The sequence below is a fragment of the Pyxicephalus adspersus genome, chromosome 11, assembly GCF_032062135.1.
Source record: "Pyxicephalus adspersus chromosome 11, UCB_Pads_2.0, whole genome shotgun sequence".
Taxonomy (NCBI): Eukaryota; Metazoa; Chordata; class Amphibia; order Anura; family Pyxicephalidae; genus Pyxicephalus; species Pyxicephalus adspersus.
Window position 1 is genome coordinate 26,671,887 of NC_092868.1, and position 144,179 is coordinate 26,816,065.

Below are 144,179 nucleotides of genomic sequence, written 5' to 3' on the forward strand. Positions count from 1 at the left end.
ATATCATTAGAAAATGAACAATTAACGACCGATCAACGATTAATCACGATTATTTTGAACGATCGTATAGTGCACGATTCTGTACACGCTGTAACGATCCTTCAAAAGTTATCCACCAATAATGTACACACACTAGATACAATCATTTGAACGATGCAGGAAGTGATGTGTGCCGGAGAACGTGTACCACAGAACCACGATCACTAAATGACTGTGCACACAATAGATAGCGAACGATCATTGACCAATCAAAACCGCCGGGACAGTCATTTGTTTTTAGCAACATTCTTCGTTTAATGTCGTCCCTGGGCAGTTGTTGTTCACTTTTTTTGTTAATGAATATCAGACGATCGGTTGTTAATTGTTTGTTTCCAATGATAATTTTTGCACGTGTGTACATAGTCTTAGTGATAGTTTATGTTGTTAGTCATAGAGAACCATTAGATGTAAACAGTAGGGCTCCAATGTCACATTTTAATAGCAGGTTAAAGGCAACTACAGCTCCTATTGAAAAATCTTTAATTGTCCTAAAACGGGATGAGGGGGGAGACAGTGTAAGCAGACCTTTCTCTTTTTCATGGTGGGTCCTTTTTAATGTAGTGGTTTCCAATTAAACATGTCTACCAAATTTCCTAATCAAGATTTTCCAGTTCTATTCATCTTGAAGGAGGTTTTAAAGTAGTGTTTCTCAATCTTTTTAACATAGGGGAACCCCTTAAAAAAAATTTCAGGTCTTCAGTGAACCCGTGCCATAATTACTATATCTACAGCTCACAGCACATTGGTGTGGCAATCAGTAGAAAGAATGTTTCCTACATTAATGGCCAGTGGGAAGAATGTTACCCATACAAATCGCCAAAAAGATCATTGGTATCAGTTAAGCTGACCTGAATGTCAGAAACCGCTTATTGCTCATGGAACTCTTACTAACTTCTGGAGGAACCCTGGTTGAGAAACACTACTCTAAAGAATATGCAGAACACATTAGTAAAAACTTTCTAAACCAGAGTTTTGTTAAACCATAGGGTTCCTCTGGAAGAAGTTACTAGGGGTTTCTGAAAAATATCAGGCTTTCACATATGCAAACCCTGCCACGAATGATCTTTTTAGCTATATCCAGTGGTGGGGCCTTGTTTTCACCAATATATTATTATTATTATAAAACAGGATTTATATAGCGCCAACATATTACGCAGCGCTGTACATTAAATATAGGGAACTTTTTTTTCCCCAATGACCAATAGTGCAACAGAGCCTTTCTCCCACTCACCACCAAAGTAAGGAGGCATTTCTATCAATGACCACTGATTCTCTCACTGATCACCGATTTTAGGGAGCTTGTCTCTACTAACTATCAACATCGGCAGTTCTTTTACACTGATAACAGATGTGAATAGAGACTATAGCTTTCACTGTCTTTTTTTCACAATTATTATTCATTTTATTTCATTTTCAAGTATGGCACATTCCAGATTGTTATATTTGTTTTAATTACCCCCTTTTTATTTGCGATAATGTGCCATCAACCGGTGACACAATAATAAGTAAGCTGTGTACACACATCAGATGATTCCCACCTGGCACAAATGTAAAATCTGACATAGTTCCCCATTCGCCGTGGAATGACTGTCGTCCTCCTCCCTTCCTTAAAGATCAGAATGACGCTATGTGCACAGCACACTTTATTTATCTGTTGCTAACGATTATGATCCTTTCCAGCGACAACCATATAATGTCCATTGGACGTCTGTTTAAAGCTTTAGAAGATGTTACCTGAGACCAAGGCTTGACTGGGGATCCCAGGTGTCCCTTTCTCCCACACACCGCCACAGCCACTAGATCACCTCCTTACCCCTCCCCCACCTTTTCCCTTTTTCCCCCTTTAAAAAACACTCAACAACAATTACCAGTTTAATGGCCGTAGTGGCCGTTTAATAATTACCAATAAAATTAATAACTGTTAACACCATAAATAACACTTTAATCAACAACATTAACATCAACATATCCATATCAACTCCCCCTCCCCTCAGTTGCAGGTCCTCGATGGTATCACGCCTCCCCTAATTCCAATTTTTGGGTCTGCTCCCATGAACTCTCCTTGTTCCCAGCCGCACTTCACCATCTTGGCAACGATACCAATAATCACTGCAGCCCACTTTAGACCCAATCACCACTCGTATCTCTCCAAGTGTTATACTGCCACACAGGGAAATCCGCACCTAAGGCGGTTCCCCGCAACACCAAGAATCAAACCCTTCAGCCCCTAGGACACCTCAAATGCCATCACCAACATGGAAACAAACCCCACATCACAAAAAAAAACATACATCCATCTCCCGCCTTACTAACGATTCTCTCCACAGCCTGCCCCCCATTTTAAACTTCCAACACCCCACCCATCCTTCAGACTGATCAATCACCTACACTTTGACCCCTGACCCCATGTCATGTCAGCCTTACTCTACCTCTTCATTCCCGACTGCAGGCTTTTCTTTCCCTTATTACAAAGGTTGAGAAAGGCTGCATTAGAGGAACTAAGGGTCCCAATTTAACTTCTAAACGACCAGGAGAAGAGGAGTTTAGGCCTGTCTGCTCAAGCTGCTGACCCTGGTTACATAGAAGACAACTGATGAGTGAGATGTTTTGGGGAGTTTAACCTTATTGAACTTGTTTTATAACTGCCTGCTTCTAGCTCCTCTCGCAGCACATAGGTAAGCGATCATAGATTAGAAAGATGTTTTTCCATTGTCTTCTCACCTCCTACCCTCAGGGACTGAAAAACGAAGCATGTATGTTCATGTATGTTTACAGACAATAAACAGATTGTTTCGTTTTCCGTTCTGATAACAGAAGGTGTTGATGTATCAGCTGCCTTTATCTTGTCTATGCCTGCAGGGGTTTGGTCACGAAAACTGTGCCGGGTTCATTTTTGAGAAGACTCTGAATAAAGTATTATACATGTATTTCTTAATCATTCCTGCATTGCATGTTGATGATGTGGTGGCATGAAGTCCCTGTGTTCTCAGAACTGACCTAGTTCTTAGCAGTTGATATGGAACATTTACTTTCTAAAAATTCCAGAGAAGCTATGTCTACTGAACACTGACTCACTGGACTTTATGTTTTTACTGTTCTCATTTGTCAGTTTGTCTAAAATAACTTTCTGTGTTAAACACACAACCAGACACTTCAGCAACAAAGATAGCAGCAGTCCCCTAGGAGGAACTAGCTTTTTTTTTACACAAATGGAAGTACTCTACTTGTCAGTAAGGCAGGTCACAACCAGGCAATTGTCTTCTTAAGAATTCTCACCTTTCTTTATAGAAACCCTGTCACCAAAAGCACAGACACAATTAAATATGTCAAATGTCAATAACTGTTGTAGCACCCTCTTAGTATAAATAGGTCTATTAAGCTGTAAGAAACTAATTTTAGTGTATATCTTAGAAAGTCATGGTTGGCTACTTTGTGTCCCAGGGGAGGAATTCAGCCTTACTAAGGTAGAAATCAACTGCTACTGGTGCATTTACCTCCTGGACCTTTGGTGACAATGGATCACTAGGAGAGCTAGCCTGGTTTTTAGTAAGACTGAGCGGCATTGGGGGAAGACAAAGTAGAAGAGACCCAAAAGAGAGGTACCTTGGTGCTAAATTTGTAACTGGCGCTTCAATAGAGACACTTATTCCTGAGGAAGGCTTGATTGTCTCAGTACCTGGTATGGATGAAGAGTTCAACAATGGATGATTAATGTTGGCTGTCAGTGCTGACTGTGATCGATTGCTCCTAGATTTGAACTGCCACTGTATGACACTCTGCTACCCTAACCCTATTCACTATGTGTTAAATCACAATATATAAGATGAATGAGATTTTTTTATGTCACATTACAACGAAGAAGGTGAGGAAACCAAGCCACTCATGTGGGGGGTGCTAGATGATGTTTATCCTTTTAAGTAAAATTAGTTTATTTACTTACATTTTTTTTGAATTTGCTAGGGAATTTAGTCACTCCAAAAGCAAATGATTCACTACGGCAGTCACAGTTCACTTTTTCCCCTGCCATATGACAGCTCTTTTTCTTTTGGGACTGTCATTACTGTTTGTGCTGCTTCAGATACTCTATCCTACTGCTCACCTCTGTTCACTTTTTATACAGCTCTGGGGGAAAAAGTAATACTTTAGAGTGTCACTATAGGAAGTCTGCTAGAGTTGGTGAAGTTCTGTAGCAAGAAAAAAAATTGGAGGGTATTAACCCCCCTGGCAGTCTAACTATGTCTGTATTTTTATGTCAAAAGCGGTATGTTGTTTTGCGTTGAAATTTGTTGTTTATATTTCAGGCCTGTAATTCTTAGGAATAACTGCCAGGTATCATACATTTTGAAACACAAATATTAAATTATAATATAATAAATTATTATAAATAAAATAAACAATATTTGTGTCCAAACAAGGGTACAATAACTGAATAAACTTTTGTATTTATTATTTGGATTTATTTTTTATAACTTTTTTATTGTGATCAATGCTTTAAAAGTAGATTACAATGAAATCTGCTTTTAAACTTCCTGCCATGCCTCCCCAGCATACCGACGCTTCACACATCACATCGAGGATGCGATGCAGAAGCCAGCAGGGGATTCGTTGGGGATGCTGCTGAAACGAGGGGCGCAGGTAGGATTGTTTTTTTCCTACCTCAAGTGTGGCTCGAGGTTACCGCTGGTATGTAAAATTCACCCCAAACCACACTCGGGAACACCGCCAAGGCGGTTAACATGCATAGAACACAATAAACACACATACACTCTTATAGGGTCTTTTGAAAGAAATAAGATCAGCAAACGTTGAGCCTCTACAAGAGTGTTTCAAGTTAAAAAGCACCCATTTAAATCCCTAAAAGTAGCTCACTTCAGCAAGTGTCATACAGGGCAGAGGTTGCATACTTCACGGACCACTAAGTTCATAATTTTAAATCCTGCGCATGCGCAGGGAGCCGTGTGTCACTCGAAGGGGAAGAAACTTCCTCCAGAGTGACGTAATGATGCCAGAACCTGCTCACTCCCTCATCGCAGGCTCAGACCTGCATGCTAAACATCCTGGGGGGACAGTAGTGCAGGGCTTTGGACACAACAAAAGTTGTCCATACGGGGGACATTATCAGTGGGGTCAGAAGGAAACGATAATGGTAAGGGTATTTTTTCTGTGGACCACGAAAATTCTCTCGTTGGCGGCCACTGATATAGAATATAGGAACTGTGGTGAGGTTATTTTTGGCCTTCTTAACAAAATGCAAGGAAGAAGGGGATTGCATATGGTTTTATTTCATAATATTATCATTGTCAAGATCAATGGGGGGGGGGGGTCAATTACAGTACTCTGCTGAATGTGAGGGCTTCCACCTGTACAACTGTTACCAGATAGCACAAGGTATACTAAAAACCTTTATGTACCTCCAATGCCCAGGTTATCTTTTACCAGCCACTCTGCCATTATACTTGTCAAGAATCAGTAAACTGCAGCTGGGATTCCTAACTACACTGGATAAATAAAAGGCACAATCCCACTGGTGGTAGCTATAGTAAATTGGGTGAAATATTTTAATATTTCATACATAAAGGCTGACCTGACATCAGATCATATATATGAAAGCACACATAGATCAGGGTGAATGCCATATATATGAAGTGAGTCCGTGTTAACTTTAAAGACACATCAACAATCTAAAAAAAATTGGAAAAACAGAATTCATTTTTTGATTAATAAAAAAAGAGGTTAGTTTTATCATTTACAATGTGCCTTTGAATTCTACCGGGGGCCGCTAACATCACATCCCAGTTGGCAGTGGTTAGCAGCAGTCCTGGGACTTTTGAATGTCTACATTAAACAAGTTTGTTGAAATGAAAAATCTGGTGATGTGTATCTATAAAATAATGTTCTGAAGCGCAGCTAGGTATGTATGGCAAATAACAAAATGGTCCAGACCCCTCCTGGCCAAATCACTTCACCACAGCACAATTGGTTTAGATTGGGCTTAGGGTGGAGAAGCTGGTTAAAGCATGTGTGCATTAGCAAGCAATCAGGTGTATCTAATAAAGTGGCCAATGATATATATATATACTAAATAAATGTGTATATATATATATATATATATAATTCTTTTGTAAAGCAATAGGGCTTTACTGTTCATGCTGTCTTCATCCATTGTAATAGCTACTGCTACCCGACTGTATTCTTTTTGAACCCTTCATTGCTTTTACTGGTAAGGGCCCAAAAAGTCAATGACAGCAAGTGAAAGTAGCTAACAGATGAATATGTGTACAAGTGTACAAGTGTACAAGTATGAATAAAAGAATGGCTTGCATGGTTCTGTCCCCTAAAAATGAATTCTTTCTTATTTTAATTAGGACATATAAGTAGTTCTACTTCAGGAAGTGTACCTGTTAATGTTTAGCAATGTCTTTTCAATTCTTTCAGACCAGCCTCACCACGATCCATCTAGTTATATTCACAAGCCTCAATCACCACCTAGAGGTAATATATAATTACTGCACTTTTCTAAAGAAGCTTGCAAAAATATCTGCATCATACTGATCAAATGTGTACAAGAGGGCTTTATATTTTGTAAACCAAATCACAGAAAAATATTATGAAGAAAATAGGTGCATTGCTTTCATGGAGTTTGCTTCCTCATATACTTAGGCTGTGTGAAGGAACAGTCAAGTCATTGTGTAACATTGCAAAAAATAAAGCAGTCTGCAAGTGGAATGGGCAAACACAAAGACAAACTTATAACTAATTAATTTCAGAAACAAAGATTTTAAAAACAAAGCCTCTTTATGCTTCAGATCCAACGAAATTATCTACATGAAGAGAATCTGTTACCAAAACTGTGTGGTCTCATAGAGTAGTTATCCGTTATGCAAAAGTAATAAAAAGTAATTAAAAGAATGCAAATTATCAAAACTAGGTTTTTTTATTTAAAAAACCCTAACACACACATATATATATATATATATATATATATATATATATATATATACGAATATAAATTCCAAAATGAATATAATATAATACCTGAAAGGTATTTACACATACCTAGAGTAAATGTTGATAAAACAACACTCATTATAATTCCAAGTTTTTTTATGGTTAACTCAAACAGATGAACTGTAAAGGTTTGTGGTGCCATTTCACTGTGACACACAATTTGAAATCTTCCTCAGCTTTTACAGAACATTTTGGAATTGAATTATGTTTGTATGCAAAGGAATTTATTTTAGTATGTTTTTCTGCAAATACGCACGTATGCTAATATTATGGAACATAAAAAAGGCAACCAGCACGTTTTTACTCTGTAGGTCCTCTGCTTTCAAAAAAGAAAATAATATGTTTCCAGAGTATTACCAGAAAAAAATCTTTTAGTATCAAAAGGCTGACGTGATTGTGGTACCCAGGTTGCTACAGCTGCTCTATTGCTTTCTCCAATAATTTGGAATTTTTTGCAGCTACAAAAACATTTCAACAAATTTGCACACCTATCCATTTTTTTTTTTAAATCTAAAGTCTTTATTAGGAGAGGGCCGGACTCTTATCATTGTTTAGTGTGCACACATGACAGGTCTTAATCTGCTTTATGGAGGTCTGGATTTTTTCAATTGAAAATGCAGAAGTACCCTTACCACTTCCATAGGAATGTCCAAGTTTTGTCAGTTTGCTGGTCATGATTATTTAGGTGTTTTACCACAATGCCAAGGAGGAAAGATATCAACAATGATCTCACGGAAGCAATTGTTGCTGCCTGTCAATCTGGGAAAGGTTATAAGGCCATTTTCAAACATTTTGAAGTATATCATTCTACAGTGAGAAAGATTATTCACAAATGAAAAACATAGGCAGTTCCTCATTGCTTTTCAAAAGTGGATGTTCCAGCAATGTCAGATCAGGAATTGCTCAGGGACATAGCAAAAAAAAAAAAAAGAGCTACATCTCAGATTGTTAATGGTAAAGTTAATACAAATACAATTAGAAAAAGACTGAACATGGCTTGTTTTGAAGGAATCCTAGAAGAAAGTTTCCTCTTTCCAAAAACATAACATGACATCACAACTTAGGTGTGCAATGTTGCATCCGAACAAACCACAAGATTCCTGAAACAATGTCTTGTGGAGGGATAAGACTAAAGTGAAGATGTTAGGTCATAATGCACAATGCCATGTTCGTCAAAAAAACAAAACACAGAATATCAGCACAAACACTTTATCAAGGGGTGATGATTTAGGTTTGTTTTGCAGCCACATGACTTGAGAACCTTGCAGTTGCTGAGTGGGCCATGAGTTTTTCTGTGTATTAATCTCCCTAGAGGTAACCCCGAGTGTGACTCAGGGTAGAAAAAGTAGCTAAAAGAGGTAACCCCGATTTACACTCGAGGTAGATAATCCTTTGGGAGGTAAAAGTAAATAGAGCCTTACCTGATCCGCCCGCGTCGTCCATCGCTGCAATCTTTGTCTTCTGCTCTCTTCTTCCGGCCCGCTTCTGCATCCGATGAGTCACCGGGGAGTTCCTGGTGACATCGGTGCGTCTACATTGCCAGCGGGGCGGGGTGGGAAATTCAAAATCCATTTGTATTGCATTCAATACAAAATACCTGTATTGAATGCAATACATTGGATTTATATGTGTAAAAGCAGTACATTGTTTTCAAGAACATTTATTTTACAGTATATATATATTAGTATATTATATTTATTTTAATATATAATATATTACAGTATAATATATTTTAAATATATAGATTTTTTAATATATTCAATTTACTATTTTTACATGATTTTGTGTTTCAAACTTTATTATACTCATACTATTATATTATACTGTAAAAAATATTTTCATGAAAAACAATGTACCACTTTTAGACATATAAAACCGGAAAGAAATGAACCGCTAGGGAGGTTAAAGCAGTGGTGGCCAATCAGTGGTCCATAGTCTGGTGGTCCACAGAAAAATTTGGACATTTGCAATTTTTATGTTTTATTAGTAATAAAACAAAAATAATATTTTAAAACATTCTTATATTCTGAATGACAATTAACAATTTTCTGTGAACTTTGAACTGTGAACTTTTCTGTGTATTAAAGCAGTGGTCGCCAATCAGTGGTCCATGGTCTGGTGGTCCACAGAAAAATTTGGGCAGTTTTTATGTTTTATTAATAATAAAACAAAAATAATATTCTAATAAATTCTTATATTATGAATGACAATTAACAATTTTCGCCTTTATATTGCACTAAATTCACGAACTGTACTCGAGACAGAAAAACAAGGGAGGCGCAGCGTGATGTCAGTGTAGTCTTAAGTTGTATGAGGCAACCATTGCCGAGCCGTACACTTCAGTATTGTTTCCACTATTACAACAGTGACCCCGCTCCGCGAATACTGATTTTTATACTAATGTTTTATTTTTGTTTATTTCTCAGAAGATCTTTTAGGTAAGTATGACCTTAACTGGGTATTTTCTTTAACTGGTATATTTATTGGCAACAAATAGTTTGACTTTGATAACTATCATTTCTTGTTTGGTCTTAGAGTCGAATGAAATAAACCCATAATGAGTGAAAAAAATGAAAACAAATATTTTGCATTACTTTAGTAATACCAAAGATAATGAAACTAATGATAAAGGTAACAAGTAGTAGCAGTAGTAATACTTCACCTAACCCTGAGCTGATCAATGAATCAGAGCCTCCACAGGTTTTGTCAGACACCATTAGGAAGATCATTTTCCAAATGTATTTATCTTTTTTTTTTAAAAATCATATTAATGGTCTGCAGGGATTAAAATGATGAATTTTAGTTGTCTGTGAGGTCTGTTGGAAGGTTGGCGACCGCTGTACTAAAGGATTCTAGCCTCACATTTGACTCAAATCTATAACAGAATGACTGAAAAAGAAAAGATTCAAGGTGGTGCAATACCCCAATCAAAGCTGAGACTGCAACTTAAATGAAATCCTGTGGTGGGAACCGTGCATAAACAAATGTCCACACATTTCAATGAACAAAAGCTTTTTATGAGGAGGTAAGTAAACAGGTAGACAGTGGAGTAGCAGTTGATATAGTGTACTTGGACTTTGCTAAAGCATTTGACACTGTACCCCACAGACAGTTCATACTCTGAATGGGCTAAGGTTATTAGTGGTGTACCCCAGGGTTCAGTGTTGGGACCTTTACTGTTTAACATCCTTATAAATGATATAGAGTTTGGGATTAAAAGTACCATTTCTGTGTTTGCAGATGACACCAAACTATGTAATAGAATTAGGTCCATACAGGATGTCTATAATCTACAAGCAGACCTGGATGTACTGTTTGATTGGGCAGCCAAGTGGAAAATGACATTTAATATAGATAAATGTAAAGTTATGCAATTGGGGGCCAACAACATGCATGCTTCATACTGTCTAGGGGTAATACATTTGGGGGAGTTAGAAATGGAAAAGAATCTGGGGGTTCTGGTGGATCATAGACTTAATAACAGCATGCAATGCCAGGCTGCAATATCTGAAGCTAGTAAAGTACTTTCTTGTATTAAAAGAGGAATAGACTGCAGAGATGGAGATGGAGCATTGGTCAGACCACATCTGGAATATGCAGTCCAGTTTTGGGCACCAGTTCACAAAAAGGACATTGATGAATGGGAGAGAGTGCAGAAAGGGGCAACTAAATAATAAAAGGAATGGAGGAGCTCAGCTATGAGGAGAGATTAGCTGAACTGAACCTATTCTCCCTTGAGAAGAGACATTTAAAGGGGGGATATGATCACCCTATATAAATATATAAACAGTCCATATAGAGAACTCTCTTCCCCCTTATTCACTTTGAGATCATTACAAAGAACAAGAGGGCACTCTTTGCGTCTGGAGGAAAGAAGTTTAAGCTCCCGATAAGGAAGGGATTTTTCACTGTAAGGTCTGTGAAAATGTGGAATCGGCTCCCTCAGGAAGTAGTTTCAGCAACTACTATAGATTGCTTTAGGGAAAAGCTGGATGTTTTTAAGTAAAAATAACAAAGACTGTTGATCCCGGGAACATCTGATTGTCTCATGGTATCAGGAAGGATTTTTTTTTCCCCTGTTGAAGCAAGTTGTACCAGGGTTATTTTTGCCTTCCTCTGGACCAACTATGACTTATAGGGATCTACATCTGAGATATGTTTATTTCCCTAGTGGTTGAACCTGATGGACTTATGTCTTTTCAATCTAACCCACTATGTAACTACAAAGCAATGTTGTAATTCCTCCACAATAATGTGAAAGACTGATAAAGTCATACAGATAAGTGCCCAAAGTGGTTCTACAAGACACTGTTAGCTCTTTACACAAGACTTCTACATTTTGGCTTCATTTTTGTTAATTAAATAATGACACCCCAATTTACTCCCCAGGTCAGAATTAAAATGTTAGAACCTGTTAATGATTTTTTTAATATGTACTAATATATTAAACCATAGAACTAAGTAAGGGGGGTAGTTTCCTTTTTCCCCCATAAATTTAGGTTTACATTATCTTACACAGTATTGACTTACGTAGGTAAACAGTCACATGCTTCCCCATAAGCTCAAGTACTGGATACTGTGGAGTCAATATTAGGAAAGGAAAGGGAAACTAGTCAAGTAAATCTGCTCTTTTTTCTGTAGGTTTTCTATAAAATGAAAAAGGAACATTTAAGAGGGTGGTTGCTACATGTGGCTCCACCAATAATATTTCCCTTCACTCTATGTCCTGGTGACACTAGAAGAAGAAATGTGTTAAGGGGTTGTCACTGACTAAGGAACACACAGGCAACAGTAAAATAAAAACTTGAAAGTTCTTACAGCAGAGATTTCAACCCAAACCTCTAACACTATACAAGAAGCTTATTTCATACAAATGTCAAAATTTGATTCCAACAGCACCCACACCCCCTCCCAAAATCATTGGGTGGGATGACTGTACTGATCCCAACAACCTAGAAAGAACTTTTGAGCATTGTTATCATCTATTCTGAGCAATGAGTCAAGGTTTGAAAAATACACCTGGGGGGTAAAAGAGTAAAAGCTCTATTTTTGTGGTCTAGATACACATTGGCAAAGGTGACTATTACATCAAAATAAATAATCTATTGCTAATGTAATCAACATCCAGTAATAGTCTATTCTCTCATTACTCTCATATCATTTCACATGACACACTTTTCTGTGATGCATACTATATTAGTTACTGTAATTATGAATATCAGTCACAATGTTACTATAATTTCCTTTAATTCATGTTAATTTATATACAATCAGGCAATATTGTGCCAAGATAGTGGGTCACTGGACAATAAAATCTTCAGGAGGCAGAATGAAGCAGACAGGCTTCCAACCCTCCAAACCCTAAACAGGTAATGATTGCAGGATTTTGAGAATGCCTGTACTTTTAATGTTGAGAGGTTTATGGGTTAACAATGTCAGCATGAATGTTTTATCTGGGTACATCACCTTTTTACTCTTGCTTTGCTGCAATTTGATAACATCCTGCAGTGTACATATTAGAAGTTTCAGAAAGCCTGATAAAGCCCAACTCATTTCCTAGCTGGACAACATCCAGCATCATTCATTCCTCTTCTTCCCAGACTTTTAATTCTTCACCAGTTTTTCTAATCTTTCCATATCGATTATTGTATTGGATGTATCATGAAATCTCAGCACCATATATGGGCATTTTTTTGGAAATCAACTTTTTTCTACAATGTTTATATTGCAATTCTTAGCAACAAATGTTACAAAGAAAAATGTGCACATTATTTATTCTAACTTTTGCACAACAAAAGAAACATGGATAATGAATGTACAAAGGTTGTGAAATCATTTTTTTCATCAAACATCAAGTTTTTTTTATCACTTTTACCCTTCAAAGGCAAGTCTAAATTGGAAATCTTACCTTTTTCCTTTTTGTTTTACATTGCATTCAATACAGATCAGTTTTATATATATATATATATATATATATATATATATATATATATATATATATATTTATAAAAGAATGTACTCCAGAGAGGTAAATATGACTGATTTTGACCCATACAAGTTCTAGCACAAAGGTTGTATACCAAGCAACGGTTGTATACCAAGCATAATTTTTGTGTCCAAACAGGACTTATACCAAGTTGGACTTATTCCAAAGCAGACTTATACCGAGGTATCACTTTGCAAACCCATTGGAGCTGCCCACACTATCTACCAACCAGATGATGCAGTACACAATGGGCTGCACCTGACAACCAGCCAATGGGAAATGCTGCCCCCACTGACCAGTAGGATTCACAAGGGTAGAAGAAATGACAAAATCCTTACTTCCAAAATGAGCACTTACAAAGTATACCAGTTTACACAGACATATAGGACTTTTCTTGAGTCAAAGTGGGGCTCACTTCATATGAAATAGGTGTTCAACAAGATGTCTGTCAAGCTGCCAACACCAAACATGGTTTTTACAATCCCCTGCTCCATTCCTGGTCACCCCACTAGGGCATTATTTGGGAACCCCCATGGAAATCTGATTTCTCATTTATTTACCAGTAAAAATAAATAAAATCACACGGGTACAATTAATATATATTTTTCTTCCTTCTGATGGGTAAAGTTTTTTGTACTTTTGGGATGGTTGTGATGGGTGACTTGCTCTCAAATGATCCTTTGTGCATTATTGTTGGCCACCAGTAGATGGCTCTGTGACCTCATGTAAAGTGTTACAAACTCTGCCTCATGCATCTGATAATAAAGCATAACTTTATTATTATTATTATTATTATTATTATTAATAAACAGAATTTATAGAGCGCCAACGCAGTGCTGTACAATAAATAGGGGTTGCAAATGACAGACAAATACAGACAGTGACATAGGAGGAGAGGACCCTGCCCCGAATGGCTTGCAATCTTGCTTGACACTTACCTTTACTTATGCTGAGTTGTCAATCCTTCCATACCAGACTTTCATCTAGAAGGAAGAAGTCAGAAGAAGATGGCAGCCTGCTGCTTCCTCAATGCCGAAACCGAGGAAGGGACAAGGGATCCAGGACAGCGAACAGGTGCTGCCATCTTCTTCCTTTTTCTGCCTAAGTCATCTGATCTCGCACTGCACAGGTGTTTGATCAGGTGATGTATCCACCTGTAAATGAAAAAAAAATAGTGCCGCTCTCACTACACATGTTTGAGGTAAGCACTTTTTTTCAATGAGGTGAAAACCCCTACTGCACATGCCGGATATTGGACACGTACAGAAGGAGCAGCCCAATGCCTTCTGAGATACTTGACGTATGTATCACAGGTAGCTTTGCACTCCCACTGTGGTACAGACAGAAGTAAAGGGGGCTCCCCTTTTTTTTTTAACATATTATGAGAAAAAAACAAAGACATTTTTGGTTTACATAGTAGGGTCATCTACTCTTTTATATAAAATAAAAATTGTGGTGATAGGTCTATTCTTTACATGAAGACACAGTACCATTGACTGCTGAGTCCTGAGTATAAACTGAGATATTTTTGCTAATGGCATTTTAAAGGGAAAACACAAACTTTCAAAAGAAAGAAAAATTAATGTCCACAAAACATTTAGTGTGTTGCATATCTGTGCTTCCTATTGCTTAGTATCAGTTGATATTGCCACAGGGATCCTTCATATTTCCTTCCTACGTCAGTAAAAGAATGACAAACCAATGCTTATATGGCATTTTTAGGGTGCCTCCATTGACATGGATTATGCTAGCACCGATTTATATTGTAAAAGAAAATGCATGGCCATTCACATACAAATGTTTACCTGAACTTCTCCATTTGCTGCATGTGGATGCTGGTGGCTACTCAGTTTCCTTTGGACTTTATGAACAATAGGTGGTCAACCTCCAGAGGTGTCACCCTACCTGCATACCTGAGTACGGAGTAGAACTCACAGGTATATATGAGTTCGATATGTGCACTAGTGTTTCTAGGTTCTACCTGCCATGGCTACTTAGAGGGGTCTTCCTTTCTCCCTACTTTTAATTAAATCATCTTTGTGAGTGAAACGTTCGATTAAATAGCTTTTTGTTTTACAAGTATCACTTTTTGTTTATCACATTAGATGAGAAAGAAGGAATTGAAAAAAGCAAATATGCAATGAATAATAAATAACAAAAATGGAAGAAGTTCATTGCAGGTTAAAAGATAATTTCTTCATTATCGAATCATCTTTTTATTTGTGTGTTAGGGTTTGAGTATAGAAAAAGTTTTAAAAAGTGCTAAATATTTAATCCATGTAAGAGCAAACCTAATGGAGTATGTAATGAAATTACGCTGCATTATATTATATTATTTATATAAAGAGGTAAATGAATAAATTATTTGTTGAGATATGTTTTATTCCCTCTGAATACATTTTCTGTTAGCCAAAGCTTTCTCAAAAACATAAAAACGAGTTAATGATTGGAACACGGGTTTCAGAAAAAAAGTGCTGCTATTTGATACCTGGGTGATTGCAAATTTATTCATCCAGAGATTTGTTTAACTGAATAAACCCCAGATTCAATCAAAATGTATTAATAGGGTACACAATAGGCAGGGTTCAAATTGGCTGATGTCTTAGATTGCCCATGACAATCATACCAGCACTGTACTGTAACAACAGGTTAGAGGTTGATATTGCCAGTTGTTAAAGAACACAGCAGTCAGCCAGTTGTTAAAGAACCACCAGACATTGGAAACATTTCTCTGACAACTCTGGTACCCTTTGCCAGGTTATGGCAAAGACCACTCGCTAAGATTAGAACTTTAGATACAATTGAAGTTAAACATAAAAAGGTGTTGTACCTGGCTGCCTTTGTAAAATGTATTTTGGAGACCAGTGGAGACACAAGCTGAGAATGGCCAGAACAAAGATGGCAGCAAGATTATATATACCTAGAATATTCATACTCCTGTGTATAACCAGTAGCTCACATTTCTGGCTTTCATACAATTAGAGTAGCTGTAAAAGTCCAACACAGAATCTAAATATACATTAGATTGTTTGAAAAGTGTGACACAGTGGGAGTGTGTACACAGAAGGGACTAAGTATTTCACTGGGGTATGTCAGTATGCTAGTACAAATGAATGGGGCCTGCAGGATAAACATCAGAAATGCCAAGGAGCAAATGAACAGCCTAGTAAACCTATTAAAATACTCCATCTGAAAACATTAACCATATTATATACAAAGTATATTAAAAAGTACACATAAAAGGACAAAAATCAAGCTGTGAATAAATCTCAGATAACTGTATTCATGCTTGTCCCATTCCATTCCCCCTGAAGATATAGGGCAGGTATTTGGGTTCCTGGTGCACTCTAGAAATGAGTGAGACTTTCTTTTGGGCAGCTGGAGGTATGTATGTGCTTATAGTCCAGGGTGAAGGTTTGCTACCTAAAGGATTAAAAGATTTTGGAACTTCTGGGATTGTAAATAAAAGCTAAAATATCATTGACTAGTATGATATAAGCACCAGTTGCTCCTATAATACTGCATAATTTTATTACTAAACCTTTTCATGTGTAGATAAAATGTTATGATATTTTAGATAGAAATGTAAAAGAAATCACCCTAATAATGTACACAGTTTTATGAGCATGTGTTAATATTAAAAAAAAAGTTTTTTGTTTTTAAATTTTGAAAATCTATATCATAATATTTATAAACAATAATATAAATATAATAAACAATGTACAATTGTTGATTACATATTCAAGATCTGATTCCTCTTATGATGTGTTCTCTGATATACCATATCAGAGAGCACATTATAAGTATATATCATACAATTCTTTTAAATATGAATAAGAATAGTCAAGCTGATGCAGATGACATAACATTTGTACTTTATAGACAATTTTGTAGTGAACCTGAAATCAAAGACTCAAAATTGTTCTAACATCTATAAATATTTGGTATGCAAAAGGCAGTGCCCTAAAATACCCTTTGTCTTTAATTTCCTAATAAAAAGCAGTGCATGTTATGTTCTTCAGCTATATAGCTGTAGATTTGAAGTGTCAGATCATGCAAGGCACTTGAGATTTGGCACAATGAGATTTGAGGCTGTCACTGTTCTCCTTGCTGGAGGGGAAGCTTTACCTAAGATTGCAGTTGAAGGATCTTTGTGAGGTTCTTCATCAATGGCCAATGCTTTGCTCAAACTTCATCTATAGACAAGCCACCACTGAGGAAGCTAGTTGCACCTTTCCAGCACTCGGTTCATCAAGATTTAGGTACAGTAAGAGATGACAGATGGCTGCAGAACCTCATAGGTGGATATGAGCAGGGTAAAGGACAAGAACCTGAGAACATATCAGGGTTGGAAGTTAAGTCCTAGTACAGGAAAGCTGTTATACATGGAAGGCAATGATTAACGTGGATGATTCAAGGGTGTAAGGGATTTTGTAGCTCGAGAGAAAAAGCCAGAAGTAGACACAGGAGATCAGTCTGATAATCCAAAGGGACCATAGGGTTTGTGGTCAGAGGGGAACAAACCATTAGGTCAGTCAGTGGATAATCCAAGGAAATCAGAAGGTTTGTGGTTGGTAGGGACCCAGCCAGTAAGCAATTCAGACAGAAATTGTTCCTTTGATATTAGGTGATATCAGTGGAGGATAGAGATCATCATAGCAGTTAGAAAATACTATCACAGTTAAGGTGACCCTGGAGTGATCAGGGGTCAAACTGCAGGATCAAACTGGGTCAAACAGCAGAGATGCAATTTCCATGCAGTACTCGCCTCTGCCAACAGTGGGCAGCCAAGCATTTGTATAGTGATTTCAATTGCTGAAAGTGATGCAGATGTATGAGCATGCATCCTTCCAGTGAGCAGGTGGATGTAGAAATCATTGCATTGTGCAGGGAGGTAACCATTGCTTCCTCATCTGCTTACTTTATTTTGTGGATATTTCTCTACTTGCTGCTTCTTGATCATAACCCCACAGATTACCAGATCGTTGGTTAGAAAAAGAACAGCTTTAACATGAGAAGGTAAACCCCTGTCTTTATTAAGATAGTTGCCCTGGACATAGAGACAAGCTCTCCTAGACTGGAGAAGGTACACTTTCTGCAGTGTAGCTGGGTGATCCAGCAAACCTGGAATGGATTTCTTCAAAGTCATTTTCTATTTGCTAGCAAATGCTTTAAATCTTCCAGATCCATTCCAGGTTTGCTGGATCACCCAGCTTCACTGCAGAAAGTGTATCTTCTCCGGTCTAGGGGAGCTTCAATAAATCAGGCCCAAAGTGTGAAACGAGACATGGAAAGTCATAAATATGGAAAGATCAACATCAGGGAGAATACAATCAATGCGGATGACTATTCATTTGGCCTCTGCTCTACTTATTAGGACAAAACTTCTAGGGTTGTGTCATGTATAGGTGTTCGTCCACTAAACCTGAGAGTTCATAACTTGTATACTATTTTTACCACCCTCTGTTAAACAGTAATGAATGTCTTACAAACCATATAAAAATCATCTCTATGTCTAATCTATTCTGTCTGTTACTAATGACAGTGTTGTACTATATAAGTAGGATTTGTTTCAGATGACCTTTTCTTCTGTGAAATTCTGTCTTGTGAAATATTTACTTTAGGATTCCATTGGCTTTTAGGTTTCGTATTTACAAGTTTGTAGTCAGAAAGTTCCCAGAAACTTCTACATTAAAGGCAATATGTCACTAAGATAGGAGCATGCAGCAGCACAAAAATATTTGCTATATTAGAGAACCAGCATGCAAAATGTGAACTTTTTTTTTGTTATTGTAGTGTGCTAAGTGACTTCCTGTCTTTTTATATTTCCTAACGTAACCCTGCCATTATGGTGTCCAAATTAAAGGGCATATGAAAGGTCCCTTTTCTGCTGGCTCCCTGCTTTCCCAGAAGAGTTTTTTTGAGAAACAAGGAAGTAAAGAAATTCACCCTTCCTCCCAAAAATCCACATTGGTCTCTGTCCAGATAGCATAGGTGAAATCAATTTCCGCCTTAGCTGGGAGTTCTAAATTCCACAAGATTGCACCTTTACATTGGGCTGCAGTGCATTCTTGTGGAATTTAGAGCTCCCAGTTATTTACTGAAGGCTGGGTGACATCACCCGTCCCACCCAGAAGCATTGGAGTGCCATTGGGGCAAAGATTTTTTTTATTTTTATGGTAAAATCTTATTTTACAAATATTATTATTGTAATTATTACACAGTATTTATATAGCGCCATCATATTACACAGCACTGTACAAAGTCCATAGTCACGTCACTAGCTGTCCCTCAAAGCGGCTCACAACCTAATGTCCCTACCATAGTCACATGTTTTCATTACAGTTCAAGGTCAATTTTTTGGGGGAAGCCAAGTAACCTAACTGCATGTTTTTGGAATGTAGAAGGAAACCGGAGTACCCAGGGAAAACCCACGCAGACATGGGGAGAACCTGCAAACTCCATGCAGATAGTGTCCTGGCTGAGATTAAACATGGGACCTAGCGCTGCAAAGACCAGAGTGCTAACCTCTGAGCCACCATGCTGCCCCCCAAAAAAAGAGACTTTTAGATATTCCTGTTGGAAATACAGAATGCAGCAGTAAAGTGGACCTTCCTTTTTCCTTTGAAGGTCCACTATAAATTAAAGCTACTCCACTGTCATACAGATCTCCTTCTCTTGGAACATACATTAACACAATGCTTTATCTATGTATGTTTCTACATTTTCCAGACTTATGGCTATAGTTATAAAACAGGGAATCTGACATTTCCTTAAACATTCCCTGGTGGGAATCTTTTAGGTAAAAGGAACTGAGGAACTCAGCTATGAGGAGAGATTAGCTGAACTGAATCTATTTTCCCTTGAGAAGAGACGTATAAGGGGGGATATGATCACCCTGTATAAATATATAAATGGTCCATATAGAGAACTCTCTTCCCCATTATTCACTTTGAGATCATTACAAAGAACAAGAGCGCACTCTTTGCGTCTGGAGGAAAATAAGTTTAAGCTGCGGATAAGGAAGGAATTCTTCACTGTAAGGTCTGTGAAAATGTGGAATCGGCTCCCTCAGGAAGTAGTTTCAGCAACTACTATAGATTGCTTTAGGAAAAGGCTGGATGTTTCTCAAGAAGCACAGAATATAACTGGGTGATAAAGATTTAAAATAAATATAACCAACTTTGATCCAGGGAACATTCGATTGCCTTAAGGAATCAGGAAAGAATATTTTTTCCCTGTTGAAGAAAATAAACCAGGGTTTTTTTTGCCTTCCTCTGGACCATAGGGTTTTATACCTGGGATATGTTTTTTTCCCTTGTGGTTGAACTTGATGGACTTTTTTTCAGCCTGACCTACTATGTAACTATGTGTTCCAATGCCAGTAATTGATTTCCACCAGGGAATGTTTGAGGGAATGTCAGATCCCCTGTTTTATAAAGAGTACTTAGTGTATGTATAACCATTGTTATTTTGCCTTTTTTTCTAATTGTTTTTTTAAGCAATTTTCTTTTTGTAAATTAGTTTTTTATTTATGGAGTTTCAGTATATAATGCTTCTGGAGCCTATGGCCCAAATTATTAGCAGAAGTATTGACCAGATTCCATATTCAGATGATGCATTTTGTAAAGCATAAGAGTGATTTTCATGGTTGTAAACTGGGGCTTTGAAGGGGTTCACCTTTCCTTCCCTATTAGGGTTTTCTATCCATCATATGTCATGAGGTCATGTTTTCTGCATTGCAGGCTGGAATAAAACAAACAGGCACTTGCACACCTAAATATTGGTGGTAGATACCGGGAAAGAGTCATTACTTCTCACTACCTTTTCTCTTACGCTTAGGGGTCTTTGCTAAATTGTTACCATGTCTTGAACATTGTTTTGCTCCTTTAACATTTGTTATGGGGAGGACTATGTTGAACTGCGGCCATTTGGTGGTCTTAGGAGGCCTGTATTCTGATTTTGGACTTCCTCCTAGCATCACATTTGGGTTTCATAAAGCAGAATTATATCCTCTCATTTTAATTTCCCCAAACAGTTACATTCAATTCATTCCTATAGGGAAAATGTCACAGTGACCAATGTGCGTTTGTCAGTCCTTAACCAAACTTTAAAACCCTTAAATGTCTGGTGTCATAGGTAATCTTATACAACTTCAGATCTATACATAAGCTAAGATGGCCCCATTATCAGATGGTTGGTTTAATTCACTTTCACATCGTTCCTCCTCATTTGTGTGAGCAGGCTCTGATAGGTATAAAATAAAGATCCCTTTCATTTTTTCATTAGCAACGTCAGGGCCACAAAAAAAACTAGGAGATTGTCATCCACTAACTCACCCCATTTTTAATACCTTTATTCTTTATTATCTTACAGTATGAAGACTGCCTGGAGTTGCTGGAGAGAATATTATGGGTGAAGCTGATGTGTTGAACAGAATGAGGCGCACCTGATCATCAAATCTCTGATATTCGGGCAGTCAACAACCAGTCATGAAATCTTCTTACCTTTACAGAGTAGTAGTAGTTTTATCTTGAACAGCAAATTGGAACCCTATCTCTTGTTGTGGTTTATCTGTATTAGGGGTATCTTAACCTACTTTGTGGATGGACAGTGTTTTATGAATAATTTAGGAAGATCTGTTCTGTTTAGTTGGCAGGATTTTTAAAAGCCTGGCTGTTGGGTAAAATCGCCCACTTTCTGGGTGCACAATGATTCTCAAGATTTGAGTGGGTCTATTGTATTTGATTAATGGTGCTTGAGTCCTATTGTTGTAAATACAGAGCATAAGGGTATGGTTTAAAGCTAATAAATGTATACCCCAATAAAGGACCAAGTCTAAAAAGTGCCACATTTTTTATTCATATGTCTAATGTTTAATTGTTGTTTACTTTGAGCATTTTAGGGTGAGATGATAAGTATGTATGTATAGTCCCATGACATATTACACCTCGGGGAAAATATCTAAGACGTATGAGGCTGCTTTGAAGGGAACTTAAAATGTGTTTTACATATATTATGACATCATATTTATCTCATTAGATTACTATCCACTCTTCTTATGATTATCCTCTGATGAAGTGGGCTTTGTTCCAAGAAATGTGTCAGGAAATGTATTCACTCATTTGATATGATTGCTTTCGAAACATCAATGTTTTATAAAACAAAATGTATTGATTTCTATTAAAAATGCAACTATGATTTTTATGTAGAAAATGTTTCTTCTATACACTTACAATAAAAGCATAGATAACATGTTTTACTCATATTAAATATATGTTTTTTGGCTTGTAGTGAAAGGTATCTCCAGATACCATTAAAGTATTTAAAATTGTTATAAAACTAGAAAATTAAGTAGAAATCAAGTAGAAATGTGTGATACCCTCATGGCTGCAGCAGATGTGCTGGTCTGGGAACTTAAAGAGGAACTAAAGCTAAAAGTGCCTAAAACAAAAAAAATACACTTACCTTCAATCCCGCAAAGCAGTCCAATCCATCCGGAAGTCTCTTACATCGGGTACCACGTTGCCCCAGCATCCGTCTGTGAACCGGCCGGCATTTTCTTCTCTTTTTCCTGTTCTTCTTCCTATATCACCCGACCCAGGCACGAGATCGGGTGGCGTAGGTTGGAAAAAAAAACTTTATTTTATTTATTTTTCCACGAAAAGGCTCCTTCTGCATATGCCCGAGATGCTCGAGCATGCGCAAAAGGAGCACCCAGGTGGCTTCCGAGATGCCTGACGTAGGTATCCCAGGAGGATTTGCGCTCCCATTCATTCTCGATTGCCTAGGCCAGAGGTCCGCATTCTTTTTCGGCCACTAGGCCATCTATGGGATAGGCAGGAGCACATTAGGCCGGACTCTCAGCCCTAATGGCTCTGCCTCCCTCTAGGAACACCCCTGAAGGGGTGCATGCATACGGAGGAGATGGAATGTTCCCTATTTACCTCTGCCAGCGTTAACACTTCCGCCGCCGCGGGAAGTAGGGAATATAGGGAAGCCATAGCAAGAGGAGGCTCAAGGGACGCATGTGGCTCCAGAGCTCCGACGGCCCTGGTAGTTTGTTCAGGCCTAATCCCAGCCGGTAACCCGCAGCTCTGGAGCAGTGCGTTGCCGGCTGGAATTAGGACGGATCAGTCAGGGGGCGTTAGGCCGGATCAAACTACCGGCTAGGCCATATCTGGCCTAAAGGCCGGAGTTTGCTGACCTCTGGCCTAGGCGATCGAGAATTAGGGGGCGGTGCTTCACTCTTTAAAAAACATACAGGCTGTTAGGTGGTTTAACTCTCCAGCATGGAACATATGTTTTACGTGGCCTTATTCCTTAAATTTCAGATAAATTAAACAATGAACTACAAAGTACACACAAAAAAGTGTTACAAAGTACAAAGTAACACAGCTGCATTGAATATTTATTTGCACTCTCTAAGCACAAGTACATAGAACTTTCCTTGTAGACTCATATAGCAGTAAAACAAACACTTACCTGCAAAATAATCAATCAGAAATCACCATTCAAAGGTCATGCAACCTGCTGGACACCAAACAACTTCTTCTCAAAAAGTTGCCTGTTGTTGCTTTTTATACCAGAAGTGGGCAGTCTTTGTATTGGAGTGAATAGTGATTCTTCTTCGCAGGTTGGCAGACTTAAGCTACATACACACTTCCAATTATTATCGTTGGAAAACGAACGACGAACGTTCATGCACGATATATATGAACGATCGTATAGCACCGATCCTGCACATAGAGTTAACGACACGATCGTTCGTAGATATTGTACACACAATAGATACGATCGTTTGAACGATAGAGGAACTATGTGCACGACAGGAAAGTGAACGGACGTTCGTTCATCACGCATGCTCTGAACATGGACGATCAACGAACGACCGTACACACGAACGATGTTCAACGATCGTCGTCCAATCCGATCCGTCGGTCCGGTCGTTCGTTTCCAGCGACTTTCCTCGTTCGTCGGCGTCGTTGGTTACTTTTTTACGAACGATTTTTTGCCCAATCGATCGTTCGTCGTCCGATTGGAACGATAAAAATTGGAAGTGTGTACGCACCTTTACAATCAATAGGCTTTGAGTAGATCGCATGGACATATTTTAAAAATGAGAGGGCACATGTGTATCAGTACTGCTAAACTAAGAGGAAAGGGATAGATCCCACCTGAAAACCTGTTCTAACAACTTATCTGTTAGTGCAAACAAAAAAGGTATCAGTAACAGTACAAGGGCTAATGTCCATGGGCTTCTGATCACTTTAACACATTTTGCATTCCCTATATAATTCTTAAGGGATGCAAATCCAGTTTGAAGCAGGTCAGATGGAGATCACCTGCAGGTCAAATGCACCTGTTAAACAGATTCATTTTCACATTGCTCAAAATTGTTCTCCACTATGGAGAGGGACGGAGAAAGATGGGTGAGTGGCACCCACTGCAGAGACTACAATAGTCCTCATTATCAGTCATTCATTTAACAGTTTGGTGTGGTAGATCACCAAACAACATTGTAGGACATCTGTACTGATTTTACTCAAGCTGATCATTAATGGTCGTCTCCATTGACCAAAATCTAGAGTCTTGTTATAATCAAGCCTACTGGTCGTGCATAATGCCTAATTCTGGAGGTCGGAAGTGCTTATTATGACACAAGAAGATTTTCAAACTTGGTTTCTCCTCTGCAGAAAAGAAAAACATTTCTGGCCAATCGCTGCTAACATCAAATGGAAATTTTGGTGGATCCCAATTCTTTGTCAGCTTGCATGGAGACAGCAACATATGTCAGGAAGATATCTCCATGTGTATAGACCAGTGCTCCTCAGCCTTTATAACATTGCAGAACCCTTATAAAAACTTAAAGTTTCTAAGGGAACCTCTGCTATACCTAATATATCCAAATCTTGGGACATTAGTGTTGTGGTCAGTTGCAAGAATGTCACCTTTACAGATAGCTAAAAAAAATTGCTATCTGTGTTACTTAACTTTTACATAAACTGTCCTGTGAGTCACATATTGCTCATTGCTCGATGACCTTCTAGCAAACCTATACACAATTCTCAGGGTTTCTTGGAACCCTGGTTGAGAAACAGTGCTATAGACACTGTAAAAAAAATAAATAAGGAACAGCAAGTATGTAAAGAGGTAAAGCCACTGAAAAATCTAGATAAACATTTAAAGAATGGGTAAGTCACAGTTTCCTTGATTTCAGGGACAGTTTGTCCACCATTGGCTTTGTTAAACCAATATGCACTATGGAGAATATAACCTGCGTCTTTATTTTAGCCAACCTGCAATCCTTACATTTCCATTCTATTAATAGAGGAATAACCCCGGTTCAGTCTGATAATGGCTGTATGCAGTGTGTAACAGCACATCTGTCTATTATCCTTGGCAAGTAGTGAGAATGCCAAGACTGTGGAATGTCACAGATAAAGACTCCCCTGAAATATTCTCTGTGATCCAAAGACCTTCAGCTTGGTAATGCAGGGATAAATCACCAGACTACTATTTTTCATACACCGTGACCTTGATCCTAAAAAAAACCCCTCCTCCCTTTCTGTGTTGTCTGCTTTCCTCCCAATTCTTCGCCAGGCTGGTATAATGCAGAGACAGCAAATAGTTTAGGCGGCCTTTTTTTGGTGTAGTTAGGCTATGCACAAATTTTTGGTGGCAGAATGGTTTTGGCCTCAGAATGAAAGAAGAAGCAGTCATTGATGAGCTCATTTCTCTATCACTCCTCTCTTTCCTCCTATCAGCATGTTTCACTGCAGCACACCTAAATGGTCTATTGTGCTACTTCTCTCTACCTACAATATAAAGTCTGCAATATATGGGTGCCAAATCAAATTCAGCTGCTTACATGGCTTTCATCTGAAGATGTATTGCTAAATACAGATTGGCATTTATTTGTGTCCTTTTTTATACCTGGACTGCACTAGCTTTAACCTAAATTATATTAGTATATTAAGTATAAAATGCATACAGTATGCAGTGTATCGGTTCCAGATTTTTGCTGCAATAAATGTGCATTTGGTCAACATGCTGATGTGCCATTGGCAATAAATAACATGCAATAAAGTGAACATTTCTATCGTGTACTGGAAAGCCTGCAAACCAAATTCCAATTTTTTTAGGCATACCATGGCTTAGGAAGACTACGTTCAAACACTTGAATAACACATAAACTCTTTTAAAAATACCATTTTTGTTAGTCCATTTAGTGACAATATGCTGTAGCCTGTACATGCTTATCCATGAAAATTGTACATGGTGAACACTAAATGCTGGGAAAATATGATTTGTTTTTACATGTATAATCAATGTTTTCATGAATTGGTTTCCAGACTTCAAAGATATATAAAACTCAAAAAATGTTTATGAAAAAAAGCTGGAAAAAAAATATTATATCAGGTGGAGTGTATAGAACACCAGACACCCTGAGAGTTCTAGCATGCTATCTCGCATATAGTAGCATATATTTCAGGATTGTATCTTGCATATATTGGGGAGGGGGGACACACAGTGAGGAGGTGAGTACTAGAGATCTAGGCGGTGTGCCTATTCATATAATCAGCCTGCAGAATGGAAGATGATTTCTGGCTTATCTGGGTATGACAGTTGTAGCAAACCTGGTCCTATTGGATAACACAACACACAGCAATGGAAAGCATTAGCCATGCATTAGCCATGCCATTTACTAATGTACTCCATACACAGCATTATTTTTCAGAAGTGACATTTCCATCCTTATTTACACAAATAGGCAGGAAAGGTACTCTTTGTACAACCATCAGATAATTGTTGTCCAAGAAAAGATACATGACCAAAAATAGGAGCATGACCGAAATAGGAAATTGCTGGTATATGCTCTTAAACTAAGAATACATCAGATAATCGTCACCCAAAACAAACGATTGTGTTTTTCTTGGGTAAAACTCTGACGTGTATACAGCACTCCTGTATTTCTCTGTCATTGGAAACAATCATGAAAGATTGTTTCCAGCAATATTAATTTTGGTAAACTCCATGGGTACCTGTGGGGCAATCACTGAGTTTGAAGATGAGAGATGATGGCTGACTGTTGTGGATGTAAGGTCGCTGCACTCATCATTGCATTAAGGAAAAACCTTTGAGTGAATCTAAATTAGAAACAATGACTCCTTCCTGGCAAGAATTGGGATTACAATATCACAATGCCTGACAATTACTAATGTAATATAATATGTGAGTAATGGGATGCACATGTCTATTACAAATCTCCATTTCCACTCACTCATATTCTGTCATTGCAGAAACACTCATACTTTGCCCAAGCTAAGTACCTTTATGATGGGAATATAGAAGAGACCATTGCTGACCTGTTTTCTATGTTCAAAGACTCTCATTCTTATCTTTTCCTCACCATCAGATGAATCATTGACCTAGAACAAGTATACAAATCAAGTGTTGAGACAACTGATTTGTGCATTCTTTTGGGTTAGTGATTTACTAAGTAGCAAAGTAGGGCTGCGAATACACGTGCAATTTTTTGTTGCCGGAAATGATTGTTCATGATTGTTTCCGGTGACAGATGAACAAATGAGCACTTTAAACACCCATTCTTTTCCATGCAGGGGGAGGGGGTAGGATGATGTCCAATTGTTAACATAGCGGTCGTTCCCCATTGGTCATTCATGGATCTGTATTGCTGGATCAATTGGGCAACGGCTATACACTTGTCAGATTTTCAACCGAGACGAGCAGGACCACTCATTTTGGGAAATAATCATCGGACACTTGTACAAAGGATAAGAATGATCACCTTGAAGCCTGCACACAGGGGGAATACAGTCACACTAATGATTCCATGACAGTGATTTTGCGTTAGGAAAAAATAAATTGCAGACAGTAAAAGGTTTGCATTGCAGAAATGTATTTTCATTTCATTTTCAGCTCAGTTCAAGTGCTGGGAGCTAACAACAGGATCCCCAGCTTTAAGCCCAACTCTGAGCAAGAAAAACTATCACCCCATCCCTTCTATCCTTCTAAGATCAATATAAACTATATAAAATGTGAGTGCCCCATAATGTGACTTTTTGTGGTGTCTCCTTCTGTATGATCGGCTGCTCTGGTGGTCTTACTGCCTCATTGCTTTCATGACACTTAATGACTGTGGAGACAACTTTGATGGACTCTTCTAATGTTTATATTAGCAGGATATGACATGATCATTTTAAGTAGGAACCCTTGCCCATTGTACCCATGGGTGTAGTTGTAAAAAAAGAAGAGGGGGCATGGAAATAGTAAAGGCTATCCATGGTGAGCACGTAGGGAAAGCCTATACAGGGGTCCTGAAAAAGTGAGGCCACGGCGAGCCTACTTTTGCCCACCCCACTACAACCCTGTGTACCATAATATATGACCATAAAGCAGCCAAAAAAAGCCAATTACTGCATTAAAAATGCAAATTCAAATTTTGAAAAATATGGGCTTTTCCTATCTTTGTAGAACTAATCAGAAAGTTGAATGCTCAAGGGGATTATGTGCTCAACCTAAATTCCAACAGTCTTTGGCCTGCTTTGCCTTGCCCTTGAGGTATATTTTTATTTCAAGTAAAACAGATCAAACACAGCTTTTGTGCTTTTGTGTTTCAACACATGCATTGGAGCAGTGCTGGATGAAAAAAGACAGCAACTCCCATCTACAATTTCCTTTTCTATATGGCATACATACATATTAGGTGCACCCTGGCTATACTCTGGATTCATGTTTATTAATGTAATTATTTATAACAATACAACACAGAGTAAGCATTTGTGTTCCTAATATTTCTGTCTTATTTTTCTGCTTTACAGTCAACTATGTGTGTGTTTATGTGTGTGTATATATATATATATATATATATATATATATATATCAAAGGCTAGCACTCTGGCCCTTGCAGTGTTACTGTCTCATGTTTGAATCTTGAGCACGACACTATCTGCATGGAGTTTGCATGTTCTCCCCCAGTTTGGCTCTCTAAATGGCTTCATCCCAAAAAGTTATCTTAAACTGTTTAATGACATATGACTATGGTATATATATGACTATGGTAATGACGTATGACTATGGTATATATATATATATGACTATGGTAATGACGTATGACTATGGTATATATATATATGACTATGGTATATATGTATGACTATGGTATATATATGACTATGGTAATGACGTATGACTATGGTATATATATGTATGACTATGGTATATATATGACTATGGTAATGATGTATGACTATGGTATATATATATGACTACGGTAATGACGTATGACTATGGTATATATATATATATATATATATATGACTATGGTATATATATGACTATGGTAATGACGTATGACTATGGTATATATATATGACTACGGTAATGACGTATGACTATGGTATATATATATATATATATATATATGACTATGGTATATATATGACTATGGTAATGACGTATGACTATGGTATATATATATATATATATATATATATATATATATATATGACTATGGTATATTTATATGACTATGGTAATGACGTATGACTATGGTATATATATATGACTATGGTAATGACGTATGACTATGGTATATATATATATATGACTATGGTAATGATGTATGACTATGGTAGACACATTAGATTGTGAGCCCCTTTAAAGGGACAGCAGTGACATGACTATGGACTTTGTAAAGCGCTGCATAAAATGTCTGCACAATATAAATACATAATACTAATAATATATACAATACATAGTAGAATAGAAATAACAAAATGTCATCAACAATTGCACTGGGTTGATTAGTGGAGCAGTTTTTATTTATTTATGTGTTCCAATAAACATAATAGCAAAAAAAAAAAACAAACAAAATATGTTAGTAATAATACAATCATGTATGCAGTGCACTGGTGTCAACGTTCAGACTTTGTTACAATAAATAAATAATTATAAGCATTAAAAAAATAAAACTATCTACAGGTTTGCTGTATGCACAAAGCATGTCGTTCTCATTCTGTTGTTCAGATAGTCATCCTAGCTGCTACATGTTTATTTTTCTCCATTTTGAAAATGAATAAAAACTTATGACATAAAAAAATAAAATATTAGATATAAAAACAATAATAAAACAATGTAATTATTTATGTGTTAGGAAAATACAAAGCATACCCCTGCTATAGATTGTAGTAATAATACCCTGTGATTGGCAGTGGGCAGGCAGTGGGATGAATATTGAGTAGGGCGGTGTGGTCCCTATGTGGGGAGCGGTCTATTATGTATTAGTGGGCAGTCATCCTCTGGAGGAGTCTCCCTCCCTCTGTCCCTTTTATTCTGTATCAGAAGCAGCGATACAGCCTGCAACACCACAGCCGGGACACGGGGCCACACAGCCCAGGACAACACCCGGGACAGCTGGGGAGATAATCACACTAACCCGGGACACCTGCTGATCCCTATCATCCACCACTGGAGCCCGCACTGCCCACACACTGACACTCCCACCCGGGACACCCCACTCATCTCACCTTCATTGCCATCACTGTGCCAGGAGGAGATCTGCTGCCCACATGGAAGCCCTACTGCTCATCATAGCCCTACTGCCAGGTGAGTCTGTGCCATGCTGAGCGCTACCAAGTGCCATGATCACAGAGACATAGAGGGCAGCCAGGGGACTTCTAATGTGTGTATGGGAGAGGATCCAGAAATATCATTTTATGGGACAAGAGTGCTACCCATCCATCCATCTATTTATCTATCTATCCATCCATCTACCCATCCATCTATCTATCTATCTATCTATCTATCTATTATCTATCTATCGATCAATTGATCGATATATCTATCCACCTATCTATCTATCTATTATCTATCTATCAATCAATTGATCGATTTATCTATCCACCCATCCATCCATCCATCTATCTATCTATCTATCTATCTATCTATCTATCTATCTATCTATCTTTCTATCTTATCTTTTTTATTTCTGCATTTTTAATTACCTGTCTATATTTGTTTCTTCTTCTATACTTTCTTGTTTCTCTCTGTTCTTTTAAATTCTCTCTCTATTCCCTGTCCATGTTATCCACTCATTTATCAATCGATCTTTCCATTTCATCTAAGTGAAATAACTTCTGTATACCCGGTGGGTCCCTATGAATGATTCTGATACAAGTGGTATATCAGGTGAATGGATAGGGATTCCTTCCTCTTCTTGTGGTGTTGCTGCTGTAGGATTCTATTTCTGAGTCTTGGCTGTAGATCATCAGAGGGCTGGGATGGTATTGAGCACAATATTGACTTGCATAGTAATGGATTGAGCATGGACAAGAGCATGTTGGTGCATAATATCTTAATAGACACAAGACGGATTGGTATTGATGCAGAAAGAAAAATCAAACAATAGATAAAAAATAGTAAATTTAACCACAGTAAAAAAAACAGTATAATTATATATATATAGTTGTTTTTTACATGTGTTTATCTATATTAAGTAAGCTGTTAGTAGGTTTATCTATAAAGCATGTGTCATGGTATATTTGAGTCCCATTCTGATATGTTTTCAGTGGAATGCTTCGTCATGGTGCCCAGATGCCAGCACTAGCTTTCAGAGTAGTATTATCACTTTATGCACATCCAGCCCCATGAGACCCATATTAATCACCACATTCCTTTCCATTCATTATTGATTATCTTGTCTGTTGTGATGCTCCTCAGGCTTCTGCTCCTAGCTTACCTTGTACCAGCTGTGTTGGCAGGTTGTTGGAATAACCCATCACTGCTCTGCACCCTGCATCCATATTACCTGATTACTAGGGCAGTGCCAAGAACAGTAATGAGGAGCAAAGTGATACAACCCTTAATAATCTGAGCCTCTACTGTGATTGGCGATTTGCATTTAGCACATTTTGGTTTTACCAAATAATCCCCAAATATGTATTTTATAAGAAGAAATACAGTTTTGAAATTGTGCATTAGAAATATGTAAAGTGGTTCATCAATGGAAAAACCGTCAATCATCCACTAATGGTCGGAACTGGTGACCATGAGTGTAATTACTGACTTCAGACTACCTGAGATCTTCTGCTTGGTGTAGAGTTTGCGCTAGAGATTTCTGAGACTTTTTTGCACTCTTTATATTCTGCTCATATGCGTCACATTGCAAGCAATAGGCTAGCTTAAATGATTAACGCACAGAGTTTTTGGTAGATAAGAACTGGAAAACTTTTGTTTGAAAGTCTTCCTTCTGTGATGTTATTGGATCTGTGTTGATGTCTCAATCATTGTTCTTCATTATCCATCCTAATAAATATTTGAAAATTGAGTGGAGGAGACCCAATCATATTAGCTGTCAGCTGGGTGGAGCCCTGAACTCAAGGACAAAGATTTCATCCTCCAAAATTCAACACTTAAACCTAAATAGTTCCACCCATCATGGTTGAATTTTCTGTTTTCTGTTTGAGAATTGGAGTCTCAAGTAGTTCTTGTTGGAATTTTTAGTCCTTAAATTTTTGTGTTTGATGGGGCGAGTAGTATGACATTGCCCGAACATGCTTGTGAAAGTTGTAAATATCTCCTTGGTCTATGAGCCACAGTACATCTCAAATTCCTTTAATCTTCTCTACTGCTCTGTGTGATTCACATCTTCTAAGCAACTATTTCTAAGGTTCATTTTAGTGAAACTCAAGAGAATTGGATTCTGCTTTGTAAAGTGGCGCCATTTGCTTTTACTAGACATAATTAGGGATCAATGTGATTTTTTAATATTAATAATAATAATAATAATAATAATAATATGCAATGATTACCTGAATAAAGTACAGCAAGAACTTCTAAGGTCTGGTCAACAATAAAGTCTGAGTGGATGATGGTAAAAGTGCTTTGAACATAGTAATGGCTTTTTGCCTGTAAGCGTTTTCTAGACTTTAATACAACAAAGTAATGAAGATAAATGAGATTATGTAAATTATAACAGCTTTACTGAATACAATTATCATTAATCAGACTGTACCATTATTGTTACAAAGTTATATAAAGAAAAAGACACATGCCCACTGAACCACAAGACAAAAAAAAACTAAAAATTCTCAAATGATCCAGAGAAAAGCAAAAAAAAAAAAAACCATAAAAAAACATGCTTTAATTATCTCAATTTCCTCTGACCCCCAAGGGCAATCTATGAATAAACATTGCACTGTGTTATTTTTTGTAAATGTAAGCAATTTAATATTGTACATTTAAAACACATCTGATTTCTTTTTGAAAGAATCTACTAGGTTGGATGGAACAAGCTCATTTAGAAGACAATTCAACATTTTACTGCTTTTATGGTATAGGATCATTTCTGTATGCAGGGTTAAACCTGCTCTAGGTGCAGAGTACTCTTTTGCAATGACCTTAAAGTGAATGGTGTACTATATAAACCTCTTCTCTATTTATACAAGGCGATCATATCTCTTCTTAAAGCCAAACTTTAACAGGAAACTAATAAATACATGGAAGGTAGTTGTTTTACATGCCAAAGGATTTGAGCTGCTCAATGCTGAAGGGGTTTGATTTTTTTCCTACTTCTGTTTATTACCACTTTTTAGGTCTTCTTCACCCCCAACCTGTGCAAGCAGGCAACTGAATAAAAAGCTGTATTAGGCTGCATGGAGACACCTTAGTGATGGTCTATTTCATTTGTCTTATATTTGGCGTGCAGAGCTTGCTGGATCTTGTAGTTCCTTTGTAACCTGCAATAAGAAGTTGTACATACTAGCATTGGAGGTAGATGGACACCTAGTGCTCATGTTGTCTCACCTAGTGTTCTGAAGTTAACAGTAGTTGACATAAACAGAGATTGCAGAGTCAGCATCCACTGGCACCACCAGCCTGTCTTCATTTTAATGCAAAGCAAATGCTGCAACAAGCACTTATCTATATTGGGCCCTCCAGCTCAATACAAATCTTCTGCTCTGAGCTGCAAGGAACACATGAAGATGTTCGGTAAGGCACCCAGAGCCCTCCCTCTGAAGCCTAAAATATGTTTCTTTCCCACTTGGAGATATCTTGCCAATTATTCAGTATTTTCTGCCTGTTAAAGATTCAAGCCTGAAGGATTTACAGTGCAGGAAACCAGACAGGTCCCCAAGGGCTTTATTCATTTTCATTATTCTTGGATTTAGCAGAAAATCTTTTTTTTTACCAAAGTATCCTACAATAAAATGGTCAGAGTGCAGATGGCGAACGTGTTAAAGGAAAACCATGGAGGCTCCATTATTGACCTATATTGGTCATTTTACAGGCAGTGATTTGCCTAATGGAAGATCATCATCCATCTCCGAACTCTGGAGTCACACAAATATGGAAGCAACAATAAAATGAAAAAAGTCCCAAAATTCCCTTACAGTGGTTGGCAACAGTGGCTGTAAGTCTGTGGCAGGGGTACGTATTGGGCAGTGTTTGTCTACTCAAATTTTAACAAAAGTTCATAAACAGCAAATGGTTTAAATCAAACCTAATGTTAGATCAAACTTGAACTTTATCCCTAGTTTGTATGCAAAACTAAGTTCTACTTGCTAAACCGTCTTGGTGAAAAAATCATTCAAATGGGTTAAATTTTCCTGCCAATTGCTGCTGTCTTCCCCTGGGACAGGCAGGTGTCAGAAATGTCTACATAATGCCCATCCCCCTTCCTCCATGGTCACATGTGAATGTACACATTTGAAGGATGGTCTTTTATATGAAAGATTGTTCAGTCACTGGAATGTGCACACATGGCTGGCTACCACCCTCTCCATAGTTTGATATAGTGCTTTGCTTTTTTCATGGTTTTATTGAGTATTATGGACAGATAGACTTTTCTTATAACACGGCATAGTCTCCAACAGCAAATTTTGCTGCCCTGCCATCGGATATTGGAAAATGGTTTTGTTACATCAATTTGCATATTACTCTTTGTCTTGATTAGTAAACCAACCCATAGACATAAGATGAAATATAGAAATGAAAAATACAAAAGAGTATTGATTAATGAATAAGGAACTTCTAAAGCTCGATTTTTGATCAGTTTTTGGTTTAAAATGCAAATGCAGAAAACGATTACACAATTTATAAAGATCAGCCAATCAGTTTATGTATAATTCGGTGCAAATTGACAAAGGTTCTGAAATGTTTCCGGTCAATTTGCTGTTTCACCAGATTTACAGATCAACTAGTTCATTCTGCGAGTGATTGCTTTATAGATACAATCCTAAATACAGAGGAAATCATATGATAACTTATAAAGAAAAAAAAGACTAGTACAAAAGAATACAAATGAATGAAGCCTCCAGGTGTAGCAAAAAGTACCTTTTTGTTGTTTGAATATCATAAGATGTAAAAAGATTATTCCTATTATGGTTAATTTGCAAAAATCAATTTGTTGAAGATTTCTTACACATTTTTTAATAAAGAGTCCAGGAAGAAGAGATAAACCACCAATTGATTTGAATTTGCACATTCCTTCGCCTTTTATTTAGTCTGTGCCTGAAAATCAGTTATTGTACAGAATGATGTCCTTGTTTTTTGGCTGGTGGGTGGACAATGAACAGGTTAGGACAGGCTTTGTGTACTTTGTTATTTCACAGCAAATTCCCAAATTCCAGACATGGCAAAACATCACCCTTCACAGCACAAAAGCATACAACCCCCCCCCCCCCCCCTGCAACAACAAAGAGAGGCAGAGCCCCCGCCTTCATGCCGCCAGGTGTGAATCACTCTCACACTGAAGTTTGGAATCTTCGGTGAGTCTATAGAACGCGGCATGGCAGCGCCGATGAGGCATTGTTCCCAGGAATTAGACGCCCGTGTCCTTTCATTTCCCGATTTCATCAGGAATGTTAATATGCAGTCACTTAAGCCACTTTGTCGCAGTAGGAGGGCCGCATTGCACAAGGGCTACTTTAAGTAGATCGAAACCTAATTATTTCATTGGAACATTTTATATACACTTCACCATGTTCATGTTTTTCTAAAGCTAAAAATGTTCAGTATTAAAACAGTCAAAAGCCCAAAACACTGCAAACGTGCAATATTATGTATGAATATGTGCTGTAAATTTCACCTCTGACACATAGTGCTTTCAGAAACGTAATGTCCTTTAGTTATCTTTTTCATATACTTTGAAAAGCATGAAGAAGCTTCAAATATGGTGTTGCACGCCTAAGGAAAAAGTTTGGGGTCAAATGACAGTGCAGGGAGAAATAAATAAAGAAATACGTAGAAACATCAACATTTAAATGTAAACTAAACTGATTTTACAGAACACATTGTAAAACAATACTGTTGGAGGAAAAAGGTTCAGTGCTAATGGGTTGCGTGGAAGGTTCTGGATTATATTTAATACAAAATAAGTATGCAAGGAGTAGAATAGTAACATTGTGAATTGTTTTCAGAAAACCCATGGCTCATATAGGATTAGAGGAACCATGAAAGATCATGATTGATGTTTAGCCTGGAAGGGTTGGAGGTTTGACAAGTGCCTTTGGGGTAGTGCAAAGATATAAGTCAGGAGAACATTGAAAAGGGTGCACCTTACTACGCAGTGACTATAACTTTGTTACACTGTAGACCCTTTCAGACCACCTCTGAGGCTCCATTCCCCTAGGAATGTTGGTGGTGGAGGCAGTGTGGGAATGTTGCCCGTGTGTATCATACAAAACAATGTTGACAGGCTTTGCTACCCCTCCACATCTCTGGAACTTGCTAAGTGGGTGGCGTGGGTGTGCCCTCAATCTTAATTGCATGTCATGGCACCTAATAGTACCTGCTGTACCATAAAAGTGAATTTTTATAGTGTTTTGTGTGAGTACAGGTTTACATTAAATGTCAACATTGCTTGACTAATAGAATAACATTATGATAGAACAGCTGAGAAATGATACCATTTTCAGTAAAATTGCTTTAGCATTTGTGGTCATTTTAGACTTGTGGGACTGACATAATATTTGTTGGAAGTCCCACCACCAGAGTCATTGGGTCTGATTTATTAAAGCTCTCCAAGGCTGGAGAAGATACAGTTTCATCAGGAAAGCTGGCTGGTCCAGCAAGCCTGGAGTGAGTCTAGTCCAGGAAACATTTGCTACCAAATACCAAATTACTTTAAAGAAATCCATTGCAGGTTTGCTGAATCACCAGTTTCACTAACGAAAATGTATCCTCTCCAGCCTTGACGAGCTTTAATAAATCAGGCCCATTGAACGATTTAGGAAGTAAGAGTCAGAATCCTGTTCCTTAAGGTGCCTATCAAAAACATCAGTGTCTCTGACTACTTGTATTGATGTCTTTACAATCTAAGAAGCCTGTGTTGGCTTAAATGGCCAAATTTGAATAAGACATGGGTGTTTATTAGTAAAGTTGAACTGGCTTATCTCCAGTGGGCTAATTTTGGAAGCTCAAGAAAATAATGTGGTGCACAGCAATTGCCAGTTCTTTCTTTTTCACCAGTTTAGTTCAAGTTTGTGAGTTTACCCATGTCACTGTTTTTTTCTAGTTTGCTGGCCTGTAGATCCTAGAATTGTAAATACACAGGAATGTGAAAGGAAAAGAGAATGTTGTGAGCCTCAGTTAGTTCCCATCATACTTCTTAATCCTTTTTCCATTTCAACACAAAAACAAGAAATAGACTAACCAGTGGTGGTGTTACATCAAACACAAGGACAAAAGAAGTCAAAGAGAAACGAAAATTACTACCAGTTAATGTATTTCCAAAGGTCAGGGGTTTTCTTATTTGTTCTCTGAGGTCCGAACAGTTCCTATATGGCTAACTATATGTAGTGCTTTTTTCTCTTGCATTCTTATGTCTGGAAGAAAAATGTCTTTTGATTCAGACATTGACTTGGAGTCCATGAAGCTTGTACCTGGGAAACGTCACTCTACAATTCATAAGTTTTATAAGCAAGAATTCTTTGTGGGCATCAACATTTCTGGGCAATGACATATGAGCATGAGTAAGTTACGCTTTCCGCTATATTATGAATTTAGGTTGGAATTGTAGGTCAGGGGGTTAATGAACAAGGTAGCTTTTTACATCACGCCCTCTAATTATTTCAACTATTCTAAGCCGAAACCTACACCCCCAAGTTCTTTCTTACTTTTTTTAAGAATAGCAGCTTCCTAAATTGTGTCCATCCCAGCTAGAAGAAATCTATGGCTGTGCTGCTCATTCTAGCTTATTTGTAACTCATAGACTTAAATGGGAAGTACACAACCATTACTGAAAAAGCAATGCCCTATTGAAGTATAAGGGACCTTACAACACAGGCACTAAATAAAGTTTTAAATAAAGGGTACGTGCGTTAAAGTGTGAACGTATGTATTTGGCTTTATATGGAGGCTAGATAAAAGTTGTTGTGAGTGAATGATTCTCCATGAATGAGCATTCTTGCTGAATAATATCAAAATTGATAATTCCATACACATGGCAGGTATATGCTTGCTTGTAGACCACTGTGCTAGATACAGTCATAAAATATCCTGGGTATGCCAACTGACCACTGCTTGCACTTGCATTGTTCTGCACATGATGTCCCTCTTGCTAGTGATATCTATACATGCTTGAAAATAAATGATAATCAGACTGGATGGTACCAAAAAATTTTGTGGATTGTCATTATCTTTGACCAGTTTTTGAAAAAACAATTATTGGCTCAGTAGCCATTCTTTTAACCAACTGCTATCTAGCATCTCTATAGGCCTTCAGACTTAGGGAGATTAACCATTACAGCAAAACTGTACTCCATTTTTAAGTAAAAAGAGAACTGCCTAAAATCAGATACTACTAGGTGCCTGCTATTACCTCTATTAAGTAGTAAGTGCTGCTTCTATGCCCCTGTGATTTATTTTTACTTTATCACTTAAGGTGTGTACACACTTCCAATTTTTATCGTTCCAATCGAACGACGAACGATCGATTGGGCAAAAAATCGTTGGTAAAAAAGTAACCAACGACGCCGACGAACGAGGAAAGTCGCTGGAAACGAACGACCGGACTGACGGATCGGATTGGACGACAATCGTTGAACATCGTTCGTGTGTACGGTCGTTCGTTGATCGTCCATGTTCAGAGCATGCGTGATGAACAAACGTCCGTTCACTTTACTGTCGTGCACATAGTTCCTCTGTCGCTCAAACGATTGTATCTATTGTGTGTACAATATCTATGAACGATCGTGTCGTTAACTCTATGTGCAGGATCGGTGCTATACGATCGTTCATATATATCGTGCATGAACGTTCGTCGTTCGTTTTCCAACGATAATAATTGGAAGTGTGTATGTAGCTTTAGACATGACTTTCCATATCTAGGAGCAAACAACTGCCATTCCATTGTCAAGGGAGGTTGTAGTGATCTGTAATGCAGTAATGGCATGTTTATTGGATAAGAGGATAACACTCCGTGGAACTTTTAGCAGAACTTTGTGGTGTCTGCTTAAAAACAACACTTTTAGAGATTAAACAAGTACAATGGTACAATGCTTTTTCCACAAGTATGCACAGAATAATTTCACATTGTGAAAGAGCTGCTATTTTTCTTCTTCACTCCATTTCTGGTGTAAACATATTACCTATGTCTACCAGATTCGGGAGTTTTTGGACACCTTGCTTGGCCAGAATGGGTCGACATAAATCCCACGCAAATACAAAGATTTACTTTGTCTTTGACATAAAATTGTGCCAAAGCTGTATAGTGAGCTTCACTTTATGTACACATACAAAAAAAGTGCTGACAGGCATTTAAGTAGCATTTCAGCATCTCTGAGAAATGAGACATACACAGTGTCTTCTCTCATAAAAATGCCTACATGTCAGCGCTTAACAAACCAAATTTAGTTCCACCTCAAGTTGGTTGACTCTACCTGATTACATTATCAAGAAGCTTTCTTGTTATCTTTTTCTTTAAACATCCCTATAAACAGCACTCATAATATCTATTATATAGTTCAAGCTGATTTAAAGCTTATTTTCCAATAAATTCTAACCTCTGTTGGACATCAAAGACTAATTATGGTGACAGATGATTCCTCCAAGGTCTTCTACATAACCCCTCTCTCTCTAAAGCTGCCCCTTGGTTGGCCGCTTTGACCTCTGCTCTTAAAGAATCGTATTTTAGAGTCTGTGTAACCAAATGCTTAGAGGCATTGTGGACATTGGGGTATTATGTTTGCCTGTCAATAAATCAGCCAGCATGTTTGTGAACTTAAACACAGTCCTACAAATGGGAAAAGCAGTATACTGTTACTAATGTTACATTTTTATTGAATGCTTATACATTTCTAAATCATAGTCAATTAAAACAATGAACAAAAAAAGTATTATATTGAATTTTACCAGTATGTTAAGAAGAACCAAGATCCAGTGATTTTGTCATTGGGTCTAAAACAAGGTTTTGTCAATGGAAATGGTTCATTTGAATTTTTATTGGTATCTTGATCAGTTGGAGATTCTGGGAAAGGTTTATTGAATAGTATTGAAACACTGCAGTAGTCACCCTGTTTCTTGACCATATCTATCACAAGCACAATGATGCGTGTGAATGGAAGTAAATGCAATGCAATGGTGTAATTGCATAGCACTGTACATTGAGCTGTACATTTGTGGCTCAGTATACTTCAATAGAAACAACAATTAATAGCAGGTAGAATTATCCATGACAACTTAGAGATAAACAGACTCGTCTGTCATAGGAAAGCTGGCTTATATATACACACACACACACACACACAATAATACATAACATATATACACAACACATATAACTGCTATATACAACATAAAACATCATTAAAAAAGCTAAAAAAAAATACAATTGCGTTAGCTCCATTATTGTTTCCTAAAAACTTTCCAGAACAGAAATATGTACGCTGCCTTTACAGCCACCCAAATGACAATTTTTAATAACAAAATCAGCAAAGGTTTGCATTTCATTGACTTGTAGTATTACATGGTTTATGTCAGTGCCACTTTGGGATAGTCAGTCTAGCCATTATTAGACCTTGTGTCTTTTTATTCTCACTTGGTACTCTGGTGATGATGTGCTAGACTGATTGAAACATCTCCCAGGGTGTAAGAGAGGCCTCTTACTGTCAGACTGATAGCACTGACATTGTGCACATTACACGTCTAGCATCCATATTCTGTGCAGTCAGTATCTGATAATAGTGTACAGTATATCTACCAGCTTCTATAAAAAAACAGAAATGCAAATTATACCATTGTAGAATATTTCCCATTTGGGAGTCATTTATGAGAATGATTATCCAACTGGCTTTAGCAGCAAGATTGCCCCATAGAAGGTTGTCTTCTAACCTCCACCACCCTGTATTCTGCCAATGAAGAATCAATGTCTGTCCTACCTATAGAAACCAACAACTTATCCTAGCTGCTGACAGTCCCCCGCCATCAGACCACCAGAGCTCTGATACATTGCTGTAGGCAATGCTGACTATTATAAATAAAATATGTAGCAAAGCTGAATAATTTTGGATTGTAGGAAAATTCATTTGGTTAGTATGGAATGAACATTTAAATCCACCCTTGGAAAAGCAAACCTCAGCAATTTACTAGTTTTTATTTAAGAAGTGTTTTTATTCAATTTTTGCTTTTTTTTATTGTATTTTATTTCAGATTTACTTCAGTTGATGTGCAATCACATGTATTATCACTGCTTTATGTTTTAGGGGCAGGTCACCCACAGCTGATATTTCAGTGTTCTATGTATTCTGCAATGATAAGCATAATACATAAAAGTTGATCAGCTTCCAATTTTGTGTTAAACCAACCACTCAAATCAATATTTCAATTGTCAATCAATTGATAGGAGGTCCCAAAACACAGCACTCACACAGATCAGATGTATGTGATCATTCGTATACATGATGTACTTTGTGTATTTATGATCAATATTTACCAACACGTCCAAACTATTTTAGGCAACTGGAACCCAAAAAGAATACTTTTTTATGATGAATAACTTTCAGATTCAATTCAGATATGTGTTTTTTTTTTGGATCGGAAGTGAAAATCTGCCTATCTGTAATACTCCTACTGCCTGGACCACAGATACCTCTTGGTGAGATCTCTGCTCAACTCCTGCAGTCATAATAAGGGGCCCTGACTTGATTTTCTATTTATTTTAGACTAGGGAGAAAGTAAAAAGGTGAGGGAGGACATCAAAAGTGCCCAGCAACAGATTCAGGAAATATTACTACAGTCTAAAATCGTTATCTAAGAAATATAAAAATCCAGGAGTTGATTAAGCACATTAGGCACCGCCTATAACTAAGATATGATTTCAAGAATTTACTGTTTAAAATCAGTTAAGATACATGGAATTTTGACATATACCAGAACCTGTTTACTATATTTCATGGATACTGTGGTGGAGATGTCTCTGCATTTGAATTCCATCTCACTTTCAGTGGTCATTATGATGGTTCCCACCCTTCTTCTTTATTTTGTTTTATAATTTTTTTATTATTATGGAGAGTACAACTGGTACAGTGCTAAAATTCCAGGCTGGGTGGGTACATTCAAAAATTCAGGGTGGATGGGAAGGAAGCCAGCCAGGAACTATGGAAGGAGAACCTAATTGCTGAGTGTCTAAGTTTTTAAAAAACAAAAAAGGTCAACAAGCCTACTGTACTAGACATGTTTAGAAACCGCAGTTTACCACAGTCATTTTGAACATCTTTGTAATCAAAAACTTGAAAAATTGTTGGAATTACATGAGCATTGTCCTGTGTTAATGGCCATTGTCGGATGAAGTCGGTGGGATTTATTTAGTAGAAGGAAATGCACAAGAGCAGGAAGAAAGTGCTAGTAAGAATTTAGACCCATAGATCTGTGGTTTCTTATGAGCGTGCATATGTTTGTGCTCTCAAAAATTATGATCTGAACTAGGGAACCATCCTGTTCAAGGCATACCCTAAATTTTTGTAGACAACTTAGCATTACATCTGTATAAGCATTTTAAACATCCAATTGTAAAACAATGAATAATACAGTTTGACATTCAAGGAGTGCCGAATTTCTGAAAATTCTGGATTTTGAATTGCCTGTAATTATAATGTATTAGTGGCAACTGACAGAACTACACCTGAATGGAATCAGCTTCTTCCTCCGTGAGAATGCAAGGGCTATTCATGCCGGGAAGCTGAAGGATCCGGATTATTGATGCCCGGATTTTCGATTGTCAATCTGTAATGTGAAACTGCTTGGCTTTCCTTCTCCAATAGTCTATCCTTGGAAGGCTTTTCCCAAAAATGTGTGTCTATGGGTACCCATGGGTATCTATGTGGTGTACCCTATCAGGAGTACTTGTGATGTACTAATGTTACAATCAGCATTTCAATTAATTCCACAAGTTCAGTAGGACTGAGGTCAGGTCACTAAAGTTCCTCCACACCAAACTCACCAAACCATGTTTGGCTTTATGCAAAAAGGTCACAGTCATACCAGAAACGAAAAAGACCTTACCTATACCCACATGGTGAATTAAAGTCAAGGACTTCTGTTTGTAAGCTATAGCGTTAAAGTGCACCAATACCATTTTTTAAAATTGTGGATAGAACGGGGAAAGTTTAAACTTTCTATTGGACAGCTTTCTCCAATTCTAGGGACCCGTTTGCCAGACAAAAAGCAAATTAATATCTCCAACAGAACCTGAATGGTAGTAAACCCTGATGAGAGTTTAAATCCTTTCCCTCACTATCAAAACTTTATAGGAAAGTTCCTTTTATATTGCAATATACTGTAACAAAACTCTTGACTGGAAACACTGGTCAGGTGTCTATTTTGTTATAAGCTTTAGTAATGTATAAAAGGCTTATGCACCAAACAAAAGAGGAGCTCCAAGAGATGTGTACACTGTGCTCATGCAGCAGTAAGACAGTATAAGTGTGTATGTATCATTTAACACGCATTTAAATGCAACTGCATTCCAAATTATGCATTTACATATAGCTTAGTTGACTGCACTGTCATTGAGTTCTTTTTTTTACATTTTTACACTTCATGTTGTATTTTTCCCATAACATTTGAAAGAGCGTTGAGAAAATCCTTTTTTAGGAAACCTGCAGTATTTGCACATCTATACAGGTAGTAAATATTATATATGACTTGGTAGTTCCACAGGGTATGCAGGTGCATTAACGAGATTGATCTGCACATTTTCCTTAGTAAGTCAGTCCCAGTATGTGTTCTGTCGTTTTGACTTCAGTGAGTAAGCCTAAAATTTCATAGAACACACCATAAATGCTGATTGACTGAACAAAAGCGTTAAAATAGGATTAACACGTTTTTTTTCAAAGACTGTACACTGCCCCGGTCTAGCTTTCTGCAGATATTTTGTTCAATTTTTTTTTTTTTTAAATTGAAAAACTAGGTCGCGTTCATTTGGGACATCAGCACTGGGGTATAGTTGTGCCAGTAACGTTCTTAAGAGCGTGCTGGAAATGTCACCACACAAAGAAATCTTTTAGCCCAGCCCAGTGCAAAACAAATGTCATTTGCGCCTCTATATAAAAATAAACACTCTTGTTATATAGAGATTTAGCCTTTTTGTGAGACCAAATCAAATTTCTTTAGAACACTGCTCAAAAATATTTTTTTTATACAATTTTTTTTTTCATTATTTGTAGAATGAAACACTTTCCAACCATTTATTAATAAATACTCTACTTCAAGTCAAATGTGTAAGATTGTCTCTTAAACTAAAGTTTTTTTCTTATAATATAAAAAAATATATATTTTTGTTTTGTGTCTATTTTGTTTTTATAGACATTTTATCATAGAAATTGTAATGATAACATTTTGTTACGTTTCTTGTTTCTTACATTTTTAGATTACATATTTTTTATGTATTTTTTTTTTTACTTTTTCCCCTTTTTTTAACCTTCTCCACTTTTCCAAGCAATCTATCTTCTCTTTCTTTTTTTTTTTTTTGCCTTTCCCCTCACCCTTCTCTCAAGCTTTGGTGAAGTGTTTAGAATTCAACAATAGACCACGTGACTGCCTATGAGACACTCTTATTGTGAAGTAATGCTTAGGATCCTGCCCCCACCCCCCTTCTTTGTGCGTTTTTTCTCCTTCCAATTCTGTGCCCTCCCTATGTAACCCTGTGTGTGCCCTGTTCTTCTCCCGCACAGTCTCTCTCCCCTCCTCCTGCGCTTTTCTTTACCCTTCATTTGTGACCTTTCTCAGTTTATGGTGCCCTCTGGGACTTTTCTTTTAAATCTCTTCCCCTTCTTATAACAGTGAACCCACTGATAACATCCTTGTCTTCTTCCTGCATTATGTTTTCTGACATTTCTTCAGCTGTATTGTTGTCTGCCCAACTTTTGTGCCTGGCTGTCTGCTCCTCCTTCACCCATATCACTGATACTTCTAGTAAAAATTCCCCGTCATTAGGACTGGCCCTAACAATTGGAAGCAAGACATGGCTGCAGGTGTTTTGTTCTATATTCCAGGGTTCCAAAGGAACCACCTGCACATTTTATTATTTTGTTCTGGTCTTTCTTCATTTCTCTGGACTAACTTTAGTCCTCAAGGGCCAGGATCCACATTTTATTTGTGTAACAGACATCCATGGTTTCGAAAGAGTCAGAAATTGAGCAAAATAAATCATTATTATTATAATTTTGATAAATAGATAATATATCCAAAATCTGGCCAGTAATTAAAAAATGGATTTGCAGACCCCTTTTCTAGCCAGCTCTAAAAATGTACTTTCAGGGGCTACCGCAAAGCTATAGGTCCAGAGCAGAAAAGTGGAGGTTTGCATATTAGTGGGCCTTTAAAAATATACAACTGTATGAATTGACTCTTGATTGCCCCAATATTCATTAACATTTATAAGAAAGCAGTATTTGAGCTCTAGAGAAGTGACTTAACTGAGATACTGCCATCAGTCTGCAGCAGGAAAAAAAAAAAACTTTCACTGTGGTGAATCGGTTATTTGTGAAGCTTGAAAAACGAAAAAAAACTAAAGTGTGCTGCAGATCCTTTGCCCCTGGTTAGCAGAGTCACTAGAGCCAATTGAATTGATAACACAGCTTTCTATAAAAGCATGAAATCACAGCAGCCATATTTTCTGGGTGTTGAAGTTGTTCTGGAGGGCTGACAGTTCTGTGTGGGAAGACTTATTGTTAGTTTTTTTAATTTTTATTTTTTATGTTATTATTACATTATTTTTGTTGGTACCTTGCTTATTAGCAGTACAAATGGCCAGAATTAAAAAAAAAAAATAATCAAGATTTGTTTCATTATGACTTCATTGGGGTTTGCAAATTAAACTTAGGCAGATTCACTCATTCCTGGTGATCAGGCTGCAACAAGTATAGTATTGTGCACAATTCTGTACATGTAACGATACAATCGTTCAAATATAATCTACCAATAATGTACACACTAGATACGATTGTTTGAACAATGCAGGAAGTGACATACAAGGGAAAGTGCAGGAGAAAGTGTATCAAAGAACAATCCACATCCACTGAGCCACTGTACACACAATAGATTATGAACGATCATCGCCCAATCAGATCCGCCGGGACAGGTGTTCATTTCCAGCCAGATTCCTCGTTTGTTGGCGTCATTGATGAGTCTTTCTCTTCGGTCGTCACTTTTTTTGTTAACAATTATCGAACGATCTTTCGTGGATCATTCGTTTCAAACAACAATTGTTGAACGTGTTTACGCAGCCATAGTGTTCAGATAAATTACGTCATCCTTGTTCTTCTACCTGTTCATTGCTAAGAAGAGACCAGTTTTCTTGACAGTGACATTTGGTTGTGCATCTATACTTGGACTCATAGATCTGGTTGTGGTATGATGAGGTACTTGATCCTGATCTAATTTTCTGGCAAGAGAACCAGTTACCATACAAGTTTTTTTACACCTGATCTTGTGATTGCTTTACTTTTTTAGTACCAATAACATGTACTCCAATAACCCGCAGAAACCAGCCAATGCTTATCTTCCATCTCTTGACAGCTGTATGAGTGACTGTAATCAGACCAATGATTCCGTGTCTTCTTGATATCATATTTATCGTTAGATAAGCAACTGACTCATATGTTTTCATATAAAGTCATGTGTTAATTTCTATTAATTCTATCCGTGGAAGTGGTTTAAATATTCTGCCTACCGCAGCTTGCATGTGATTTCTTCAATTAAACATTATCAGAAACACACATTGTCAAAAAACGCATTTCCCAACGAGCTGGGAAATTATTACTGAGGCTAAAATGTGATGGGTTGCTGTGTGGTTCTTTAAACCATCTAAATTCTCACCAAGAATTTTAGACTGATGGTAGAGTCTGGTTGAACCTACAAAATACGTGATTTTGTCCTTTTAATGTTTTGTGCTCAAGTAAATGCTCAATATTAAATCTTGGACCTCTTGAATTTCACCATAAAACCTTGTGGCTACCAGAGCCCTTGCACAGTTTATACCTTAGCTATGAATTTTGGATCCAGGACCTTCTACATTCATCAGATCAGCTAGCTTTGGCACAAATAGGTTTTGTTTTACCAGAACCTTCTGTAATGTTTGATCTGTAATGAAAGAAGGTGTCAGCATTGTAGAGGCAAAGACAACTGGTAGAGATATCATTATTCTTGAAGAAGCCTTATTGTTTTAAAATTAATAGTATTTCATGGTATAGTAAACCCACCATTTCAGATTTGAAGCACAGATTTGGTACATTATGCGGTAATATAGGGAATAAGAACTAATTTCTTACTGTGTGTTGTTGGCCTGGTCACTGCACAGTGGTCATGACATACCCAGGGATTACATGGGGACTGTTTGATGTAGACATAGATCACCAACACGGACCTATTTTTGGTTCCAACCCTGGACCACAGATTTGGTACATTATAGTTATACAGGGAATAGGAACGCATATAGTGACTGTGTATTATTGGTGTGGTCAGCACAAGTGATCATCAGATACTCTCTTGGCATAAAGATGCAAGTACCCTAAACTCTAATTCACTGGATTTTACCTTTGTTAATAAAAATCCAACTGGTGCTGTTTGTGCCTAAAGCAGATTTAGATAAGTTTAATGATCCCCAGCTATTATTCTTCAGTCAGGTACTGCAGGTTTCCCTCCCCCTCAATCTTATTGCCATAATCTCTGTATGGTGCTTCTTACAGCACCAGACTCATTATCTGCACAGCCTCTGCTCCATTGCACTTCCCTGTCAATTTTCTGGATTTCCTCAGCATGTCCCCATTAGATTGACAGCCCCTCCTTCTCCAGCCCTCTGTTGATTTTTGCAGCCTGATCTCTCTGCACCTGTTAATCTTTAATCCTCATCATTTCTCTTCCCTTCCTCCATGGAGGGAGAAGCCTCACATGCTTCATGGCCCTCTCTGCCAAGAATTCCGGCTGTCCCCTCTTTTACACACATAGTTCCTGTGCCATGCACCCCCTACTTTTCCCCGATCCCCTGTTTTCCCATTTAAGAAGCTTGTACACACTCCCTTCCCCCTTTATATTTGGAGATTCCCACAGTCTTTTCCACAGGAACAAAGGCACAGGATGACTACCTTCTATTGCTGACAATGATTTTACTGTGACAGCAGGGAGGACACTTGTTCCCAATTGTACCTTTCCTGCTGTATACGAATAACTCCTGCTGCCTGTATTTAGAAAAAATTGAAGGACATTTTGCTTGGGATTCTGTAAATACCAGGCAAGCTGGTAATTGTTTCTGAAACCTAAGACATTCACTAATGTAGTGTAGGAAATACTTTCCAGTGCATGCAAAATACTATTTTTCATGGTTGAAATTACAGGAAAAAGCCAGTTTAAACTGAAAATGAACCTTGTGATACATATAGGGAGTATTTCCCATTACCCAACATTACTCCAGAATTCTCCCAAGTTCCCCCAAGTCCCCCATCAGTAACCTGTGATCCTGGACCACATCAGATGGTGATGTTGGCACATCATCCATGTTCCTTCTACCCTAAAATGGCAATTTTATCACCACCAATCAGCCCTAAACCTACCTTGAGCATTTTGATATTATTTGTGATGCCAGAAAGGGGAAAAAGATACTTGCACATATTTTAATACAATCCTACTGTCCTCCTTCTAATACTGTAAAGAACTTGGGTTAAGATGGACTGAATGAACTCTGATTTCACTGTTGACCTATTTACCAGATGTCAGTAAATTACTGAAATGCATTCAGTTGTTCCTCGGAATTGCCCTTTTGGCTCAAAATGTTTTAAAACATAAATAGATAAAAGGTAAGGAATCTAGTCTGTGTACAGTATTGTAATATAAATTAAAAAGCTGAGGGCATTTTCAAAGACAAGTCTACAAAATCTGGTCCAGGAACTGTTGGCAATAATTCTGTAAGATTCAGCTTTGATTTTAAGCCAATTCCACTGCTGCTTGTAATGTCTGCATTACTCTGCTTCAGAAAAATTCTAGCCTACAAAACAGTTAATAAATTCTGAGCTTCTGAAAGAATTTAATACCCTTTCTTAGAAATAATCCCCAATCCCTCTTTCATTATCAAGTAAGCAGTCCATTCTGGTGCTATATACAGTCTATGGCCTCTTTCACTGGCCTGCCAAGTGCTCAACCAGGGGACCAAATACAGAAGAAACAAGAAGTAGCCATATACTACATAGCTATAAAAACAGATTGAGGTTACCTGTTCTTCATGTTTAAATGTTAGAACTGAACTATTGGCAAAACACTGTTAAATACAATATTTATCATATAATGTAATAATAATATCATGCAATATGTATTTATTAAAACAACAATCTTTTTAAATATATCTAGAATAAATAATTACATTTGACTTAAAGAGAAACTAAACTCAAAACAAAAAAAAAATCCACTTACCTTAATCCCGCAGTGCAGTCAATCTGTCCAGAGGTCTTTTCCTTCGGGTCCCGTGTCATCCCGGCATCTGTCTTCGTGCTGGCTCTCCGGGCGCCGGCCATCTTTGCCTCTTCTTCCGGGTTCTTCGTCCTATGTTACCCGACCCAGGCGCGGGATCGGGTGACGTAGATGGGAAAAAAACTTGTTGATATAAAGAGCCTCCTGGGATGCGTGATGTAGGTATCCTGGGAGGCTTTGTGCTTCCATTCATTCTCCATCAAATTAGGGGGTGGTGCTGCACCATTTTTTTTTAAGTTTAAGTTGCACTTAAAAAAAAAAAACAAACAGAATTTTTACTTTACATAAAAGGGTTGTTAGTTCGATTTATTGCAATCCTCTGCATAGCATTACTCTGGGGCTGGGAGTGGCAGAATGTCAGGCCAATCAGAGAAAGTGGCAGTACTTGAGGCCAATCAAATGTTCTCCAGGCACATGTGCTAACAAGCCACTTCTGATAGGAGGAGAGAAGACCTTTTCTACAGTCAAATCAAGGGGCAGGGATGTGACCTCATCAACAAACATAAACTGGTAGTGGTGTATGGTTGTTTAGGGCTGTTTAAATTTAAGGACAAGATGGAGGGAGGAAAGACAGCTCTTATATACTGTATGTATTTACAATTTGTGTTTAGCAGTTTGCCTAAAGTTTTTATTTCTGTAACAGTTCTTTAAAGGCAGCATGGTGCCTCAAAGGTTAGCACTTTGGCCGTTGCAGCGCTAGCTCCCAGGTTCAAATCTGGACTAGGACACTACCTGCATGGAGTTTGCAGATTCTCCCCGTGTTTTTGTTGGTTTCCTCCCACATTACAAAAACATGCAGTTAGGTTAATTGGCTTACCCCCACAATTTACCTTAGACTGTGATAATGACATAGTGGCATGACCATGGATTCTGTAAAGCACTGCATAATATGTCAGCACTATATAAATACTGTGTAATAATAATAATAAAGTCTGCCCATAAATAACATGACAAGCAATGTTCCCAACTTATAAAGTAACCTTCAATAAAAAGCAATTTCTGATTTCCTAGGGGACAATAATAATAATAATACCTTTGGAGATTGTAGGAACTTAATACTGTACATACAGATTTTCCAGTTTGCTAAGATAATTATTTAACACTTCTATGACTCCTCAGGGTGGCTGAGATCTTCTCAATTGTCCCATCTATGGTGGTCTTGCATTGCCCTTCAATAGATACAGCTGAAGTCAGTCTTTGTATTGCCACCTCACACCAACCTAACAGTCTAATGAGGGCTGAGGTGCAGATCTGCTCTGGGGTAATGGAAGGGGGATTATGGAACTAAGATGGGTTCCTTGGATAAATGGCTCAGGGGAGGCTATCCTAGGCACTGAAGATAACCTGTACTACAATCAACTGAAAGGCATGGCAATGGGTCAAAGGCTCCAGAAAGTTAGGATCTGCAGAAATAATATTACCCTGTTTATGTAGCAAGACAGCATCAGTGACACATGGGAATATGATCATTATTCAAAAATAAATATTAAAAAATAAACTAAAACAAAATTGGGAAAAGAGTGAAATACACAGGAATGATTTGACAAGACAAAATATTTCATTTGTGTATTTCACTCCTTTACCAACTTTGTCTTAGTTGTTTGGTTAAAGTTCTCTTTTAGATGATAGGTTTAGAACCCTTTCAGAAACCATTTGTCTGAGATGATAAATAAGCTAGGCAGCTCTCTATATGTAATGAAAGGAGACATTCTGAGATCTGTGATAATAGGAAGAGCAACTGTATAGGAAATGTCTTCGACAACATGCCAGCATTTCATAAAAGTGGGTGAAGAGCAATGAACCATACAAAGTGACAATTTGAAGCCTTTGACAGCAGTATTTTTGACCGGTATGTGTTCACTAATTAGATGGGCAGATGGAACACTAACATGATAAAATAAATGCTACAATAGGCTCAATGTGTATCTTTGTTTGTTACATAACACTGTAGATAAGATAATTTATAAGACTAGTGACAGGTTTTCTGTAACAATTACAATCTGGCCACCATTCCCAAATGTACATTGTGGCTCATAGCAACCAATCTGATCTTCCCTTTTCCGTCTTTCATACTGAGCTGGAAGCTTAAAGTGACAACATGGATGAATCGTTCTAGAGATAGCTATTCATATATATATATATATATATATATATATATTTATTTTTTTTATTTTTATCATTTTCAATTGTTTATTCAATTTTCAATCAAGACATTTTGTTTTTCATTTGTTTCACATTCCCAGACACTGCTGGGGAGATTTACTCTCTTTGTTTGTCATATGACCACTGTCAATGAGACAGAAAATGAGAGGAGATCCAAAAGTTGAAAGTTGTAATGAGAACAAGAGGTGAAGGCAATCATTCAATGGGGATGTTAAAAGGTCCAAATGTCTTAGTGACAACTGTCTGAAATTATATTCTTCTTACTTTGTCCTGTTTCATCTCCATTTTAAAAGGTGAACTCTTTCCTGCAGGTGCAGTAAAATTCCTCATATGGTCTAACTTTTTCCACTTCAATTCTAATATAAAACTACTAAATATAATAATATGGGCATCATTTTTGCCATTTAGGGATGGGAACTGGTTAATAAACAAGAATCAGATGATTGCAGTTACCTTTTTTATTTAATAAAAAGAACCAAGAGTAAGGCAGATGCAACACAGGCATTTTGGTGAATGGTAAGAATTTGCTTTTTACTAAATTTTTACTAAAATTTTCATGAGAAACAATTATTTGCTTGTGTGTGTTACTCCGTTAGCAGCTAGATGAGTAAAGTGTTGCTACCCTGATGAAAACAACCCTGCAGAATGTAATGTATTTGTAAGATGGAAATGCTTTCCTTATCCAGCAGTCTTAGAAGTGGCACATAGAAGTGAATTCATGAAAAGGGATTCCTCCGAGTTGGCAATTTACTACAGTGACATTGGCCTAAATGTGTTTAGTAATCTAAATTAGACCCAATATTGATTTGACCACAGATAGTCTGAAGGCAAACAGCTTCAGTAAACTCAGAGCATTCCATAAACCCTGTGTCATGGCATGATTATTTGTTAAACAAATGTTATATACCTTTTAAAATGCAGATATAAAAAAGGTTTGTACAAAATGTATTAATTGAAATCATATTATTAAACGTTCCACCTAAAACCATTATGGATTCCCTTAACATGTCCATGAAATACTATTCTGAGTTCAGTCTCATGCCTCCTCATTTTCATATGGCTCTTTCTGTTCCAGAGTATAGGGCTGCTGAGAGCCTGTCCAGATTATTTCTCTATAATTTCCCCTGATAGTGTTAAAATTTGCAGCTCAGTGGGTGGCGACATTTCAGAAATAGGGCTACCGGCTAAACGAGCTCAGCAATTTGTAAAATGGCAATCTCATCACGAATGCGGTTTCTCGCAGCATTATGCCACTAATGGATCCTCGTTTGCAAAGACCATGATTGTATTATGCAGAGAACAAATAATTTCTATCCACTTCTTTTGTTGGAGAATAGAGAAGTTAAAATGACCAGGGTACAGCTTTTATAGTTCTAAGGAAGTTTAACAGACTAAAATGAATTTCCCAACAAATATCTTTTTTTGTACATCATTTTATTGGGGGGTGTTCTATATAGTAACAAAGAGGAGCCCCCAATTTTACATTCCACTAATTGAAAACTACTACTACAGGTTTTCATCCTGCTTTGTTTCAAACACTTGGCAGAAAATCCAACCACTAGTAAGGAAGAGATAATTCCCCCAAGAGAGTCATTGTCATTTAATTGAAACCTGAAAAAAAATAAAGAGTCTGCCAAACAAAGACAAGTACTTTTCTTGTGTCCAGGGCTCTCTAAAAGCCCAGACCAAATGTACATATTTAGGTTTTTATTAAGAATTTTTAAAAGTTTGATGGATATATTCTGTTGCAAGACTTTTTCAAGGGACATATATATGGCTTTTAAGTGGCACACTGACGTGTCTTTAATATGGGCCGATAGTTGTGTAAAAAGATTACAAATTGTTTTTTTTTAAATTTTTAATTCATTTAGTAATTATTTAATAATGCAACTAAATCTGACAGTTACAGTATTGATTGAACCCTTTGATTGCACAGCCACTGCAGTCTGGACATAACAATATTCAATTTCAGATGAAGTCTTATCTTGTTGGTAAGCCTCTGGCCTGCATGTTATCATTGTATCAAAGATAATACAGTGATCGCCAGAACAGAAAACGCTCTATATGGAGACCCCAGCTGTCATTGATGGACAGAATTAAGAGCCAGAAGCTGCATAAAGTGTTGGCTATTGACTTTCAGGCAGGAGGACATTTGTTAATGTATCCCCAGCATGGAGTCCATCAGCAGCAAGTCCATCAAGTGTACCAGATTTATACACTGCCATCAAAATCCAGTATCATCTTGGTGTAGAGCAGTGATCGCCATCCTTTTCAGGCCTACGGACCACTAAACTTAAGGGGCTCTGGACCGTGTATGCGTGGGGAACTTCCCCCATAGTGACCTCATGATGCCAGAACCCATCCACTCTAAGCCTGCGATGGGAGAGTGGGCTGGTTGTGTATAGAGACACAACCCACCCACCGCCCTGAGCCTGCGATCCATATGGGAGACATGGTCCACAGCTCTTGCTGGTGCGCCCCCCTCCCCCACCAGCGGTGTCCTTCTACCACAGCCATCGACCACAAAAATTTTCTTCACTGGTTGCCGATCGCTGGTGTAGGGTTCATACTCATGTTCAGGGGCTATTGCATGATGGCACATTGTAGTTTTAAGCAGTGGAGTGTAGTAAGCGTAGATGCAATAGGCATGATTTATTAAATCGCTCCAAGGCCAGGGAGGATACACTTTCATCAGTGAAGCTGGGTGATCCAGCAAACCTGATATGGGTTTCTTAAAAGTCCTTTGCTTTTTGTTAGTAAATGTTTTCAATCCTGGACCAGAATAATTCCAGGTTTGCTGGATATCCCAGATTTACCGATGCCAGTGTATCCTCTCCAGGCTTGGAGAGCTTTAATAAATCAGGCCCAATGTCTGCAGAGAAGAACTGGAAAGGCAGTCTTTGTCCAACTAATACATGACAATGCTAATTAGTCGCCACTTAATTATTCAACCACTGCGAGCAACAATAGAGTTCGTACTAATAGAGCATGGTTTGGTGAGCACGGCATGGCAGCAGGGAGAGATTGGTATGTGCACGTGAATGTGTAGTCATGACTAGGGATGAGCAAACTGAGCTGCATGAAAACAGACTTAACCTGGATGGCTTTAATTACTTGATGTAAGTTTAAGCAAAATTTAGACATTTGGAACCAAGCTTTTTCCTGTCCATGAACCTTCCCACCCTTTCCCACACACAACCAATCACATTCTGATTGCTTTGGTATTGGACACATGCTTAGAGATTACCATGCTTTTGCATTTTCTAACTCCTCCTGTTTTTTTGTTTTATTAATCATTTAAAAAATTAATAAAACATAGAAAACTGCCTATAATCACCATAGCAAACATGCCGATCTTATAACCCAGTATTTTTCTAATGATTGTCAGGTGGTTTAACCTTCTAATATTTGACCATTTATGAGTAGATGAAATTACACAACCAGTGACTAGCAATGTTCCTACCCCTCCATCCCTCCCCCTTTTATCACTTATTATAAATGATCAGCTTTAAGGCAACGCACAATAATGCACAATGTAACACATTAATGCACCACAATGGGTCCCTTACCTATTAATGGGCCCATAGGGAAATTGCGACTCTGGTATAATAATTCTCAATCCTTACCAAAGCAGTGGAATAGGATAACAGCAACAACATTTACGTGTGTTGCTTGTTGCAACATGCATTCTAACCATCAGTTGTTACCAGTTAGAAAATAAAAGGAAGATTCTCATTGATGACTATGAGCCCTGTTTTTTTTCCTTGTATGCATGCTGGTAGCCATATGAATCATTTATATATGGAAAAGCCTTGACACATTGATACATAAAATGTAAGAACATCAACTTTCTTTTAAAATAGGTTAGCCAAAGTTGACACTGAAATAGCAAAAAGACCAAACTATACATATTTAGAAAAGGTCCGTGTGTCTGGCTTGCCGTCCACTTTCCCACATCACCAAAATAGAAAATTATTTGCAGTTGGAAATAGCAGAACTTGGTTAGGACCGTGAGACTGTTTTGCTTTGATTACTTTAACCTGTCATTCAGAGCATACAGAATACTCTGTTCTCAATTATTGTTCTGAGAAACATAAGTTTTGTTCTTCCTGTATGAAAAGCATCCTTAAAGTATCATGCCGGATTCTATCCTTTTATCTTCTTGGATCGGAAAAAAACACAAAGAAACTTTCACTTGGAATCTTTTTCATACATTAAAGCAAACATCTGGCTTGCAAACAGGTTTACTTAATTTCCCCCTGTTCTGCCACCAAACAAGTCCTTGCAGTCCTAGCTTTCTTGTGCATTCTGCTTGGCTGCTATAAACAAGGAAAATGTCTGGTACTTTCGGGTATCAGTCAAGGGTGGCGGAATGTAACAGCAATGGGCCAAGCACATGAGCAACCTACCAAGTGAGTTCACACAAGTGGTTTCTCCTGCTCCATGGTGAGGAAAGAGGACTGGTGTAGGTAGATGAAGATGTAGGTAAAGTAAATATACTGCTAGGGATTGGAGATAAAATGTAACCTGTTGAGAAAAAACGATGTGATCTGTGGTCTGTTACAAAATGTGTTCCCAGAATAAATGACTGTAAAGCTGGGGAAACATTTATCAAATACATTTGGTTTCATTTTGAAAAAGACTATTGGATTGCTAAGAAACCAATTGGACCTATGTTTCAGTATAGCAATACTGATAAGAAGCTCCTTTGTGATTTTGCTATGAAGCCCCATCACTGATTAATTACATCGCTAAACTTTGTGGATTGGTATTAACCATGGCAGCTGTCAATTTCAGCCATGACACATAATGGGAGCAGAAAATTATGGTCCTAATTATGGTTTGAAAATCATGATCGTCATGACAAATGGCTCATTTATTATAGCTTAGTTAGCTACGCCTTCTATAACATTCTCTTATGAATAAATACATTTTTAAAAAAAATTTTCTTAGTGATTAGTGATATCTTTTGATGTTAAAGGGCTATTTAAACCTACACTGGAAGTGCTTGTATTTTGGTTTATTAGTCCTAACAAATCTTGTCTCAAGACAAGGGGAAATAATATGTGTGCTTTAGAGTCTTTGCTTTTCATGAGCGAGTTACTCATTATCTATTCAAGGTCTGAAAGTTAAGAAGAATCTATTTCAGAGAGCCACTAATCATTAGGGCCTCATAGTCTCTGCTTGTAGAAAAGATTATTATTGCAAATGAACATTGAAGTTTATTATAAATAAAATGTTACATTTGATATGTATAACACAGTTTTAGTTTAATTGAATTTAGATCAGTGTAAGATAAATTTTAATTAGCTGACGTTGGTGGCTAGTGTTTGTTTCATTTTGCATTTTTCAATCATTCTATTCTTTGTAAGAAAAAAAATGATCTGTATTTATTTCTTTTACACGCAAGAATATTAATTCACAAAGCTTATATACAACGATAAGGATACTTAGTTAAAAAAAAGTGACAGTTATATTTAGCGAAGACCAATGAGATTTGTTGGTTAAATTATTAAAACTGAATTTATTAATTTATTAATGAATTAGTGTGTAGTTAGATACTCTGCATTCATTGCATTTCCTTCCTGTGGGTACTCATATTGCTTCATGCTCTTCATTCCTCATACTGTTGGCTTCACACAGCAAAGCATGACCTTTCCATGTGATATTTATCATTCCATGTAAGCAGTGCTTCTTCCTGTGTAACCTTGTGTCTGGTATGCACTTGTCCCAAGCATGTAGGTAATTGGGATAGACCCATGTAACCCTGCATTGCACTGGATCTTATTCTGTATGCCTGGTGCACTATTATTGGATAATACATAGAAATGTGTTATGATCATGTCTGCACTTTAGGTTTTATTATGCTCAGCTGTATACAGTATGCCGGTCTGACCATTTCGGCTAATTTTTCCATGCAAATGGACATTTAAAAATTGATATTTTTAGACAATGGAGTTTGCTGTGTGGGATGATATGCATTATTATTCCCAGTTTGATATCTTAGAGTATAAAACAAACCCCATTTTCTTCTCTGACATATTCTCTGAGCATGCTGACACAAAATAGCTAGCTGAAGAAACACTTCAAGGAGGGAACATGTTAAAGGCATTTGTAAAAATGTGAATCTTTTCTTCTTTATATATGTGTTGTTTTTTTCATTTACTTCTCCCTTTCACAATTCAAATGTTAGGCCTTTGTCAACCTTAAATCCCTCATAAACTGGAAATCATCACCAGGCTGCTAGGGGAAGCTTAAATTGGTAATAAGCCTTTTATTTTCCTCTACAGTGTTTGCCCCAGACCCTTTTAGCTGGGCGCACCACCCGGCACTTTTCGGCAACCACCTGGCTGTTTTTGGGTGGTTACTGATGAGTTGGGTCACAATTCAGGGGCTTCCACCCACGTAGAATTTCTTACCACCCAGCTTACAAAAATTTCTGAGTTGAGCACTGCTCTATGTAATCCTTACAACTTCATGGGTATATAGCAGCTTTCTGACTTGGACAAGAATTAGTAGAGAATACAAGCAAACAACAAAAAAATAAATTAAAACAAGAAAGTCAATCCCCCAAAATGGATAAGAGTGCATTATTACAAGATTATATTTATTATAATAAAATTAAGATTATTGCACATGCCTTTTGGTGGCAGGCTTTCTTTAAACACTGCTTTACATATTATAAACATAAATATTTCATCATAGGCATCAATGGGTGTCTTAATAATGATTCTAAATGCTTTCTGTTTACATTTACATATTTTTCTGTGGAGTGAATATTTAAACCAAGCATAAAATGCAAATAGCTCATTGATTTGCACTGGATTATAACAGCTCTGTTTGCTTCTTCTTGCAGGCTGTCTCTGTGCAGTAACGGTATCTGTCCCACCCAAGGTCGAAATTGAAATTGGACAAGAGGCAATCTTGAAGTGTACACCGAAGTTCAGTGGCTCACCAAAGTACAGCATAGAGTGGTCGTTGGTAAGTATGCGTGTCAATGGTATTGTGTAAAAGTAAGAGTAGGGCCTTTTTAGGAATGCACTCTGTTGTATAGCATAGCATAGATTATCTTCTAATGGAACCCTAACATCTAGTACAGACTTGCAATTACTGTCGCAGGAAATGATCATTCATAATGGCTTCAAAAATGAGGACCCTGTTCTGTTCTATGGAAAGGGGATGTACAGGACAAGTGTGAGGTGTCCTGCTGCACTGTTACAATAGTAAAACCTTAGCTGACAGTTGTTTGTATTCCAACATGAACACTTAACAGCCTCAATGTCAGAGGACACCTAAAGCCTTGTTCAGACCTGTGGTAAAAACTGTGGGTGTTACCTTTCCTGGACTATGCACAGCTAAGTGTCTAGGATCATTTTCAGGCAAAAACACTTGTTTATTGCAGGCATTTGCAACTGCCTGGAAAGGTGTTTTATAAAGCCCAGTTAAAAAAAAAAAAAAGGCACTAGCATTGGTCAGACCTCATCTGGAATGTGCACTCCAGTTTTGGGCACCAGTTCACAAAAAGGACATTGTGGAATTGGAGAGAGTGCAGAGAAGGGCAACTAAACTAATAAAAGGAATGGAGGGGCTCAGCTATGAGGAGAGATTAGCTGAACTCAATCTATTATCCCTTGAGAACAGACGTTTAAGGGGGGATATGATCACCCTGTATAAATATATAAATGGTCCATATAGAGAACTCTCTTCCCCATTATTCACCTTGAGATCATTACAAAGAACAAGAGGGCACTTTTTGTGTCTGGAGGAAAAGAAGTTTAAGCTGCGGATAAGGAAGGGATTCTTCACTGTAAGGTCTGTGAAAATGTGGAATCGGCTCCCTCAGGAAGTAGTTTCAGCAACTACTATAGATTGCTTTAAGAAAAATCTGGATGTATTTCTAGAAGCACAGAATATAACTGGGTATTAGGGCTTTAAAATAAAAATAACAGTGACTGTTGATCCAGGGAACATCCAATTGCCTCAGGGAATCAGGAAGGAATATTGTTTTCCCCTGTTGAAGCAAGTTGTACCAAGGTTTTTTTGTGCCTTCCTCTGGACCATCTATGTCTATAGGGTTTTATATCTGGGATATGTTTATTTCCCTAGTGGTTGAACTTGATGGACTTATGTCTTTTTTCAGCCTAACCTACTATGTAATTATGTAACTATGTAGACATAAAAAAAAAAAATATTCCTGTACAAGGCATTTTTAAACACTTTTCATTCAAGTCTATGAAGGCAGCAGAGGTGGCAAGCCATCCGTCCTATGTCATTATCACAAGGGTCTTTGCTGGTTATCTACCAATATAATTTAGGAATGGTTTGGGAAAATCAGGGCATCTAAAAAAACTGATTGAAAAGCAAATACAGAGTGGGAATGGAACCCAGGACCCCACCACTGAAGGTGTGAGTTCTAAGCTACTCTAACAAACTGTAAACCTTTGCTAATGACAGCTGTGGTGACCAGAATGTGGAGTGGTGGAGGAGTGATTATCATAGCTCAAATTTCCTCTTTATCTTAAGACTAATCATTTACCCCTGAGTAATCCAGCAGGCAAACTTTTTTCTTCTTTTCATTGACCTTTTTTGTTACTCACAGATAAGATCTGTCCAGGGAGTGTCAGGGCAAAAGAACAAGCAAACAGGGTATAGAAATGGAGGTATCTTGCTAAAGCCTATTTACGTTGACCAGAATCTCAATACCAAAGTATTGAGCGGAGAATCCATCCACTCATGGCATAGCAGACAGTAGGAAAATAATTACTAGTCAGTGATGGATTAGTGTTACAGATCAATATTCTATCCCAGTTGATAGATTAGTCTTTCGTTGAAACTCAGGACATAAAAGTCAGTAAGTAGAAGCACGCAATGATTCTAGCCTCAACTAAAGTAAAGCTGCGTACACACGTCAGATTTTTCTTGCCCGATAATCGGCATTGGCCAGATATCGGGCGAGAATCTGGCGTGTGTACAGTCGGCGCTGTTCATCATCCGTGGATCCGTCCTGGCGGATCCACGAACAATGAACGACAAGCGATCCTAATGCAAGGGAAGGGGGAGAGCGCGCAGCAGGGTGCCGCTCCGTCTCTCTCCCCCTCCCCTCTCCATGGAGCAGAACGGTGCTGGATGTACAGCACCGTTCATGCATCGTGTAGTCCTTCGTCATTGGAAAGGATCTTTCACGATCCTTTCCAACGACAAAGGACTACACGATGCATGAACGGTGTTTACGCAGCTTAACACAATTGTCGACTCAACGTTGCTTTCCATGTATTATGAAAAAAAAGATATGGGTTCCATATTTATCTAATGCAATGTTTACACTTACAGTAACAATATACAACAAGGTTCTGAGTGCATCTTGAAGGATTTTTATCATATAAACGGGAATTATCTATACATTTTTACATATATTCCTTTTGCTTTAAACTAAAAGGGTGATAGAACAAGAGGAACATGGTTAGAATTGGAGCTGCATCTATACACTTAGCATTATTGGTATTTAGGAATATTAGTCTACACCCAGTACTTGCCAATGTGCATTGTTATGTGTTAATAAATGTGCTATACTGTATTGCATTTTTTTTTTAAATTCTATTAAATTAGGTGATTTGATGCAGGCTAATACACCAACAATAGAGCATACAGGGCATTCACTGCATTGCCCTGAACAGATACTATTAAACACAATGGACTGTCTCCTATTTGTGCATTTTCCTTACACTTGAAAACAAAGCAGATTGCATGACAACTTGTTCAATTACATTGCCAAAAGGTCTTTCCACTGTAGAATGGAGCTGTTCTTCCTGAAAGCACAATCATTGAACAGGACCCTGCTTTGTGTATAGAAAAGGAGATTAACCCTTTTTAGGGAAAAACTGCTTAAATCCGACAGTTGTGATCCTTTTGTCAGCTATGAATGATGCACAATCTTTAATTTTGTAGGGTTTGCAAAAAGTAAATGGAAAAAATGTAGATGTACTCAGCTAAGGTGACAACAGAATTGACTTTCTCATTAGGAATGCACTAATCTGCATTAACTGTCAACAGCTTTTGCTCAGTTAAGTGGAAGTAAACTGGGGGAGGAAGACTTTCTCCCCATCACACAGGAGATGATGATTTGACAATAGTGCATTCCGAGTCTTCCTAGTGCAATTGGTTTAGCAATTTACTTGTCAGTTCATGAGTTTTTTTTTTAATTTACACTATGGATGTGCCCATAATCACTGGAGCTACAAACCTAAAGGGTCAATGTTTACTGGATACTGAGAATAAAACCACCTGATAGCTGTTGTGATCTCACTGTAATTGTAATTTTTTTTTATTGTTGATAAGGTAAATAAACACATATGTGGGAAGCAACACCAAACGCTCCAAGTTGGCATAGACTTTAATGTAGATAGATAAACAGCAGAAAAATCTTGCTGGAGCGACATTTACATCATAGAATAACCAGGGGCTGACTCAGTTCACTAGGGTACCTACGACTAAAATTTTGTGGTCGTGCTGCAGTTCCAAATTTATTCAGCAGATTATGCTGTAAGTGAAATGTACCTTCTGCATTACTGAACACAAAAGGTATAATTTACCAAATGAATTTAGGCTGGAATCATCAAAGGATTATTCACTTATCTTAATGAATAAGTTATTAGCTACTATGGAAAGAATACCCAATCACGTGCAAGAAAATATAAAAAGGGGTTTTCCTTGCACATGAATAAATGGTTGAGGTCAGCCAAGCCTTATCCCATCCTCTTGCAAGAGAATCATTCACTTTGCTCTTGAGCCAATATAAACCCCAAAGAATCTCCATCTGTTACTAATCATTTTTTTTCTGGGCACACACAGTTAGACCAGGAGGGGTCTCGAGTTCGTATTGCTACCTATAATGATGGGAGCACATCGGTGGACCATGGTACAGACTTCACCAGCCGAGTGGCAATTAGAAGTGACAACAGCCTGGTGATCAAAGATGTCCGTGTCAAAGACGAGGGCACGTTCATCTGCAGGGTGACCTCTGCCAGCGAGGGGAGTGGTGAGGGCAGCACTGAGCTGAAGGTCTATGGTGAGTACAGACATCTGGTATTGCCTGTTTTGCTGTTCTCTAGCACAGTTGTCTGTAAATATATTCACCCACTTCCCAGGCCATTGCCTCGAGCTGTTCTAGTGCTCTTGAGAATGTCCCATCATCATTTTTTGTAAACTAGTTCCTGTTCTTTGAAACAGCTTTTATTACTTCGTGTGATGTCATCACCAGGCTTGTGAAATTCTTGCATAGGCAGCTGCTGGCAAGTCCGTCCTTATTGTCATAGATCTGCCCCCATATCTACATCTCCCAGGAGCTCTTTAACAAAATGTGTAGGCAGGCCCTTGTCAACATGGCATCATTGTTTTGCTGCGAAATAAGTCAATATATGCATGTGGAGCAGGACACAGATAGATGGAATTTTCTAGTCCAGCAAGATGGACAATTTGTAGATTTTAGTGCAACAGAGGTTTTGTGTTGACAGCCCTAAAAGGAAGTAAGGATCACACTAGATTTATGGCAGAAGAACAAGTATTTTGCTGTATGTGCCATGTTATAAAAGATTAAAACACAAGGAAATGTGTATGTATCATAAAGATCTGCTAAATATATATTTTAGCATTATACACATACATATTAATAGTTACCTCCACAGAAGGAAATACCTATAACTCAAAAATAAATATGTGGGTAGTGTTTTACCTGCCAAAGTTTGCAATTCTAGTAATATTTTTCAACCAGTAACTTTTTTAAAAGTAGAGTTTAGCAGTGGCAGCTTTACTGTATGTTACGTTTATACCTCCCAGTGCAGTAGCAGTAATTAGAATGTTTGTCTTTGTCCCCCTTGATTCTTTCCATTCATTTTCTAATAGTGACATAAAGCATTTTCCTCCTGTAATGTCTTATTTCCTCCTCCCAGTGACTCCGGCAGCACCAGAGCTTACAGTAAATGCACAATTATTATCAATCACCGAAGTTATTGCATCAGAGGTAATTTTTTTAACATTTTTGATATCTATTACTTTGTCTTCCCGGTTGTAGACTCATTCTAGACTCTTAGGTGTCATTTATTTGTCATTGGCCTTTAATTTTAGAGCTAACATAATTTGTAATGCATTCAGTTGTAAAACAAAATCTACTTATTCTGTACCAAGAGAAGTTATTAGGACTTCAGCTTGCAAAGGGGCATTGTGCACTGTAAGCTTTTGATTTCTAAACTGTTAAAGCATCTTTTATCTTAAGGTTGGAAACAGCATACTCAGATTATAACGAAAGTACTGGTTTAGGTAGACAGCCATTATTTCTATCATATAAGTTTTATATTCCCAAACTGCATTTGGAGAGAGCTTGGAAGTTACTTTAATACTTTCCAGACCTTAGCCTGGAAACCTATCTGTATTCTGTGTCTTTCAACAAATGTGTGGTCATGGCTTATTATAACGGACCTATGTACATCCATTTGTTTTCTTGTCCTGCTTTCTAAAGGTTGGAACTTGCATCAGCCGAAACTCCTATCCAGCTCCAACCATTGAGTGGTACAGAAACCAGGAACCTTTGAATGCTAAAAATGAAAAGGGAACAGGTATGGCTTATATGGAGAAAGAAAAAATTATTTAGATAGCACTGATCTATCATCTAGCCTGGGTTAAAATGTAACTGTAGGAAAAACTGTCCTTGTTAAAGGGCAGCTTGAAATTAAATTCTACATTTTATTCTTCTATACTGCATCAGAAACCTAATATCTTATTGATTTAAATGAACAACACAAAAAGTATAGTATGTATTCTGATAGATCGCCATATCATCTGCACATTGCATTTATGTTTGGTTTTGTGTCCATCCAAGGCTCCATCTGGAAGATCTTCTCTCACTTGTTTGTGTCCCCATTGAGGAGATATCTCATCGCTTCCTGTTGTGACTTAAAGTGATTAAATATTTAATATTTTGATAGAAGCACAGACTTTGTTAAAATATGTTAAAAGGCCCTTACCTATCCTCACTTTGTACAAAAACTGTTGGACCCTCCCTGCAGCCATGATCTATCTGCATTGCCAGAGTAGCCAAGAGCCCCAGTAATACAATTACTGTTTGTGAACCCAGATCCAGACAGATTCTTCCGTCCTTAATTACAGTTATTGGTGGAGTTTGATCTACTAGGTGGTTTAGTGCACTGAAGAGATCATCATTTGAAACAACTTTTTCTACCTGCAGAATTGTATGCTACCTCTCGCACAACAACCGAGGCTTCTGGCTTGTATACCGTGTCTAGTACGCTCTTTCTGAAGCCCCAAAAAGAAGATGTTGATGCTGTATTTTCCTGCAAAGCTATATTTCCATTACCAGGGGGTCATACAAGTCAGATGGAGTCAAAGGTGTTTAAACTGAATTTACACTGTAAGTAACTGGGGACCTATTTATATATGCTGTGTATGGGTGTGAAGTGTGGTTTGCACAAAATGCCAGGCCTGCTTTCAGGGAAGTACATCTTAACTGTGAAAGTTGTAAAAGGTATCCATAAGCAGTGACAGATAGAGGTTTAGTATTAGGGATTCAGCAGACAAATATATACAATATTGGGATGTGGAGGGTAAAGCAAGGCAAGCTGAAAATGCTATACAGGAAATAAGGGTGGGCAGTGCACAATAAAGGGGAATCTAAAAGAAAAATTATATACTAATAATAATATTATACAGCATTTAAATAGCGCCAACATATTACACAGTGCTGTACATTAGATAGGGGTTGTAAATGACAGACAGATACAGACATTGACACAGGAAGAGGAGAGAACCATGGCGGTATGTTTGCATTAAATGAGGGATTAGCGTGGAAGGCTTCACAGAAAAGAAATGAGAGTGCTGCACAGTACAAGGTCAGTTGAGAAGGGTGTATAGGTAAAGGATTTGGGGGTGCACAGTAATTGGGTTGCACAGTAGGTAATAGGTTATGAGAGAAGGTGGGTACAATGGGGTGGGATTGGTCTAAATTTTGTAGAAGGCCCCTACATTTGTATCTAAATCTCTAAATAATGTATTATTTATGTAAGGAATGGTTATTAGATACTTTCATCCTGTGTCCTATGTCCCATTACCCTCACTTGTTGATTTACTGTACTTATGGGACAGCTTGTTGCTTTAAACTTTTATTTTTTTCTTATTCAGATTACACTGAAAATGTGTCTTTTATGTCATCACCAAATGACCTTATTAAGGAGGGTGACACAGTAACCCTTCGCTGTGAAGGAGATGGAAACCCTGCTCCTACATACCTTATGCAGAAAATGAAGGTACTTTGAATAATGTTGTATATTTTGAGAATATAAATCAATAAATCAATATAAAATGGTTCTAGCCCAATGTTTCTTGTTTTGTCCAACAAGCACTGTACACATAAGATGTGTGATTTGGCTTGCTACTTTTTTTTCCACTAGAATTTAATGAACTGACTATAGGCCAGCATATCATTCAGTTGTGAAGGAATCACAAATTCCATCATGTACACCACTGTGGGACATATAGTTCTTGTACAGCTAGAGAGAGAAGGTTGCTTTCTGTACAGGTTTTGCAAAACGCAATGGCTATGTGCCAGAGCCAGGCAAATGCGTACATATATAAGGCTAAAGCTGCACATGAAACTTTTAGTAGCTTGGCTGTGCAGCTAAAATTGTTAATTGATTTGTAATCAGGTGGACTGTTTACAATTAGCAAGTAGTAGTGGTCAATGTTGCATGATGCTCCATTTATATACACTTGTGTAGATTTCCCCATAAGGAACCATGTGTTCCATCTGCTTAGCTATAACATTTCAACTCTATGAAAATAATTTCTAGCAATTTTAGAACGATACTTGCCAAAGTTATATTTTTTTGTATATCTCTCATCTAATAGGATTTAATTTCTCAGCAGCAAGAGCCTACCCTTTTTAAAGCTGAACTGAACTAAGAATGTTAAATGTCCATTTGTAGATATTTAAATTGATTTAAAGTTGTTTTAATGTGGTTAACCCTCCAAATAAACACTTAACATTTTTTTTATTATTTACTTATTTGCTTGACAACTACTGCAGAAAGGGTTATTCCCATAGCACACCAACAGGGGAAGAAAAAAAAGCAGTGGCCCATATAAAAGTTTGAATGGGGGGAGCATTGTTGGTTCAGTGGCTAGGACTTTTGCCTTTTCAGTCCTGGGTCTGCAAAGAGTTTTTATGTTGCATGGGTTTCCTATGGGCACCGCAGTTTGTTCATTTCCCCAAAAAACACGCAGTTGGGTAATTTGGCCCCCCCAAAATAACTTTGATAAGTGTTTAAAATGACAAGTGTGCTGAATGTTCCTAATAATAACAAAATACTAATTAAGAAAATGAATCTCTTTGATAGTGAGTTATTTTATAGATTCCTTGTGATACATTAATTTTGTGGGTTTATGGCCTTTAGGTATTGCGGTTTGCATTGCTTTATTGTAAAGAACTGTTTGCTATGTACACTACTGTGTTTATTATACCAATATCTCCTTTTCAGGAAAACGCAGAGGGCGAGGAATTACCATCTGGTTCTGATGGAGTTTATGTATTCCAAAATATATCCCGACATAACTCTGGGTCTTATCGATGTGAAGCACTGGATTTTGATAGCCCTGAGGATGTTGAACTAGTGAAGCATTTGAACCTGTTTGTACACTGTAAGTAAAACCTTGTGCTTTATTATGATCATTCAATTTTAATGATTTTTAATTTTTGGGTTTAAATTAAACTGGGTTAAAAGCAGCAGTGATGACCACAACATCTAATCAGATTTCTGGAAAAAAATTGAAACCTGCTCCTAGAAACATCCCAAACTTTAGCTATATCTTTGCTTCATTATTGCTAAATTAGTTGTAAGGTTACAAAGAAAGAGTAAGTGTGGTAGAAGATGGAAGATTTAGCATGTTTTGAAGTGTTCCATTTAAGGCCTAATTTTTTTCTATGTTTTTTTTTTCATTTTGCCTTTAGCAATGCTAGAATGTGAACTTATGGGAGTTGGGCACATTGTGTTTGAAATTCATTAAGTATCTCAATATGCTTAATACTTGGCTGCTCTACATCTTCACCTTTTCCACCTACATTAAGTTTACATTATGTCCTGTAAGATTGCAAGTCCAGGTCCCCATTCATTGTGTTTCATGTGTCTTTCATAGATCTAAACCCTGTGACTGTCATCCCAGGAGAAGAAGAGGTTAAACGTTCACTCAAAGAAGATGTCCAATTGTTCTGTTCCTGTGATGGCTCAGAAAAACCCAATCTTATCTGGAAGAAGGTAAAGTCACTAGGTTGTCTTTAGGACAACATCTTGATATGAATTTATAAGAATGTGTATGTCTGCAACATCTACATAACATTTTTATTAGAAGTGAACTAGGTCACAACCAACTATATTTAAAGGTTTTATGGACTTTTATTTAGCCCCTGTTCTATTTTTTGAAGACGCTTGACCATTAGCTTAAAAAAATGGTCAGAAATCAAACAAGATTTGTTTCATATACACTTCAGTGAAGTTCTGTACTAAGTTCAGCTATCATGGAATGCAGCAAAGCTTTGTAAATCCTGTGCCTAATCAAACCCATGCCATTTTTTCATATCAATTATCCCTCATGGCTAGAAGGATGAGAACCATCATTCATCAAACCAACCAATATTTTCTTCTTTGACCCCATTACCCTTATGGGAAACACAATGTCCATGATAGGAATGTGGTTCATACAGCAAACAGACCTTGTAATGAAGGAAGGGTGCTTTAAATGACAACCACTAATGGCGCCTTGCAGAACTCATGGAAACAGAACACAAAGCCATCTTTGTGTTTGTGCTGACTTTGTGCTGATTCCATTTGGTGTACAATTTCTTCAGTGCTTACGCATGCTTTGTTTGATGTCATGTTATAGTTGTCCTGTTCTCTGTATTGCAGGGTAATGTTGTCCTCTCCGAAACCAGCAGATATAGATTGAAAGATCTGTCATATTCTGATTCTGGGGTTTATACATGTGAAGCTAATGTTCCCTCAGTGCCAGGACTACACAAAGAGCAGAATATCACTATCGTTGTGGAAGGTAAGACTATCATAGAACCTTTAGATAAAAGCTATCTAGTGGGAACCCAAAAACTGACGAGGTTACTTCTAAACCCTGCAAATAAACTTTCTGTGGTATGGAAGGTGTTATACCACAGCCACTCCCCAGCTTCACAGCTAAATTCAAGCAGAAGTACATGAGTAGCATTTTCAAACTGATGCACATTATTATTACACAGTATTTGTATAGCGCCAACATTTTACACAGTGCTGTACAAAGTTCATAGTCATGTCACTAGCTGTCCGAAAAAGGGGCTCACAATCTGTCATTACCACAGTCTAAAGTCAACTTGGGGGAAAGCCAGTTAAGTGCATATTTTCGGGAAGTGGGAGAAAACCAGAGTATCTGGAGAAATTCAAGGCAAAGACAGGGAGAACCTGCAAACTCCATGCAGAAAGTCCCCTGGCTGAGATTTGGCTTTGCAGTGCCAGAGTGCTAACATCTTGAGCCACTGTGCTACACATGCTGTTTTTCAGAAAGGAAAAAAATAGCATTCTGAATGCTAGAGCCTTTGCTCTTTTAATGAAAGCAGTGGCCTCTGCATAGGTCCAACACATATCACAGACAGAACTTTACAAGGAGCAAAAAGGCTGATGCTTTGCTGATGACAAAACTCTTTGTCAGAACCTTTGTGAGAGACCACTGCGGTGTGCTGACAGGGAACTGGCTTTTCTGCTCTCACCTTTTGTTTTAACTGAAAGTTTGATTCTCAGTTTTAAGGTTTGATTTTAAAGATCCCACCTAAAATTGTCTATTTATCTGCGTTATTTTAGGCCCACCAGAACTGGACATGGAAAATCATCAGGTGGAAGTAGAAGCAGAAGGACATCCTGTGACATTATCCTGTAAAGCAAAAGGAAACCCAGTTCCTAAAATAACCTGGAACCAACCAGATCTAAAGGTAGATTGCTAAACACTGCCAACACTGATCTCACGGTGGTGTGACCCTCATGAAACCTTGTTTGAGTCATTGCGGCAATTCCTGTCATATGTTGGCTTCTGTCAGTCCTCACCATGATTATAAGTCATTTTTATGCCTGATGTATATAAAGACTTTTTGTTCCATTTGCCTATTGTCTTCTCAGCTGACATTCTAGTCACAGTGTTTCATTGGTTTATTTAGGTTTTAGATGGTTTGCCCTTTTTTGCACATTTGAAGTCAAGGCTGACTCTCTAAAACCCTGTGGTTAGTGGTTTCTAGATTTTTTTGGTTGACTAATTGCACCCCGTTTGCTGTGGTTTTATATATCATACTTAAAAGTAAAAAAACCTTTTGAGATTTTTTGTGCACTTTTTTTTTATTTTTTTTTTCAGCATTCTTAGTATATTGCTAAAGTCTTAGATTTAGTTCCAAACAGACACTATCTGTATGAAATTTGTTTGTAATTCTAATTTTTTAAATACAAGTATGACCCTTTTTGGGCAACAATCATTCGACGTGTACTTGGGTTAAAACCAAAACTGAATTCTAAAAGGTAGCTTTTGCTTTAATAGGCATTAATGATGATAGTTCAATATTCTCCCAGAAATGTTTTAAACTAAGTGGAAAGAAGCTGTAGCCACAGTACTGTGACCCTAAGTTTCAGTAACCACCTAAAAACAGCCGTGTGGTTACTGAAAAGTGCCAGGTGGTACGCCCAGCTAAAAGGGCCTGGGGAGAACACTGTAGTTGGACTCAGGTACAACACAGGGACAACTCAGGGACAACACAGGTACCTGTTACATTCTAAATTTTTACTCAGTGACTGTTGTGGTTTCCAACCAACAGTTATTATCTGTGTTTTCTTCCTAGGCATCCGAATCCGTATCTGACCTGGAAGTAGTAAGTGAGGTGTCCTTTAAATTCAACTCCAAGACAATGAACGACATTTCCTGCAGTGCAGAAAACCACCTCGGAATGAAAAAAAAGGAGTTCGTATTGAGCTTGTGTAAGTTTGACTTAGGAAAGGGTGTTACTTGGTTAATGGAAGGATGTACGATAAAGAAAATGCTGAATGCAAGGTTGACCTTATAACTAAAGTTAGGACATGTGATTAATCTGGAAGTTGTATGACACAAAATTGTTTGTGAAATGTGGTGTGCCAAGCTGTAATGGGCAATTTGGAGCTAGCAAACTGTTTTAGGGTTAAAAAATGTTGAAGTATAACATACATACCCCTTTGTTCCTGTATGTTCCTATATACTACACATAACTTAGTTTTCAGACCTGTATGTGCAAACTGGTTAACCAGGAAAAGAGGGGACACTGGAATGTTGGTTTTTAAAATATCTCTTTTAGCAAAACAGTGCACCTAAACAAAAATAATCTTTGCTTGCATACATTATTCCAATACTGTGGTAAGTCTCATGATCTAGCTCTGCTAAAAAGCTTATAAAAAGTGCCATGACACACCCTGTAAAGGATATCTGCAGTAAATGCCTGGCACAATGTAGTGTTAGCACGTCTGTTTTATACACTCCAAAGGTTATCACTTTAAATTACATCCCACCCAAAAAATTATCAATCCCACCCCTGACTCAATTAAGTCAAAACCTTACATTTTATGTGTAAAAGAAGTTCTTGAAAAGGGAATTTGTAGGGAGGAAAACTATTTCTGTCACCTACAGCAGCCAGTAATATTGCATACACATTCCCATTCTCCACATTTCCTAAATCAGTTCTCATTCTGCAGTATGGTTGCATTGTTCCCATTTTTCAGAACAGTATGTATGCATACTTAAAAGATATATAGGTTGTCCATGCATATTTTGTTATCTTATTGTGTCTAGAATAATTAAAATAATATTTCTTCTCTTTCCCTGCAGATGTGGCTCCAAGTATAGCGCCTGCTGAAGGTAATTAGCATCATATTTTATAGAAAGATGATTATCTTCCGTATTATAAATCTGCTGAGGAGCGTTGAGTTGAGAATGTATTAAACTCTCCTAAACTCTCAGCTAAATGTGGGTCAGCCCCTTGTGTATCATTCTACATTAGTGTGCCAATGATATCTCTCTTTATTACCATTTTGGGAAGTATGTTTGTGTTCAAATTCAGGGTTACAACCTTTGACAGATTCTGTTGCTGTCTGAGGTTTTTTAGCTTCAGTGATCACTCCTAATTTTCTGTCCCACATTGTCACCCAGACTGAAAATCAGGGAGGATTTCAAATGTGGAAACTGCCAACAATAAGGTCTTCTTGCCTTCCACCTCCCTCCATGTGTCTGTGTTAATAAAGTAGATTTCTGGGTATAGCAACCCCACCTACCCCTTCCTGTCTTTTTGCTAATAGCCATGCCCCTCGCAATGTTTTTCCACTCACTGTAGTGCAAGCAGTGACCAGCAGTAACCTAAGGGTGGCAACCTGCAGCATTGTTTCCACCCTGGCACTTTACAGAGGATTGTACAAGAAAACTGTAATTGCAGATGCAATATCCATAATTAGGTTCTGCAGCCTTTGTTATTTTTTGGTGGGAGGTCATATATTCTCTTTAAGTCAGTGCACTTCGGGCAGGTATAGCAACACACAGTAACCATTATCCAAAATTCCTTTTCATTGTGTTATTGTTTTTTACTACTTTTATGCTGCTTGTGATACTAATCACATTCTATTAACTTTTACAGAACAGAAAGGTGGCAGCAGCACAGCCATAATCGCTGTCGTTGTATGTGTCCTCCTCTTGCTTCTAGTCGTGGCCCTCTTTTATTTCCTACAGAAGAAAGGAAAGTTGGCCTGTGGACGGTCAGAGAAACAGCCATTGTAAGTCAATCAGCCGAATCATGCTTATAAACAAGGAAACGGAAATAATACATTGGTGTCAAATAGGAGTGAATGGATATATTTATTAGATAACATTACTTTTAGGTTTGTTATTATAGACATGCACATAAAGATGCTTTAAAAAGGCACTTGGTGACAAAAGCAAGCTCTAAATATCTAAGCCGAAGAAAAAGCTTAAATTATTGCAGCTCACAGTGCTTCTAGAAATGAGGTGTCCATGTCCATTCCTGTGAATAGAATTGAAACCTCAACAATGCCATCCTTATTTCAAGCTAACTTTTGTAAAGTACAAGTTCCTCTCCCATGCGATGGATAAAAAAGGAGGAAGATGTGTGTGTGTGTGTTTTACCTTGCTACAGTGAAGGAGTGAGTGTACCCATCCTAGGATGGGAAGGGTGAAAATAAATATCCATGTTGACAACTGAGAACAATACCAATTGGGATGTCATTGCTGTCTAACTAAAAGCCGGAGTAAAGGGTCTGATTTATTAAAGTTCTCGCTTTGCTTTTTTGTTAGCAAATGTTTTTAATCCTGGGCCAGATGTTTTCCAGGTTGGCTGGATCACCCAGGTTTACTGATGAAAGTGAATCCTCTTTATCTTTAATGAATCAGGCCCATAGAGAGAAGGCAGGGCTTTTGGTGGTCGGGGGTTGGTATTCTGTTACAATGATCACATCTTCCCCTCCTCCGGAAGCCCATCCGCACCCAGTCACCATCACTGGACAAGTAATTCTGTTGTAAAAATAAAAAACAAATATATAAAAGCAAAATAAATATAAAAGAAATGAATGTAATTTAGACCATCATTACACAGATTACCCCCATACAGTTCCCAGAATGTGGTATTATTTGTGATAATGGTCTTTTAATGGTCTGATTTCATTTCTACCCCGGAGTGGTCTGTGAAAAGAGAAATAAAGAAGTTGAACTGATTAAACTTCAGTTAAAGAAAAAAAATAGTGCTTTTTGTCTCCGGGTCTTTCACTTAGCTCTTGTCCCAGTTGTTTTGTTCTACACGCCTGCTTCTGTTCTGCCACTTCCTCTGCTCTGTTATCTCAGCATAATCATATTGTGCTTTCATTATATATGGACGCCCGCCAATTTATTCTTCCATCTTAATCTGTTCTGTAGCACTGGGCTGCCTGGGGTTAGAAGTCACTGCATCTCCTGAGAATCTATGCAGGATTCATAGGGTGAACTTGGGATGTGGTATCCATGACAACTGCATCATATATGTTGCCCATACATATTCATGAGCTGAACACCCCTCTAACAGAGTGTTTCTGGTTATTGCTTTGCATGGAGAAGTCATATATGCTTCAGCAGTTATGTATTTGTGACAGTTCATGCTGTGTTTTTGGAATAAAAAAGATAATTTTTCGCTAAAGTAAGAAAAAAATTGGTTATGCAGCAGTTCACTAATTAGACAATACAACACTTTTTGGCACACAAAATGTGTGAATAATTAGTTGTATTGTCTAGGTCCAGAGTAACTATAGAATTTAGAAATTTACGTGACATAGAGGTGTATGGAGCAAAATGATATAGTTGTGAAGCTGGCAGAAAGTGTTACAGTATTTATTTTTCTTTAGTTTTAGGCATTGGTTTATTTAATGGTTGGCAAAAGCTAGTAATATTTTTGTATGGATAGCAAGTAGAAGTTTTGGGTGAAATTCATTAAAAAAATTTGAAAGTACAGAAAATGTGGGATGTTCCGAAAATTTGGAATTAGCTTTACAAATAGCTTTTACAGCTTTTAGAACCCTTTAGGTGTACACTGTTAGATGTATGCTCAATTGATGTTGATCTTTGTATCACTCATTATTGAACACAGCTCAGTGAAAATTCATCAAAATGCCACCCCTGCCAGCTTTATACTATCTGATGGGGAACCAAGCCGTTGATTAACCATGGCTCCTGCATAAAAACCACCACCTTTTCCATGTTTGGTCAATATTTTAATCCAAATTGATCAAGGACAATAACAATAACACGTAATATACTAAAAACTTTGACTGCAAAGTTCTCTAAATTGCTCTTTAAAATAGCCTTGTGTAGGTCCATAATGCAAATAGTCATTGAGAAGCATCTAAATGTTTGTGTGATGATGAGTAATAATTAGCAGAATTTTACTCACTACTGTATGGGTATGTTTGTGAAAATAAAATAATTAAAGATTTTTTAGCACATTAGCAATTTTTTGGCACATTAGCATATGGCTGTTTTAGAATCTAGGAAAGAAGTTCATCCAGAAATTATTTTTGGTGAGATGATGTTAAAGGACTAAATTATCTATTAGCTTTTGTTTTTGATATCTGAAGCGACAGGTCCCCCTCAGTTCCCCAGGTACAAGAGATCGCCTCTGCTTCCATTGACAGTTTGACAGTTTTATAATGGCTGCAGCAGGTGGGCAGGGTTTGGGAGCAGATATCCCACCTTCGAGGTATCTGAGAGATGTAATGAGCTGATGATGGTGGTGGAGCCTGGATCTCGGGTGTAAAGGCAAATAATACTTTGTGATTCCGTTGAGTTCCAAGTCAAAAGGGAGTTGATTACATCAGTGTTTCCCATAACTTTTTAAAGCAGTTTCTGTGTAATATACTATTAGTTGCTTTCTGTTACATCTGTGTCTTTTCATTAGGACATTAATGGAACTTATCATGTTTTTAATTGGCTAAACCTGATGTGATGTTATACACCCCCAAATAAGGTTGCACATACAGTATTGGTTTGTTTAGTAAGAGAGTGTGAAGATTGCAATGATATAAAAAAGTGCAGTTACTTCTAGAAACTGATTTTTTTTTGCCATTGGCTGCTTCCTTTCCTTTTTACATGCATCTAATAAATGTAGCTGTGTAATTTTATATATTTGTTTACTCTATTTTGGGGGAAAAAGGTGTTACGTCTCCCAGAGCAAGAACTCAATACTATAATTAAGTGTTTAGCTGTTTTTTCCTAAAACCACAGAAGACTTGTGATGTGGCATATCCCCTCCTAAAGTTGCCATTCTTTGGCTCATGTGTTAAAAACAGCCACATTTCCATTGGTTTATTTAAAGATCAAATAAATTGTTTAAAGCTGAACTCCAGACAAACAGCCAAACACACAGAGGAAATACATATAAGGGAGTTGGTTTACCTGATAAAGGATTAATATTCCTGTCTATCATGTTCTGAGTTTTACCCAACTTTGCTTTCTGGAATATCATTATTTTTTGCCGCAGTTCATTATGGTGGTTTTGTGGGCTCACACACACATATCAATGCAGGCTATTCAGTTAAATTGATTGCCTAGTGCACCAAAAAATGGAAATGCAAGTTCATTTGCATTGGTAAAGTTGTTTAGGTTCTGTTAAAAACCCCAACTTATTCGCAGACACCAACACACATTTTGTGCATGATACTAACATATAATAGTACTAACATATATTAGTACAACTTAACAGTTTAAATGGGCCCTCAATGGTAATCTAAAAATCAGTCTTTTTATTAACATCTTTTTATCTTTCACTTTCAACTCTGCTATGTAGTTTTGTAGATTGCTTTTTTTAGACCCTGATTTTCATATAGACTTAAGCTTATGTCATTGGTCTTTATCTTGCTGAAGCACCTGATTGTATAGATGGAGCGGCCATCCCTCTGGAGTACTGTAAATGATAGGCAGGACAAATTGCTCCAGGGCAGCTAGAAGGATGCCATTTGTGGGTTGTATAGCCTGATAGGGACTTAAATTCAGGGGTCAAAATAGGGTCTATAAAGATTAGTGTTCTTAGATGCAGGACTTTTGGATTTCCCCAAGATTTGACTTCTTTTGCTAACAGAGCTATTCTGATAATGATTGCTCTTTGTTATTGTTCTTATCTATGTTGGTCAGATCCATGAACAGGCTTTTGTTTCTGCAGTCAGGGTAAATAGAGTGTCTAGTTTATTTGTTCTCTTCTTTTTCTGTATATTCCTGAAAATTGTTTATGTGATGATCATGTATATGCAGAAAGTAAGACTGAAAGTCACATCATCTGGTATATACTGCAGCTTCTGGGGATATATGATGTAATCATCCCAGGAGGCCGCAGGATCACCAATCAAGGATCCTTGCTGTGATGAGAAAGGGAAAGAGAAAGGAATGCAAAGATAACAAAAATAGAAGTATGTAACTTTTTTAAGAAGCACATTTTTACCATTTTAAAATAGTCTAGCATTAAATTTGGGATGATAGGTCTACATTAAGAAGTTATATCCATATAAGGATGCAGGGTTCCCACGCTCTATCTGCTGTATGCTCTAAAGCAGTAGCACATATTTGGGGACATTGGAAAGTTCTGGGAACTAAAAATGTTCTGCAGTGTGATGTAATACAGTACTATCCACATCTAACAGCTGTTTCCTCCGTTTGCTTTTCTCTGTGTTCTAGAAGCATTTTCTCCATGAATTATAATACCTCCTAAAGTTTCCCAAATACAAAATGTAGCACTGCAATTGTAATCCATTGTAAAGTTTTTCAGTAAGTTGCAAAAATCTAAAATGTGTAATCAGTTGTGAAATATAAGCAATCATTGATTTTTTTGTGACCTTACCTTTCCAAACTGAGATGATAGGATTCTGTTCTCTGGCTACCATAAAACAAGAACATGAACTTCAGTCTAGGTACATAAAGGAAGTCCAAAAATAACTATTGCCTTATGTATTGAGTTTGAATAGTTAATCAAAAAAAGCTTGTTTCCTCACTGATGTCAGGAGGACTGGAGAAAGTAATCTATTATATCATTCCTAATACTCAGCTGTTGAAATCTGCAGAGCAAGGCATGTGTCAAGCTACCTGATAAGGTTAATAACTGAGCTGAGAGTCAAACATTAGTGTCACCTCATAAATGAGGACTTGGATCATATATATATATATATATATATATATATATATATAATAAAAGGAAACCTATGGTGGAAAAAATAAAAAAAATAGTAAGTATTGTTGTTGAGCTTTTTGTGTATTGTCCTTAATATACTTTCCGAGTTACTTTAATAAAACATGCTTGCAACCAGTCACATCTGTATGCTTGCTAATGGTCAGTGACTCAAAAATGTATTAGAGCCAGTAGATTATCATGGCAATACCTATTGCAGGTACAGTACCTATATTTATGATTTTCTATAGTCAATGGACCAACTAGTTTGATTCTATAGTGGTTTTTGTTTTTTACGGGGCCAGGTTGGTCAGGCCCCAAATCTTCTCCTCATGTAAAACTCTCCTCATGTAAATAATAAACTGATCAGATCCAATAACTTGGAAAAATTAGGCATGGTTTAGTCAGATGGCAGCTATCCAGCCAGTATGTTTTGGGTTTATAGGGGAAAACCCACAAAGAACATTCACACTCACAAGGAATGATACAGCAAGGCCAACTACCCAGCCACCATTGTTCCCCAGAGCATGAATAAAAAAAGTAAGTTAGTACTGCATCATTTTTTTCTTGGTTAAGTTGTAAAAACTCTTGGTGAGTAGTAGGTGAGGAAACATGCAGAAACTATACTAGCATAGTATCATATACCTATTTTCATAGAGGAGACAATAATAGAACTAACTGGCCAGTTTAAGCACAAATAGTTATTTTCAAAAATCTGTCTATTATTATGCAGTAGGATATTTTAGCCAATGTCTAATTAAATTTAATGTAATTCACTACATTGCCAAGGAAAAGATATTTCACCACTTTATATAATTTTCTAAGAATTAATTTTCCTCACTGCACAAAGCTCCATCAACTGGACATTTTCCAAGCACTAATAAAATAATTCTTTCAGTCCAGTGTTACTCCATTTTAATTACAGTCACCGGACTTTTGGTATAGTCGCTTGGCCATTTATTATTCATTGGTGCCATTTCGTGGGAGTGTGAAGAATGATTTCTTTAGTAAATGGTAGCTTTCATCTATCCTTCAGTATGATTAGCAAAATCGAAATTATATTCAAGGGTAATCAAATCTGATTTTCACAGATGTCATGGACATCTTTAATAAAGCTGAAGTTTAATATGTTTATACTTCCCTTGTTTTTTCTTCTTCCTCCTCATCAACATGCTAATGAAGTTATTAAATAAAATATTTCTGCTGACATTATATGTGGCTGAGATATTTACTAAAGGGGTAAAAGATTAGACTACATCAAGATATATTTTAGAGGGAGAAGCTTTGCATTTCCCTTCACCTCCTGTCCAGGTGATAAATATGGATGACGTTTACTAAATTTCCCATCATTGGTTTGATGTGAAATTTTGTTATTTTCTATTTATATTAACATATGGGAGTTCAGCATACAAACAATGCACCTAACAATCAGATCATAGCTGATGTTAAGGTGCACAGCATTCTCAATGGCCGGGGGTTGTCAGGAGTGGATTTGCCCCTGGTTTCCACCAGTCAGTAGGAATGTTCCCTTCTTTGTACCTAAACAATTTACCTTGGCAACTAACAGGTTGTCAATGCAAACATCACTTCATGTTCTGTCTCTCTTGCTTGTGATGGGTATGTTTACCTAGGTTTTATACATTCCAAGTTTGTGGAAGCTGTTCACCTATTACTAGTGATAGGTAGGATGGAAAAGAAAGAAAAGAGCATCACAAATAGCATTACAATGTTGTTATCTAATCTATCTAAAATTGTTTTTCTTAGACTAAAATTTAGCTTCCATTCTAAAAGTTGTGAACAAAATAACATTCACTGCTTCACAAATCTTACACTAGCAATGAAAGAGTTTCTTAGTCTCTGGAAAGTTGAAAATAACTCAGGAAGTTTAAATACTTTCATAACAATTTGCAGCCACAAAGACTTTACACCCCTTAGAGAATATTTTCTTCCGTCTTTTTCAACGTGAAAGAGTCCCAAGCCAAATGAATCTAAAAAGAAGTACCTAAATATTTACAAGACCGAACCTAAAAACATCTTTCTGCTACAGGACAGCAACAAATAAAATGTGATAGTTATTTTTGCTTTGAATGTACTGGGATGTAACTTTTTTTGGTAATCCCTGTTATGATGTTTTGGCTAAAAATTCAATTTTTGTTCTACATGCATTAATTTTTAATTGTCTTTACATATACCCCCACACCAAGCTGTTCAGCAAAAGTGATGGATTGGTACAAACTATCACACAGACTTGGATTTTTACAATGATCACCTTTTATTATCATGGACCAGGGTAGTGGTGGTCAACCTATTTGATATAACCTTAAGTAATCACCAAAAGACTACAAAAAATGAATCAATGTAGTGCTATAGAAAATGCTCAGAGATTACAGACATTAGGTCTGATTTTTTTAAAGCTCTCCAAGGCTGGAGAAGATAGACTATCATGGAGGAATCTGGGTGTTCCAGCAAACCTGTACTGAATCTGGTCAATAATTGAAAAATTTACCAAGTAATAGCTAATGATTTTTAAGAAATATATTCCAGGTTTGCTGGATCACCCATGTTCATCCATTATAGTTTATTTTTTCCAGGTTCCTAGGTTCTTGGAGAGCTTTGATAAATCAGGCCCATTGGCCTTTTTTTTTTTACAAGAGAAGAGATTTTTACAGTGAGTGCTAACATTTTAAAATAGATGGTCAGGAACTGGTGACATTCTAGAAAAGATGGTCAGAGAATGAAGATTATTTCAAAACATTGACTTCAGACTGCAGGGCCCTGAGGGCTGTATACTAAGTGTCAAAGGGTACCAATTGGTTTACAGTTTGTTTAGATGTGCATTTTGTGATCCATGAATAGTCACAATTAATGGGCTGCCTTAATGCTATGAATGTTAACGAGCTGTGTGAAACAGGTCACTTGCTATTCATTTAAAGAATAGGAATTTAGGGCATGAACCAAATGTCTGTTCTGTACATGCCTATCAATGAGGCCTTCCAGTTATAAATTGCAGAAGAGATGCAGTCTCCTCTCCACCACCAACATGCTGATTAGAAAACTCATCCCAAGTTTTCTCCTCCTGTCAGAATGCAACCTGTCACCATATTTATATGGAGCAGATCTGGTTCCCAGTCTCGCCTCCCCTTCCTAAGTATGGGAGCTGCTGTTTAAGGGGAAAGCAAAAGGCTACACACATCAATTTCAAGTACTTATATCGGTTGCATTTGAAAGAATACAACTGATGTATTAAAAAAAAACTGAACAGTTTTAATTTAGGTATATCATTTATGGTTACATATGCTTGATTTATGCTATTCTTTCTGGCTGCCAAATTTACAGCCCTGACAAATTCTGTCATATGCATCAGGCATGTTTGTGATGTCAGTTTATAGTTTTATACACAAAACCATTTTATGTTATCTAGGGACAAACACATATAAACATCTTACAGATACAGATTTAAACAGTACTTTTTTAAAAGATCCAGTTATCCAAAATGTTAGTGCAGCTGCAATCTAAAAAAGCCCCGTAATGTTTAGAAGGTCTATTTTTTTATGATCATGTTTATTTTGCTGAGGGTTTTTCATAGTTTCCAGCAGATGACTAATCACAGATTAGCACATGCTCACCATTGTATAATTAGTCAAGCGCCAATCTTGTTATGTCCACTGCTTCCTCGAAGGGTTCAGATATTGTTTGCTGGGACCTTTTAAACATCCTTTCAGGAAACTAGTTGAGCCTTTTCACTGTGATCCAGTGCTTTGCTATTATGCTCAACTACATCAGAGCCCTGGCATTATATTATCTATCAAGTGCAAGGATGTGGCTAACTGACCCTGAGTGAATATTCTCTTAAAAGGAAACTAGAATGTTTTTGTGTCAGTTTTTGTAAAATTGTCATATTGAACCACTAAAAAAGAGAAGATACTCTTCTGACTAATTCACTTGTGTATATGTGAATCTCAACCTCATGCTAAATATGTTTTATAAACAACAAGCTTAGGCTATGTATACACGTGCAATAATTGTCATTGGAAAGGATCTTTCACAATCCTTTCCAACAACAAAAGATGCTGTACATTCAGTGCCGTTCTGCTTAATGGAAAGGGGAGGGGGAAGAACGAGTGACTGGCTCCCCGCTGCACTCTCTCCCCTTCATTTGCATTGTGTTCATTCGTCATTCCTGGATCCACCAGGACGTATCCATGAATGACGTTGGACGGCCACTGTACACACGTTAGATTCTCTTCTGATACCAGCCCTGAAGCGATAATCGTACGAGTATCATCTGACGTGTGTACGTTGCCTAACCCAAAACAAATGTTGTAATGTTCCCATATTTAAATAGTAACTTCATCTATCCTCATTCAGAACACTCTTTCTTTGCTGCCTATGGCCCATTGTGGGGATTTGTCAGTACTAAAAGGCAGAAGAAAAAGGCTGATGGAGGGCCTAGAGCAGTGTTTTTCAGTGTTCCTTCAGCAATTTGTATCTCTCAGTACCTGTCAGTTTAACCGACACCAATAATCTTTTTGGCTATCTGTAAGGATGACATTCTTCCCATTGGCCAGAAATATAAGAGGCATTCTTCCTACCAAACTAATGTTCTGTAAGTTGTGGATAAAAAATGTTGCCCTAAGAAGTTTTTTCAAGGGTTCCCCCATGTTAAAAAGATTGAGAAGAGCTGATCTTGAGGGAGCAAATAAGAGAAATTCTTTGTATGGATACATTAAAAATGGTAGGCGTTTCTGCCTACCATTCCAATTTTGTGAAACAAGTTTGGGAAAGGCCCTTTTCTATTCCAGCATGGTTGTCTCTACTCCAAACAGGCTCCATAAAACTGGGTTGGTAAACTAGTAGCCTGCATAGAGCCTGTCAACCCTATTGAACACTTGATTCCCAAAAGGGAAGTTCCATGTTAGCGCCCTTGATTTTGGAATGGGACAAGTTTCTAAAGGTGTTATGGCCAAGTGTTTACATGTAACTGTAATGAACAAATATCAAAGAGATAGTCACATTCCAGGGCTTGTTTTGTAATGTTAAAGCATTTTGCAACTTTCTAAAACACTACATCATCTCATCAGACCTGATGAAGCAACTTGTAAAACTGTGACATTACAAGAACAAGTCCAGTTAAGTATGACTAACTATAACTAGATATACAATGATCTTAATAAATGAGAACCTTCACAGATCTGATGAACAAAGCTTTGTCCGTAAACTGTATTTGTCAAAGGAAGCTTGGAAAGTTTTTTTATTGAGATGTCATTATTAAAACTCATAATTTAGTCTTATTGAAACTAAAAGTATAGGGTGGGTGGTTTATAACAAATCATTTATAGGTCACACATACAGACATGACCAAAATTATTTTGATGTTTTTTGCCAGCTGGCAATGGCATACCTCCCAGCTGTTCAAAGAATGAGAAAAGTTTTTGATCTTCCCAAATTGTTGGAAGCTGCTAAAAATGTAGCTGGTCTAAAATATGTGAGAGGCTGTGTTTGTGGAATTGGAGATGAGGGGAGCAAGACATAAACTTCTTTAAAGTATTTAAAAAGTTGTGGATAGAGTATGAATGGTTAAAGGTTAACATAGGGAGTAGTTGGAGCTCCGGTTGCTGCATTACCTGACAAAGGATTTTTATTTAGTCCTGATATTTAGTTAGACTTACCACACTGCATGGCCAAGCTGGTGGCCTGAGTTTTCTTAACATCATTTAAGTATCATATCTAGGTCACCTCCCTTGACTATGACTGATGAGGTCATCTTTTCTCTTACCTCCTGTCAGTATGTTTTCTGTTAGCGCGTGTAAACGCAGGATGCCTGATTGCTATTTGCAGAACCAGATAGATGAGATTGCCAGGATGCACGGAAAGGGTGACCTTTACCAGTAGGGCACAGAGTTTTTAACACCTCAATATTGTATCTGAAGCTTACAAAAAATCTGTACAGGAAAGTTAAGATGAGGGACGTAAAAGCAGCACAAGAAGTTAGGTAGGTTTGTGGAGCATGCTGATAGGAGTATAGAGTAAAGCTACATACACACTTCCATTGGTTCTCGCCCGATAATTGGCTCAGGGCCGATATCGGACGAGTATCTGAAGTGTGTACAGCGCGCGCCGTTCATCGCCTGTATGACCGCCCTGGCGGATCCACAGACGATGAATGACAAACGATAGTAATGCTAGTGAAGAGGAAGAGCCGTTCCTTCGCTTACCCTCTCCCCTCTGCATAGAGCAGAACGGTGCTGTATGTACAGCATCGTTCAGTGGTTAGTCGTTGGAAAAGCTTGTGAAAGATCCTTTTCAACCACTATAATTGCAAGTGTGTATGCAGCTTAACAGAGAGATCATTGGTGTGTTCTTCTACCTTTCCTAGTTACAAGGTATATGTGTGTGTCTGGGGCATGAGGGGACTGTAAGTAAAAGTGTCCCTCCTGATGGAGGGACTGAATGGGCAAAATGCAAATCCTTTAGGGTATTACAGCTTCCATATATGTGTTTCATCCTCATATTTAGTATTTTGCTTGAGCTCTAAATTATATTCTATAATTCTCTAATGGACATTCCAAGAGGATGAGAATGAGGTCTGACCTTTGTTAGGCATTGCTTTGTCTTTTATCAGGCAGTCTTAGCTATCTGTAGCAGGTAATAGGCTCATGGCTGGACACAATCATCACCTCTCATGCCGCCCACCACTTTCCATTCTTATCTGGACCTCTTGGGTATTTCTGGTGATGCCCCTGTAATATTTTTTACCTTTCTTTTCCTTTGCAGAGCCCAGGATCCTGCGTCCGCTGAGCTTGCTGTGGAATTAAAGTCTGAAAAACGGAACGACCAGCGTGGACTGCTGGGGGGAGGAGGAGGCGGTACAGCTGCAGAGGTTAGAATTTTCTTTTTTGTTTTTTTTTTTTAATTATATGAAACTTTTTTTTTTGGCATATGAAAAAATAAAGCTGTATTTAAAGATTGGGTTGACATAGCCAAATGTGCAATTGTCATTGAGGGTCCTCCCTTTGTTGCATGAATGTTATAGTGAATATCACTAAAACTATCTAAAAATCACACCATTGAGATTACTTTACTGGTTTTAGCACACATCAGGCAGTTGTAATTCACTTTCCACATTAACAATGGTGAACCCACTCAGTAAGCATTAACTTGTAAGCCAATAGTCAAGGTATACATTGGGTAGTGTTCCTATCAACCAATAGGAATGCTGCCAGCTGTATACCCCAATAACAGGCATTATATTCAATATTAGCAACCATCAGCATGACCCTGTGGTTCATGTACCCACTGGGCAGTGGCCTCTTGCTGTGTATGATTGAACAGCTCACAGTTGTTGTTGATTACCTTGCCAAGTGGTTTGCATTCAATATTCTGAAATCAGTTTTTTGGCTCATTACATCTTAACAGAACTTGAACTAAACTATGGCAAATTCAAACAACACTGCATTTTTGTTTTTTTGTCAAGTGACAGTAACATACTTCCAGTCCTAGGATGGCATCAGGACAGGACTACAGATGTCCTCCCCTATTTTCTTGTCTATAACATAGTATGCCATTGTTCTGTATTTATTCAAGATAGCCAAGAACAATGTAGGTGATATGAGTCACACACACTAAGAATTATCAGCCTTCAATATTTTTGGCACAATCTACTGCACTCATCAGATATATTAAATTCCTATGAACTGTACATTAAACAAACATAAAGGATCTTAGCTGCAGGAGAGTTTAACTCAGAATGAACAGCCTACATGTAGTCCAATTTAGTCCAATTTCTCCTCTTAATTGCATTACGATGTTTCCTTACCAATGAAAATACGTAAAGAAAGATGAGGACAGCTGTTTTTTTTTTTAGGCAAAATCAAAGTTGTATTGGGTGAAGAGTACATACAGTTTTTAGGTCAATCCCCAGTAGGGTAATATGGGGTGTTGGACCTACATGCTAGACAATAATATCTGTGACTTAATCAGAAGTGTATCATAAAGCAGTAAAGACTATCCCGATGAGTTTCGCCTAACAGCTTCCTCAGGGGATCTGCGAGCTGCGATATATACTGTACATAACAGTAACATATATATATATATATATATATAAAAAAACTTTGTTTAGTATGAAGGTCCAACATCCCTCATTACTCTTCTGGGGATGGACCTAAAAACTGTAATAACTCTTTAAACCTAAAATGTGTTATATGCTTTTTAATATATTTCACCTAATACAACTTTGATTTTGTCTAAAAAAAACCCCAGCTGTCTACTTGTTTCTTTACGTATTTCTATCAGTATATTTAGAATAGGCAAGTATGACTAGGTACATCCATTTCCCAATGTTTCCTTACTAATGACGAAGCTATTTTGATGTCAGCCTGGCCATTGACTTTTAGGGAGAGTAGGATCTGTTGAGTCCAGCAAACATTTCTAATTTCCATGCAGAACTATAATGTGATCAGATGGCAATCATCTAGATTGATTTTTTATTTCTCCTGCTCAGTCCTTTAGTTCATTCTGTCCTTTTCTCTCTACAGTGTTAACATGCAATGTCGTTGGGCTTTCCTGTTTTATGGATGGCACCATGTTGGCGTGTCCCGTATGTCAGCTGACCTCTTCAGCCTATGGATTTTCACAACTTCTTGCTCGTGAATCAGAGTTGCCGAAGACAAATGAATGCAAAGACTCAATATATATTTACACAAGATCCCTTGGAAGCCCAATATGATTGTTGGACCCATTGCCCTTCTGCGGGTCCTCAGATTTTCTGATACTTCAGGGTTCGCTTACTAAGGTCTGATGTTGGCCACACCCACCCAGCCTGGTGTTGCCTTAAATGGAGGTCACTGTCGCCACATTACCCGCCACCGACCTCTGCCAGTTATTTGTTGCCAGATTTGTGTTTTTATATAATTACATTTTTTGTTGGTTTTATTTCCTTTCTTTGGTTTTTGCATTTTTGGTTTTTTTTTTTACCAGATCTTTTTTTATTTTTTCCAAATGTGTCTATATGATTTCCACTGTCCTGCTGTTTAAAGCTGCTTTCCCAGCATGCCTTGGGGTGGCAGCTTGCAGTGGGATTTAAACTGTTACACTGGTCTTGGCCTGCTTCTGTCCGGCCTGTATGTATATAATGTATGGTCATTACACTGGTCAGACCCTCCTATCCTGTCTGTTTTCTTTTTTTTATTTCTGGTGAGAGATGATGTCCAGGTTGATTGTGATCACCTTCAGCATTACAGTTTGTTTTATTGTGTGAGCCACAGTTATATGTAACAGAGGACAATGAGAAATCTAAGCTCTTGATGTGTTACGCGCATTACTGCAACACATGGTGGTAATGAACATGAAACCTATTGGTGTGCCGCAGTGCCATTCATTCTCAATGACACCCCAATGCACCTTACTAATGGACAATCAGGGGGAATTGAGAAGCGATTTCTTAAAACCAGGGGGAATCCTCCCTTAGTAATCACCAGAACAGTCTTTATTGGAAAATACCAGAGGTATTAACATAGCCTTTCCAAACTTTTTTGCCCCTAAGGTACCTCTCTAGATCATTTTCAGGTCTCCTGGAACCCATGTTAAAACCAATTTATTAGGGGTTAGTGGGAAAAAAATCTTCATAAATTGGTTGACAATGGCAGTAGACCAATAAACCATCACTGGAGTCCTGCAACGGATGGTGATGCTGACTCCAGAACTATGCAGGCATCATCAATCAGCCACAGTCTGAAAAACCCCTAGCAGCCTCTAGAGCCATGTTTCCTCCTATTACACAGGAGGATCCTTGATAAATCCTTCAGGTCTTTAGGGACCCCCTACTATAATGTCCACAGTACATTAGTGTTAAGGTCAATGGGAAAAATGCCTCTTACATTATTGTTACATTACTGACCACTGGGAAGAAGTCATACCTAAAGATAATCAAAAAGATCATTGGTGTCACTTAAACAAATTGCTTATTGCTTAAAAAAAACCCTAGAAACCTCTTGTGGAATCCTACTGTTCCATGGATCCCTGGTTGAGAAACACTGGTCTCGCAAAACCCTGGGATTCCACAGAACACTGGTTGAGATTGGCTGTTCCAGGTTTGGCTGAAGGTACCTATTGATGGGTTACAGTACTGTGACACCATACCAGATCTATAAACTATCTTAATAGACTAGTAATCATGAAAAAAAAAGCGCAAAACTTTGTTATTGCAGAACAGCAGAAATACAATATAATTATACAGTGTAGTTATAGAAATAATGAAATGTATTTTAAATAGAGTCATTGTCTTAAATCAGGGGTCTGCAACCTGCGGCTCCGGAGCCGCATGCGGCTCTTCAGCCTCCTTGTTGTGGCTCCCTTCGGCTGCTGCGGGGAGATCTCTGATGGGGGATCCCCTTCCTCCCAAGACACTGCGGAGGAGGGGGATTCCCTATCCGGTGTTCTAATGAAAAAAATCTACCAGTGAAATAAATCTACCACGGGGCGTGTACAAATGGGTGTGTACAATGACATCCCCCTCCTTTGAACCCCAATTCCTCTGTAATGGGCAGATGTACAAAACCAAAAATGTAGGTGCAAGTGGGGGACACCTGTGACTAACACCCCCTAAAATTTAATTGTTAGGCTATCATCAGAACATAAAGAACTCTGCCCATCAAAAAAATCTACCCTGTTACGTTAGAAGCCTCCAGCTTCTAATGTAACAGGATGATACGTTAGAAGCTGGAGGCTTCTAGGGGCATAGTTCAGTGTTTAATTTATTTCAAAGTAGGCCTACACATGCACACTTGTTGTAACAGGTAAAATTAAAAAAATATTAAAACTTTTAAAAGTTTATAAACTGTTATGTTTTGCGGCTCCAGACTATTTTTCTTTAGTGGAAGAGGAGGCAAAATGGCTCTTTTGATAGTAAAGGTTGCTGACCCCTGTCTTAAATGTATCTTCATATTATCTCACTCAATCCCCTGGACAGATGCTCAATTTTAAGACAGTACTGTGAGTCTAACATGTTTTTAGGCACTGGGAGCTGAAAGGTAAGAGCTTGTGAGAGGAGAAAACAAGCACCTGGATGCACAGCATAGATAATTAAAAACATTTAAAAGCACAGAAATGATGATCTACTAGAGCCCAAGGAAGATGGTAGGCCAAGCCTAATTTATTGCACGAAGCCACCAAAATCTATATATATCACATATATCTATGGTAGTAATCCCATGGACTAGTTTAGTTAATAGCAGCCTAAAAAAATTCTTCTTTCAGGTTATGATTGGTTGCTGTAGACCATTGCACATTATTTTTGCTCTCTATACTATGTTCTTGTGTCCCTTTCCTCTGCTTATGGAGATAACGTATCTTCCCAGCAACCCAGCAGCAAATACTCACATTTCCTTGGTCACCCGCTGATACAGAGAAAAGGAAGCCATATGTATGCCGCACATCTACTTGTCTGAGCCTACATGTGGCTAAAGATGCCTTCCCTACTGCCAGCTGATAGCACTGGGCCAATCACAAGTCACTAGTCCTGTTTTGTGAGAGGTGCAATACGTCCTGCCTATACTTGAATGTGTCTGTATTTCACTGCATTCCTATAGACTGAATCTAAAAAATTGAGGATGTGCTGGTAGGGAAATGTTGGACAACCCCTTTACAGTGCCTAACCCAGAAATTATTTTGAGTCAGGTGGGAAGAAATTGTATGCAGACAGCAGCCCCTGTATTGTGACCCAACTTTTCAGTAACCACCGAAAAACAGCCGGGCGGTTACTGAAAAGTGCCGGGAGGTGAGCCCAGCTCAAAGGGGCTGAGGAGAACACTGCTTTTAGTTTGCCCTGCATGGCTATATGAAACACACACACATAAAGGGGTACCATTGGAGATAAACTATTAATCCTATGCAAAACATCTTGGAGTTGGGATTGGTACTTTATCTTCCTTGCAGAAAACCGTGTCCTATAAGAATGGATTGGATTTGCTCTTTTTTTATTGTATACAAAAGGTTATAGTGTATTTTTGAATTTTAAGCCCAGCCTTCGGTTGCAATGAAGGCATCCATCCTGATATTTCCCCATTTACTGCTTTGGAGAAACTGAGCTATGGCAGACCTTGGTTTCCCTTACTATGATGCTTCTAAACAGTGAATGACAATTTAAGTAAAAGTGCAATGTCACTAAAATATGATATAACATATATCATTGCTACACAAGCCATTTTGTAATTTAATGTCATTAAAAAGTTTCTTTTATTTCAGCTTGTACCTGCTATGTTTTTATAAAACTGTCAAACAATTCAAACGTTACTTTCATGCGCTATGGCAACTTTTTCCGTCATTATGTATACCGTATCTTGTTTCCATATCTTATTTCCTGCTTGTACAATTGAAGACTGGCTGTACAGCTACCCAGAATTAAAAGTCAGATTGCAGGTATTTAGTACTCCAATACAGTTTAATAAACCATTTTTTAGGTGACCTTGTGAAGTCAAAAATGTTCTGCACAAAGCACCATACAAGAATGTTTACTTCTTCTCCTAAACGCCTACTTCTGCTATTTGTTCCTCCAAACACTGCTCTAACCAAGAGGAATCTTTCACAGTCTCCCATGAGCCTTGCAACACTCAGTGATTCCTCCAGCTCATCCCCACATCATTGCAAGACAAAGCAGTATTATGAAGGTCAACAAGAGGAACTAGTGCTACAGTGCAGCTTCATCACCTTCCTTATTACTACATTTTTACTTGTTTGAGTAGAAAATCATCTGTATGAAGATAGAACAAACATACCTACCTTTCCACTATACATGCTGGTGAATGCCACTCCAATCAAAGCAAAACTTCTACAATGTTCCCTGCAACACTTAGTGACTCCTCTTACCAACCTCTGAGGAGCCCTACAGTATAGCTTCTTTTTCCTCTTACAAGCCATTGATTTGACAATGACGAAACAACACACCTATGAGCAGTTGAGCTCAGTCTACCGATCGATTTGGTTTCTCCTACAATAAGCATATTCATTGAGAGCACATGTGCACACATAAGAGCCTGATTGGTCCCTAGTGCTTCCTTCCTTCTGAGTAGGCAATTATGGGAGACTATTTAGATAAATTCTTGTACTTACACTATTTGCATTTGAAAACACATCCAATGTTTTCTATGAATACATATAGCAGAGGAAGTAAGAATTGAACACGTCAATGTTTTTCTCAGTAAAAAAATTTCCAATGGGGCTATTGACATGAAATTTACACCAGGTGTCGGTAACAACTCAAGTATTTCACACAAACAAAAGAAATGAAAACAAATTTGTCCATAAATGAAGCTATGTGTAATAAAGTAGAATGGCACAGGGAAAAAGTATTGAAAACATGATATTGTTGGAGCGCTGAGACACCCAGTCCTGCCATGTGATGTTTGATCTTCTGATCAAACTGTTGTTACAGTATGTTCTATTCTTAAGAAATTATCAGTACAAATTTCTCAGGATGATGTGAAGAACATTTGTCCCTTATCTCCAGTGGTGCTATCAAAGAATTTGTGCTATGAAGTAAATGCCAACTGGGGTAAGATACTGGGCCAGACACATGCATATGCCATGCATTAGTGTTTACACAGAGATTATGGTGTGCGTGTTAAGCCCGGTGCTCTGCATGAGGACTCATAATGGTGTGGTGTCATAGAGAAGTAAGAGACCTTCTGTTACAATGAGTGGGACCAGAGCTGGAAGGTTTTTTGAGACTCCAGGCATGGTGGCAGCTTTGGCCCCCTTATTTTGATCACTGCCTAGTTACACTGTTATGTTACAGTAAAATATGGTCAAATTACTGTTTATTAATTTAAAGCAGGGGTCGGCAAACTCAAGCCTTTAGGCCAGATATGGCCTAGCTGGTAGTTTGTTCGGGCCTAACGCCCCCTGGCCGATCCAGGCTTAATGCCGGCCGGCCCCCTTGCAGTTGCTTCCCTATTTACTTCGGCCGGTGTTGATACTGGCGGCGCGGTACATAGGGAAAGCTTCCTGAAGGTTTATCCCTCTCCTCTGCAATGCTTACGGAGGAGAGGGATTTCACTTGGGGGGTGGGGTCCCTGGTGGTGTGCAGAGCCATTAGGGCGGGTCCCGCCCACCCCATAATAGGCCTAGTGGCCATAAAACTTTGTCGACCCCTGATTTAAAATAATACTACATTCCACTGTTATAGTAGCGCACAACACACCTGAAATGCACTGACTGATACCACTGACTGGTAATATGCACACCACTGATATTAGGATGCTAGCAGCCCACAACAGGTCAAGTTGCCTGCAGATTCCAAACTATGGTATTACCTGGAGTCCAGACTCCAAGCCCTAGTACTGAAGACTACTCTGTACACTTTTGATGAGAGTGAGGTCAGACTGGAACTATAGGAACTATAAATCCGCCCCTACCTGTCCCCTGAGACCACCAAACTCCTTGTACATGCTCTTATCATCTCCTGTCTGGACTACTGTAACATCCTTCTCGCTGGTATTCCACTAACCCGACTCTCTCCTCTACAATCTATCATGAATGCTGCAGCCAGACTCATCCATCCTTCCTTCCGCTCCTCTTCCGCTGCATTTCTTTGTAGTTCTCTCCATTGGCACAGTTATTGTCCCACTTACATTTCTGACATGGTTAAAAAATNCTCCCCCAGCCGCTCTCTCTGCTCCTCCAATGATCTACTAATGACTTCCTCACTTATAACCTCATCACACGCACGGATACAAGACTTCTCTAGAGCTGCCCCGACTCTCTGGAATGGTCTTCCTCGTCCTATTCGACTTGCTCCTACTTTCTGCTCATTTAAAAGAGCGCTCAAAACCCATTTTTTCAAACTTGCCTACCCGGCTTCTTCTGTCATTTGAAACCATCACTACTTCTCACCACTACATATCTCCCATCCTTTTGTGTGTGAAATTCCCCCACCTACTAGATTGTAAGCTCTTTGGGGCAGGGTCCTCTCCTCCTGTATCACTGTCTGTATTAGTCTGTCATTTGCAATCCCTATTTAATGTACAGCGCTCCGTAATATGTTGGCGCTATATAAATCCTGTTTATTAATAATAATAATAATAATAATAATATAGGAGACTACTGACTAATGATAGCTTTAATCTCATAAATTAACCACAATAAAAAAAGTGATGAAAGGATTCATGGAGAATGGTAACAGGTATGATAGCTGCAGAAAGTGAAAGGGGTCTGAGGAAGGTCTCTTCAGTATCTAGGTATGAGCCTGTGTCAACTTTTGGAGTGTCTCTAAGTAAAGCTACATACACACGTCAGATTTTTATCGCCCGATAATCGGCATCGGCCAAATATTGGGCGAAAATCTGCCGTGTGTACAGTCGGTGTCATCCATCGTCCGAACGACCGTCCTGCCGGATCCACGGACGATGGACGACACCCGATCCTAATGAAAGGGAAGGGGGAGAGCGCGCAGCAGGGTGCCGCTCCGTCGCTCTCCCCCTCCCCTCTCCATATGTACAGCACCGTTCATGCATCGTGCAGTCCCTTGTCGTTGGAAAGGATCGTGAAAGATCCTTTCCAACGACAAAGATTGCAAGTGTGTACGCAGCTTAAGACCAATGTCTGAAAGCTGATCCCTGTTTGTATAAGTTTCAGATATCAGTGTTTGGAGAGCCCTCTAAACTCTGAAGGATGTAGCCTTGGACATTGGCTAATTATGCATCCCACAATAAATTGCTAGCTAAGTCTTACAATAAATACCCAGTACATTAGTATTTCTTGGATATTTTGAGTTTTTTAGAGTTTAACAAAAAATACAACATTCTTTGAGACAGTTACTAACTGAAAAACAATATAGAAAATAAAGAGGGGGGAAGATGGAGTCACTACTCTAACTTATTCAGATGTAGGGGTAATTTGAGTTTTAGCTATTTAGCTCAGTAATTCTCATTTTTTTCAGCAACGCAATAACAATTACCCTAATGAACATAGTAAAAGTAACCTACTCAGTTTAAATTGACATTATTAATTTCCTTTACTTGTTCATCTTAATTTTATGAATAACTGATGTTCTTTAGACTAATCACTAAAAAAAAGGCCAATAAATAGGAAAAACATAAATGCCTAAAGAAAAAAAAGATTGCACATAAATAAAATGTTATTATTCTCATATATATGTACTTATTATTACAAAATAGAGATGATAGTGTTTATGTAGAAGATTATGTGCCTGGTTTTTTGGCTGTCGCAGATGAGACCTCAGGAACACATATTTCGGGCACTACATTGATGAAAATCTTGTGTCACGAGCAGTAGTAACTATGGTAATGAAAACATGGATGTAAGTGGAAAAGATATCATCATCAACAAAGGGAAATTGTGAACAAAAGAGATTGGCACTTCTGGAAGATAGCCAGGCTTATGACTACACTATTCCATATTTAATGCTAAATTACTTCACAAATTGTGCTTTAGACAACTAGTGTAATGATGTAAGCCTAGCAGTTTGGTATTTTTCCACAAGATTCAGTTCTAAATCTACAGTTTTTTCTTCAGGTACAATAAAACATGGCACAATCAAAGCATGTACGGCTGCATAAGTATTTTCTGGGAATTAAGGCTTCATTTATATGAGATGCAGGTTGGGCAGGTGCTGGGAGGCATGATTCATAATGTGCTGCTTTGTAATATCCATAGCCGTCCCGGGCAGCAAATACCTTAAATTACCACCTACTTGATCAACTCTAAGATTGCTGAATGCTGCTCACATTTCTACTTAGCTCTATCTGGAAGTAAAGTATGTCTGACGTCAGTTCCATATTATAACCATCTGAGAGTTCAAGGTATCACAATGGCATCTATCTATCTATCTATCTATCTATCTATCTATCTATCTATCTATCTATCTATCTATCTATCTATCCATATATCTATCTATCTATCTATCTATCNATCTATCTATCTATCTATCTATCTATCTATCTATCTATCCATCTATCTATCATACATGTGCAGTAGTTGGATGGCATATTGTTCTTGTGCAGGCAATGTAATGATTATATCTGCCATTAGATCCAGATTACACGTTGTCTGGTGTTGGAACTTTAGGAAAAGGTATAATCCATAATTCTAGAAAAAAAAAACAAAAGAAAATACTTTTTCTCTAAAAATGGCCTATATGTGGATACAAGACATAAATATTTTAAAAACACACTCTTTCTAGGTAGCGAAAAAACAAATAACAGAAAGAATGGAATGAAAGCTTGCAATTAACACCTTCAATAAACAAGCACATCTAACTACTGCACTCACACTAAGAAGATTTTTTTCACTTTAAACATCTCTTCAGAACTAGTTGCTCTAATTCCATTAATAGAAGGCTCAGACAGTGCACCCACAGTTTTCTGAACACATTATACACTGGTTTGACTAGTGTTTCCCAATGTTTCTACCATAAAGAAAAGACTATTGAAATAACTTTCAGGTCTGCAGGGAACCCCTACTATAATTACTATATCCACAGCTCATAGTATATTAGTGGGATGGTCAGGACAATGCCTGATCTCTTGGAAGGAACTGGTATGATCCAAATTAATTCAAAATGAGGTAAATGATGGGGAGTTCCAGAAAAAAATATGTCCTGTGGTCCCAGCTGGCTTTTAGTACCCCTGACTGTTCCCAACAACAAGCAGTAATGCTTTATCTGTAGGAAAATCAAAGCTTTGCCTATACCTACTTCCTGTTAACAAGAAAGCTATTCTACTATTGTGAATTGTAAAGAAACAAAACAAAAACACTTTTGTTGTACAAGAAATCCCAGTACAGAACAGATAATTAAAATATAATTTAGATGGTAACCTTTGTACAGGTAAATAAAGGAACAAAAATATACTAAAACAGTATTTTTTAATAAATAAAAAAGTTTTTTTATATTCTTGAGGGTTTGTACAAATGATTCATATACTACTCACTTACAAATCTTTTATCATTCACCACTATGCAAAAATGCCACTGCCATTAAAAATCACAGATGCAATCTTGTTTTTGTTGAAAGTAGAATTTTTTTTATCTCTTAGGAAATTTTCCAAAGGTGAACATAGGCAACTATTTATTAGAAGGGAAGATTTTGTCATACGAATGCCTTTTTCATGATTATTTTATCAACTTTGATATCTGTCCACAAATCTTTTAGTTGAATAACCAAATTATTATTTATTTTTTTTGCTGATAGAAGATTATAATGTTAACGAGTCACACAGTAGGCATACTTCATGATACATGGACTGAAAACTAATGTTTCAAGGTAAGTAATACTGACGTTTTATGACCTACTGGTAAAAACAATAAGTAAAAGTAATATAAAAATAATATCATCAAATAACAAAAACCTCAACAATATAACTTAAGCAAATGTAAGGTTTGTGGGCCCCATCAGTGGGATTCTCCCTTTGAAGAATACCTACTGCCATGGAGAAATGGATGGGGGTGGTTGTCACGGTAGTCAGACCTTATCTGGAATATGTAGTTTTGTCCCAAAGTTCACAGAAAGGTTTCTGAATAACTAAAACAAATGCAAGGAAGGGCAAATAAACTTATACAGGGCATGGTGGAGTTAAGCTAGGAGAAATAAGTTTGACCCTTGAGAATAGGTGTTAAGGTGGATATGATGAGCTTAATGCCTGGAAGAAAACAGATTTAATCTCCACATACGAAAGGGATTCTTCATTTTGGGAGCTGGAAAAATGTGAAAAAGTCTTGCTCAGGGACCTGTAGATGATAGATGCATTTCTAACTGTGCAATGTGTTATTTTCATACAGTGAGAAAAGTTCGGGTTTATCGATAATTGTAACTTTTGTAAACCCGAACCAAGGTCGGGGTTATCGCTCGGGTGGTTAATTGTGTGGGTGTGTTTGTGTACACTCTCATTGTTTGTATAATACATTGTTTCTTTACAAAACTTGGTCCGCATGAACTTTTGCTGCAATGGTAAATTTTATAAATCAGATTAGAGACTTTAACTTATGAACATCCTTGTGAAGTTTATTTATTGTTCATTTTCATTCATGTGATTTCAGCCAGGGTAAAAATGTCCAAAAACGCTCAGTATTTCATTTTTTTTTTTGAAAGCCAGACGACTTATATGCAGTGGTGCCACATATTTTTAGAAAAAAAGTTAGAAGCTACATATCATCAGTATATAGTATTTCTTGTTTTTAATTGTCTCTTTGGGTTCCTTCCGCCTACTGTCTATAGTCAAATAGGTGACCCTGAAAAAATATTTGCCAAATAGATGCACTCATAGGTATGGTAAGATGATTAACGTGTAAAGTTCACCATGAAACCAAGTAGTGGCTAATGAAACATCCCTGTGTATGACACTAGGATTAGAAATGGTAGGGGATCATGATTTTGACACCATCTTGGGACCTAGGTAGGTCAATATACATACCTTAAAGAGTATACAAAGATCCTTTATATGACAGAAATGCAGTAATAAACTTGCACCTGTCTCTTCTGCCTCTTCTGCCTATATGCTGTAATAGTGTAATAGTAAATCCCTGACTCTATTAGAAGATATAGTGCTGCCTACAAGAAGACATTGTAGTGTTACTGCCAGTCTCCTTATTCATTTGACTGCTTTTCCTTTACTTTTTGCTTTGACTTGGGGGTCCAAGTTTCTCTAACCCATAGCAGCAAGTCCCTCCTATTGTGTGTTACTTCCACCTCCTCCTAGATTGTAAGCTCTTAGGGGCAGGGTTCTCTCCTCCTGTGTCACTGTCAGGATACTTCTGTAATTTGCAACCACTATTTAATGTACAGCACTGCGTAATATGTTGGCGCTATATAAATCCTGTTTATTATTATTATTACTATTATTACTAAAAAATGATAATAATAATAATAATAATAAGTCCCTCTCACACTTCAACCAACAACTGGTCACCTTGTGTATACCTGCTAACCCACCTTCCACCCTCAGCACGAAACTCCTCTCATTCATCAACTAACCATTGGTCTCCTTGTGGGCACCTGCTCTTTTAGATTTTAATAGAGGTGAGGTTTATTTTATGGTTAGCAGAGAATTTCCAGCATTGCTTGAAATGAGGAGCACTGATTTCTTGAGGCATTTATGGGCACCCGAGGCTTGAGAATGAAGAAAAAGACTTTAAAAGACTGGTTGCATAAATATTTTATTCTTTCAGAAGAAGATCCTGATTAGCCGGTCTTAATTATGATAATTGACTTGGCTGATGAATTATAAGCAGACACGTTTCACACATTTCCTGGCTGAGTCTATGGAGAGGTCTAGTGACAAGGCGTGAAAACAACATTGTTAAACAGTTTTGTTTGAGAAAAACGTTTTGCGGCTTATTTAACGAAGTAGCGTATGATAATGAATACATTGGTTGTTTTTTTACAATGACAAAAATATTGTAAATATCAAAAAGTAAGTAAACTTTATGGAATTTGTTTAGCATATTTGAACAAGTAAACTTTGGATCTTTGTTCATATAGTGCCCAATTTAAATGATTGTAAGGTTTTCCTTATATAAGGTAGTTCAGAGAGTAATGGGCATAGCAAAGCAACATATAAAAACCAAACATATTTAATTGTCTATCAGTTCAGAGCAGCTGGAACAATAACAGTTGGGTTGACTGGTTAGTAATGCCTTTTACACACAGCTAAAATGGAATTGTGGAACATCGATAGGTCCCCAGGACTCTTTCAATAGCATGCACAACATACTTTCAGCTTATGGCAGGCTTAACTCCCAAAGTGCTCTCTTCCTGCTCACCACCAACATCTTTTCTTGGATTTTTTCCTGGCCCAGAGCCTTCTATATTTAGCCAGATTTTCCAATGGCCAGCTAATGATAAATTAGCTCCCAGGTGTACACAAGGGAATCACTTAGTTGCATTTGGATTTTCATCCCATTGTCCTAAAAATGCCGTAATTGTACATCAAGCTGTGTGGCAGTCCATTTCTAATTGATACAAATGGTCAGCAGGCAGGGAAATGTATTTTAGAAGTGCCCTACAAAGTCTATTCTGCCAAAAAACATTTTTTGTAAATGTGAATTGAGTAATAAATCATACACCATTATTAAAATCACATAATATCTCAATCATGATTCCTAATTAGTGTTGTTTTCTTTTGACACATTGAAATTCCACCTCTGTTGTCCTCACAATACTTCTGGTCAGATGCAAAGTGGCTGATGAAGGTATACTTGCCTCCCTCTCTTCCTTTCATTCTTTTGGCCTGATTTATGAAAGCTCCCTAAGGCTGGAAAGGATACACTTTCATCAGTGAACCTGGGTGATCCAGCAAACCTGGAATGGATATGGTCCAGGATTGAAAACATTTACTAACAAATAGCAAATGACTTTTAAGAAATCCATTCCAGATTTTCTGGATCACACAGGTTCACTGATGAAACGTGTATCCTCTCCAGCCTTGGAGAGCTTTTATATCAGGCCCTCTGTTTCTGTCTCTCTCTCTCTTCTGAGGTAAAGGGGATTTTGTTGCTGTAGCTTTCTGCATCTCTTATCACATTCCATGAATTCCTAAGAAGCAAGAAGAATGAGTACAGGGAAAGAATATAGAAGGTGGGAGGGAGGGAGTGCCAGAAGTGAATGTGGAGGGGTGGGTGACAGACTATGCCAAGCTCTCACACACCAGTATCACTTATATGTATGTCTTTCTTTAATGTACCTCTCAGCTTATCTGTAGGCCCATTAAAGGTAAATGTGTAGTAATATAATGTATACATTTATCTCCCTTCTTATCACTGTTTATATAACTTTGGTATAGTGTGGTAGCAAGCACTTGATGCAAGTCTGAAGTGCACTGATTTATATTTTAAATACAAAGCCCATTATCTATAGTGCTTAGGATTTAGTTCTCTCTAGGGAATGTTTCTTAATGTAAATAAGAGAAATAATTTATAATTTGAAGTAAGATCTAAAACCACTTATCACTTCATTAAAAAATTTACTTTTTAATGTAATTTTGAAAGTTGTTTTAACAGCAGGTTTCTTTGAAAGAGCACAGTGTGTCTTAAAGTCCGTGTACTTGCTGATATGGGATGATAAATGTCACCCAGTGCTTCTGTGTTGTCATGCTGGTACACATGCTGGGAACAAGTGAATATCCTGACTAATATTGTGCAGATGTGATCCAATGTTGTCACTACTAGGCAGCCAGTTCAGAATGATGGACAACCCATGAGTGCATGTAAACAGAAAACTGGTAATTTATTAAAGCAAAAAACATGGCAATGTTGTAGAACAAACAGTGATTTAGTAATTGATCTGTTAAATGAAAATTGTTTATATAGCAATAAAATGTGTACAGTTCAGAATAATATTAGAGCTTGATATCAGCCCAAAATGAGCTTATGATCTAAAGTCTGTAACATGGCACTGTATACTCCAAGGCCAGTTTGGAATGGAGATCTGGACATACCAGTTGTATTTTATCCAGGTAAAATAAACCTGTACAAAGTAGAAGGAACCTACAAACTCCATGAAGCTATTCTAAAACACCTAAAGGGAAATCTAGACTAATTTTCTAGTTAACAAAAGTCTTCCAGCAGCCTATAAAAAAAGTAGTCCAATCTGCAACACTTGCCTTTAATCTGAAGTTGTCTACCAGAAAAAAAATATTTTTGATGCAAGATTTTCTGATTCTTCTGAGTTAGGCTACATACACATGTGCAATGGAACTCGTCAGTACGAGAATCTTGCGTGTTTACAGCACTCATCATCCATGGTCTCAACGGCTGTCCTGGGGGATCCACAGACAATGGATGACGAATGATCATAATGCAAGTGAAGGGGAGAGAGTGCAGCGGGGTGCCGCTCCGTTGTTCTCCCTATTTCCCTCTCCATAGAACAGAACAGTGCATTGTGCAGTCATCAGTCGTTGTTAGAAAGGATCGTGAAGGATTCTTTCCAACAACGATTATTGCACGTGTGTGCTTAGCCTTAAACATCATTGAAACCAGAGGACTAGGGCATATTGTGAATAGAGGTCTTTATAATCAAAGAGTCAAGTGCTCATAGTATAATTAAGCAAAGATTGGCAAATACATAATTGCAGCACTAAGAACTTCCCACCACTGGAGAAGATCTGGTGGGAAAGAGGACCCAGATTGTCAATTGACCAGCATGAAGACACCTAGAAGAGGTAAATATAGCATAACATAGTATACCATACATCTAGGTTGGCTTCCAGAAGGGAAATGGTGGCACGATTGAAAGGAGGGGTCGGACTGTAACCCAGGACTTGCCTACAACTCAGAATGATAAATGATTTAGATCTGTCCCGTCCTTTATATAGCCAGAAAGGACCAAAAATCAAGCCTTGAGACTGCAGGTGCCACCATCGCTCATGTGATGTCAACAGCTCCAAATCTGAACTGTTACAAAAACAACATTTTACACTATTTTATTTGATTGTCTCTGACAGGTACAAAATCAATTTTAAATGTAGTAAGGCACTTGGAGAAGCAAAGGTTCTGGGTCAGCACAGGAGTGCCTTGTGCTAGGTAATTTTTTTAAAAAAGGAATTTGCTATTATGTTAAAAACAAATTTCATATGAAAATAATGAATTTATGTAAATGAATACCACTGTTAACATTTGTTTTTTCTGTGCCTTACTTTTAATTCTTTTGGCGTTTTTGAGAGTTCTAAAACTAAGACGCTTATGGCTTGGATCTGTGTGGAATTTCTGCATAAGGCATAGTCTGCATTGTATGAAGCTGTGTTCTTTAAAGATGACTTAGCTTGAATATGATGTGACAGCTGTGATTTATTTTCTTCAATAATGTTTGTGCTATGTCCCTTATTTTTCCATTTTTGTTTCTGCTTCTATGTGAGCTTTTGAACTGGAGATCTTTGCATAGCCAAAGACAGTGTAGACCTTTTCCTGGCACAAGTGGTCAAGCCCTCTCCCTCCTCTCCCAAGCATCTGTCACCCAGCTTGCTCCATACTTTAGGCATCTGTTAGCTGGAACAATGCAACATGTGTCCAAATCCAGTCTGCCTTCTGCTTGTCCTCACTGCTGCCACTGTCAAGTGACATAATAGAGAGTGCTGCAACACATGTACACAGCACAAATGTTTGCAGTGGATAATGGAGGGCACTGTGGGTGAAATTTTCAGGACAGAGCAGATTGTGCTCTGGGATGTCAGTGGCATTCCGATAAACTACAATGCAGACTGCTTCATGTTATAATCCACTTTATATATAATCCATAGCCTTTGATCATGATGGTCTTACCTTAATTAAATGTGACTCAATCAATTTCAGTTCTTTTATTATAAGCGCAATAATTTTGTGAGGTTCTGTATCTTTTAAAATGCATGTGACATGCTGCAGATAAAATAGTAGGACACTTTTATCATCCAGAAAACTGCTAAAACAAAAACATATTTCAAGTTTACAGAATTAAATTCAGTTCAATTTAGCATGTTCTTTACATCTATCTATACAGAACTGAAGTATATAGTTATATGATATAGTACAATCGTATTCTCATCTCTCCATAGATGTCTGAAATTTTAAGGTTTGCATTATATTACCTTAAGGAAATTTATATATATATTTTTATATTTCCTTAAGGAAAGTTGCAGTTATACATAAAAGTATAGTAATATGTTAGTTATATGTATGTCTCCAATTGGGATTGTACACCCCATAAACACCCCACCAACATTGAATAATTACCAACACAATACGTGAGACACATGACACTTTGTGGAAAATATCCAAGACTTGAGCTACGTACACGTACAATAAATATCTGTATCATTATGAATTTTGATTGCAATTTAACTTAAAATATCAGTACATTTGTTCTCCTTTGCAGATGTTTACCAGAAAAACAATTGAATCTACTAAACAAGTACATTTTTACAACTTGTTTAATATTTGGAGTAAAAGCATTGTGTGAAGTCATGTTTAATTATCTTTATCGATTTTTGGAATTTTGGTATCAGTAAACAAAGCCCCATTTGGTTGCCAGCATGCAGGGACTATTGTACAAAAACCTCAGACGCCAAGGCTCCAGGCTTTCCGTCAATACACTATCAGCAGATTTAGTTTATGTTACTGCTGTACAAATTCAAGGTTTATTTTCTATTTTTGTTGAGATTCTGAGAAGTTATCATGGAGCTGGTACACAATGTTGTTCTTTTTATTTTCTTCTTTGTAAACAAACAAAAAAAGGACAATTGGTCAGTTTTAGGGGTCCTTGGTTCTATAAAAGTTTATAAAATGATATTCTCTAAGCAATGCAATATATGCATCTGCCATGTAGAATTCAGGTTTAAATGAAACCTTTTTTGAAGAGTATACAAATCCTAAAATTACCTTGTCTTATTTGCTCCCTTTTGGTTGGCTAAATATAATATTGAAAGCATTTTATTATATATGTTCAATAATTGAAAAAAGTAACCTAATATCTTGCTAAAAGTCTTTTTAGCTGATAATTTTCTGTAAACCTTCTGTTGTTCCCTGTGGATCTCGAAAGGGCTATAGAACCCTCCAAATATTAGAGAAAGGAATATAGGGAGTTGCTGCCATCCTCTTTTTGGGTGACAATGTTGCTTTATCATAGATATAATAACATAGAAAGCACATTACATAAATCACCGAAGAGGATCAATGTATTACATTTGTGTTCTTGGGATTATATGCACAAAAGAAACAATAGAGCATGCCAATTCTGACACATTTCTATATATAAAATTGAATTTGGTTAGCTGTCATTGGACCCTTTGGTTTAATACTTTTACTACCCCAGAACAAATGTGAGGATGGCATTCAGGCATTATTGTGATTTCCCTTCTATACATGCTGGTTCCAGCTGGGTGACTCAAGAAGCATGGAAGTCTGGAATAACAATCCAGTGCCAATAAAGAAGGCAGAAGATCTCAAACCAAGAGGAGGACTGGGTGACAATGCTGGTGTCATGGCAGAGCAAGGGTAGGTGAATATTTTTAAAATAATGTATGATTAGGCAGATAAGTCTTTTTGCTCACGATTTTTTTATATTGTACTTTTAGTTCCACTTAAAATTAATTTGCTGAATATACATCATACATAATACTAATTGTAACCAATATTTACTAAACATCTCCTACATTGGCCAAATAAACTGTAGTCTAGAACCCTCTGTCTGTCCCAGCTCAGCCACAACCAAAAGCAGATCTGCGGAATCTCTTTGAAAAATTAGCATCTGCTGCCCGCACATAACTTAGAGTTCAAGTGGAATCCATGGAGTGGAGACACGGCATATAGGACAACAGGCAAGTGTCATGGATGACCTCCTACGCTCCAGTAACCTCCAGCTGTTCTTGTGTGCATAGCAATATTTATTTATTACCACAGTGTTTTCCTTTTGTTGAGCTAATGTCAAATAAGTGTGCTGTAAATATGTATCCACTTCTTCTTAAGATGTATGGGGATCACTCTAAGAGAGGGCAATCCACCCACAAGATATGGCATGGAGCCCTCCTTCACTTTTGCAGCAGTAGAGCCTCCTATCCCATTCAAAACTATGTTGAGTTATGGCTTATAAACATGGAATACTCACCGCTGCCATATGGATACAAGACTACAGCAGCTGGGCAAACCAAATTGTAATATATAAAACATGGGATCTTCTTGGTTACTGCAGTCCATAGTACTTCTTTTGGGGTAGTCTTTATAAATTAGACCCACTGTAAATTTTGGGGAGAATACATACAAAATGACAGCATGCTTGTCTAACAAAGATTGGGAATACCATTAAAAAGCAGAAGCAGACCTTACAATACACAGGATATGAGTTGTTTTAGGCTCCCACGCCTGATGAATATTAACGGAGAACAACAAAAATACAAATCACATGATGGCCTCATTATTTATGTAAAGATTATAAGTACATTTCCCCATATGACCTCTATATAATGTACACGGAAGGTTAGGCAGAGAACCATCAATTGACCATTTTTTTGAACTGAACATCTATGTGTTGTGCAAACATTGTGTAACACCAGCATTGACATCATGTAAGCTCTACCTCTATTCATTGCTTGCTTTTGGTCTGTCAAAACCCATCTCAATGCAAAATTTCTCTCCCCAACCCCTTTCCCTTTTCCCATACCCTTTCTTAATCTGTAACCCCATGTCTCAAGCTTTTTAGTGTTCCATTATTTGTAAATAAATATATATTACCTAAATGCATTTTTCAGGTCCCTTGAATGCACCATCTCTAGGAGGGTGACATCACTGATCCACTGAATTCCAGATGGGGAATAAAAAAAGTTTTCTATTTGTTTATCCCAGCAGTCAGTTAAAGGGAACAGGTTTGTGGAGTAATTATTATTTTCCTGGGAATCAGCTTTAAATATATGATTGAAAGTGTTTCATTATGACTGTTTGATATGTGAAAAATTTTCTATGGTCCACAAAATGAGGGTGTCAGGGGTGGGTTATTTACCTACATACATTAGGCTCCTTTTATCTCCAAAAGTTAAGAAGTAGCATATTATGGGAAGGAGGGGATAGAGTCTCATGTTCGTCTTTATTCTGAAGTACTGAGCATCCATCTCACCAGACTCTGACTGAGAAAATTATCATTTTAAAAAATTCACCAATAGTGTTTGCTTCCCCTAATATTGAAGCTGATCTTAGAGAAATGGTAACCCCCAGCCCCCGCCACCAACACACACACACCAATTCCCACTTCTAACTGATTGATTTCATAAAAAAGCTCAGTGGCTAGCACTCCTGCCTTTGCAGCACTTAGGTCCCAGGTCCAAATCTTGGCCAGGACACTATATGCATGCAGATTGTATGTTCCCTCCCTATTTTTTCATGTGTTTTCTCCAGTTTTTTTACAACAACATGCAGCTGTGTTAATTGGTTTCCCACAAAATTAGGCCTTAGACTGTGTTAATGACATGTAACTATAGAAGAGACAATAAATTGTCACGCCATCTAAAGGACAGTTAATGCTTTGAGTACAGACCTTATAAAGCACTACATAATATGTTGATGCTATATAAATACAAGATAGTAAGAACACAACATTACCTTTTTTTTACCTAAATCAGTGATTGTTTGATGCTCCAGCCCTGGGTCTTTTCTTTTACTAGAGTTTGAAGTTTTTTTTTTGGAGTACTTTTTGGTTGCCTAAACCACGGACTGATACCTGCAACTGTCTGTCCAGGGATGGAGGGTTCCCTTAGAAATCAGAAAAATTTTCCAATCCAGATGGCACAAACCCATATGGACCACCAGGGAGCCAGTGCATTGGCTAAAGACCACTGGAAGTTACTGTCTAGTTTTCTGTGTATATGACTGGTTAGCTTAAATAAAGAACACATGTTTGTATATACTTCTTTACCCCTCCTCCAAACTTTAAAGCAACCAAAAACAGTTGAGCAGGTTGATAAATCCATGGGCAGATACATTTGGTTGCATGTCTCTTCCAACTGTTGCCTAGACTTTAGCTTTGAAGAAGAAAATGATAATCTTGTGGTTCTTATTACAGATGACATCCCCATCATATCTGGTCTTATTTTGGTGGGTTGAGCGTTCTTGTCCAGAGGACTATTTGCATAATTTGTAGAATGTTTGCTCTTCAGGTACCCACTCATTAAAATATATGTCTGGGTGGACATGTCTGTTAATGGATATGTCTAAACAATATTGACTGATGGCACCTGGGGAAATAGGCCCTTGTTGAGGTTGTTAAATAGGTGATTATGGAGTCAGATGTCTCAAGCATTTCACAAAAAGTGATTACACTGTGCTCCCCTGTGGTTGCTCTAATCTCCTTATGAATATTTAAATAGGTCAGAGGTCTTGCCGACATACATTGTTTTATGGAAATCAGGGTCACTCACTGTTGTACTGACTTCCAGCATTGCAGAAAATATATGCATCTGATCCTGCTTTACAAACAAATTGAAGAATAAGTATAAAATAAACATCAAAAAATAAACATCAAAATAGTGTATCAACTTGAAGCTAAAATCCAGACATGTAATTTATTTCTTTATTTTTTGCATACAGCTAGCATGAGTACCTTCCCGTGAGAGCAGTCAAACTTTCTGCCATTCTCTCTGCTGTGATCCCCATGGTTTTTCTTTACATGTAACCTTCAGTTGTCTCACACTATAGGTAAGTGCCAGGAGGACCTTCGTCAGTACACAGAATACAGATACTCCTGGCCTCCCCCTCCTCCCATATCGCTTCTGATGCTGGATGTTAATGGCTTACCTAGTTTAGTATAATCTATTTATTGGCTTTTTTTCTTTTTGGAAATTTTTCTTATTCATCTTTTTTAAATGTTTTGCCATGAAAAAAAGTATGATGTCCACTTAGTGAGCCATATAATGCCTATTCCATAAATATGGTGACCATGTGGTGATAAAGATTATCTTTGCTCTCCTCTGCAACCTAAAGGTTTAGTGAGAGCTACCTAAATTTGGAACATCATTGCCAACCCAACATTGCATCCACAAAATTGTGAACAAAATGTATTTTTTATTACATTGAACCTGGTTTAATAAAGCTCACCATGGCTGGAGAGGGCACACTTTCATCAGTGAAGCTGGATGATCCAGCAAACCTGGAATGGATTTCTTTAACGTCATTTGCTGTTTGCTATCAAATGTTTTCAATCCTGGACCAGATCGATTCCAGGTTTGCTTGATCACTCAGCTTCACTGATGAAAGTGTATCCTCACCAGCCTTGGAGAGCTTTATTCAATCAGGGCTATTGTGTATGAACTTTTTTGAATGTATATTTTATGTATATAAATGTTTTATATATGTATTACAAATAAATGTTGAATACTTTTAATATTTTTTAAACATTTTCCTCTGATATTTTTCATATGGTCTTAAAACATTAATTTTGTATTCTAAATATTATTGTACTTTGATATTATTGGGGATGGGATACCACATTCTAAAGCTGGCCATACACTATTAGATGTTCACATGATCAGGTAAACAAACAATATCTCCCAGATTACATCCATGCATTGCTGCATTGATGAGCAGAAATCCTCTTGGATATTGACAAAAATACCATTAGCACCACGGCTAGCTTTCTATAGCCCATGGCAAGATAGAGTTTTGTGTCTGTTTATTGCCTATTGCACACCCCAGCAAAACACAGGACCATGCTTACAGGAGAGGAAAATACATGGCAGTGGTCAGGTAGTTGTTTCCCCTCCACTTTCCAGTAGCTAGCTAGGGGTAGGTCGGGATCACACTGCAATATAATTTTCAGGGAGGTCACAAGCTTGGCTATGTTGTCTGGTGGAGGTGTCTAGATCACAACACTGAATGAAGTGAAGAGCAAATGATTTACTGTTATTACACAGTATTTACATATTATTATTATTATTATTAAACAGGATTTATATAGCGCCAACATATTACACAGCGCTGTACATTAAATATCGCCAACATATTTCACAGTGCTTTACAATATCATAGTCATGTCACTAGCTGTGCCACAAAGGGACTCACAATCTAACGTCCCTATCATGGTCATATGTCCTTAGTATAGCCTAGGGCCAATTTTGAGGTGAAGCCAAATAACCTAACTGCATGTTTTTGGAATGTGGGAGGAAACTGGAGTACCCAGGGAGAACCTGCAAACTCCATGCAGATAGTGTCTTGGCCAAGATTGGAACCTGAGACCTAGCGCTGCAGCTGCAAAGGCCAGAGTGCTAACCTCTAAGCCACCATGCTGCCCCATGCAGGTGAAATAATAACATTCCTGTATCTTAAATGTGTATTGAGCTGTTAGTTTTATTCTCTCCAATAATTAAAAATGCATATTTCATGTTACATCAAGAGAACACATCAGCTGGCTTTCTAAACATAGAAACAAATGTGCTTCCATCTGATACCCCAGCCAAGCAGGTTGTTCCATGCATTTTGCCTAATGCTAGGCACACACCATGTGATTTTTTTCTTAATGACAATTTTAATTGATAATACAATTGATATTTGGGGCATACATCGATCCTTTGCGATTGACTACAAAAAAATTCAATGTACCATCTGCTTGTTCATTGATCTGTAGTGTAATACTTTTATTAAATATTGCCTTGCCCAATCAAATTTTGATCCATGTCCTCCCTAAATATTGATCAAAAACTAAAATAATTTTTTATTGAATTTTAATTGATTTTACATTTTCATCTAGTCAATGAATATATGACATAGAATATGGCCAGCAGAAATTTGGAATTTATAGTATTAATATTAATGCTTTTTCTCTAGTAAAGGTTGTATTTCTAGTAGCATGCTCCATGGCTGTTATAAATAATTTCTTATTAGTGTTACTTAACAAAGGGATCCTTTTTTCTCTTAATTATCTGCAGGGGTCAGAGTCTCCTGTTTAATACATCTTCATCTAATCTGCTTGTATACTCCTGGGTACACTGGATACCATTCAGATGAATAGATCAATTAATGAATTAAAAACAATTTGAATATATTTATGTTAAGGGTAAATAATTAGATTCATGAAAAAAGCAATGGACAAAATGAATAGAGTTTAATCAATACCATAAATACTATGCCTGCCGGATTAAAGGGGAACTCCATGCAAACAGTCAAAGCAAAACTAAACTCAAGGGCATGATGAAATAAATTGCAGCTTATTGCTGCTTATCATGATGGCTGTATTCATTTTCTTTTTTAGACTTTTTAATTTTCAAATGGTGGACCTGCAAGTAAAACATTTTCTCTAGGTGAAAATACTCACTGTGTTGTATCTACAGAGCATTGATGCTGGAGCATTGTATAAGGACTACAGAACACTTCCCCCTTTTCTTTTTCTCACAACTTTGGGCAGTTTGTAGCTGTGCATAGGACGTTAACAGCGCTGGTCCCAAGAAGCATTTGAAGCCACAGCTCCAAGTAATAGCCATCAAAACAAATTCAATTTATACAGAAATCTAAGCTGTAATGTCTAAATACAAGGCCCAATGCCTTCAGACCTGAATCTTGGTTTACTTTGTGTGTGTTTTTTACAGATCTGCACAGTAATAGGGCATAAAATAAATTAGGCGTCTATGCAGGAGGTTCCTGTAATGCAGACCAGTCACTTAACTCTGTTCTCAGCTTGTGCAGGTTGGTTTTGTATCCCTCTCTGTAGTTTCCTGCAAGCTGTCTGTATTGGGAGAACCTACTGGGTTCAACCTCAATTCTCCAAGGCCAACCACTCCATGTACAACTCATCATTAATATTTGGGTTTTCAAAGGCATTATTGAAAAAAATGGATTCGTATTGTTTGTGTTTATTGAGGAATATATTTGTTCAACTTCAAACTTTTCAAACTTTGTTCGTTTTAGTAAAATATTTCTCCTCTTACTTTATGTGTGACCTGCATAGACACCCAGAAGAAGTGTCAGGGGGTCATAGCCTTTGCCTCACTAATCTTAAACCAAATAAAGAAAAAAAAACAAATCAATTCATTCAGATTGAAAAAACAAATATATAGAAAACAAGAAGATAATCCAGACAGCTCTCCTGCTGTTTCAGTAGCTACCTTCAGTAGAATGATCATAAATCTTCAATACAGCTATTGAACTTCTGTGCCATCAATTGTGTCCAACTACCATACAGAATGTGGTTGTGCCAGTCTTCTAGTGTGAATTAGAATGGATAATACCGTTTGTGGTATGGATGTTTTTTGGGCATTGCTGTCCAGTGTTGTCCATTACTTTCCCAATTCCTCATTACTAATCAGCCAACTGCTAATTTATGTGGAATTACTTTTAACTTGTGTTGTATAGTGCTGACACAGCACTCAGGGTTTTACAAAGTCCATAGTCATGGCATTAACTGTCCTTCAGATGGGTGCAAAATGTTCCTACCATAGTCGCATGTCATTAACAGTCTAGGGACAATTTTGAAGTTCAGAAGTGTTTCTAAATTTGTAAAATATAACAAGCTAATAATACCGTGTATCTGTGGGAGGAAGAGAAGAGGAGGGAGGGAAAGCCAGGCTTTTGAAGGGCAACCAGAGTTAAATTTAAAAACACAAAATTTTATTGTTCCAACAACATAATTTAAAAGACTAGGAGCTGTGTCTCTATAAATGAATCCTAGGCTAACATATAACTACTAGTTATACTAGCAAAAAAAAAATAGCAATATCGTTTAGTACCATACTAGGTTAGCGATGGCGGTAAGGTGTCCCACCCGACGCGTTTAGCCGGTACCGGGCTTCCTCAGGGGTAAGGGGAGACTTAGTATTATTGCTGGGGCTTTTTACCGCATTAGGAGCCTTGTGATACTGGATTGCTACTTGTAAGTGATTTGATAGTGAGACCGATATCAATTTGGATGTACTGCTTGTGTTTCCTGATGTCCCAGTGGAGTGAACGGTGTGATAGAAGCTTGAAATGTTTATTCCAGGACCTTCAGATGCACAATGGTTATGACATCTCTGTCTGTCTTAGTAGAAGTAAATTACAGTGATTCAGCAGGGGAAGATAAAGTGTTGTCTTCTAGTATGCAGTATTTTAGTTGTGGTATGTGGGTGAGCTGCAGGCAGCCGTCCAAAGCAATAGACAACAGAGTTAATAAACAATAAAGTTCCAGGTTCATATTTTGACCAGTGCATTCTTTTTGAGGTTTGTACATTCTCCACATGTTTGCGCGGGTTTCCATCAAAAAGATACTAGTACGTTACTGGGATCGTCCATGTTAGGGACCTATGACCATGGTAGTGACATTAGACTGTAAGATACGAAGGATAATGATGTGACTTTTTACTCATGCAGTGCTGCATATTACGTTAGTACTATATAAATATATGACAAAGAAATAATACTATAGACTGTTGATCCAGAAGATTACAGCAAAGAGGTCCATGCTTTTTTTCCTTACTCTGAATTATTTCTTTTGTTTGGGGATATTTTTATTCTTTAATAATTGTGTCTTTTGATTGAACCTTATGTCCTATTAATTTCCACCTTACTATGTAAAAAAAAAAGGCTTTGGTTAGTTGTTTGAAAAAATTACAAATAGTTCCATCTTGTTCAAATATGAAGTGTTAGTATAAATTGTGGGTTTCATGCTGGTGAGCTCTAAAGATTGAAGGCTCCAAGTGCATTCTTGTTCTTTCATACATGGTCTCCACTTCAGATAAACTTCAAAGAAATTCTTTTCTTTCACTAGGCTTCCAAACACTCCCTCCAAGACCTGATGAGTGGCATTAACTCCTTCTATCCCTCACTGCCGAAAAGTATAATAGGTCTTTTCATTCTCTGTGCCCAACCCCTTATGACCTGTAATTGTATCAGCTCTGAATACTTGAAATAGGTTATTATTAAACGTTCTTGATAAAACAGCACATTCCTTGGCCATACTTAGGCTGAATATACCTGGATTTTGCAAGCGGAAATGGTAATGCAGATGGCCAGGCAAAAAAATTGCAAACCTGTGTTTTGCTTACTTCTATAAGACGTTGGCTGGTTGAAGAATGAGATTCACATTCTATGATCTTACATTTCATCATTGGAGTCTCAACTCTGCCTCTGGACATTTTTCTGAACTCTATACCCTTTTGTGTTGTTCAAACACCTGTATTGGAGACAGTACATAGACTGAAGATAGAAAACTAAAGCTACGTACACACTTCCAATTATTATCGTTGGAAAACCAACGACGAACGATCCTGCACGATATCTATGAACGATCGTATAGCACCGATCCTGCACATAGAGATAACGACACGATCGTTCGTAGATATTGTACACACAATAGATACGATCGTTTGAGCGATAGAGGAACTATGTGCACGACAGGAAAGTGAACGAACGTTCGTTCATTACGCATGCTCAGACCATGGACGATCAACGAACGATCGTACACACGAACGATGTTCAACGATCGCCGTCCAATCCGATCCGCCGGTTCGGTCGTTCGTTTCCAACGACTTTCCTCGTTCGTCGGCGTCGTTGGTTACTTTTTTACAAACGATTTTTGCCCAATCGATCGTTCGTCGTTCGTTCGTCGTTCGTTTTGAACGATAAAAATTGGAAGTGTGTACGCACCTTTACACATGTGATTTATGGCTAGAATCCCGCTCTGGTGTTTAATAAAATTTGTCATAAAAAGGGTCTGCTAAGATAGATAAAGCAGGAAAACAAGGTTAGAGTGGAGGGCTCTATTTGTTATTCGGGTTTGAAAGGTAAACCAGTGTGCCGGGAATGCTTGATGCTCACAATCTAAGGACAATCAAAGTAATGTGATAAAGCTACAGTAAGATGCTTTGGAGTGCCATTCATTTTAAAAAGAACCCCTAAGCTGTGTACAGGTCAGATAGTTCTCACCTTGGACTAATTGCCATGCTTGTTTCAGGTTAAAATCTGACATCGGTACAGCAGGACGCTGACATTTTGTATACTTTTCCCATGGCAGATTGATGAAAATTAACCTTGATTTATTTTTCATGATTCACAAAATAGTAATAAGCATGTTTTATAGCTTTGCTGACTACTTGCTCTAGATCAGTGTGATATTGAGGGAAGAATGAAGATGACAATTCTGTGGGTTGTACCTTTAAAAAGAAGTCTGCATGGCAGTCCCTATATATCCGACTAGACAGGCTCTTATTGGGCTGAAACGCCTTTTAGAGATCATGTACATTAGCATATGAGTTAGTATGTTGAAGTGCAATTCAGAATGAGTGATATTCCCAACACTAAGGCAATGCAGATCTGACACGTGTAGCAGCACATCACAAGGGACGGTTATTTACTACCAATAATTGTGACGCACTGTTTAAGAAAAAGTCTATTGTGGGTCCCCTTATTACATTGGTAACCCATTCAATTCATACATGCACAGGAACAGTGAAATATGGACCCCTAGTATCATCTAGTATTAAAGAAAATGTAGCAAAACAATAAAAAATAAAAATAATAGCAAATGTCTAATTTGTCTGCAATTATTATATTTACAAATAAGTGCATATATTGGGTTTTTTGCTCCCTCTGGTCTTTTATAACATATATGTAGTGGTTTCTTCCTCAGGTCAGAGTTCTATACTGAGCTCTCCCATCAGATGTTCGCCCTAAGGCCTTGTCAATTAATAAATCACAACAAAAGTTTCCAAAGCAGACTGACCACTATTAGCCCTGAGGCTCCTGATTCCCAGAGACACATTAGGGAAAGGCTAAAAAGCCAATGCCTTGAGTAGTTTAGAGTTTGGGGATGAGGAGCTCCAATGAATAAATTCACATCCTGGATTAAATGTTCCCATTTATTGGAGGGGTGGATTGTTTTTTTTTACTGATAATTAGACTTCTCTTGAGAACAGCAAACTCATGAAGATGTCAGTAAAAGATAGTCATGTTTATTATCTGAAAGATGCAAAACACAATATAGGGCCTCCTACAAATGTATTACGGTCAAAACTACAGATGAGGTTTCCTGTGCTGCTACCAGTCCAGGCTAATTTTGTGGTCCTCACAAATGAATGCAGATATTTGCCACACTAATTTCTCAGAAACAATAAGAGCTCATCCATGTGTTGCAATGTTACCATGCAAAAATGTGTGTGTTAACACAATACATGGTAATGCACAACACAAGCAAGGTTTCCATTAGTTGGCACCCTATATGCACCTTACCAATGCACTACAGCCCAATGAGCAAGAGTGTAGAACAGCCAATAAGAAGGCTCTTGAATAAGCCAGCCCCTTCACTATAAAAGGGTGGGGTCACAGCAGCCATGTGCTTTATCTGTGATAGGGAAAGAACAGGAAAAGCTGCTAATAAACTAAAGGGAGAGCTCAGTGTGGGACGATATTTTTATTATTATTTTTCATGTTTTAGTACACAATAATGTTGCTGATCTCCTCCAGCTGCTTTCCCTCTCCACTTGCACTGCAATGATGGCTGCAGGTGATTTTCTTACATGTTTCCTGATTGAAATAGGCTGTGCAGTGTTCATCTGCAGTTTTTAGCATCCTCTGGATGAGCACATGAAGGGGTGATTTAGAGATAGGATTGTGGGAGGCCCGGCCAGAGTGGTGTCACCATAGAATAATTGGTCAAACAAGGGACATTTATTTTGGGATTACCTGCTAATTTTTGTATTAAATCTGGAGTAAAAAATAGATAATGACTCTCCAATTGATATTTAAAGCTTAAATAAGATTAGTCGTTGAGTTTATATTTACTTTTTAAATGACATGTTTGAGATCTATGACTTGCAGTGCTGGAGTATGTTCTCTTACGTTCCAAACCTGTGCCTGCATCACAAAGGTTGTTCCTAAAGACCAAAATTTTTCTGAAACAACCCATAGACCAGTTCTTTAGCTGTTAGCTGTTACTTTTATTTTTTTTTTTTTTTTTTGCTTGGGTTATTTAATTTTTACATCATATATTTTAGCTTTGGATCTTTAAAGGTGTTAAACAATTGTTGACTGCCCAAGAGCTGAATTTTTTCACCAGACCTTGGGTAAAAAGTTGTGCAACCTTACCCAAATGCAACCCTTTTCATTTCAGCATATATACAAAATACTAGAGCTATAATCTTTAGTTAGGTAGAAATTGCCTAGCACTCTAACTATATGTAAATGTGACTGGGTAGGATAGACTGAAACCTGGAAATGTCCCTAAACTTCTCGTGAAATTCACATGTATCATCCTAGACTGTTTTGGGGGTGGGTTCAGAGGGATTTGACACAAGGTAGTAGTTGTTATGTTAAAAAAAAAACAGTGTAATGTTCCAGAGAAAAAAAATGATTAGCATTATTCTGGCAAACCTGCCATTGGCTCTGCACTTTAAAGAGGAGAAGCACGTGTCTACATGTGGAGACAAAACAATGAGGACAGTGATGAATACAGGGACAGTAGTCACAGATTGGTATTCATGAACTGAAAGAAGAAAATTGTGTTTACCCGCTGGTATGAATGCTGTTGTTATTAATATTAATAATGATATTAAACAGGATTTATATAGCGCCAACATATTACGCAGCGCTGTACACTAAATAAGGGTTGCAAATGACAGACTAATACAGACAGTGATACAGGAGGAGAGGACCCTGCCCCAAAGAGCTTACAATCTAGTAGGTGGGGGAATTTACACACAATAGGAGGTGTAGTGGTGGAAGTAGTGATAGTTTCAAAAGGCAGAAGAAGATGGGTGGGCAAGTTTGAGTGCTCTTTTAAATGAGCAGTAAGTAGGAGCTAGCCGAATAGGACAAGGAAGACCATCCAAGAGAGTTAGGGAAGCTCTAGAGAAGTCTTGTATCCGTGCGTGTGATGTGGTTATGAGTGAGGAAGTCATTAGTAGGTCATTGGAGGAGCGGTGAGAGCGGCTGGGGGAGTACTTTTTTACCAAGTCAGAAATGTAAGTGGGACAATAACTGTGGAGGGATTTAGAGGCAAAGCACAAGAGCTTGAATTTGATTCTAAGGTGAAATGGAAGCCAGTGTAGAGATCTGCAAAGAGATGCAGCGGAAGAGGAGCGGCGGGAAGGATGGATGAGTATGGCTGCAGCCTTCATAATAGGTTGTAGAGGAGTCGGGTTAGTTGAATACCAGGAGGAGGAGGTTACAGTAGTGTAGAACCGCTTTGCCTAGCTGTCACAATGCAGATTTCCAAAATGTCCCCTTGCTTCCTGCACCAAAGCCGGTAACCTGGATGTCTGGAGATGGGAAATCTTCACAGCAGGAGCAGCTAAAAGAATAGAAAGTTTTGTTTTAAAATATGAAAAAGCTGACTCTTTTTGTATATCACATTAGATACTGTCATATTGCTTTTACATTAGGGCACGGACCTCCCTTCGCCTCAGTTTGCTCTTTCATTTGCTTTTATTAGAATGAATGAGATCTTTCTATAGGACACCATAATATGATTTTTTTGTCATTAAACTTTAATATATCTATAGTGCCTTAGGGACTATTTTTTTGCACTGTAATATCATTTTTTCAAGCATTATAAGGGATTTTCGGCCTATTGAAGTAAAGTATTTATTTTTTTGCAAGAAAATGACACTTGCATTGTTAGGGAATGTTCACACTGCACTGGATGCAGAACAGAATCCACAACTGGGAGTCTTTCACACTCATTGAGGAACCACTTTTGCAGAATAAAAATAGGAAATAGTAGACAGGATTGGTATGATGCTGAACACCCACAGCATTGGTGTACCTCTGATGGCAGATAATTTTGCATGTCTGGTGAAGAGAGGGGTGTAGCCAAATTTAGGACCGTGGCCAAGTTAAGTAGGTGTATTCTGTAAGAACATAGTGTGGCAAAATTCACAGCAATTGGATTCATTGTGACTTAAACCCGTTGAAGCTTATTTTTTTATGAGAACATAATTGGTAGGAGGAGTGGTTATTCACCTACTAGTAACTATAATAAATAATATTTTTGGCTTATTTAGTATACAAATAGAAAAAATTGTAATCTTCCCCCATCCATTGACAAATGCTCTGATTTCACTTGACATTCCCAGCAGACTCAGACACAGTCCTCTATGTCTGCACTTCCAGTATTGTCCCTATTCTTCCCATCTCTGCACACTCAACAGGGGTTGCCATGGTCCTCCTGCTGTCTCCAAGCCATTTGTAGTCACCAGGGTTAAATAGTGTGACTGGACAGACCCAACTGAATTAAAACCCTGGAGTTTAACTCAGTGATCTCAGCAGGTAGGGTAAAATCCATGTACACCACACTGGACCGCCATAACAGCCGATCCCTATCATTATGCACAACCAATAACAAGAACTGACACGCACAAAAACAAATGCAGCAGCATGCTCTAAAAGTGAGGCAGCCCAGGAAAGTGTTAACAGAAACCAGTCATGAGAGACACAGAAGCAACCATTGCCAATTTTTACTTGAAGCCTTTTGGCTGTCATTCTGACTCTTTTGCTTGAAAGCTATAAATCATTGACTAGGAAAGAGAATGCAGATAAGCTCTACCAACTTTCTTGTTCTGCACACTTCTTTTGGGTCACACCTAAAGTACCTAGACCAGAAAGTATGTACAACAGTCAGCGATCACTTGTAAAGAAGTTTGATAGAACTAATAAGTGAAATTTAGAAATGTGTTTTTGGGAAAAAAATGTATGTTTTGGTAAAATACAGCTGAAGTGGTAAGTCAAAACCCCCTGAACGTAATATTGTCACCAACAATTGGTTAGACGTGTGAAGATATTTCTATATAACATTTTTCATATAAATATTTTTGTCATGTCCCCCTAACCTTGCCTTCTCCCCAAACCATTTTACGAGAAAACATTATGAGAGTGTGTGTGGCGGGGGTTTAACGTCTGTTTTCCTGATTATTGTTTAATTTATTACAGGAAAACTACCTGCTTATTTCTTTAAAAGAAAGGAAGATGTTACCATAGCTCCCTTGAGGCCATGGGGACATCACTGGTCAGATCTTGCAGCCTGTGCTACCACAGAGACAGATTATGGGGTGCCCATTTATGAGTGGAGGTAGCTGGTGTGGGCCACTGTGGGTACTTCACTGCTCTATCCACTGATATATGCACTGAAATAAGTAGATTCATTCATGCATCAGTTGGTGGTAGAGTTGGGAAAACTTGTCATGGAGAGTAAACTTTCGTTCTTGGGATTCACTCTCCATAAGATTGATATTGATACATAACAGTGTCTCTTCGTTGTCTTGCAGATGTAGCTTGGCTAGAATCCTCAATATCAGATACTTCCATCTACTACTGTGTCCCTGCATATCTGGAGGAATGGACTGGTAACATAAAAGTTTGTTGAGGAGCAATGGGCAGTGAAGAGACACTGGCATCCAATACACCCACAAGTTTTTAAAGCTAAAGATAATTTGGCCTTCAAGAAAGCTTATAGTGGATTAAATGGATGCTAATCAATTATTATTATTAATGTAATTTCCAATTGTATTCCAATTTTAAACTCCAAATGTATTGTATTATTTGTATGAAGCCCATCTTAAGCACATTAAAAAAAATATTTTAAACTTTCTCCATACTAAAGTTCTTTTAAAAACAATACATTTTTTAGTTTCTCCAATTCATGGACAGTTTTGTTGTTTTTGCAAGAGAATACACTAGCTGTAGTGTCCTGTGACAGCTGGTGGTCTACTGTTCTTTAGTGCTATGGACCATCCTAGTAATCTGACAACTGGTCCTGCACTGTCTTGTGTAGGTGTGAATATGTTGGTGAGAAAGGGCAGGAACACTTGTATGGGGTTAATATGAATAGCACCTTCAGCAGCTGGCAGGAGCTTGAAAAAATTATTTCTGGGGGTAGGGGGGAGATGTAGAGCGAGGGTTGGTGGGGGTTGTGTCTTTTTTTTATGTGGCAGGAGTTGGGCATTAGGACCCACACATTGTACCCCCACATGTTCACTCGTGTTGGATAAAGCACCTAAATGGGCTGGCTTATTCACCACCTGGCAAGTTGTATGCAGCACATTTCACAGCATTGCATTGCACCATTAAAAGGGCACCGATGCATTGACTCTGCACCATGCACCATAATGCATGTATTATTGCAATACCTACCATAGACTATTCTATATTATCCAATACTATAGGAGGGCCTTTTTTACTCAGTGTTTTACTTTACAGCTATAAATTATAACTTAAAGTGGAACAGGTTACCACAGAACAGGTAGCCATCCTGTGGTCACAGATGCAGCAGGGATGAGGGTGGGTATTCCAGATTGCACTGATCTGAAGCTCACATCCCATGTAACAGCATTAGTGAGGAGGACCAAAAAAACTACATTTTTAAAGGTAAAGTAGGTTGTTTAGAATAGAGTTGTCAGTATACATAGGGTGCTTAAAAAGTAAAGATATGTTTAATTTCCTGCTACAACCAAGAACAAACTTACTATAAAAAAGGAATATATTGAGTTCAGGTACACTTTAAGATGAACCTTGATTGGCTGCCATAGACAATGAAACTGATACTCCAATCTGATACTTCATTACTATAAGAGATGATATTTTTGTGGTAAACCCAATGAGGAAGAATATGAGAAGAGGGTGAATCTCATGGGGCCCAGCAGATGGTGGCTGTTTACACTCAGATAGAAAAAGTGAATTTTTCTCCATATCTGGAAGGTGATAGTAGAAAGTTGATATCTGGGATGTGACAGATGTGTTGGGGAGGGTGCAGGATGAGAGAAAAACACAGGCAAGACACAACATATCTTCGTTTCCAAGCTTCCCTGTCAAGCATCACTGGCTGAATATACAAGAGGAAGCACTCCTTAATCTGGGAGTTATTTCTCATTGTGTTCCTTTCAGATCATTTTGCTGAATAATGCCCTAAGGCATTCTCGCACAATCAGAAATGTCTGTATATATACACAATATCCATCCTTATCTTATCAAGTATGAAGAAGAGCATGCTACACAAACACTGTGAGGAACAAATACGTTGACAACTCATCATTTTAAAGCAGAACTCAGTTCACTTTTTTGTCAATATGAAGTGAGAAATGATAAAACCCTTTGTAAGGTTTTGTTTGCTGTCTCTGCCAAAAAAATTGACTCCAGTTGGGCTTCATATTCATGTGAATGATTGAATCCATAAAATATGATGAGTGGATTTATTTAAAGTAGATATTGTACTCCTTGAATATTAGACCTGTGTAGGGAAAAAGTTAGTTAAAACTTTTTATGTCATCGACCTTCCAACAAGATACCAGGAAGCACTGCTTCAGTGCTACTAGATTTTCCTACAGATATCACCTGAAGGATGGAGATTTCACCCTCGGTGTGAGGGATAGGAAGTGAAGTGGGCATAAGATTAGTATATAAACTCAAAAACACCCCCAGGTGTTTTGTTTTCTTTGTAGTACTTTGAGAAATCTGAGTAAAGGTACCTGTCATCTTATTTGGACATTTTTTGCCACAATCATGAAGGACCTGCATTGACTCTCAGCTGTCCGGGAACAGTATCTGTACAGCTTACATATACATAGATGATGAAGATGTTGTACCCAAGTGACAGGGTTAGGGTTCTGTTTGTTGAGGATATGGGTATGCATTTTACTGTGTTAGCTCAGGTGATAGAATTCTCTGTCACCCATTTCTATTCATATTCTCCAGGCCTCTAACTTATTTTTCAAGGACGTATTTTACATTTCCTCTAAACATAATCAGAGATATTACTTCATCTCATAAGACAGATATAACCCAAATACTTCTGGCTGGCTTCTAGGCAATGATTGTCCACACCTCTCTTTCTCGGGCTGCTCATTTGCACTCTGAGCTGTGCACTCTGAACTCCATACCAAGCATGGGATCTATTTTTGAAGACAGATTGTAAGCTCCTTTGAGGGACAGTTAGTGCCATGACTTTGGACTTTGTAAACTCTGCCTAAGATGTAAATGAAATATAAATCCGTGATAATATTATCATCTGCTCAATATTTAGCAGAATACTAAGTAATCTGAAATATCCATGTCTGGTGTCATCTTACTAGGGTTCATTCTTCACTTCTCTATCAGTGTGGATTATTGGGGCATCAGGCATTCACATTATATTTACAGGTTTCTCCCACACCTTATAGAGCCTTTTCATTATGATATGGCCCTCTCTGCTGCTGGAATTAGGCCTTAAAAAAGGAAAAAGGGTGATGTTTTAATTGATTATCTTTCCTAAATCTTTTTTGGGAAAATTACCCAGAAAAGGGGTAATATTACACAGTATTTATATAGCACCATCATACTATGCAGTGCTGTACAAAGTCCATAGTTATGTCACTAGCTGTCCCCAAAGAAGCTCACAATCTAATGTCCCTACAATAGTCATATGTCTTTAATACATCTAAGGTCAATTTTGAGGGGAAGCTGATTAACCTATCTGCATGTTTTTTGAATGTGGGAGGAAACCAGAATACCCGGAGGAAACCCACACAAACTCCATGCAGATAGTGTCCCGGCCAACATTCAAACCTAGCGTTTCAAAGGCCATAATGCTAACCACTGAGCCTCCATGCTGCACTGTGACTGTAAAATGGGTTGGAACCCATTTTGCAGTCACAGCCAACAAATATATGATTGGGTCTGCCAGCTGTCAACACTTCAGCAGCCATGGCAATGGGATGTTGATAAGTTAAGCCTAGGGCGTCATGCTCCACAGAGCTTCACAGTTCAATACAACCAGAGTTAGGAGCAAAGCAGGCAAACAAGTGTAAAAAAGTTCCTATTTGTAATTAGAGTATTATACATATTTTTTTATGTACTAAATTGGCCTAAAAAAAAACAAAAAACTAAAATTAGTCAAATGTATAGGCAAAACACATTTTTCCCCAAACAAGAGTAGAAAGGTTGTGGGAAACTTCTATTTTTTTTTTTGCTCTGTGACCTAGGAATAATAACACTAACTTTTTCTAGAGTAGCCATCAAATCTCAGTTAATAATAATCTGTAGTGGGATAGGGTAGGTTAGTCTAGTTTAGGGATGGGGAAAAACAGGATAACTTTGTCTTAAAGTGCATTTATTTTGTATCTACAATAAGGACATTATTAGGGACATTTTGTCTTTCTGTTAACTTCCTATACATCACAATGATGGGCAAAAATGCTCAGAAAGTGCTAAAAAGCATTCTTTGAATGGGCAAAGTAACAGGTTCTCTTGTGTTCTTCTTTTATCCGTTACAAGGCAGGTACTTTGTTACAGTCTGTTTTTCAGTAAAGAATTATAGTATTGAATTGTTGTGATAAGATCATGCTGCAGGCTTTTATTCTAAAGACCCTTTGTTAGTTCATGTTAGTCAGGATGTACAGGAATAAAAAAAAAAAAACCTCATCCTTGGCTGATCCAAATTTTCCGATAAGTAAAGGGCTCCACCTGTATGGCGTGCAGAGAAATTCACTGCGAATATCATGCCACCTACTGCTGCCAAAGAGAGATTAAAGCATCAGACAGATCATAGGCTGCACTCAGGCCTGCTGATGGCAGATCCCACAGGATGGGGCTTATTGAAGTAATTAGAGGGCTGGGTCATACGTTATGGGGAAGTTCAAATATCACTTCTTTTTATATCAACATTTAATGGCTTTTTCATCCTGTACACTCTGTTTTATTTCCCCAGCCGACATGAAAGGTTTGGGTACATGGATCAGCGCCATGAAGCTTTACAGAACTCTCACAATGATCTTCTAAACCTCACGAACAAGACTTCTTAAACTTTCTTACATGGGTTCATTCAACTCAAGTTCACCTTTTTACTAGCTTCTACCTGTATCATATTTCCTTTTTTCATGATATAATAAATAAAAAAAATGAATGAAGTCTTTTTCTTTCACTAAATCCCTCCTAAAGTGGACCTACAAATAAATAATATTTAATGTTATGTGCACGCATGCAAAGTAATATGTAAGTGTAAGACAATGTACACACATTAGATTACGAATAACAGAAAACAGTCTTTTGTGATCATTTCAACTAATAGATGAAGGTATAAAGCTACGTACACACGTCCAATGGTTCTCGGCCGATATTGGACGAGAATCTAGCATGTGTACAGCGCCCATCGTCCACCATCCGAACGACTGTCCTGACTGGACGACAAATGATCCTAATGCAAGGGAAGGGGGAGAGCGTGCAGCGCGGTGCTGCCCCATCACTCCGCCCCTCCCCTCTCCTCTCCATATAAGCAGAACGGTGCTGTATGTACACCACTCGTTCATACATCGTGCAGTCCTTAGTCGCTGGAAAGGATCGTGAAAGATCCTTTCTAATGACAATATTTGCACGTGTGTATGCAGCTTAAGTTCTTTATACTCAGCACTGCTCTGTTCTTTGGAAAGGGGATGGCAAACAAGCAGCAAGGAAATGCATAGCTGTCATTCCCAAATTGTCAATAATCAATCTGCCAGGGCAATTTTTGCCCAAGATGTGCATGACCGTTTGTCTTGGACGACTATTACCTGTGTCCAGTGGAACGGTTCTCTCAGGATCCATAAAAGGATGCAGAAAACCCACTATATACAAACAAATCTATAACCCCTTTTCCAGACTGTCAAAACCCTCATCATCACCAGTCCTAATATATAATAATATATCTTTAAGTCATTATACCCCAGTTTTGGCCATAGTTCTGTCATAGTGTGTTCCAGATGGTTTTAATGCATTCTTGTACTATAAAATGCATAAACCATCTAAAAAGTCAAATGGGAACCCCCTCATAATGACCACAAATGAGGGAGGAACCTAATGTAGAGATCCTACCAACAGTATTTCTGAGATATATAAGGAACTCTCAGATAGATTACCTTTCCAGAAACCAAATTTGAATGGAAGACTGAACCTTTAAACTCCTTATTTCTGCTGCATCAAGTCTGACGTTTTATTTGCTTGTTTTGTCACTTGTGTAAGTGTTCACATATATTAAATTTACATATGCTTGCTGTCAGTGGCTCAGTTACTCAGTTACTACTAACTATTAGACGCCCGGGGTTCCAAAATGCCAAAGACAGGGCTGTTGTCTAAAGAACTGAGGGGAGAATCTTAGGATTTAATTTCTCCTTGAACTGGGCAGCAAGATTCCCATTGTCTTAAACATTCTAAAGAACAAAATGCTTAGCTTTACTAATCACCAAACAATTGTCATTAAAACTGTTATTTATTAAAAAAAAAAATAATAATAAAAGACAAACTTACAACTAAAAATGAGAACTCTTTATAGTGAAAAACAGACCAGTGTGGAAATCTACCAGACACTGGAAACAATGTTAACAATTAAAGGAAACAATTATATTAAAAAATAATTTCTAAAAATACAATTGGAACTAAAATCTTTCCTTTTGCCCTTATGCGTGTCTTTATTTTGCTTTGTCTTTGACTTCCAACTTTTTTTAATTCACTATTTATTTATTCAAAGCACCAACATGCAGAGAAAAAGGAGAACGAGTACAACAAAAATGTACAGCCAGGTTATGCCAGGACAGGAAGTGAAAAATAAACTCCCCAACAGAAATTTAGGAAGTATTTTATTCTTTAAACATTCAATTCTGATTAAACTTGTAGTAAATATTCTCACCCACACTGCTTCACCCCTTTGAAAACCAGTTTAGCATTTAGACTAAAATGCTAGATAGAGGGGAGGATCATTGGGATGGGTCATCACTTGGACCAAAGTAAGTTATACTAAAGATTTCATTATGAAGAAGACTGGACATTGGTATCTACTCCTCCTTATCTTATGCTGCACTTTCCACATTGTGGTGTATCTAATTCATGAAAAATGAGCTTGACTGTTTAGGCAGCTCAACCCTTGTGTAGTTCTTTTTGTTCAATGAAGCAGAGAGAGCTTCATGATCGGAGAGCAGTTCATGTAAATAAGGCTATAACAAAGGCTTTACTCAGACTTTTGCTTTAGGGCCCCTTAACATATCTGCATATGTAGTAACTCATGTTTTACCATATGTAAATATATATGTTTAATATGCAAGGAAAATAGCAAAAATCAAAACAGGGAATAACTATGCAGACTGAGTTAAAACAAAACTTCTTGAACACTATGTTGTAGGGGTATTTCACATTCATTTTACTTTTACTTCTTTAAATGTAGATAAAGCAACTTGGTAGTACCTTAGAGCAGGCAAAGAATAAACCCCCTTGTGATAAAAATTTCACAGTCACAGATAAAAAAGTCACAAAAAAAATCTCAGTTGCAAAGTAAACAGAATCCCCTTTCCAGAGTTGCCATTGAATGATTTCTCCTCAACTCTCCAGCTCTTATAACAACTCACAATTTTTGGATTTCTCCACACTTTTTGTGTTGGTGGCAATTGTCAATGGATGTAGAGAGCCTAGTAGAGATACAAACATATAACAGTGCAAATACCTGCCCTATCAAAGAAAGTGGGATTGAATTATTTCCATGTCAGAAATGAAAAATGAAAAATGTTTTTTTTTCATGCCAGCAAAACCTATTGTAAGCAGAAGCCAAAAGACCATGTGTATGAATATATGTTCACAAAGTCATTTATTAGGAACACCTTTATACCTGCAGAAGTCAAAAGCTTCACCTAACTCAGAAAACCAATATTTCCAAATGTTGTGAAAAGTATCTGAGAAAGCTCAACATGTTGATCCTTAAGATGGAAGGGCTACAACGGCAGAAGATTATGTTTGGTTCCTGTCAACCAAGAACAGAAATCTGAGGCTGAAGCAAGCACAGGATCACTAAAACTGGACTATTGAAGACTAAGCAAACTAAAGCTGGGTACACACTTCCAATTTTTATCGTTGGAAATGAACGACGAACGACCGATTGGCCAAAAATCGTTCGTAAAAAAAGTAACCAACGACGCCGACGAACGAGGATAGTCGTTGGAAATGAACGACCAGACCGACGGATCGGATTGGACGACGATCGTTGACCATCTATCGTGTGTACGGTCGTTCAGTGATTGTCCATGGTCTGAGCATGTGCGGTGAACGAACGTTCGCTCACTTCCTGTGGTGCACGTCACTTCCTGTATCGTTCAAACGATCGCATCTATCGTGTGTACAATATCTTTGAATCTTCGCAGATATCGTGCAGGATCGTTCGTCGTTCGTTTACCAACGATAAAAATTGGAAGTGTGTACGCAGCTTAAGCCTGGTCCTCTGAATCTTAATTTTTGCTTAGGCTCATGGATGGTTGGAAGTCATCAGGTAAATTGTAAATTGTGAGATTTACCATTTGATTGCTTTATACTATGAAAACATTAACTTAAAAAAATTTGTTTTTTTAATTATATGTATATTCAAAAGGATCCTAAAAACTTCTTGCAGTGAGGTAAACAGCTTGCAAATCCTTCATGGCAGATTGGATTGTAATCAGTCTAGGGTGTGGGAGGGCCACACCTGCATTGTCTGGAAGATACAACTTTTTGCCAGACAAGGCAATTACTCCCCACCCAGCGCTCTTCTGATGATAGGTGCAGTTCTCCTGCTCCAGGCTCTGCTTTTCATATCAGGTGTTTGAAGGAATGATCTCTCTCAGCTGCCAGGCCTCCTCAAGAGTTCCTCCAGGCTGTGTTCCCAGTATATTGTTGTAGCTAGTTAATAATAGCTGCTGTATTCAATTAACTTATTGTTTTGATCTCAGATATGTGAAATCCTTTAACCCTAATATTATTCTTTGTTTTGTTTGTGTATTACAACACTGTCCACAAACAAAGGTTAGGTATATTTTTATCACCCACAACTGAAATAATTAGTTGCCATTACTCAGTGCACTCATTCATGGAGAGGTATGTCAATATGTCATCTCCAGCAAACTGCTATAGGGTTTTGACTATTGGACCTGCTTGTTATGCATGCATATTATCATCTAGATGGACAGAAACACTAACTATTCATACTGGAAGGGTGGCAAGAGATGCATACTTTCATAAATTTTGAACATAATTTCCATATTGTAGATTTGAGGAGGACAGTTTAGCAATAATTAGTGCATCCTGGACATATTCTTTCATTTTATTAAAGACTCACTGTACATAAATAGTTGACCCTACACTGCCCCTAAGAATTATTTTCAAAAGTTCTTATTTTAGCTTCTTTTAGTCCTAGGCACAATTGTATAAAGCAAAATAAATGGTGTTGTAATTGATGCATAATGATAATATCCTGGAATCAAGCAGTAACCTGAGACTTGGCTAATGCATCCAAAGAAAAAAAAGCTTTGGATGGCATTGGATAAACAGGCTTTGAATCATCACGCTCTAATCTTTAGTGCTGACTGTTTTACAGTGATGAACTACAGACAAAAGAACAAGTTTGGGTAAATTTATAATGCAATACTCTTCATGGGAATCTCCCATAGCTGCACCTAGAGCTGGTAACGATCACAGTTGGCACAATGGTATCACAGAACTGTTAAAAACAACCTAACAACTTGGCTGTTACCTCGATCATCTCATAAAGTTATAAATCCTAGGACTTAACTCTTCAAGATGGCTAGAGGATAGATATTAGAGGAGAGATATTAGAGTGTGGTTATAAATAGGGTTCATTTTGAACATACACAAGTCACTAGTGTGACAATGCAGTGTATTTTGCTCACTAGTACAATACACTGCTCCACTGTATATGTGATATCAATGAAGGTTTATTTGAAAAATAAATCTTTTTTTTATGACAAAAAAGTCTGAAAAAGGGTTGATTTACCAATGTAGTTTTGTAACATGGAACTGGTCTTTTTTTTTTTGTTCTTATACGGCTTTATTTACAAAACATGCACTATCACTAACAAAAGCTTAAAGTAGCACACGGAAAAGTACTGCCTAAGTTTTTGTCACTGGGCTCTGCTTTACGCTGAATTTAGCCATACACATATGCCAATAGTAATGAGCCCTAAAAGAAATGGGAGATATTAACAGTTTGATTGACAATAATAGGCTGTATATATATTAGAGACCTGTTGTGCATTATGTAACTTTGGGGCTCAAATATAGTGTGTGTGTGTATATATATATATATATAGATATATATATATTGTATACATGTTCAGTTAGCAAAAACTCTTGTTCTTGTATTAAAAAAAAAGACAATAAAAACTTTTACATCATTTTATTATATACCCTCATAAATCTCTTAGGTCCAGAACAGGTTTACTTGAAAACAGTCCTGCAGAGATTTGCACTTGAGACATTCACTTACTCACTTCTTGGAGACACTCCACACCTGTGCTGGTAAAGTTCCTGCACTCCTCTTCATCCCGGAATCCCAGGAATGTAACATGAGGGTCTCATGACCGTGTAATAACCTCCCATAAGATTACCTGGTACAAGGCTCTCATTACTCATAAATAACTGTGTACTTTGTAAACACACTTCACCCTGTGCCAGGCTATTGGTTATTGTGCATCAGCATGCAGAACCTGTACACAAATCAATGTAATCCAGGCTGCTGTCACATTCATCAATAATGCTTACCATTTGGCCCTATTCACATATGTTAGAAATCTAGATATTGGTTTGTGAATATTGTCAATACCTTTTTAAGGACTCCGCTTACATACTTACATAGTTACATAGTAGGTCAGGTTGAAAAAAGACATAAGTCCATCAAGTTCAACCACTAGAGAAATAAACATAACCCAGATATAAAACCCTATGGTCATAGTTGGACCAGAGGAAGGCAAAAAAAAAAACCCTGGTACAATTTGCTCCAACAGGGGAAAAAAATTCCTTCATGATTCCATGAGGCAACCGGATGTTCACTGGATCAACAGTCACTGTTATCTTTACTTTAAATCCTTAATACCCAGTTATATTCTGTGCTTCCAGAAAAACATCCAGCTTTTTCTTAGAGCAATCTATAGTAGTTGCTGAAACTACTTCCTGAGGGAGCCGATTCCACATTTTTACAGACCTTACAGTGAAGAATCCCTTCCTTATCCGGAGCTTAAACTTCTTTTCCAGCAGACGCAAAGAGTGCCCTCTTGTTCTTTGTAATGATCTCAAAGTGAATAATTGGGAAGAGAGTTCTTTATATGGACCATTTATATATTTATACAGGGTGATCATATTCCCCCTAAACGTCTTTTGTAATATTTTCTTTTAAAAAGCAGGCTAATGAATCAAACTTTTTAAATGTACTTTAAGGGCCATTTCTGACTTGCAGTTGACTACTTGGTCTGCTACAAATAGATTGTGGAGTGGTTCCAGAAACAGACAAGTCACTTTTGGGTTTGCTTGTCCTCCCCTGTCAGTTTGCTATGTGTCTGGGAGTGGCTAACCACATGGTTTTCAATTGAAGGTCTGAAAAGCGCCTTAGTGCATAGTATGTGACCCAGTTTTTATAAAACTGACCCAAATAAAAAATAAGGTTTTAATTAAATCAGTAATTTACCCATGGAAAGCAGAGCAAAAGCTTCACCTTTCTTCATATATTCTCAGCAGCATATATTTACCTTAATTATTTAGCAGCAGAAAAATAAAAGAAAAGCATTAAGTTGCCTGTGTTATAGCTAAGAACTTCCTGTGTGACAGCATTGTTTTGTTCCAGGGCATGGAGTACGTCTTCTGCCTCTCAATTTTCAGCAGTTCTGGGTATTGTCCTCAGCTTCTAATGCAGAATAAAGCTGTGGGGAAGTAAAGGAAAACATTATATGTTGCTGAGGTATAAGTAGGGGGCAAATAAAAAATTTTGCCTTGCCCTGAAGAAGGCATGTTGACATGCAAACATGTTCAATAAGACTTTTTAGGATAGTTTGATTTTTAGAGGTGCTAAAATACTAAAACACATTTTTTTTGCAGCTTGCCAAATTTTGTTTGAAAAATTTTCTATAAAAATGCACAAATATGAACAAACAAGCCCAATAAATATTTCAGGGGAACAGCACCATCTGTCTTTATATTCACCAAAACATTCGGAAGGAATTTGGAACTCTGGCAAGGATTTAGTAACCTAAATTGGAGTCCCAGGGAGATATAAGAATCTTGTTCAGCCAGCCACCTAAATACCAGTTTTGGGTGGACATAGCTTTTATAGTAGATCTTAACCCTCAGTGCATGGATTTAGATTGCTAAAACACACATAACTTTTTTACTTTCTTTATAATTTGCTGCCAAATCTTGGCTGTATAACTTTGCACTGAACCAACTTCCTGATGGTGACCACATTAGACCATGTTTGTACAACATATCTGCACAGGCACCTGTAGTCATACATATGTGACAGGGCGACCATGCAAAAGCAAAAATAATGCACAGTTGTCACTTGATAACAATTAATGTAAAAAAAAGATAGAGAACAGCTTTTGGAATGACATCTGAAAACATATAAAAGATTCTTATGAATCAGTTTGAAAAACAAAAATGTTGACCTCCAATATAGTGTGACCAGGTCAAATCTGCAGAAAATTAGATTAATTCAGTTTCCTACATTTTTAACTGGCATAATTTATTGCAGATCACACAGGTCTACACAGAAATATTCCAACCAATTAAACAGCAATGAATCAGTGTTTCTTGTAATTTGATCATCACTAGACAGGACTGCTTGATCATGAGTTTTGGAGTCCACAGACAGCAAGGTTCAAATAAGCTCATTGTTGTAGATGTTCCATTTATAAAATGTGACAATTTAACCACAGCAGAACCCACAAGTTTTTTAAACCCTACTCAAGTCATGCCCATTCACTTTAACGTACTGTACAAAACATTAATCACATTTCTAACAAAAAGTAGTACAAATCCATATTACTCAGCAGTGGTTTACCATCATGCTCCACAGTCACCAGTAAAGTGTGCATTTTAGGTCATATCTCATTTGGCATTCTTGGATCTCCTCTTCACAATAAATAGATGTCATTTAATATCCTTCATAGGAGTCACCTAGATAAGTTTGAACTTTGATAGATCTTCTTCACATTGGTTAAAGGGGAACAGGTGACACCTGAATACTGTGAGGATTTACCCAATTGACTAATATGGGAAAGAACAAAGGTAATGAGGACAGGTGACATCCAGGGGTGTAGTCGTACAAAAAAAAAAAAAAAAAAAAAAAAAGGAGGCACGGTATGTGCCCGCTCCACTACACCCCTGCATGTGTCACTCAAAGAGAAAGACACCGCCTCCATAGTGACATCACAATACAACCCACCCACTGCCCTGAGACCACCCGCCCTCTGCGTTGAGCCTGCTATTCCATATGGGAGATATGGTCCGCAGCTCTGGCCAGTCCGCCCCCCTAGTGGGGTCTGTTTCCTGACTCTGCGGGGGTGGCCGGACTGGCCAGAGACGTGGACCACCAAATAATTATTTGTAAAAAAAGAGTGGGCGTGTGTTCCCACCCGTGCCGTGTCTGCCCCACTACACCCCTGGTGACACCTAATGTCTAAAACTTGTGGAAAGAGGACAAGTGACATATGATTGGATAGAATGACCTAACTGGCTCATACAAGGAGATCAAGTGAGAAGAAGACAATTGAACATCTGGCTAAAATAATGAGTTACCTAAATAACTCAAATCAGAACAAAAAGCAACACTCATTTATTGAGGATTTACAAGAAGAACAAAGTAGTTGTGTCCTAAAATGCACACTTCAATACAGGTGTTTTTGTTTTCTGTTTTTATAAACGCTCATGTCTTGCCTGATTACCTCCAACATTATTAAGAAAGGTACAGATGATGTTCAAATACTGTATGGCGCTGTACACGGGAGTTCTGGTCCAAGCACTTAAGCCATTGAAATTTAATAGAGGCAGGAATCTAATTTATCCAGAAAGAGAAATCAGCAATAGCAACCTCGATATTTGTACAGTACAATTTTCTTTAAATAAAAACAACGCCACCCAGCTAGTAAGTGCAGATTAGTAAATATGACTTTGTCATTATATTGCATATTATCCTCCCCTGTGCAATCTAGCACTATATACAAAGAACTCTGCAATATGTGTTTCACCCAATCCATGCCAAACTGTTGTTCAAACACCAGCGTGAAGCATATTAATAAAAGAGGCAACTTCGCTAATTAAACAATGTGATTCAATATGCTTGTATCATGTGCCAGGATGTTGGTATGCAGACAAAATGGGTACCAGGCGGCTACAGTACAAACATATCTATTTACCAGTCTATTTGACATGCAATTCTGCATGCCAATCTGACTGCACAAACACTGCTATGTTCATAATAATATAGAGGTATTATATTACTCCGTGCAGACACCTGTGGCTCAGAGCTATAATAATACAACACCTATATGAGGGACACCCTTATATATTTTGAAGTATTGGTGTCTTATGGTGTCAAGAAAAATGGAGAGCTATTGGGCTCATTAGTCAGGACAAATATAGAGGGTGATTTTTCAGCTGCTGATCACTGTCAACAAAAGGCGATTTCCTAATAGCATAGCATTTTCTAAGTATGACTTTGTTTAAAACAGGGGTCGGCAAACTCCCGCCTTTAGGCCAGATATGGCCTAGCTGGTAGTTCGTTCTGGCCTAATGCCCCCTGGCTGATCCAGGAGGCATTAGGAACTACCGGAGCCCCAGAGCCGCCGGAGCTGTGAGATGCCAGCTCCCCTATTTATCTCGGCCGGCGTTGATACTTCCTCCGCTGCGGTAAATAAGTAAAGCTCCCTGAAGGTAATGCATTTGCATGCGCAATGCATACAGAGGAGAGGGATTTCACTTTAGGGGGCTTTCCCTGGTGATAGGCGGATATTTACAATTTAAAGTGAAATAGAGGTAAATAGAGAGGTTAATTGGGCAAGTCATCTCATGCCGAATAACACGATTCTGTTTTTTTAAATGAAAAGAAAAAGATAAAAAGCTTACTAAGTATACTAAGTTCTGATTCTGCCCCTTGAATAATGCTGCTCTGGACATTTGCCTGGTTTGCCAAGATAATTTCACAGTTCTCTTTTCATCCATCTATTTACACTGACACACCTCACTCCATACTCCTGTGCCAGCCAGGATCCTCCTCCACAGCAAGGCCAGGAAATCATTACACGTTACTGGCTGTTGGGCTCTTCTACAAACAAGCCATTGTGCCAGGCTACTTATTACGCTAATAACTCCTGTGCAAAAGTATCATTAAAAGCACATTACTTGACAATACTATATGATTGCCAGGCTATAATTATCTCCAGCACTGCCCCCTGACAGTTTAATACCCACATAATCTTCTATCACACATTAATTAACTGTAATAGTGTTACCCTTCCCCAAAATAACATTACATTTGTAAAAAAACATGTGCCAAGAAATTCCACACAGAAGTACATCAGTGTAAATATTTACATGTGGGCTTTTTGTATCTATACAATATACAATCTATACAAGTATAGTATCTTCTATCTAGATCTTCTATCTATAGTATCTTCTATCTAGAAAGGAGGCTCATCTGACCCTATTATCTCATGCCATTAGGAGACTAGCAATTATTCCTAATATAAATACTATTTTACTGGCTTTCATGCTAATGCAATGGCTTTAATCATTATTAAAGTAGCAGACCTTGAAAAAGTAGGCATATTAGGTGATGTGACTTTCTAACTGGCATGCTTGTTCCAGGGCAGTACTGAAGCCATAATAACCCATATTAGAGTTTTTTTTTTTCTTTTTTGTGTGGCAGTTGGAAAGACAGAGGGTAAAAAGTGCTTAAGGTTTGGTTCAGGCATGGGTTGCTAAAAGTAAGTGTTAATCTATACTGATATTTAGTGTTTCTTAGGTATCATAAATATTTTTTCCACCCTATTTATTTTTTGCTGTTTCTCAGTGCTGATTTCTTGCTGTGTTTTGCTGTCTATATGGAGACAATAGCACGCCAAGTGATGGGGTAACAAAAGAGAAACAGTATTAGGGTTCAAGGTCAGAGTGCTGTCAACCTATAACAGGAAATACTTGAACAAACTTTTACAGCTGAATTACTAGGTATTATTTTATTTATAATGTAGAAATATTACAAATGAGTTTAATTTGATTGTGGAAGCTGAGTTGGAGGCACCCCGATTGCACACAGCAGCATAAACATTGTGCAATTTCTTTCCTTTTTAAAAATGCAATTTTCTCCAAGTTTGATCCCCTTTTTTTCGTTTTTCTACTGTTTTCTTCTACTTCTTCAGTTAAAAGTATTTATGCGGTAAGTTTATTGCTGTGCTTTTAAAACTAAATACCATCAAAAGTTTTTGTATACCTTAGATTGTAAGCTCTATTTGACATGGTCCTGCTCTCCTCTGTCATTCTTTGTTTTTGACTATTATGCAGATTTGTCATCGACAACCCTTGACTAGTACAAGGTAGAGCCCCCACATTCAGTGTCCACACCTCCCCCCCCCCCCCCAAAACCTTCCCCCCTCCCCTCTTACCTGATGACACACCGCACAAATTGGTTAAATGGCCGGTTAGGCCTTTTATTAACAAACAAATTTAAAAACCAATAAATATTCAAAATAAATAACCATAAATAACAATATTTAACACATCAACAATAATTAACCATAAATAACAATACACAGATAAAAATTCCCAGGTTACTGGTCCTCGAAGGCCCCCCCACTACATCTCCCCCATACTAATTTGGTCTGCACCGCTGTGATATGTATGCTCCCAGCCGCAAACCCCCAGCTCGGGAATGATAACACCAGCACCAGCAGCCCTTTTCCAACCCCAACAACTGAACCTTCCATAACCACAACAATTTCAGAGACTCCCATAACAAAGATGGGTCTCTCACCCCCACTGAAAATTATATAAACACAACCCCTCCCTCGAGGACCTCACCGCCAAACTTTCTCCACTCTCCCTGTCCTGCTGCCGAAGGATCCTCCTCTTCCATTCCCCCCCCATTTCACACCTCTAACCTTCTCCCCCCACTACGTCACCCCCTCTACTCTCACCCACTCCTCCCCTGAACCTTCCAGCACCTTACCCTTCCACTGCCTGCTCCCTACCCCTCCCAGTCATGTAGGCCTTCCACTAGTCCTCTTTATGTTCCCCCGCTCCAGGCCTCTCTTGTTTATTGTACAGCACTGCGTAATGATGGTGCCTTATAAATGAATGTTAACAATAAGTTATAGTCAAATGATTCACTGGCATGTACAGTATAGCACGGGGCAGTGCTCTATTGATTCATGCATGTGGAACATCTCCCAGTAGATACAGTTTAGCACACAAAGAAAACTAATATCCCATATGTTCTTTTTTTTCAAATCCTTCTTTTGTTGCCTGTTTCGTGTTCAATCAATATGCAGCTGGGACAAGCGTCCAAACAACCGCTAGGCCAGGCATGGGCAAAATACGGCCCGATAAGGTTGTTTCTCTGGCCCTTTGGGTGGTCCGCGGCTCTGGCCGGTGCCACCCCAAACAGGGTCAGGAGAAGGACCCCGCTGGGGGCGGCGCACCGGCCAGAGCCGTGGAACATGTCCCTCATTTGTATCCCGGCTCTTTGGCCCCTCTGTGAAATTTTAAATCAGATTGTTGCCCCTGACGTAAAAAGTTTGCCCACCCCTGCGCTAGGCAATGGGAGTGTTCCCTATTGTTTGCACTAAACGACAGACAGCTATCACATTGGTTGGGAGTTGTTTGGCAGCTCTGCAAATAGGCTCTTCCAGTTGGTGGGTGCACACCAGTTACATGGTAAGCAAACAATAATGACCAAATATTGATTGTTTACACTGGTCATCCACCTCAAAGCAATGGGTAACCCATCTGTTTGATTTTTTAATTGTGGCAAAAGAGAAAAAGAGGCCCACTATGCAGGCAGTTTTATGCTAGGATCTGAACACAAGATTCCGTAACTGCAATAAAATATTGTGTATACAACTTGTTACACATTACAGTGTCCATCCTCATTCCCCTCTTTACAATAATTGGAAATAATAACTACTCCAACGACACCCTAATTTGGTATTCATATCACGCAAATGTATTTTTATACAGGAATTTTCAATCCACTTGAAAAAGCAAAGAAGCATCCAGAATGTTTTGATATACCACAGATCATGCTGTGAATGCCAGTTACAGTCTTTTGGTTTCTGTGTATGTGAATCATCAAGTGCCAAGGCATCTGTCCAGAAATCTCAGTGCCAGCCCAGCTAGTGACTACAGCAAAGATTCATGAGGAGGTGACTTGCTTTTTTAAATGTGATGCATGAGTCAGGAATCTCTGGGAAATATGCACAGGGTTCAGCACAGGCTAAAAGGTTATGTACTAGCCTTGCCTTGGGCATCCCAGTTCCGAAATTTAGAGAACATCCCAGTTCTCAGCTCAGTGTAAAACGTCTATGTATTGTTTGTGGAAGGGTTCACAACAATCCCACATTCTAATGGAAGAAATGGACATTCTTTAAAGAAACATTCTCAAACCTAATGACGGGTTTTAGATGCTTGTCTGAATGGCTGTGTGACAAAACCATAGCCTACAGGGTATTAGGATTAGGATAGATGACAAAAACTGAATAAGGTAATCATGTTACAAGTTTAAAAAAGAATATTGCTAAGGAATAGAAAAAGGTATAGTATTTAAAGCTATTTTTCCTTCCCTGGTATCTACTTCCCTATTGATCAACGTGATAATGTTTGGTTTTAGATGCAGTGACGTCATCAACAGGTCTCTCCACTTCTCTTTGCAATCCAGGGAGATCATGGTTTAGGGGCGGGGATGGTCAGGTGATGTACATAGCTCCCTAAAAATAGGACACCATGGTAATGTCTACATGAGATGCTGAGCCTCCATAAGAACCTAATCTGATGAATGAAAGAGGTGGGCCAGGGGCAGATGGACTAGCATGGAAATGGCTAAATGATGATGGATGTCTTCGAGCCAGGAAACAGGCTCTATCTGACTTATTGCACCTTTATTACATATTGTGAGAAGCAGTACAGTGAAATCAGATTAAGAATTCACAGTTTAGGAGAGGAGCCTGTACAGCTGTAAAAGAATGATGCAAGGCTTTAGCCAAACGGCACAATATACAAATGAAATGCATACATAAATAAAAGCTGTTTGACCTGCCAGAGAATTTGTATTTTGCGTGTTTACAGTTCCCACACTCTCCTGCCATATAATGATAGCCCTTCCTTCTCATGAGAATATTACTGATGCTCACCTAGCTTGTCCGCATCTCAATAACATAATTCTAGGTTTCTGACAACACATCCAAGCACCAATCCCAGGTTCCTAAAATGTGTACACAAAGGTGTTTTATTGGTGAAATGCCTAAACTACAATAAATACATATATATTCGTACGAAACGATTGTTGTTGGAAAAAATTATATGGAGACATGGTATGTTTAAGTATCCAGTAGAGTCTGGATTAAGTGCGCCATTGATTCCTATGTCCCAATACTGAGTCTAGGCCATTAACTCATACTTGATACAATTTAATGAGTACATGCTGTCTCAAATTGCAATTTTCTGCTTTTTAATCTTGTTGCTGTGGCTTACATTACTGATGTTTGAGTACACTAAGGTCATTTGTGATATTCTTTTTTTTTGGAGAACACAAATAGCAGTTGTTTTATTATTCCCTTGACCATACATTTGACTCTTATACACTGACTAGCCAAAACATCACAACCTCCTACCTAATATTGTATAGCCCCCCCCAGGCCTCTAAAACAATTCTTAGTTGCTAAGGCATAGACTTCACAAGACCTGTGGAGGTGTCTTGTGGTATATGGGGCCAGGACATGACCATCAGATCCTGCTGATTCTGCCTCTACTAGGTTGCCTTCTTCCCATGCTGCCACCATCTATTTACAACATAAATGAGGCACATGTACTTGGCCATCTACATGGTCTTAAAAAAGTGTGATTCATTTTTCCTCGAATATGCCATGGTCCCATTTTGACACCCATGTACCCATTGTGGGTGTTTCAGTGGTAGGGAAGGGTCAGCATTTACAGCTACACAGCCCCTTACAAAGCAAGCTGCAATGTACTTTTTGTGTTCTGACACCTTTTTCTTATGACCAGCATTGCATTTTCAGCAATTTGTTCTAAGAGTGTTTCTGTGGGATGTGACCATTACAGCTTTGGGTGCCTCATGTCTACAGGTTATCCTTCAATGGACCACTTTTAATAGGTAAAAACACATTTGGAAGGTAAAAAAACATTATCTTTTAGGACTAACTGATAGTTCACTACCCAATATATTTCACGCCTTGATGGGTGCCATGGTAAAGAGATTATCAATGTCATTTCCGTCATCTGTCAGTATTTATAATGTGTGTGTGTAATGTTGTTTTAGCACAAAGTATGTTTGCTTACATACTTTGTTGAAAGGTGACCCTGTTCTTCTTTTTAGAAAGTAAGAACTATGTTTATATATGACTCAATCTAAGAAGGCTGTTGGCTGGAGGCACCCACAAATATAAAAAAGTGTTTGCTGGTGGAGTCACCACCTGAAATCTTCCAGGTGTACATGTATTGTGGTTGTCACAACTGTTTTTTCCTGCCTAATATATGTTCATGATAGGAATGATAGGCTAGCAAGGCTCTCCCTGGGCTCATAGATATAAAGATGCTGACCATCAAGCTTAAAGGGGCTGCTCATTACATGTCCATCAGCAACTTTACACGTCATGCTGTTTAAAGGATGACTACTTGATTTCATAATTTTACATATCAGTTTATGGCTATACAGTTTGCTTCTAACCTACCTGGAGGTCTGTGGACACTTCCTTTAGGAAACAGCAATGTCAATGCTTCCTAAATGCTTTTTAATGCCTGTATGATAATTAGTAAGCATTTGAGCAGTTTCTGATTCCAGACGAATTGGGCAACATAACCAGCTACTGGCAGATTTATAGAAAAGCCCATTGATTGATAAACCTATTACAGATGGAAGGTAACACCTAAAAATATATAGGGTGATTAATGAGTTCTGATTGTAAATACAATGATGAAGTAGCCCTGAGTTTCAAAGCAATCTTCTTTTTCCAAAATTTACAAAAACTTTGCCAAACACAAACTATTGATCTTAATGACTGTTATGAGTAAACAAAAAACTCTCATTCAGTCATTAACCAGAGACTCCATTTTTTCTCCTATTAGATGCTGCCATTTCTTCTTTCCCACACAATAAAGAAGGTGAACTCAGACTGTCTCAATTACAGCTCTACATAGTCTCCTAGTCATTTGTCACGGCTATCTGCAGGGTATGAGATCTGTATAGGGATATAAAAAGGACTTTGCCATTGATTTTTGGTAAAAGTCAGGATTTACATATTGGTAATAGTACTTTTAGGGCTGCCTAGTCAGTGTTATCCTTATAATGGAGTTTAAAGTAGATTCCATGTGCTAACAGGCAGGCTGTTTTTATGACAGAAAAGCCTGTAAACCTTATCTGTGGAAGATGTTTCTACCCACTTGTCAACACTTTTTTTGCAGCAGCATGTGCAACTCAGTGGACAGTTTCACTAGGATTCTGTGTCAGCCCTCAATTATCCCATTCTAAAATGGGCTAAAATGGCAATCCCTGACTAAGAGAGAGTCTGTGACAACAAGTGATATTGTGGCTTTTGCAGCGCTCGATTGAGGTTCTTTAGCGGCAATGCTACCATAATGTGCAAAACTTGCAAAATATACATACTTGCAAATATTGCTAAAACATTGTGCTTAATTCTTCTTTATTGCTGTAGCAATGGGAATGATGCTTTTTTTTTTTAAAACTTTTAACAAAATCCTATTTTACTTTTTTTTGGAATTCTGCTATATCCTGAGAAAGAACTAACAACAGAACAAGCTTTTTCTCTTCTCTCTTTCCAAACACTTGTCAGTTTAGTTACAAATTATTGGAGATATAGACGCTTGTTTCCATTTATCTGTTCTTGCACTTGTTAGCTAGTTGATGTAATGAATTGCCTGGAGTGCTGTATTTATATAAACTGACAGAGTACCAGGCAGTGCTATTATACGTACTGTATAGATGAAGTGTATTTAATGTATTTTCAGTGGATTTAACCAGGGAGGTGAGATTGAGGAGATATATGTGTGTTGCAAACTCCCACATATATGTATGTTGCAGGTTCCTAGCATGTGGTGGTAATATGAAAACTGTTTAAAATCACTTTATGCTTTTTAAATATCTTATTGTTGGAGTAGGAAAGAGGTTTAGGGTTGTAGGATACCTAAAGATAAACATGGCAAAATCTCACAGAGATAGGAAAACAAATATGTTTATTCTACCAGAATATCTACTGTTTACTACATGAGGAAGCGAGGTCTTGGAGTAAAATCCATCACAACAAATGAATTCTAACAAATTCACAAAATTAACAAAAAATAAAGTTTTTCCTGAGTAGTCTACTATATGTAATATAGGCTATAAACTCTGAGCATAGGCTATGGACCCTAACTCTTGGGGCCATTCATTGGTGTAAATTAGCAGGTAGATCTGGCAGAGATCAATATCTGGGTTTAAAAAAATATGCACTAGGACCAAGGCTGGGTACACACGTTCAAAAATTGTAAATATTGGAACGGAAGATCCTTTCCAACGACAAAGGACTGTATGATGCATGAACGAGCACTGTACATACAGCACTGTTCTTCTCTATGGAGAGGGAAGGAGGGGGAATGACAGAGTAGCACCCTTCTGCGCTCCCTCCCATTCACTTTCATTACAGTTGTTCCTTGTCCGTCATCCGTGGATCCGCCAGGATGGTCATCCAAACGACGAGCGCTATACACCCACCAGATTCCCGTTCGATATCAGCCCTGAGGCGATTATTGGACTAGAATCATCTGACATATGTACGTAGCCTAACATAACTGGAAATGGGTTCCCAATCCCGTGGATCATGTTTTTCCCTATTGAGCTAGTCATTTAGGTCAGCTGGAGACCTTTAGCTCGAGATTGGTTATATATATATATATATATTCCTTAAAATGTTATAATGAACAAAATGTATTTATTCTGTATCTGCCCTTCAGAATTGATACTGCAGTTAGAACAGCTGAATATTGAAGGTATTTATTATTAGTTACCACTGTTCATACATTGTTTCTGTTCTGTGTTTTACTGAAAATGTCGCTTTGTGCTGACAGCCAACACTGAGCTGAAGGAGGAACTGCTTGGAGCTGTTAGATGGTATGATGTGGCTCTCCTAGCAGAAAATTAGATAAATCAGCCAATCAATACATCAGAACAAAAAGCTTTCTCCTAATCAAAAACCCAGCAGAGAATGCAGCACAAAATTCATAAGGAAAGGTGTGATTAAAAAAGTTTTGCATGAGTAAGATTCCGAAAAGGATAATATAGAAAAATATAGAGAGAGACTATTCATATAAAGTCATGCAGGGTGACTGTTCAAATTGTATCTAAACCTATAAGCAAAAAACATTTTTTTTGGTTGCTTTGGGTGACTACACTTTCAAGTTCACCTATGTAACATGTTATCATTTAACATTTTTTATGTGTTCCTGATTTTCTTACCTGCATTTTGATGATTTTTTTAATTGTAATTTGTAATGGATTTTCACATAACTACCCTTACCTTTTGTTGTTTATTTTAACATATAACACAAATAAGTTGGGGGGAGGGAGAGAGGGGACATTTTGCCAGATGACAGTTGTGTTGAAATACAGTGATCGGGGGGTAGCAAGGCATCATTATAACATCAAGGTCCATATTTCTTGAACAGTTCAATGATGGTAAATATCCATCGCAACCTGTAACATTGGGTCAAGAATAATACCCAAAAAAAAAATTTGTAGAACTGTTGTGTACTGTTTTCAAATTAGCAAAGAACTGTTTTCTGCTCGCTACATTTTTCTCTCAGTGGATAAAAAAAAATGTAACAACTCTATCATAATATTACTGTGCTGGAAAGTGTGTTACAGAGTAAGAGATACTTATATTACAATGTCAGCACGTTTTCTTGTGCTCAGTGAACAGAAAAAAGTTCCTTGTCATAACTTGTCATATCAGCTAATCACCACTTTTATGAATAGAGGGTCACAATAATAGTGGCACCATTGTGGGTACAGCATTGCTCAGAGGAGCCTCAGAAGAAAGATGCATGCAGCAAGTAATTTTTTTTGCCTTTAAGAAATTTACAGACGACATTTTTTTTTTGCAGCAGTGATCATTTTCAAGTAATTGTGATGTGACCTTCATAATATTACCAACAGGCTCTTCTATATTTTTGCTATTGCATTAATGTAGGAATTTATGGATTAGCTGCCAGAGCAGCCTTTCTAATGATTTCTAACTAGGAGAAACCTTTGAAATAGCTTTTATAGTTCTTAAATGTAAAAAATGTATTACTTATAATATCTACATTTCAGGGTACATTGAGATATAGTGGCTAATTTACTCAAGGATTCCAGGGTATTTACTTAGCAAACTTAATTATCACCTTGACTTGGTTTGGTAAATGAGGTAAAGTTCTTCTGACTTCAGCCATCCATCACGTGCAAGCATTTTTGTATGAGAATGTATGTCTCATCCAGGACTGCCCTTTATAAATGTATTTTCTGTAAAAAAATAATGATATTTATTAGATAATAATAAAATAATGGTGAGAAAAAAAAGACAACAAGAATTTTAGTCTCTATTTATAGTCACTACATTGGTAGTCAGAAAAGTCCCCTCTCATACTTGTTTAGTGTAAAAGGGGACCCATTACTCTGGTGATCAATAGCAAGAATGCTCCTTACATTGGTGGTTAATGGGAAGAATACTCTTTACCTTGGTGGCCAATTTAAAAATGTATCCTCCATTGATGGTCAAAAAATATTCCCTTTATACTAACGGTCACTGGGAAGAATTCACCTTACTATGGTGGTCACTGGGAAGAGTGCTACTTACGTTGAAGTTCAGGGAGAAGAATGTCAAAATGTTCCTAATATTGTTAGTCATTGGGAAGACCACACCTTAATTTGTTAGTGAGTGGGAAGTATGATGCTTACATTGGTCAGTGGAAAAACAGCTCCTTTATGATAGGTAACAAAGATGGCCCATGTCAAACAGTGGTTACTTAATTGGGAATCTTTCAGAAACCCTCTGAAGAAACCATAAGGTTCCAAACAACACCAGACTGAGAGGCTATTCTGGCGGCTGTGTGGATATGGGAAACTGGTCGCACAGGTAATAAATTGTTTTTAGAGAGTCAGACAATCATTAAAACATGATATATGCTGGTTTCCCCTACTCAAATACCCTAAAGGACTATATAGTCCCTTTAAAATAGGGATTCAACATGCATGCCTTTTATCTGCTTAGCTGACCCTAGACGCTAGGCCAGAAAGAAAAAAACTGCCAGTGATTAATTTTCAGGATTAAGGATGAGAAGGCCTGTGCCAGTCTCCCAAATATTTCCTCAAACTTCCTATGGGTCCGCAAAATTTCGGTGAATTGATTTTGCAGACACATCGGAAGTTCGAGGAAGTTACAGGATGATTCCCACGGCTGCATTCATTGATGAGCACAGCCGCAGGACTCACAATAACAGGAGGAGTACCGCGGCTGTGCACATTAATGAATGCAGCCGTGGGAATCACCCTGATTGCTCTTGCAGGTCCCCAAAAAATTAAATTTAACAGCTGAATTTATAAGGCCATTCTCGCCTATATGTTCGGTAAGCGAGAAAGGCCCGATTCCCTGCGAGATCGAATTTAGAATCTTGCTGGCTCATCCCTATTTAGGATATCTTGTGGAAGAATTTCATAGCAACTACAAATTCCAATGGTGGTCTTTATCCATGACATTTGACTTATGAGCGTTTAAATAAAAAGAACAGAAAAGTCTCATTATT

The 144,179-nt window shown here is 37.8% G+C and overlaps 1 protein-coding gene across 1 annotated transcript; it reads left to right on the plus strand.

The window, feature by feature from the left end:
- Positions 1-30,407: 30,407 nt before the first annotated feature.
- BCAM (basal cell adhesion molecule (Lutheran blood group)) lies at positions 30,408-90,202 on the plus strand. Its single transcript, XM_072427205.1, has 16 exons — positions 30,408-30,664; positions 59,034-59,158; positions 63,026-63,242; positions 64,123-64,193; positions 64,689-64,785; positions 65,415-65,597; positions 66,365-66,489; positions 67,720-67,879; positions 68,375-68,493; positions 69,142-69,283; positions 70,078-70,205; positions 71,097-71,232; positions 72,110-72,139; positions 72,909-73,044; positions 84,738-84,843; positions 86,498-90,202. Exons 1-16 carry the CDS (start codon positions 30,628-30,630, stop codon positions 86,501-86,503), a joined length of 1,818 nt encoding a protein of 605 aa, XP_072283306.1. The 5' UTR covers positions 30,408-30,627; the 3' UTR covers positions 86,504-90,202.
- Positions 90,203-144,179: the final 53,977 nt, after the last annotated feature.

Excerpts from the sequence above, each read along its gene's own strand:
- BCAM (XM_072427205.1), top strand. The coding sequence starts at position 30,628 with ATGGAAGCCCTACTGCTCATCATAGCCCTACTGCCAG. Across the intron at positions 30,665-59,033 it reads CATCATAGCCCTACTGCCAG|GCTGTCTCTGTGCAGTAACG; the intron begins GTGAGTCTGTGC and ends TTCTTCTTGCAG. Across the intron at positions 63,243-64,122 it reads CACTGAGCTGAAGGTCTATG|TGACTCCGGCAGCACCAGAG; the intron begins GTGAGTACAGAC and ends TCCTCCTCCCAG.